This window comes from Symsagittifera roscoffensis, chromosome 3 (assembly GCF_963678635.1).
Source record: "Symsagittifera roscoffensis chromosome 3, txSymRosc1.1, whole genome shotgun sequence".
Taxonomy (NCBI): Eukaryota; Metazoa; Xenacoelomorpha; order Acoela; family Convolutidae; genus Symsagittifera; species Symsagittifera roscoffensis.
In genome coordinates this window covers 76,334,998-76,479,176 of record NC_087064.1, presented here as the reverse complement: position 1 = coordinate 76,479,176, position 144,179 = coordinate 76,334,998, and the positions used below count along the sequence as shown (strand labels likewise).

The following is a 144,179-nucleotide window of genomic DNA, read 5'->3' as shown; positions in this document are numbered from 1 at the left end:
GTGAGCTGCTCTCCGGCAAGTTCCGTTTCATTTCCATAAAGGCCAAAGGGGGTTCCAGCGTGGAAGTTTTACTCGTCTGCCGGCTCAATCGTCGCTTCCAACGTGTCCCTGCCGTTTTCAAAGTCGCTGAGGAAATTGAAGTCCAGGCTGGTCATCGCTCCTGTCGAAGCCTTATTGTCCTTTTTCTCGGCTTGATCGGGATCCTGTTGTATAGGTTCTTCCGATCAACGGCTTCCTCCCTGCCAATCATATCGTCTTGGATTCTTTCCTGAACTTGAGGGCACTTGCTCTTCATCCCTTGCTCCATCTGGAAATTTCGGTACAACTAGTCTGCCAGCTGACTGATCTTCCTCCTCTCCGTGAATTACCTTGACTTCTTCACAGACGAAGGGCGCTAGCATGGTTCTAGTCTGTAGTGTTCTTCCCACCGTTAATTCTGGTCTTACACTCGTTAAGATTAGGGAGGCTTCTGGTAAGTCAGCCTTGCCTCTCGTGATCATAGGCACTAGATCCGGTTCTGCCCATTCCTCGTCAAATCTCCCAGGCTTCGGAGTCGCTGTATTGTTCATTCGTCTCCTCGCTGCTTCATCCGTGTAGGCAAACTGCGTATACTGCAGCACTGCGGCGTTTCTGCCCACAAAGCACGGTTCCATCATCTCGGAGAATTTGGCTACCCTCCTTTCATTAGTTTCAAAGGCTCTCAGCCTAGGGGTTTGCACTACAGAGTCTGCTCCGAGCATCATCCTTCTAATCAAAGGGAATTCCGGGATCTCTTCTGGCAATCTCTTGTAGTCACCCCAGTTTTTCGTTGCTTCCCTCAATCACTATCTTTGATCGCATTGTTACCTTTCGGGTTCTTGACAGATATGCTACTTCTCCCCTGTCTTCTTGCGGCGTCATCTTTATAGGAGAGTTTGCCTCACTTTCGTCAGTGGCCGAGTCAACCAGCAACTCGCTCAATCTCCATTCACACTTGTCGAGTTTGTCAAGGACTTCCCGCATTAGTGGTCGGTTGAGATCTATTTTCAAAATAGACTGGGTCCTGTAGCTCTGAACTATTGTCCAGACCCCTTCCATGAAGGCAACTCTGTCCATTCTGCATCCCGTCCTATTTTCATGGTCTCTATGATGCACCTCCCACTCTTCTTTGGGCAACGTTCCCAAGAAAGGTACTCTGGCAGTGCCTTCTTTTCTTCTTCTTCTTGGTGATTCCATCAAGAGTTTCTGTTTGGGGTTTTTGGAATTGCTCGGTGAGCTGCTCTCCGGCAAGTTCCGTTTCATTTCCATAAAGGCCAAAGGGGGTTCCAGCGTGGAAGTTTTACTCGTCTGCCGGCTCAATCGTCGCTTCCAACGTGTCCCTGCCGTTTTCAAAGTCGCTGAGGAAATTGAAGTCCAGGCTGGTCATCGCTCCTGTCGAAGCCTTATTGTCCTTTTTCTCGGCTTGATCGGGATCCTATTGTATAGGTTCTTCCGATCAACGGCTTCCTCCCTGCCAATCATATCGTCTTGGATTCTTTCCTGAACTTGAGGGCACTTGCTCTTCATCCCTTGCTCCATCTGGAAATTTCGGTACAACTAGTCTGCCAGCTGACTGATCTTCCTCCTCTCCGTGATTTAACTTGACTTCTTCACAGCCGAAGGGCGCTAGCATGGTTCTAGTCTGTAGTTTTCTTCCCCCTGTTAATCCCAATTTATGATATGCTGCAGTCAGTCGAGGAATTTTTGTGACTTCGCCGTTCGTCTTATTGTAGGGCCTTAGATTCTAGAGCTTCGGGAATACCTCGATGTGCCCTCTATCCACCTCTCCCATCCTGTCTTGGAAGTGATCATCAAAGTTTATGACGATCATCTCCGGCCCTGACATCTTCGCGAATAACAAGTCCTCACTCATCAATTCTCGTAGTGCGTGTTGCTCATACCATTTAATTAAACTTCCGTCCACTGCTGATATGAGGTTCAGGTGCAACACCGACCTCCTGTAAACCTCCACCTTAACGTCGGGGAACGCAAACGTGACTGCCGGACCGCATAACACTGTCACGAACTCCGTGGCTCCTCTGATCAATGCTAAGTGATCGATCCTCATAGGCAAGCTCAGGTCAGTTAGCAGGGACAAGACCCAAGCTTGAAGTCACACGTCTTCCTCCCTCTGAATAATCTCATCCTCTCCTGTCCCAAAGCGATTCTGCTGCAGCAGATATTGGATAAGGGTATGTCACAGATCTCTTATCTTCGTCCAGGAATCCGTGGGTCGTTTCACGTCGAATTTCCTCACGATCTCCCTCATCTGCTCCGGGTAGCGTGTCAGATTCATCAATCCTCCCAAGTTTCCAGATATTATCGCAATTAACCTTAGAAGTCTTTCTAGTAGCAAATTTTGCACTCCTTCGGTGAGCAGTATCGCTGGTCCTCTCACGAAGTTCTCTGCTCCAAACGTCACGAGCAGGGCTAGTAATTCAACGATCGATACTTCTATCAGATATCGAGAAAGCGATGGGTAAACTTTCGCCAAGAAGGACGCGGTCCATCCGGCGCCTAACCCTTCCAGCATGATGTCAGTCCGGTCAAAGCCTTCTTCTCCCTTTACATTCTGTGTCCAGAAAGCTTCCAGGGTAACTTGGCACACTCTGTTTACGAACTCGGCTGACTTCTCATCAGCATTTTTAGCCAGGTTTACCTCTTTCACCAGGTAGGCATGGATTTTTATGATCATCACTGGGCCTCGCTCGAAAGCGTCCGCGCCCAATGCGGCTATTCGATGGGCCAAGTGCAGCCACTTGTTAGCCTCTGGTTTCGTTCTCAAAACCATCGCTTCCAAGTGAGCTCTCGTCTCCTTGGAATTCTTCCTTCTCTCTACTTCCTCCTTTACTTCCATTCCTCGGAACCATAAGTCGTTTGACATCGCTACGATTACTCGATTGTCATCGTCAATTCCTGTTTTCAGTTTAAGTTGTCGACTGAAGTTGGACAGTTCTAACCCCAGTACCTCGTCTAACACTAACATGTGTAGTGAGTGGGCCTTAAATCGTCGCATCGCATTCGAGATGTCAGACCACACCACGGGTAACTCCGCCCTAAGTGGTCTTAGGTTCTCCATCTCTATTCCGAGATTTTTGGCAGAAATGATCACATCATAATTCCCTTCCGAGAGCAACGCCACCATCGCATATACAACACAGTGCAAACACGGCTCTCGGTGTTATCTTGGAGAAGGCACCTTCTTTCAGGGTGTCCACTACTTCACGCATGGATTCGAGGATACCCTTTATAGCTGGCCATACAGCGTCTTTGGCCGTCGCAGGCTCTCTGAGTCTGCTCAGAAACCCCTACTCTGTAGATGGGCATTCAGGCCCGCAAATACTATCATGATTGGGTTCAATTCCACTTGTCTTTGTACCCCGATGGCCATTGACACCGACTGCAGTAGGTCCAGGTCGACCGCTGCCAACATTATAACTTCGGGCCAAAACAGAGACTTGGAGTTATGTACGAAGTCTGAAATTGCAACTATCATAAACTTTGCTTTTCTCATTTCTGCGCTTTGTCATACGCCTCAAAGATGGTCTCGTCTTTCTTAATCGTCTTCATTCCACCATATCTCTGAACATCGCCTTCTTGAGTCACTTGTTTCGGGTACGCTCTATCTTTTACGTGATCTGGGGGTGCTCGTACCTGCCTGAACATTTTCACGTGTTGTGCTATTGGTGCCCTCGTTATCAAGAATCTACCGGGCCTTTCTTTTCGATTTCCTTCATCATGATTCAGTTTTACAACCTGCAAAGGTCGTGCATTTACTGGACCAGTTGTATTCTTTGAGGGCGGTCCCTCTAAATCAGCAAACCTCAAGGCGGTCGTTGAGCTGAAGTTTATGCCAGCTGCTATCAACCAGTCCACGCCTGCGATCGAGTACAGTCCGTTCACGGATAATCTGCTCCATTTGACATCCTCATAGCATCTGCTGCAAACCTTAGCGTCTGAAGGTTCAATTTCATCAGGTCCTGTTTGTATATATGCCAGGGAGAAGGTATGGGCCTGGAGCACATCAAAGAGCTCCTGTCTGGTCGTCGCTCCTCTCGGCTGGTACTCGTTGTCTCTGATCTTGTCTTTGATCTCGAGGTGCTTGTCGTCTCCGCGGTCGGATTGACATGTCCTAACCTTCGTCTTGGATGAATGGTTCTTTTTATTGGCGCTTCTCCCAATTGATCTTGTACATATGTCCTTTGCCCTGGCTCGCTAGAGCTTTGCGGCCTGTAGGTCACGGCTGAGACCGTTCCCAAATGTGTTTCTAGAATAGGGGGCACAAAGGTTGAAATTGCCGGCTCGTTCGTGGTTTCTTCCTTCTTTAGTACTCCCGTGTCAAAGATCTCGATTTCCATTTCATCCAGGCGCTCTTGGAAGACTCAGTTCAACCAGGCTTGTCCTTCGATACTATCAAAGTGGATCAATTGGTTATTAGTCTGGCCTGATCCATAGCTCTCAGCTCGTGTTCAATGACCATAAGGATCATCCGTCCAGCATTCCGACTCGCCAGATTTCTCAGTATATTGTTCCACCTAATAACTCCTTCATTATGCCTCCTTCCTGTCGATGTCAACGTTTTCGTGCTCATTGGTACGGTGCAGACGGTCAGTAACGCGCACTTGAATTTCTGCAGACTCATTGACACCATCATTGACTCCCATTGTGCCTCTTCCTCATCTGAGCCTCTATATACATTGTTCGTCCCTATTAGGATCAATATGTTAGGGATCCTCCCTGGGTTCATCAGCTGCACCATTCGAAATAGCTGTGCTATCGTTGCACCTCCAAAGACCATCACCGTAGTGATCCAGAAGGTCCTCAGGTTCTGGAGTACTCTCACCAAGCTGTCACCCAGTATCAGATGTGATGTCCGGAGCGGCGCTTGCTTTAGGTTTACTGCTGGGCTCCAAGTCGATCGATTGAAGCAGGCTCGCGAATTCGTCTCCGGAACGCCTGTAAAGTTATACTTCAACTGGTTGTTCTTCTGCACGTCAATCACTCGGGACACTTTCTTCATCGCAATCTCTCGTATCTTCCTGTCTGGGACATTAGAGTTCTTTGCTGGTAACGAATTGTGTCACTAGCTCCTGTTCTCGCCATCGTCTCTTGGGAGAGCTGTACTTTGCCCGTATCATCTATTGTTCCATAGGGTGCAGTCACCCCGGAACCTGGCGCATTCCTATTAGCGACCAATCATCAGCTGTTTTTATCAATTTTCTCACTGTTTGCTTCACGACTGGGTCACCTAGGGTGTAAATTGGGTCCGGAATTGTCACTCGACCAATTTCAGCTGAGAGTCGCGTCTCCGTTGTTTGACTCAACTCGCGAGGCGTCAAAAATTCCATCGGTGACTACCCACGAGGAATACTCCTTGCAGGTATCGCTCTTTCTACGGCTGTTGTCAACGCCAGCCGCTCCGACCGCTCTTTGTACTCTCGCCTCAAGCGCTCGATTTCTTCACCCAGTTTCTTGGTGCAATCTTCAAACAGTCTTTTCCACATGTATCTGTATTCTTCCGTACTGAGCATGGTTTTAGTCATTTCATCCAGCTCCCTTCTGGTTTTCTCCAGTTTTTCTATCGATCCGTTAAGATCTTGCATGGTTTCGTTCGTCTGAACCCCTTCTTCTTCTCTCGCCCTCTTTAGTGCCACAGCTGCTCTCAGTTGTGAACAAGACGGGGCAGCCTCGCTGTACGTCTCCTGATGCATTCTTCTCAGACCAGGCGTAAGCTTGGTTGGCAGAGGCATCTCACCTGGTTGGTAGGTCCCGGAACTTCCCAATCCAGGCTCGTTCGACTAGTCACTTCCTGAGAGAGCCCTGTTTCTCCACCTCATTACCCTCATGTTTGGGCGGTCTAGTACTCCTCTTTCTCCAAATGTGGCTATCAATAAGACTTGCGGTCCCCACGGTTCTCATGCCCTAAGATGTTTATTAAGGCGACCAGCGTCCAGAGCGAAGTCTCAATGCAGAAGTCGACGATAGATCGCATCTATCATCGGTCCTACGTACTCCTCCGCTAGGTCAATTAATTCGTTCAAATCGAAGTTGTCTATCTCGTTAAATTCGATTTGTTTATCAACTTGTTTCAATTGAAAGTCTGATGAACAATTAAATGATCAATCAGGATCTAGAAAAGAGGTCACGAATATCACATTTGTCAGTATTACCCTAATTTTGTAATAAAATTTATTTAAAACAGTCAGATAAAAAGATTTCGATCTTGAAATTTATTAAAATCAGTTTATTGCTAAAGTTTTGGAATTCGACCTAAGCATTGACAGTCCAAACTTTGGATCTATTCCTAAGATGGTCATTTGGTTATTCATGGTCACTAATCCCTTCTTACCCAGTCCTAATAACATAACACCACACATAACATAACAAAACACACATATCACAAACAACACATTTAGTATGACACCTTCCTACATGCAACCTGGACTCCGCCTATACTCAAATAATAATTCTTATGTAAGTAAACTTGTATGTTAGTATCAGAAAAGATTACGTGTATCAGTGCATACAGCTCCCGTGGATGCAGTCGTCCTCTGTTCGGATCGTATACTGGAAGTGAGAGTTCCTTCACTTCCCTATCCACAAGGAAATCTCTCAGTCTCGTCAAGGACAAGACTAGGTTTTCCGCGTCCACATGCTGCTTCTCCATCGCCATCGTCACCAAGAACCATAAGTATTTTCCCGGTATCTGCGATGTTTTTGTATTCTCTCTTAGAATCCGCTGCTGTCCTACAACTCATGTCCGCTGTGATCGCTATCGCACATGTTCTATTTCTAAGTATAAAATCGCTATCTGTCAATATTATGCTACTTGAGTGTTCATTCGGCATGTTGAAATATGACTCAACTACTCTCCATATGTCCGGTTTTCTAGGGTCATTGCCTGTTTCTGCTTCTAGGTCACCTGTCTCTCTTGCTATTCTTAATTTTTTATTGATAATTTTTCAGTGTGGGTAAGTCCTACCCCCACTCCACGGACAAAAATATCCATCGACGTCCCCGTCGATCGCATACCGTATAACAAACCGAAGTTGGACGCAGGAATGAGTAATTGCCCTTCCTGGGCAGCCCAGGAATGATCACCCCTTTCTGTTTTTATGTATTCCATGCTCTCACGATCTACATCTTGAAACATGACACTGGTCTCCTTTGGGTCCGACGTCATTTCGTTCAGCCATTCCAAGACACGCAGATGCGTCAAGTCTTGTTCGTAGGATTGCTGTTGCTCGTCGTCGAATTCTACCTCGGTCGTCATCGATCCACTCCTCGTCGCGGTCGTTGACTACGTCGATGTCTTGCGACACGGTTATTTCTTCTAGACCCACCACTTCTTCCACTATCTTCTTCAGATCTATCCTGTCCGGTACGATATTATCTCCGCATGGATTGTATTTCTTCGTGAGTCTTGTCCTGTTACTCTGTCGAGTCTGTATCGTAAACGGAAGATCTGGTTCCAAATTCTTGGGGACCTCCATTTGTTCGAGTCTTACCAGTCCTCTTCTGCGTAGGGTAAGGTTTCTTCAATTGCTTCAATCACCTCGTTGGGATCCAGGTCCAGTCGTGGAATTGATCATTCCTCTACGACCTCATTCCCATCATTCTTTCCTCTGGTGCCCTTCTCAATGACCTCACTGGCAGCGTCCATCCTCAGATAGTCCCCTTCTTCCATGTCTGCAGGTATACACCAGTCTTCCTTCGACGGGTTGTGTGGCTTAATATTTTCGTAGTGAGTGGAGTCTATAAAAACGTCCCTCCTGGTGCACTTCTGTAATCATGAAGGGTCCCCTCCACTTCTTTAGGAGCTTCTTCGTTCCTTTCGGTGGTATAACGTTTTGAAATACCCATTTGTAGTCTCCTACCGAGTAAGCTTTTGCACCAGCTGCTTTTTTATCGAACCGTTTCCTCTGCCTTGCCTGTGCCTGCGGAGTGTTCTGTCTACACAAATCGTTTAGTTCTTGTTGACGTCTAATCACATCCCTTACGTATACTTGTGGTGATGTTTTCTTCCCTTCATATTTGTAAAATGAAGTCAAGGGTAAAGAATTCTTGTGTCCGGTCAATATCATATGTAGACTAACTCCGGTGGTAGAGTGTTGAGTGCTGTTGTAAGCTCCTATCACCTGTGGAAGGTATTTGTCCCAATCGGTCATGTACCTGGAACAATATACCCTCAGCATCGACACCAACGTCCGATTTTGCCTTTCCACTAAGCCATTCGTCTGGGGATGGTATGTTGTGGAGTGAGCTTGAGCCACCTGTGAGCGTCTCATGAGCTCTTTCGTAAGTTCTCCCACAAAAGCTGCTCCGTTATCCGATTGAAACGTCATCGGACAACCATGTCTCGCTATCCAAGTATTGATTAGATGATCGTAGGTCTCTTGAGCTGAGGCAGTTATGCAGGGCACGGCCTCTGCATACTTCGTGAAGTGGTCTCTCATGGCCAAGACCTGAGTATAGCCACTGTCTGTCATAGATTTTTTTCTGGTGGTCAATCTGCACCACCTCATTGAATTCAGATGACTCGATCGACTGCAAGGGAAATCGCAATTTCTTGGATCCTTGACCTCTTGGCATGACAGACATGCTGTTACCCACTTCTCACATGTCTTCTTCAGTCGAGGCCACTCAAAGCGCTTCAGGATCCTCTGGTATACTTTTTCAGTTCCCTGATGGCTCATCTGATCATGCGACATGAAAAAAAGTTCTGTCTGATAGAGTTGCGGCGACAATATCGCGTTATATTTGTACTGGACTTTATCTTCTTCTCTTCTCTTACAAGCCACGATCCCGTCCTTGTTCAGATGTAACCTTTTTCTTTCTGCATAAAGTACTGTCTCAGAAAACGGTAACTGTCTTCCTCCAGATCACCTTTGTCTGATGTTCCATTTTCGATCCATCTTTTCAAGTTACTAGTCATGCGGTCATTTCTTTGTGCTCTTAGTAAATCTGAGAGTCTGTATCTTGCCTTCAAGTACGTCTTCGTGACCCTCAAATGACTATTCGTTTCATCTGGCTGATGCGTGTCATCTTCCATCTTGACGCACCAAACTTTCGCCAATGGCTCTGTCTCTTGTCTGAAGGGTTGAAGATCAGTCCTGACCACTTTTTTCTGCGGCAACAAACTCATCGATCGTTTCGATACCGCTATTGTTTCTAGATCATCCGCTGCGTTGTCAAAGACTGTTTCGCTACGTAGCAGGTAGCGATCACTGTTAGGGTCTTGATGTAACTCTCTGTCCAGGTCTCTTGCTGGAGTCTCCACTAGCAAAGTGTGTATCTCTAGCTCTGACAAATCTGATCCTGTGCTCGAGTTCCTGTCTGAGTAAGTGTCAATTCCTGAACTGCTCCAGTTGTTATCATTGGAAAAATATGTCGCTGACCATGTTTCTTCTTCGGGATCAGATTTATGCGCTCTGCTCATCCATCTGAACTCCTCGGACAAAATGTTATCCTCCAGGTTTTGTTCCTCACCTTGAAAATATTCTTCTACACTTGACTCCCCAGACAAATTTTCTAGTCCCGGGTCTTGTTGATAATTTCGCCTGTTCTCATCAACAACCTTCTCCCCGGACAAACTTTCTTTCCCCAGGTTCAACCTCTTCGCCCCACTGATCCTGATCCTCAAAGGTGACGGTTTTCCTATGTGTCCCTTCCACCTCTTCTTTCCGTTTGTATGATGTACTTGTCAAGAAGTTTTGAGGTATCGAGGACACTAGTTGCTGAACTATAGTCCTACAATCCCTTTCATTTTCTTTGTGTTGATGGCATAACCTTTACTTTCTCACTGACTGTTAGCAATGCCAGGGCAGCTGCCCACTCGGGGTCATCTCTAGTCACTTCTCTCTCCAACAATTCACCCAGCATCCGCATCACTTGTGGAGTGAACTGCACCGTTTTGTCTTGCAATGAGAGGCTGTTTATTTTCATACGAGAGAGTTCCTGTTGGAACAGGTTCGAACGTAGCAACAGATCCAAAGGTACCGGGTCCTTCTTTGATAAGATTTTTTTTCCGCTGTCTTTTCACCGGTAGCTCGGGGTGTCCCGGAATTGGATGTCCAGATTTATCCAACCATCTCGTAAGGGAAGCGCCTCATAAGTTTCTTTGTTCAGAAACGAGAACCCTTCCTTGACTTCCGCCTGATTGGCTTGCCTCTGTTCAAGTCTTTCATAAAACTCAGTCCTCTTGCTGAGGCTGTCAGCATTCTGGTGTTTATCACGCATCATGTGCTGGATTATCATGTGGTAGCCGTCTTGTCTGACTATCCACCGACCAATATAGCTCTGGTCCGTCTTCAGCCAGGATAACGCTCTAATGTCCACGGGTCACTTAAAGGGAGCGCTCCCTAAGTATGCGCCGTACTTCTCCACGAATGTGACCACTGCAAACATTTCTGCCTTTGGTGCACCATACTTCATTTCAGTGTGTCACTCAACACTTTACTGCCATATGCAATGGGACGGAGAACTGTTCTTCCATTCCATTCCTGCTCCTGATGCAGTATTCCTGAGATGGCTACTACTGATGCATCTGTGTCAAGAACATACATGCCCTTCTCTGTAGACGTGCCTAGCCCTGGCGCTTCGCACATTTCCCGCTTCATGTTCACGAAGGCAGCTTGAGCTTCTTCGTTCCATTCGAACTTCTTTCCTTTGTTGCGCATCAGTTTCTGCATAGGATACACCTTGTCTGCATATCCATTTATGAACTCACGGTAATATTTGGCAAACCCTAGGAAGCTCATGAGTTGTGTGTCCGTCCTGGGAGCCTTCCATGTCAACACATCCTCTACTGCTTCCGGGTGCGACCTTACGCCATGCCTGTCCACCATTCTTCCCAGATACTTGATTGAATCACGAAGGACTTCGCATTTTGATGTTTTGCATTTCAAGCCTGCTCTTTTCATGCAGCCAAAGACTTCATCGAGCCGATCAATGTGGTCTTCCAAGGTGGTTGTTGCAATGACCACGCCATCCACTTAACACATCACAAGGTTCCCGTACTTCTTCGTCACTCTGGTCAAAGCCTGAGCCATCAGTCTTTGAAAAGCGGCCGTGGCGTTGCACAAGCCAAAGGGCATCCTCTTCCTCTGGTACAACCCAATTCACTTGCGAATCCGGTTTTTTCTCTGTACTTCTTCCGCAGAGCAACCTGCCAGAAGGCAGAACCCAAGTCCAGTGTGGTGAAGAACTTGGCGTAACCAAGTTTCGAGAGGCTCTCGTCTATTCGCGGTATCGGGTACGCATCTTTTATTGTCACTGCGTTCAGGTAACGAAATTCGCAACAGAAACTTAGCTTCCCCCCTTCTTCTTGGCCATGACTACCCCGCAAGCCCAAGGCGATTTCGAGGGTTCTTTCATGTCGTATTCGAGCAACATTTCTTTTTCCGCTCGGCACGCTTCCGATTTATGAGGCGTCATTCGTCTTGCGCATTCCCTATGAGGAATGACATTTTCCTCTAATTCTATTTCGTGTTCGACAAAGTTGGAGCAATCAATGTCCGCCTTATGTTTTGAAAATACGTCCGCAATCCGATTTAAAACCGCCCTTAATGATTCAAACCGTCCCTCACCTATTTTCCAACTCATGTGTTCTATCTCCGGCAAAACTGATTTGTCGGATTCTAGTTCATATGACGAGGGGCGTTCCGGAAAGTTCGAGCAGCTCGACAAGCCTTCATCCGTTTCGGGTTTCATTGAAAACAATTTATTAAAAGATTTAAATTCATCAATTCTCTTTAAAATTCTACCCTTATCAGCATGATTCGGGCAGTCTTTCACATCATATCTCTTCAAGTTTTGTGTCTCCTCATAGTCGGTTTTCATCGGCAAAGCGTAATCAAATTTCTTTCCACGCTGGATCGTAACCGTGGTGTCCAGTGTGTTCAACAACACACTGGCTTACAGCCCGTTTTGTGTTACTGAAAAGCTCCGGCCTAAAATTACCGAACTTTGACTATTTGGGTTGGGTACCAAATAAACCTTTTTACTATCACCCAGCAATTTTAAACTTCTCATCCTAAAAATTGCTATTACAGCTTGTCCCGGCTCTAGTTTTATCTTTCTATCCAAAAAAACTGATACCCTGTTTTTGTCTGTTATTATTGAAGTTCCGGACAAAATCGCGGCCCCGGATGAATTGGTCTGAGTCGTCTAAATTCTCAACCAACAGGAATCTCATCCAAAGATCGCTTCCTCCCATGTGAAAGATTGGTATTGGTGTCCTTTCAGCCACGTAGATTGCTCCGCGGTTGGCGGCCGCCAATCTGAGGTTAGTTCGAATAGACCTTCTCTTGTGGAGCCCATTCTTTCCCATGTGTTTATTGGCATCATGCGTACCACTGCTCGTGTATCAAGTAGTCCTGTTACTCCAATTTTCTTCCCATTGCTGTCTAGTAGATGTGCAGTCACATCTGCCTCGTACCCTATATGTACTGCATCTTGCTCCATCATGGCATCATGGCCGATTCCCGATCCTACTGCCCTTAAGTTCTTCCAGACCCAAATAGATTTGGCCCATTTGGTCACTATATGTTGTTACGTACGTCCTAGTGTAGTCAACGTACTTATCCCGTCAACGTTCAACATCACTTGATACGGTCCATTTACTTCCACGTAGCGCCTGTGGAGTTTCTTTGTTCGAGGGCCACCCGTTGTCAACAAAGCTCGCACAGCCCTCGACTCAGTGCGTGGCTCTACCTGTCTCAGATAATCTGCATATGTGTATAATGCATCATAGTGTACTCTGAGGAATCACTTAGGCTCCTGATCTTCTGATGTCTCGCAACTGAAATTATTGACTGTATTTTGCTTCCTCGTGGCACCATTCCGAACGTCTGCCCAGAGATCACATTTAGTTTTATGCTCAAACTGCTTGGTGCTTTCGTTTCTTCAACTTCTGATGCCTCGAAGGCGTTTAGCCTTTTCTGAATTTTCTCATTCTCTGGTTCGAGCTTCACTTTTTGTTCGATCTCCCAGCTGGACTCTGTTTAGAGTATCCCTCGCGGCTGCCCTATAGTCGATATTGAAGTCATCCGCCGCAGTCACCAGTTCCGGTTCACGTATCTCTTCCGTTACTGCCTGCATCTTCTTCGCTGCCAGCTCTTGCGGTTTTTCCTTTATGCGTGCCTCCGCTTCACTCAACAGGCGAGCCTTGCTGGCTTTCACTCCTGACAAAGCTTCTTCATGCCTTGGATGCTTGATGTCTGCCACTGCATCCCAGAATTGCGGACAATCTGATTTAAAATGACCTTCCAAGTTGCAAAAGAAACACCTCGGGCTGAATTTTGCAATTACCCCTCTCATGAAATCCTCATGGTCCAATTCTGACGCATCTTCGTCCTCGAGGCTAAAGCCTATTGCTTTCATGCCTTGTTTGTAAGTTGGGCATGCCGACACATGATGGTCCGTTGAACTGCAATTGGCACAAGAGCGTCTCTTGTCCATATCATCCCTCGGTTTGTACCAATTGTTCCCTTGGTTTGCTGGTCCGTTGTTAAAATTGCCATAATTGTTTTTATAGTATCCAGATCTCGAAGGAGGTTTCAACAAAAGATATTCTTTTGACTTGAGCCTCAACTCCTCTGGTGTTGGCGCATTGGTTGATAGTGGTGTGTAATGCGTTGCCAACATTGTCCGAAGTTCATCATTCTTCACAACATCTATGAATTTTGAGGCTACAGCCAGGTTCATCCTTCGGTTTGACTCATCTGGTTGGCTGCGTCTTCTCAGCATTTCCAAGTCATCGAGAAACTTGTCTATCGTTTCATCTTCTCGTTGCCTCCGTTTCTCGAAGCGCATCATCGCTTGGTGCCCCTGCACCCCTGATCCGAAACGGTTTATTAAGATTTCGAAGATTTTCTCAGCTGTGTCACGCTGATATTGCTTCTTGGCCATGACACAGTTCAGGGCTGTCCCTTCCAAGTTACTGGTGAGCGCACTGCATTCCTGTCTCTCCGACAAGTCCGCTTCCTCGAAATGCAGTTTCATTACCTCTATCCAGGTATCAATACAGCCATCAAATTCGTCTTTATAGTTTCTTGGTTTCTTAAAAATCCTTCTGGATTTTTCACTGCGTTCATTGATTCTAGATAACATCGTTAGGAATGTTTCCAAGGACCTGTTCAGAGGTTCAAAGCTTTGGCCATTGAAGTAGCGTCACTAGAATGCCCCGCTTGAGCATTATTGTTCCCTGATAGGGGCTCTGGATTTTCCCCCCTGTCCGAATCGCTGGGATGGTTTCTTCCTTGATTCACATGACTCCAGTTCCTGGAATCACATCTCCCAGTCGCATGTGTATCTTGCGTCAGTCGTTCGTTTGAGGTCGGTCTGTTGCCAGTTGAACTTCCTCTGATGTTTGGGCCACACGTGGCCTATTGTCCCCTGTGGCGTAGCTGGATGAACTGCCTCTTCCTCTAGTGGAACCATGTGTCCTTCTCCTATTCGGTTGTTCATTGAAGTTCACTCTCGGCTCCCTGCTGGGTTCTCCCGAGATCGGTTCCCCATTCTTCGGTCCACCCCTGCTGCCTAGTAGCCCATCCAACCTATCCATGATAGCCTGAGTTCGCCTCTCCGTCGTCGCGTCTATCTTCGTGTCGAGAGTCCAAAGAGTCTGCTCTTGTTGCATTCTCATTTTCTACATGTCATCTCTCAATCGTAACTCCCTCTGCTCAGCTTCCCTCGTCACATGTATTAGTAGCCCATCCAACCTATCCATGATAGCCTGAGTTCGCCTCTCCGTCATCGCGTCTATCTTCGTGTCAAGAGTCCCAAGAGTCTGCTCTTGTTGCATTCTCATTTTCTACATGCCATCTCTCAATCGTAACTCCCTCTGCTCAGCTTCCCTCGTCATTTGCGACAAGTTCTTAGCCAAGTGTTCATGCATTCTCTCCTTCGAGCGTTTTTCGCTTCTGCCAACTTCTTGTCTGTTACGGTTGATCTCTTCCCGCAGGTTTTCTCTCTCGACGTGGACTGCCCTTTCTAGTTCACCCATTCTTAAGGACATTTGTTCTTTCTGTTCTCCTATGCTGCCCACTATCTTGGTCAAGGCTTCTTCGATGTCCACTAATGGCGTCAAAAGTAACGGTGTCACCCTGTCTGTCCCAGGTAGCTTGGTGCTGGTCGAGACTCGGGTCTTGATTATCTGCCTCCACGTCTTTTCATGATCCACTTCTGGATCCGCATGTGGGTTACATAGCCCTGTGTTTCTATTCTTCCCAGTTGGCATCTCCGAATTCGTCATGTTCACAAAGTCTCCTGACTGGCCTGATCTCTCTATCGGTGTATGCGGCATTCTCCTGAGTCGAACTATTGAGGCTAACTTGAGATCCGAAATCATCCTGCTCGTCATCGTCATCCTCTTCTTCCTCGGTTTCTGCTTCATTGCTTGTACCCGTTCACATGGTTAATGGAAAGAAGTTTCCCAATGTGTTCTTCACTCTTTCTGAAAACGAGGAGGACGTTGCCGGTTTCTCTGTTACGCCATGCATCATTGTGTTGTCTGTGGGTGATCTGGTAGTCACCAGATTTTCAGTAGAGACGTCGGACAAATCCCACATCTCTTCTCGGTCCAGAGTCCCTGTGGAAGTGGCAAAATCTTGGCCTTGTTCTACCGGAGTAGATTCACTCGCCAATCTTCTGTTTCCTCTACCTTCAGGTCCATGTCCGTCCCGGTTCTCATCCATGGCAGGTTCCGGATAAACCTCTACTTCCAGCATTGCCTTTTGTCCTTCTGAGAACTTTCGACTACTAGTTTGAACCATTCTGCCTGAAATTTTCTTCACTTTGTCGGTCCGGGTTCGTGTGATCCTTTCCACAGGATCGTTCATTGCTTTTCTTTTTTTCTCTGGTATGAATTTCCTGGAGCTATCACTTAGTTTAGGTATCCATGACTTGTCTAGACTCATTTTCAATTTTTCACTTCTTACTTCCTATATAATCAATTCGATTGCTAGTGTTCTTATTGTTTGACTACTGATAATAAAAACATAACACAAAAATTTCCAAAAATTCCATTTAAATAGTGACCACGAATCCTTGTATGCTATCTCAGTACAGCGTGTATACAATTTATTCACAATGATTGATCATTAGTTGTAACATATGAATCTAGCCCAGTCTGATGATATCGATATTTTAAAAAATAGTGTGCTCACTACCCAATCAAGAACAGATAATATTGATTTAAAAACAAAAAAGAAGAAAAATAAAAAAATTTCAATGAAAAACCTTTGTGTCTTGATCTTTAGTCAGTCGCAATGTAATATTCGAACTTGTTTCTAAAGAAAGAGCTTTCCCTGCTTGGTGCTGCACCAAACAGACAGAACTTGAAGGCAGTAATTTTCTCAAGTGGGCGTCTATTGCTACCAATCTGCCTTCGGAGTGTACGAGCTAGACCTACTAAAATCCTCAAGGCAATCACTTTTCAAAAAATCAATTTGGATTTCATTCCACACAAATCAGTGACAAATCCTTCTTCAATTTAGACTTAGTGTCGCAAATATCCGGGCTTAGGCCCGTTTTTTTTAGTCTGGTCTTCTAAAAAAGGCAAGTTACCAGTGCAGTCACTGGTTCCTAGCCTGACTCCTAATAACCTATTCACTATTTACTTTTCTTTTGTCTTCTTAATTCTTGACAAAAAAAGTACCCATCCGGATTGGCAAAACTGGACCCTTCCGGATTGGAAAAAATAGGAACCTCCGGATTGGCGAACTTGGGACCTTTCCGGATTGGCAAAAATGGGACCCCTCCGGATTGGCAAAATTGGGACCCTTCCGGATTAGGACCCCTCCGGGTTTGTAAAACTGGCTTTTCCGGGACTTTTAAAATTTTAATCCGATACCCTTCCGGACACGTTCTCCGATGCTATTATGCTGTGGGAACAAACTAGGAAGGGTGTATTTTCCGTCCCTAGACCCTTCCGGATTGAAGCTAAGCTGCTTATTTGACAATTCTCCCTAACTGTGAAGGGTCTGATATATAGCCTAGTTTCGACTCGGCTATGGTTTTCTGGCTTCCTTAGCCTTCTCTTTTTATCTAGAACAGCGTAAAATTGCCTTATTCAACCGTTACTACCCTTTGGTAGGGGTCCTAAAGCTTTCCAAAAATTTTTTACAAAACGTGAAGCAATTTAGTAAGTTTGCTAAAAACATCTATAAAAAAAATTATTTTCGCTTTTTTTTGGATAACTGAAGGACTTTATGAGTAAACTCACCTAATTTTTGATTTAATGGTACCAAGATCAACTGGATCTGTCCAGTAGTTCCAAAGTTATTAACCAAAATGTCTTTTTTCTAAAGTCAAAAATTTTCTCTCTTTTAGGTTCCGCCTAACTTTGTTTCGCAATTCTAAACTTTTCGACCTAAAAATTATGATGAAAAATTGTTTTTTGGTACCCAATTAGTTTTAACCACTTCTGAACTAAACTCAACCAGTTCTACCTATTAAACTGGTACAGTTACGATGTAACTCACTAATTTTTTGCTTTTTCCGATTCAAAAAATATCGATATCTCAAAATCGCGATTTGTAGGGGGATCAAAATATTCACCAAAAACGATATTGGAGTATTAATATAGATTGTATAAATAGTAATATTGGTAACATTATACCCCTCCGGTTTTGTTCAATAGCCGAATTAAGGTGCTTAACTCGGAAATTCGCAACTCCGTGTAGGGCACTACAGTGCAGTCACTGTCGAGACCCCCACAGATTATTATCCTACTTTTTGTACAAAAAGGGACACAAAACTTGTTAACGATACCCAACAGTCGATTGTTGATGTCCTTGAGCCCCTTCTTGTCGCTCCTTGCACTGCTTGCCGGATCAGTCTACATCTCTAATCCCGAGACCCTTCCGAATTGAGCGCAAATTATCATTAACGTGCTTAAATACTCAAATAATCCTACTGTACAAGCACCACAAACGGGCCACAAATTTGATCGTAACGATCCTGATTGACATAAATGCCTGTAACAACAGTATGTCTAACAGCAACAAACGGGAGGGTCGGATCTCATCTCGTCTTAGGGGATGTGATCCGACCCTCCCGTTTGAGATCCGACCCTCCCAGGAGCGCCATGTGATCCGACCCTCCTGTTTGTGATCCCAGGAGCGACATAAAAACATCTATCTAACATTCGCCAGAAGTACATATCGACGGAAAATGAAGCTAGGTTCTAAAACGACTGGCTAGCGTCTGAAAACAGCTCTACATGCTTTTCACCGTCTCTGCCAAAGCCAATTTTTTTGGTTGTCTTCCTAACATCAGGTCGACAAAAACGTTACTGTTTCCGGCTTCGATCAGAACGCTCTAATTAACTTAATTATATGCAAAATAGTAAGCTCATGGCTGGGTCTCAGTATTCCCAGACCACGAGGTCACTCCTAAAAACAGGGCTACTACTTATTTACTATATTACTATTGTTTTTGTTCAGTAGATAAAAATCCTCATCTCCATCGAAGATGGATCAACTCTTTCCCCCAACTCCTAACTTTTCATTATCTGAAAACAAATTTGGTATTAATTGAATTCAACTCAAGACATTCCGGGAAGCTAAAAGCTAATAAAATAACGAGTTACAGTTCTCTCCCAACAGCCTTCCTGGTTCTCGTGAATTGCCTTGTAACGATTGTAGCGGCACAATCGTTACAACTCGGAATGATTTCTGACAACTTCTAGTCACAATCTCAATCTGCTGTCATTTTTCGGTTGTTGTTCTCTTTGAGAATCTTGTTGTTCTGTTTTTGCAGTTTCAGTGTGTGCAAAACAATAAAAGGTTACGTGTCGTTCACGTCCAAATCAAAAATTTTAAAAATTAGCATGTCAGTCAAAACTAACCCTTCCCGATGTGCCCGATCGTCCAAATAACGTCCTTGATTCATTAAAATAATCAGTTTTCTCGGTTAGATGCTCCAAAAAAACTCAAATGCCTCCACCTTCAGCAATACCTTCTTGAGGGAAATAGCGCAGATCTTAGTTGGCAAGTTATAGATAGGTCAAACAACCAAACGAAACTTTTGAGACTAGAGGCATTACATATCAGGAAAGAGAAACCGGGCTTGAACACGCCCGAGGAGTTTAGGATCAGGGAGTTAACACTGAAAATTTAGTGCCACAATTTTTTTGGTTTTATATTTAAAACGTACATGTCTAAATGGAGTTTATGACTTAGAAATTTCCAGACAAATTAATTAAAAATTGTTTAATTATTTTAGAGGTTTAAAGTATTTTAATCTAAAGAGTAATTTTAAGCGTCAACTGTGTTGGCTAAACTTTTTAACATGATGGTTGGGAACTAAAATCAATTTGAATTATTGTAAATAACATTTGTAAATTGATGTTTTATCGTCATCTAGATTATTTTAGTTTAGGTATTCATTAGTTTTTGAGCCATGTGCTAGTATCATCGGACTATATGTCTCGGGTTGGTTTGAGGAAAAATCGTTTCAGTTTAGTTTTGAATAAAAAACAGTTTGAGAAGACATCCAAATCCGACTTCGCTGATATGTTATTGTAAGTCTTGATGACGCGGGCAAACTGTGATCTTACTGATGACTTTTGCAATAACTTGTTGGGTAGACTAATTTAACCTTGTTCTCAGATCGCAAAACAAATCTTGTCGGCAGGGGCAGACAGAACATTTTGAATGGGTCCAGATCATACATCCCTTTCATCAACCTGTTGAGAAAACATAAATCATAATGAATGAAGAAATAAACAACTGGAATAACACGCAGTTTTATAAAAATTTCTTTGTATGTTGTGCCATGCCGGCCGATGATCCATTTTAGCGCCTTTTTCTGGATTTGCTCGATTCTTCTAATGGGATTTATATCCGGAGACCACCCTTGTGACGCGTATGTGACAACGGACAGTACGCAGGCTTGATAGAGACGTAAATTTGTAAGAACAGGACATGTGAATGGATTGTTTCGTTTGATTGTGAAGAATGCCCTGTACGCTTTCACAAAGTTCCAAAGTTATTAACCAAAATGTCTTTTTCCTAAAGTCAAAAATTTTCTCTCTTTTAGGTTCCGCCTAACTTTGTTTCGCAATTCTAAGCTTTTCGACCTAAAAATTAAAGATCCGAGCTCAGAAGGCCTATACTCTTCTAGTTCAACGCAAAAGACCCGATCTAAAACGTTCCAGCTGAAAAATATTTCCAAAAAAAATTCTATATGGATCCTTCCGGATTGATGAATCCACTAAATCAAACGCGTTAAGTTCGATTTCACTGTAACCCGGATTTATTTTGTAGCGTTTCATTTTTTGAAAAATACAGAAAATTTGGTTTTTGGTACCCAATTAGTTCTAACCATTTCTGAACTAAACTCAACCGGTTCTACCTATTAAACTAGTACAGTTACGATGTAACTCAATAATTTGGCGCTTTTTTCCGATTCAAAAAACATCGATATCTCAAAATCGCGATTTGTAGGGGGATCAAAATATTCACCAAAAACGATATTGGTGTATTAATATAGGCTGTATAAATTGTAATATTGGTAACATTATACCCCTCCGGTTTTGTTCAATAGTCGAATTAAGGTGCTTAACTCGGAAATTCGCAACTCCGTGAAGGGTCACTACAGTGCAGTCACTGTCGAACCCGCCACAGATTAATATCCTACTTTTTGTACCAAAAGGAATACAAAACTTGTTAACGATACCCAACAGTCGATTGTTGTTGTCCTTGAGCCCCTTCTTGTCGCTCCTTGCACTGTTTGCCGGATCAGTCTTCTTCTCTAATCCCGAGACCCTTCCGAATTGAGCAAAAATTATCATTAATGTGCTTAAATACTCAAATAATCCTACTGTACAAGCACCACAAACGGGCCACAAATTTGATCGTAACGATCCTGATTGACATAAATGCCTGTAACAACAGTATGTCTAACAACAACAAACGGGAGGGTCGGATCACATCTCGTCTTTGGGGATGTGATCCGACCCTCCCGTTTGTGATCCGACCCTCCCAGGAGCGCCATGTGATCCGACCCTCCTGTTTGTGATCCAGGAGCGACATAAAAACATCTATCTAACATTCGCCAGAAGTACATATCGACGGAAAATGAAGCTAGGTTCTAAAACGACTGGCTAGCGTCTGAAAACAGCTCTACATGCTTTTCACCGTCTCTGCCAAAGCCAATTTTTTTGGTTGTCTTCCTAACATCAGGTCGACAAAAACGTTTGCTGTTCGATCAGAACGCTCTAATTAACTTAATTATATGCAAAATAGTGAGCTCATGGCTGGGTCTCAGTATTCCCAGACCACGAGGTCACTGAAAACGAAAGATTATCTGAAAACGAAAATGGTATTAATTGAATTCAACTCAAGACATTCCGGGAAGCTAAAAGCTGTTAAAATAACGAGTTACAATTCTCTCCCAGCACCCTTCCTGGTTCTCGTGAATTGCCTTGTAACAATTGTAGCGGCACAATCGTTTTAACTCGGAATGATTTCTGACAAATTCTAGTCACAATCTCAATCTGCTGTCATTTTTTGGTTGTTGTTCTCTCTGAGAATCTTGTTGTTCTGTTTTTGCAGTTTCAGTGTGTGCAAAACAATAAAAGGTTACGTGTCGTTCACGTCCAAATCAAAAAATTTAAAAATTAGCATGTCAGTCAAAACTAACCCTTCCCGATGTGCCTGATCGTTCAAATAACGTCATTAGTTCATAAAAATCATCAATTTTCTCGGTTAGATGCTCCACCAATAAAACTCAAATGCCTCCACCTTCAGCAATACATTGTTGAGGGAAATAGCGCAGATCTTAGTTGGCAAGTTATAGATAGGTCAAACAACCAAACGAAACTTTTGAGACTAGAGGCATTACATATCAGGAAAGAGAAACCGGGCTTGAACACGCCCGAGGAGTTTAGGATCAGGGAGTTAACACTGAAAATTTAGTGCCACAATTTTTTTGGTTTTTTATTTAAAACGTACATGTCTAAATGGAATTTATGACTTAGAAATTTCTAGACAAATTAATTAAAAATTGTTTAATTATTTTAGAGGTTTAAAGTATTTTAATCTAAATAGTAATTTTAAGCGTCAACTGTGTTGGCTAAACTTTTTAACATGATGATTGGGAACTAAAATCAATTTGAATTTTTGTAAATAACATTTGTAAATTGATGTTTTATCGTCATCTAGATTATTTTAGTTTAGGTATTCATTAGTTATTGAGCCATGTGCTAGTATCATCGGACTATATGTCTCGGGTTGGTTTGAGGAAAAATCGTTTCAGTTTAGTTTTGAATAAAAAACAGTTTGAGAAGACATCCAAATCCGACTTCGCTGATATGTTATTGTAAGTCTTGACGACGCGGGCAAACTGTGATCTTACTGATGACTTTTGCAAAAACTTGTTGGGTAGACTAATTTGACCTTGTTCTCAGATCGCAAAACAAATCTTGTCGGCAGGGGCAGACAGAACTTTTTGAATGGGTCCAGATCATACATCCCTTTCATCAACCTGTTGAGAAAACATAAACCATAATGAGTGAAGAGATAAACAACTGGAATAACACGCAGTCTTATAAGAAATTTCTTTGTATGTTGTGCCATGCCGGCCGATGATCCAATTTAGCGCCTTTTTCTGGATTTGCTCCATTCTTCTAATGGGATTTATATCCGTAGACCACCCTTGTGACGCGTATGTGACAACGGACAGTACGCAGGCTTGATAGAGACGTAACTTTGTAAGAACAGGACATATGAATGGATTGTTTCGTTTGATTGTGAAGAATGCCCTGTACGCTTTCTCAAGTTTTTCTATCAACAGGTATGTCCCAGTTTAAGGATTTTTCTATGATCACGCCTAAAACTTTTTTATAATTTGTTTCTGTGACATGTTCGAATTCAGTGTTAGTTGCAGTGGCAATTTTGTGTTGCTAGAGAACCTTTTCACCTGACTTTTTGTGGTATTCTAATTCATGAGGTTTTGACCCGTCCAATTTCTGAAATTGGTTCAATCAGCTTGAAGCTCGCTATTCAATTTCAACGAGGAACACAAAAGTTTACTATCGTCTGCAAAAAAAAAAGCAATCACTGAAAACTATATCATCAGGTAAATCGTTTATGTAAATGGCAAACAAAAAAGGTCCCAGAACACTGCCCTGTGGTACGCCGCTGGTGACTAACATGGTACTCGAGACTTTATCATTGAATTTAAGGCACTGGGTGCTATCATCTAAGTAGATATGAGTAACTCGATGAAAAATGGACAAAAACCGAATGCAGATAGTTTTTTCATAAGGAAATGATGAGGCACTCTATCGAATGCGTTTGAAAATCAAAGTAAACACATGCAGCACCCTGATTCATGTCCTTCATACCGCAAAGCCGGCCAGCGAAAGCAATTAATTGGATAATCCTAGATCTTCTGCAGTGAAAACCGTGTTGACAGTCTACAAGCTTCTGTCTGATTTTGAAATAAATGTGGTTAAACAGAATTCTCTCCAGAGCCAATGATAAACGTGGTAAAATACTGATAGGTCTGTTATAACTGACTGACCCAACAGATCCTGACTTTTGAGTGGGGATGACCAAAGCACACTTCCATACTTTAGGCCATTCGCATGACGTCAATACGGTCATAAAAAGCATGTAAACGAAAGGAGCTAAAAACTTGGAGCCATAATTAACAACTTTGCCTGTGATATCATCAGAGGATTGTGAATTGGTATCTTTGATAGAGCTAATTCGACGTTCTCAACAGTAAAGCTCACGTCTACAAGTATAATATCTGGTTCTTGAACACAAATACGGGCGTCGAAATTTCTTTTTGCTGGTAAACAGAGCAAAAATAATGGTCGAAGAATTCAGCTTTCGATGTATTAGAAGCAGCCGTTTTAGCACTCCATGATAATTTGGACGGAAAAAATTTGAAGCCACTTATAGAATTCAGGAGCTTGTACACCTCAGTTGTCGTACATTTCATTGCGGATATAGATAGTAATTTGTCCAGCTCAATTGATTTTTGAGCGTCATCTTGCTCCTGTAAAATGCTTTTTTTAAAGGTTGAATTGGAATCCGATATTTTTTGACGCTTGAAGGTATTTACCTTGCTCAGACAATGTATTGTATGTGATGAGTAGTGAAACTAGTAGTGATCTTGTAAGAAATTTTCTTGTCGAGACAGAAGTAATGGCTATACCAAACCCACATACCAGTATTCATAGAATTTTAAGGCATCTGATGTATTGGCCAGTGCGGGAAATTGCTGTATCGAAGGTAATAAATAGTAGAGTAATGGAATAATCGCTAAAAAAAATTTTGGTTTGTGCCACATGATCATCATCATTGTAGACCATTGGGAAATCGAGTGTAATATGTACCGGAAAATGGTCAGAGAGTAACGCTGTAAAGGTAGTCGTTAGTGACAAAGCATAAATCGAAAGTTTTACCGTGTTTATGTGTAGAGGAGTTAACAAGTTGAAAAAAAAACAATTCTAAGTTGCCACTGACAAGAGACTGGTGTCATCTGCGTTCCGAGAGACTCTGAAGCGGCCTATTGAAGTCACCAATAATACAAATATCGTAATTTTCCACTGTGGTGTGAATTGCAATAAATGATTTTAGAAGTGATAGATACATCTGGACACGATTAACTAGATATCGACTACCACTAGGGGGAAAACATATCACCACTTCAAGAAGAATGAAAGAATCAAGCTGGACAAGACACCCCGCAGCAAAATCAAAGTTCAAAATCGTGACATCAGTAAAAGTAGCTACTTTAAACATGGTATAACTGGTAGCAATAACTTGGCCCCCATGTTGACCCTGTGAGTGGTCTGACCGACAGATCACCACAAAAGAGCCGCCTGGAAAAGAAGTGGAATCGTCAATCGTCTCGTCTAGCCAAGTTTTAGTAACACATATTAAATCAGGAGTAATCAGAGAGAGATAGTCCAGAACATTAAGTCGTCGCGTTAAGGAGATCGTACTTTGTGCATTAACAGTGAAGATTCTAAACTGATTTGGTCACAACAAAAGTACTTCGTTACCACTAATGAACAGCTTGCTGTTCTTGATTAACAGGTCTTTTCTATTAGCTGCCATGTCTATCAATTCTCGCCTCTTGATCAAAATATTGTTTTCAATTGCTTGTTCAGTTGGTGTGGTGTCAGATAAACAAGGGCATGGTGTAGTCTTTGCGCTTTGGAGCTTCAGTGAAGACCTTGCGGACAGTCCAAATGCTAGAAAAATGTACAAGAACTGTTCTTGGTCGCGTGTTTGTAGCTTTGTACTTTCCGAGACGACTGATGTTGTCTATTTGATCTGATGTTTCTCCCATTATTCCATCACTTTTTTTGACTGTAGACAGGTCATGTTCAAGTCGGGTATGTTAATGTGTTTATTTGTAGAGGAATTCCCAAGTTGAAATAAACAATTCTCAGTGGTCATTGACAGGAGACTGATGTCATCTGCGTTCGGAGAGACTCTGGAACTCCAGGAAAGACTAAACCGGAGTTGAAAGTTACTTCAGAAGATTGAACTGATATGAGGCTATGGGTCTATCAAATAATTATACAAAGCTGCTCTTTTATTCCCATGGCTATATGAATGGATAGTTTCTTCGACAGTAGTTTTATCAAGGATAGTGCCGAGTTCACAGGCAGCGTTCGCAACCTTGTGAGGGGAATTCTCTGCTGAAGAAAACTACTTAAGCTCGGTTCCTCGGTACACGTACTCAAGTTCTTACAGAACTTAATTAAAAAACTCTGAGCTAGATCCGGCAACACCCTGAACTTCCAAAATTTATTGGTTAAAGATTATATTCATCATTAAATAGACTTGTTAAATATTAAATGGACCTGTTTTATACAATTGAATGACTCTTGGCTCATCGTGGTACTCTTCTTACTAGTACTACTCACACTCCTTGAGGCAGCTGCCACAACAACATAAAAGAGAAAGATGAGTCTAATCAATGTGACAAATGGGAGTACTGGATTCACCAGAAATGCTTTGACATTCCTGCAAAACTAATGGAAAATCAATGAACAGTGAAAGGCATCCGCTGGTTTTGTGACAGTTGTCTCAACCCTGTGAAATGTATCTTGTCGGAGCAAAACAGAAACACAGATCAGATCGACATCGTCAGGGCATCTTGTGACATTCGCCTGGAAGTACATACCGACGGGAAATAAAGCTAGGTTCTAAAAAGACGGGCTAGCGTCGAACAACTTCACATGCTTTTAACCGTCTCTACCAAAGCCAGTTCAAGGTGTGGTCCATTAAGTCCATTATCATCGGGTCCACAAGGTCATTACTATTAGAAGCCATTGACCAAACCAACCAAAATGGCTCAGTTATCTGCAAAAACAGTCAGCCCATGGCTAGGTCTCAGTATCCCCAGACCACGAGATCACTCATAAAACCAGGGCTACTCCTTAATTATCATAATCCTATTGTTTTTGTTCAGTAGATAAAAATTATCATATCCATCGGAGATGGATCAAACCTTGCCCTCAACTCCTGACTTCTCATTATCTGAAAACGAAAATTATGTTACTTTATTCAATTCAGGGCATTTGGGGGAAGCTAAAAGCTGTTTAAAACCAATTTCCAGTCTCTTCCCAAGAACCTTCCGGATTCTGGAGTCCGACCGAAGAGCTGAATTCTTGACAACCAGGAAGGGTAGCAAAATCCTCCCAACAGCCTTCCTGATTCTTTGAATTACTCGAACTGCTCCGTAACGATTGTAGCTGCACAATCGTTACAATTCGGAATGCTCTTCCGCTAATATCATCGACTATAATTTCTGCCGTCTCTCTCGTTAGTCGCACGTCTGTGTTATATGCGCGAAAAACGTTGTTCTGATTTTCGCGGTTTTCCTGTATTCACAAAAATTAAAACTGTCACGTGTCTTTACGAACAAACGAACATTTAAATTTTGCCATGTCGGTCAAGACCAAACTCTCCCAATTCGTTCAATGGAACAATTTATACCGTTAATTCTTCGAAATAGCCTCATTGAACTTCGATTAACTCATCAGAATGGTACAGTGTCATTGCACAGAATTTACAAAATGCATGAAAAATTTTATCCGCATCACATCGACTCACTACGTGCTATAAATGGCGTCGTTGCTATATATGGCAAAATTACATTGCTATAGTCTTTTACATTTTTCATTTTTCTGCACCCTGAGGATATGACCTAAGATGAAATATCTTTTTGTCTTTTAGTGTCATTGCTTCAATTTCAATTTTTTTATCGTGGGCTTAAAAAATGTTGAGACGCAGGACAATCCTGTCGACCAACAAACTGAAATAATCCTACTACGCTTCCTCTCTTCCAAAATTTAGTTGCTATTGGACCTGAATATGAAAATTAAGAAACTCAGTGTTTAGAAAAAACAATGAAAAAATCTCCGTCCCCAAGAAATTACTCAAGTCTTTCATGTCACCACGAAATGAACAGTCATCTTAGTTGATTAAAAACAATCAAGCAGTCTGGAAAACTTTAAATATACTCCCCACTCAAGCCTTTCGAAAAAAAAAATAAAGGTCTCTTAAAATACTAATTAAAATCACAATATAATACTATAAATGCAACAAATGTTAAACTCAAAATAACTAAAAGTTTTTTCTTCATCAACTTTCATTTTTCAAGCTTAGTTGGCTTGGTTCGTCATTTGAGTTTTTCACACAATTCTGAGTCTTGTTTTTTTTTCTTCTTTATTCCTTTGTCCTTTTCTCTATTTTATTTTTCGCCTTTTAGAAATTCTAAGACTTTTGAAGTTCTTCTGGTCTTTCTATTGCATCTTATCATTCGGCTATTGTCACTGCTTAATCTCCTCCACCTGTGACATCGACCCTGCACTCTCGGGTTATGTGTCTTGCAACACATCGGTGGCAATTCTGACGCTGTTGTCGTCACACCTCTGCACTTCTGCTTTGTTAGCAACAAGTTAGAGAGCCTACATTAGTTTCCCTATTTCTGCAGAAGCTGTTTTGGAGGCACAACGTCACATTATTATCCAGGTCTCCCTTCAACAATTTTTCACTTTCTCTCCCGTCACAATCAATTGTTTTCAATGTTCTTTTCAATGCTGTAGTTACTTTTGTCCGATTTGTCACGAAAGTTCGCTTGAAAGCTTCTGATCCTATGTCCATCTGATACGAACTGTACACTCTGCTGTGTTTTGACATATGCTTTTTGGCATGCTCGTAAGCCAGGCAGTCATGTTGGCACTGAACCATGGCATCAATGGCGTTTTGGCCCACTTTTTTTTTTACTTCCAATGCAATGTTCAAAGTTTTGCACATGTCTCAAAAAAATCTAAATTGTTTAGACAATAATATTTTTCTAATTGATCCTTGATGCTTCCTTGATTATTCTTTTTAATACGGGCTTTCAGCCATCTAATCGCCATCATAACTCCAATTATCACGATTGTTATGGGCTGTGATGAGTCTGGTAAGCACATGGAGATCAGCTCTCCAGAGTCTCAGATCAACACCAGGGATCCATTTCGCCCGGGATACCACCATGTTTGAAGCAAACAATGGCATGGGAACTCATCAAGTGTCATTATGATGCTTCTCAAAGCTTCCAACAGTGGTTCAACTTCTATCATCACTCGGTGGATTTTGTCACTATCGTCCACTGCATTGTAATCTGTTGCTGTTGATCTTTTCCGCTCGTGTCTTTCAAAATCGCTAAAGTTCCCAACAGCATATCCCCTGAACTTTTTTCCAAGTATCGTTATAGTAACTCGCAAGATTTTTCCGACATTCTCGTAAGTTTTATACATTTCGGCACTGAGAAAGTTTGATCCACTATCGTTTTTGTGCTCTTTAAATCCACTGTCATAAAGTGTACTGTATATCGGCTTTTGCATATTGGAGCCATCGTCGAACCTACTAGGTATCGAGCTTCAGACGGTCTGCGATAAGTTTCCCTTCGTCTGACGTTCATCTCCACTACTATCGCTTCTCTCCGTTTTCCGATATGCTTTCGTTCAAATTGTAATACTCTCGAAAACACTTCTACACCAATGGCCGTGACCATCTCATGTTTTTTTGTTCTAGATTCAAAGATGACTCTAAAGAACCAAACGCGCTGCAAAATCCTAGCGGAGTCATAAAATTCACTTCATGTGCTCCATGACAATCTGCGATTAGTTCTGTTTACGCTCTCGTTTTCATCATTATATTTCCAAACAGTATCATCAATTGCTAATGTTGTCTACAGCTGTTTTCACGCAGTCAAGACTTCCACGCATATAACCTTATAGTCCACAGGCTTGTGCGAGGCAGCTACCAGTCTCGACCCCGTCATCTGGTCCCCAGTCAGTCAATTCTACACTGTTCCCTCGGTTGCTCCTAGAGGCTGTAGTCATCAGGTTGTAGATGATGGTGAGGTCCCACAAATTGCAATTTGCAATTATTTCTCTCTGAAAATTTGGGGTTGCTCGCAATATCGAATCAGCATTTGAACTCGGGCCCTCTGATGGCTTCAATAACTCCCACACTCCCATCAGGCGTGTCCTCAGTAACTCATCTGAGAATACCAATCCAAACTCTACTCTGTAGTCAGATTTCTGTACCAATACTATCTTCCAATACAAAACCTAGCTTGACTTGCGGACTAGCTTTTTATTGTCGATATTCTTGACAAACAAAATCACGGCAAAACGGTTTGCTCAGGATCGAAGTAACAATCACCTATCTCCTCATTGATGAAAAGATTATATACCTTTCTAACAATTCCCGACACATAGTGGCATGAATTTTTTTTGATCGGTCCAAAGTATTCAGTAATCCCATCGATTCTGCAGTAACCCCATCGATTCTTTCGTGAGCTAAGCTCCTGATTTGAGAATCTTCGGATTGCGTCGATCTTCTTCAAGGGTTCCAGTTCCACAGGTTTTTTCATGTTCACTCGCCTTGGCTGGCTTTAGTGATTGTCCAACAGCGCTTGTAAGAGCAAGGTCTTTGCTAGGCCACTGCCTTCTCTCAGTATCTTGGCACAGGTATTAAGCGCTGGTACCGACATTTTTTCTAACATGAACCGGACGAAACATAGAGTATCTCTCCGTTTCGCACACGCTACTGCCGTTCGTTCACAGATCATAAGGTCTCTTAAACTCGTCATAAAGAGAACCTCCTCCTCTTTCGACCATTTCCTCTCTTCCGAATCGTACTCTCTCATCGTCAGTCCCATCATACACTAAGCAAAACCGACTTGCAGCTCGGTGCTGACGAACAGTATCGCTATTAGAGCATGTGTTTTTGGAGTAGTTAGCATCTGCTGTTCAAAATGACATAGAACTACTGCTCTCCACGGCAAGCTCACCAATTCATCCATCGTTTCTGTGTGCATCTCGGAGGAGGCTAACGTTACGTATGCCTTCTGCTTCATCTTTGTGCCCTGTATTGTTTCTTCCAAGTAACATTCCATGGCTGTTTTTTTTCTAGGGCAATTAGGTGTCCTCTAGCTGAGTTCATGTATTCCGTCGTTTCCATGTATTACCGGTGGGCTCGTCAATCGAGACTGCCTGCGATACTATCAATCCACTGGGATCAGGTTGTACTCCACTGGGATCAGCTGTCCTGTGACGCTTCCCTTTCCGGCGTTCCTGCATGATGGCTTGAAGTCCTTTAGGGTAATCTCGCCACATTGGCTGGGTATTTCCCATTCTAGCATGGCTCCAGTCAGAGTGCGGTCACTCTTCTTGGTTTTATAACCGGCTGATCTTAATCCTGTCATCGCCTTGCCCCATGTCAACGGCATCTCAACTCGCTTTTGCTTAGATGAGTTGCCAGTTTTCCTTGGAGGTTCAGAATCCACCTTTGTCTTTCCAATTTTTCTTAACTTACTTTGCTAATTTTTAGTCAGTTAACAAACACCTTCGTATAAAAAGTACATGTCTGAGTCGTGAAGCTCCAGAGAACTATAACTAAAAACGGCCCTGTAAACCATTATTTCGAGGTTTTTAGAACTAACTTTTTTCTAAGAACCATCAGAGAGGGATTAGTACTGAGCGACGGTCAAATTAACCAACGGGGTAGGAGAACCCCAAGTTTAAAATCATGATAAAACTTTCTGATCTCCCACCCTTGTACTAACATAAGTAACAATTTTCCAATGTCTTAAGATAAATTATAGCTTTCAAAATTTTGGGTGGTAAAAAGTTTATTTTCATAATTGATTCGGCGTTGATTTTCAAAAAAAAATTGGCGACCAATTTTGCAAAACAAAAAAGTTATGTTTCTGTATCTTTTTATTGTTTTGGGTTTAAGAAAAAAATTTTGGGTCGTGAACTCAACCGCGCCGTTTCAAACAGTTCAATTGATGAAGCAAATAATTAATTTACAGAGCAACAGTATCAATTTACTGCCTTGTATACAGTTTTAGTTCATATTCCTTTTTCTTACAATTTTAATTGTTCAGTATATATTTCACCACACTCATTTTCTTGCTTAGAGTAAAATCAACTCATCTCGTTTTGGTTTGTTTTTATATTGCAGCTGCCTGGTTAGTCGTTTTAAACCCTCTTTAATTGATATTAAATTCACTATCTCATCTAATACTTCTGCCATCGATATTTGTCATCGATACTTTTCCCATCAATACTTTATTTTACCATCGAAACAATTGCGAAGTCTTTCAATGTGCATTTTGTCAGTCTTTTACTGCTAAACTTTTAGTTTTGATTCTAATTTTTGTGCCAGCAAAAAGTTTTGTTGCAGAGGCCTAACCAATGGCGCTTCTGAACTCCTCCTTGAAAGGATCGGCTCTAACATCGTCTCGACAATTCCTGTTTCCATCTGATCAATTACTGGGAAGTATGCTTTCAAACAAGTTTTCTTCTGCTAAAGCCAAACCGAGAACATCTTCGTCTATTTCGAGCTCTTCCACTTTAATGTAATTTCAACTTTTTCAAAAAGTGGAAAACTTATTGAGAAAAGTTCAAATTCCTTGCTATCAATTTACCGTACTACAGTATGAAACAATTTACTATGATTGATTCACATTTTTCTCTAGTAGAATTGTACCAGCTACACATTATACCGGTCTTAAGTTACAGTAATGAGTCTTTAGAAGAAGTGGTCAGTTCTATGGGTTCTTTGTCATTAAGATACACTGTCAATGTAAGTTTAATCAGTCCAGAGTTTAATAACTAAAGAAACGAGCTCCTAAAGATATACTTTTTTCGGCCACCGCATCAGATAAAGGATTCTCATAATCTGCCCTCCCAGCATCAACAACAACAGATTGGACACTTTTGTTTATTATATTGTAGTCCAGGATCCGAATGAAAGTTTAAAAGAAGTGAAATGAGTTTGGCGTTAGTTATCAACATTCGTTATAATCAACATTCGTTAACAACAAAATTTTCTCTTCAGACTTCTCCACATACTCCCCAATAATCTTTCTGGTAACATTGGTTTTTTTGAACATAAGTGGAAGTTGGAGAGTAATCAAGAATGTAATAGACAGCGTCAGGGCATCAATTGAGGAAATGCAAAAGGACATTCAGGATATAAAAGCTAAGTATGCTTTCAGTTCCGAAGTGTAATAAAAATCAAAACAATCAGAACCTTAAACAGTAAAATGAAATACGCATTGGTGGTTTTACTGAATTCAAAAGAAGAGAGAGATGTAACATCCCAGTAACGCAGGAAAAAATTTTAAAATTTGAATCAGAACAGATCTAAGAAGTTTATAATCATTTGGGTGAAGATCCCTCAATAAACTCAAACATTTGCCGACTGGGCAACTTTGATAGCAAAAATCTCCGCCCCAGAATTATAAATGTAGCCATGAACAAAGCATGGTCAGCTCGTACAGTCTTAGCAAAAGCACCCCAGCCTAAAAACTACAGATGTGATACATCCATTTTCTTTTCGAAACTCCTTTCGAAAGCGGCGCAAGATATCAAATTGAACAATGTTTCTTAAACGCCAAGAATTAATCAGTTCGGGAACTGACCAAAAACAAATCCGCTTGAAAGGTCTGAAATTTTTCGTAACCAAAAAAAATGTAGTTTCGAATGACTAGATGAAGATATGATGAAACCGATGCTTTAAAATGTTTTCTGTTTCAACGCTAACAGCGAATACTAAATAAAACGTAGAATCAAGTTTTCGAACTTTGTAGCTTTTAATATTTTTGAAGTGATTTCGGTTTTTTAATCATAATAACCAACTGACCGAAAAAACGGCGAGTTATTTGTATCAAACTACCAGTTTTTTTGAACGTATCATGCCAGCGGGCCCGGAAAAACAACACAAGGCGGGTTAATGATCGGTGTCGTACACCTGCTCGACACTCAAGAAATTACGTTTCCCACAATAACGGACGGAATAGTTATCGGTTGAACAGTACATGTATCTGAAAAAAAAACAAATATAATAGTTTGCTGTTACCTCCCACCCGAAAACAGCAAACAAAACAAAATGTAAAAAAACCTTAACTATTAAATTTATTAAATTTATTGAAATACATGCGCGTAAAGTTGACTCACTAATCAATTATAGATATTTCAATTTTCCATCAATTAACTGGGAGACTTTGAGCTCGAATAATGATTTAAGAACAATTTCTGTTGACCTTAGCTGCTCAATAAGATTGTTACAAAATATAAATTTCAAAGACTACAGCTGAAAAGGAGAAAGAAAAAAATCTACCCTATTCACATTACGTCGAACCATACATCCATACTCATTAGACTAGGCTTGAGAAAATCGAATATTGAAACTCCGAAAAGTCAAAAATTTAGGTTACCTTAGGGCGGACTTTCAGATGCTCAGCTGATCTATCAAACAAAAAAGTTCATAGGTTTTTGCTGGTCCAATTTTAACAAGTTGACAAATGGTCTTTCTGCAGGAAAACTTTTTGCAACCGTCGATTGAACCCTTCATCTCAGTATTTTCCGAAGTCTTTGCTTTTATATCATTCACATGAAAAACACACAGCAAAAATTCTCCAATGAGGACTGGATGACGTCAAAAACCAGGCTTCGACCTAGCTAGTCGACTTTTGGACTGTTCAATGACTGTTTGTTTCACTGTGCGACGAATGAGTTAGAAATTTAAGTTCATCAGCCGAACAATTTTTATTAGTTAATAAATATCGATTTTATAAAACGCGGCACATGGCTGGGTCATGAAGCTCTGGAGGACTATACGTAGAAACGGTTCTCTAAGCCATAACTTCACTATTTTTAGGTCCAACTTTTTCTCCATTTTCTCCAAGATCCATCAGAGTCGAATTAGTGAAGGGTCTAGAATTTTTCGGTCTCCCACCCTTGTATCAAGATAGGTAACAAATTTTCCATGTATTAAAATAAGTTATTGCTTTCAAAATTTTAGGCGGTAAAAAGTCAATCTTCAAAGTTGATTCGGCATTGATTTTCAAAATAATAGCAACCAATTTTGCCGAAACAGCAAAACTATATTTTTGTTTCTATTTATTGTTTTAATTTAAAAACAAGATTTTGGGCCGTTAACCCAGCCGCGGCGTTTCAAAAAACTCAATTGATGAAGCAAAAATTTTAATTACAGAGAAACAGTATCAATTTACTGCATTGTATTCGTTGTACTCCATATTCTCCTATCCGACAATTTTAACTTTTTAGTATAAATTTCATCACATTCATCTTCACGCTTAGAGATAAAACAGCTCAGTCTTGTTTAGTTCTTAAGTTGCAGCTGCATGTTAGTCGTTTTGAATCCTCCTTAGTTTGATTATAAATTCACTACCCTACCTCATCTGAAACTTCTGCCATCAATCATTGTCATCAATACTTCTACCATCGATACTATGTTTCACCATCGTTACAAGTGCGGAGTCTTCTAATGTGCATTTTTTCATTCTTTTACTGCTAAATTTATAGTTTTGATTCTTATTTTTGTGACAGCAAAAAGTATTTTTGCAGGGGCGTAACCAATGGCGCTTCTGAACTCCTCCCCGTACAAATCGGCTCTAACATGGTCTCGACCTTTCCTATTTCCTTCTGATCAATTACTGGGAAGGATACTTTCGTACGAATTTTCCTCTGCTAAAGCCAAATCGAGATAATCTTTGTCCTTTTCGAGCTCTTCAACTTTGTTTTACTTTCAACTTCTTCAACAAAAGGAAAACTTATCAAAAAACTTACAATTTAAATCCATCATTCTCAGTTTACCGTAATGCAGTATAAAAAATTTTACTATGATTGGTTCACGATGTTCTATAGTAGATTTACCAAGCTACACATCATACAGGTCATTAGCTACAGTAATGAGTCTTTTGAAGATGCGGTCGGTTTCATGGGTTCTTCGTCACTAAGATACAATGTCAATGTATGTTTTAATCTGTCCATTATTTCATTATTTGATAGCTAAAGAAACGAACTGCAAAAGATAGCAACCCCACTAGATAGAGGATTCTCTTAATTTGCTCGCCTAGCATCAACAAGAGTTTGATTATTTTTGCTTAACACATTTTAGTCCAGGACCCGATTGGCGCTAGTTAAATGGAAGCTCGTTATCAACATTCGTTGCAGTTGTTTCAACAAATTTTCTCTTCAGATTTCTTCATATACTCCCCAATAATTTTTCTGGTAACATTAGTTCGTTTGAACAGAAATGGGAATTTGAAGAGTTTTGCTTTTAGTTCATCTGGAATGCTGAGATTGCATTGCACGTACCAGAACATTTTTAAGTGAATTTACTAAGAGTAGGTTGTTCCGAAAATGATTTCACCACATTTTTTCTATGGATTATCCTTTTTCAAAGGCATCCTTTTCGCAGCTCGTTCAATTCTCTTTTCTTGGTTCCTCGCATGATACCTTCAGCGGATATCTTCATTAGGTCCAGCTTCTTGGCAAAGGCAGAAATGGAAATAACAACCATTGCTCCAAATTCTGTCGTGTAGTAGTTTTCAGTTTTGCATTCCGGTCCGGTTCAATGAAAGTTGGACATGACCATGTTTTCAGAAGTGCAAACTAAATTTTAACTTGCCTTCAGTTTTTGCGTTTCTTCTTTGTTGTTCCATCTTCTATACAACCCTGTGGCCGTTATCAAAATTACGTGTCACAGACTAGTCAGCTATTCGAGTCGAGGTGCTCGACTTATGTTTCGATTTGAAAGTCATCGAGCAAGTGAAGTTTTGCGACTTAATTTCCGCGGTCTAAAGCAGTTTTAGGTCAAGCGCACAGTCGAAGCACGGCGGATTTCGGCCGAGAAAGTCAAAACATGCTCAATTTTGGTTTAAAAAATTCAAACATAAGTCGAGCACCTCGAGCCGGGTAGTTCCGCGTAACAAGACTCCCTTTTTCAACTCCAGTAGTTTCATTATCTCTTGCAGTTGTTAGTGGATTTCAACAGCAGCATCCGAAAGATGCTACTTCAAGTTCTGCGAAAATAAGTTACAGCAGGCTATCAATTCCCTTGTGAACCTATTTCTACTCGAGAAACTGCCATCTGCAGGAAGGGAAAATGTCAAGGTTAAAACTTGCACTAGTTTAACCAAGTTGTTCAATATAGTTTATGACCTCTATGAGGCACAAGTCTTCAAAATAAAATGACAATACTTCGACATATTTTACTTAATTAACTTTAAATTTACTTTAAATCAATTTGAAAATTGAACGAGATAATTGTAGCAAGCGTTTCAATTTAGCTTAAATAATTAGCTACATGATCAAATTTTCAATGAACATCTTCGGTTGCTTTTGACTTTTGTTGCTTTTTTGTTTTAGACATTTTATAATTGTTGATCAGTTTTAAAAATAAAATGCTGTTCAAATGGTGTTCATTTGGATGAAGTAAGTTGAGGTTAGAATCAGAATCTCAACCAAATCATAATTCATAGTTGAATAGCTTTTTTGGAATTGGACTGACGTCTTTGAAGTAGTAAGTAATTTTGTGAACACAAATGTTTATTTATGGAGAACTTTGTTGTGCCGCTGATTCGCCGACTAGACGCAATTCTGTAGTTATCGATGAAAGTAAAAATAATAATAAGCTTGAGGTACCTCTTTAAGCCAGTTCATCTTTTTAATTAAGAACTATCGAAGACATCTTCGAGTCCGCAGTTTAGACTTCAGCAGTTTTTATTGCTGGTAAGATGCTGATAGTTCAACAAAATGCCACAATAGTAGACTTATTGCACTTTAAAAAAAACTTGATTGATTCCAGAATCCTGCTCATATTAATTTTTTTAAAGTGATTGCCTCTTTTGATTCAAAGAAAAAAATAATGTAAAAGTCTTAAATGAATAGTAAACTTAAAAACTGTATATAAATTTTTTTTTAATTTCTGAAAAAAAAATTTAAAAACTTTGAGAAAATCTCGGTTTTAAAACTCAATTGTAACACAATTAAAAATTAGGCTAATTATCATCATAAACCAAAGTCAAGTGATACTATAAAAAGAAAGTGCACAATAAATATACAAGCAATCAATGAAAATGCGCGTAACTAATGTTCATCAGAAAAAAAATCAGAGAAAAAAATTTCAAAATTTTCTGATGATTAAATAGCCTTGACGCAATTTTTGGCAAACAGATATGATAATTTAAGTCAACAAACTAAAGTAAGCAAACTAAATTGCAAGTTGTCCTGAACTAAGCCCCTCGTTACAAAACTTAGGTTTTTGGAGGCACAAAGTCAAGAGCAGCTGAATGTCTTTTTAATTTGATTGAACTCGACTTGAAATGTTTAACAATGCTCAAAAGTCAATATGTGAGTAATGTTAAGCGTTTCTTTGAACACCTCTTTTGTTCAGCTTTGTTCACAGTTTTTTTTTCTGTGTGATTATTTTTGAGCATATTTTTAGCTGTGGGGGATGCATCAATTAAAAAAAAAAATTCCATATTTTTACTGTGTTTCCTGGCAATTTTACTTGCTCAAGCCTTTCAATTAACAACGCTGAACAATTTATATTTTTTATAAGAAAACTGCGTTTAGGTTGTTTTCTAGCTGCGAGGGTATGCATCAATTCACATTTTAAAAAAAAAACCTTTTTTTTCCATACTTTTACCAAAAATTGTCTTTTTTCTAGGTATTTTTAGGTGCTCAGATTTTTTAACTACCAACGCTAACTAATTTCTTTTTAGTGCTAATTTTTCAGTAGTTTCTGGCAAGTTCTTATACTAAAAGCTATTTTAACAGTTTTTCTTTTTTGTTACGACACGTGATAAAAGTTTGAAATCAAATCGAAACTTCGTAAGAAAGTTTTCCAGGAGGCTTTCAAAAAAAAAACAGAATAAAACAAAACTGTAACATTTATGTTACAGTTCTAGAACAGTTCTGGCAAATTTTTTCCTGTTCAATTTTTGGTCATGTAAAAACAAAGTAAAATTCAGATTTTACGCTGATACAGGACTAAATTTTGTTTTACATCTGTTGTTCTACTTGAACAGTACTGATAACCTCTGTGATTTTAACCCGGAAGTGTATTAACAAAGACACGAATATTCACATGTTAAAAGGTTAGCGTTACATCGTAAACAGATACATTTTGAGCTATCTTAAACACTTTCGCTCCCCCGACCCCCCCCCCCCCGCACATACAAATTTTTAGAAGTATAATATTTGCTCGCATTATCCTTCATGCGGAAATTGACATGCGGAATTATTAGTCTATGACAAACATGTTTTGTCTCTATAATTAAACTGGTAAAATCATTCGTTAAACCATAAATTTGACTCTCATGTGAGAAGGGGGAGGTAGAAAGGTAGAAGGAAAAAGAGCCCTTTTTTAAATCAATATAAATGGTAGAGAGAGTTTTCAATGACAAAATCCAACCCTTTTCCCGACAAGTTTTTAAACACGTGCTTTTTTCCTTCCTGAAAATTGACATGCGGACTAATTAGTCTAAGACAAACTTGTTTTGTCTCTATAATTAAACTGGTAAAATCATTCGTTACACCATAAATTTGACTCTCATGTGAGAAGGGGGAGAAGGAAGGAAAAAGAGCCCTCAATTTGCTTAAATTTCCTCAATGAAAAATTTTTTTTTTGGAGTGCAATTGTTTTATTAACAAGAACCTTGTTTGTTTTAAAACTTTACAGTATTTCAAAAGCGTACTCTTTTTTATAGGGATTTGGGAAGCTCTACTTAGATAGTAAAGCGTTTATTAAAAAATAGACGTGCTCATAATTTATACCAGGGCAATGGGTTGCTGTGCAAGAAGTAGAATAATCAATCAAGTTAATTAAAACTGAACAATTTACCCTAATCACTATTTATTTATTTTCTTTTTGCTTTAATATTTCTTGAGTACTACAAATAAATTGAATGGAAGCTCTAAATGCAATTATTTTAGTCTAAATATTATTTAAAGATTATTCGCAAAAAACTAGACGGAGTTAATTTAAGGCAGTTGATTCACTTCAATGAAGTTATGTCCGAGATGCGAATGCAAGTTATTTTTCTGTAATTGAGGCAACTTATTATTTTCTGGAGTCCCAATCAAGGCTGAAACTATTTTAATATAATACCACATACGACACCCTTTGAACGTTTTTTTTTTTGTGAAAATCTGCTTTTCTGTGACATAAAACCACTTTTAGCCATAGTTTATTCTGACTCTTTGAGAGCTCCCGGGTCTATAAATAAAATTAATCCTTCATCTTCAGTACTCTTCATTGAACACCAAGAATATCACATATTTGCATAATTCACAAAAGTGCAACAATTCTTGTTGAATTCATATTCAAAAAAATGTTTGACAAGTCTGGTCCTCATAGTTCACTGAGATGGGACCTAGAGTAGTTTCAGATGAAGTACACCATATGTTTCTTAACTTTTTTGGGCGGACTGTCTCATGGAACTCTTTTTTCTAATACTGATCTTAATCTCACTTTTAATTTCCAGGCCCCAGTAGATATGTAAGAAACAACAACAAAATTAGGTTTGTTTATTAACTTCATGCAATCATATCAAAAAAGCGTACCAGCAGTTAAACTGATCAAATTTTAATTGTTATGGTGTCTGACTAATTAATAACATTCAATTTAACACTGTACATTTTGATACTTAGTCAAATCATTACGAAAAGGTTTAAACGCCCGACAATTCAACTCCAATTTTCTAACTTAATGCCAAAACTAACGCTTTATCTTAACTCTTATCATATCAAAACTTTTCTTACAATTAACGCACGCATCACATTTAAAAACTAGGTTTGTCTCAACTATAATTGCTGAAATGAGTCCTCCTAAATTACTAAAAACTTTTATCGACAAGCTCGTAACTGATTTTCATTTAAATGCTTCACTGAACCAACATGGTTACTAAGAAAACCTGATTGTGCTACTTTATAACAATTTCACTTAAGATTTCTGGCGGATATAAAATTCTGACAGCAATTTTATGCTAAACTCAAGTCTTAAACAAAATTAAATTGTTATTGAGTGTTCCTTCAAACTCAGAGTTTCGGCTAAAAACAAAACAATTCTTGTAGCGTCAGGCTATGACTTTTGTTTGAAGCAAAAAAATAATTTTCACCAAAAACTAATTTTGCTCGAATTCCGTCTCAATTAAAGACAAATTGATTAGAATAGCTGCACGCACACACAAGCAGCAGCTAGATGAAAGTATGGCATCAACTCCTTTGCGCAAAATTTCGATATTCTTGAAATTTTCGGAAATCTTATCCGGTATGACAGCGGATCAAATGATCATGAACGAATTTTCTTGTGTTTTGGAATCAAACATTTTTTAAAATTAGCCGATGTAACTTTCAACTTTGCAAACAATTAGTCTAATCTTCACGATGTGTCGAATTGTTTTCATTTTTTTGCTGTGGCCGATATAACCATTATTACGTGGCTTAAAATTTTTTTTGGCAAAATATCGAATTGGTATTAACACTCATCAATTTTTTTAGGCGAGTTAATTTGTTTATTACAAGAAAATCATCAGGTTTAAAAGCACAGTAAACTTGACACCCATTCCGAGGTGTTAAAAGAACAGCTTTGTTAAATCTTTTTGTTTTCGAATCATTGGTTTTCCCATTTCACCGGAAAAGCACCAAATACTTTTGTAGGGGTTCAGTTAATGCTTTTAAATTGAGTGAAATCAGTTAAATGCTTGAGTACCCTCTGCAACAGGAAGAGAGTCGGTGATTGTGTGATAACTTCTAGTTTTGTTAATTAGGCATCAAAGAAATTGAAACCCGCTGATGACGCAAATTTTAAAAGCAGTTTCCTTCCCCTAATTGATAATCATAACTTGAATATTTTGGTGTGAAATCGACTATAAAATCTACCTCTGAAAACAATTTGTAACGAGTGAAAACACCAATTTTGTCGAAAAGCTTGAAGAATATCAATTTTTGATCAACAATAATGAATCAATTTTTGGTGGCAGTTTTGTTCGTTGTTTTGGTCCCAATTTTTTTCGAGTGCGTAGCGAAAGCCTACTCGCCTCTTCGAAATGCGGAATTTGACCAAAGTAACGATGAGATAGGAGCAAGCCAGCGTGGTAGTCCAGACGGAAATTGGGTACATCAGAAGTTCAGAAACTATGGATTTGATAAAGGTTAGTTCTCTTCATTATTAATATTGTTTATGAGCTTACTGGTATTACTCCCCAAAAATTGACCTCGATGGAACGCATACTAATTTGTAATTTTTTCGACCACATAACGAAGTAACTGGAGGAACTATCGCATAGAAGCTTTTTGTTCCGACCATTGAAAATGGGAAGAAATTTTGCATTCGCGTGTGTTTTATTTTTTTCTTTTTTTTCTTTCTGTTTTCCACGGAAAATCAGGTGCCACAAATAATCATTGGACTAGGTTGATTGATACATCATATTAAATCCCTTTCAGTCATGATTCGAACCACATAAACAAATTTCAATTTTTTTTCTAGTCGAGAAAAACCGGTTTGAAGTTTTCGATTTTTCACCTAATTTCGAGGGACGAAGGTTTGCCTATATTACAATGATTGTCGAACATGCCTAAATTAAAGTTTCATGTCAAATCCTTTTATCACACCACGCAGAAAAAGGTATACTAATTTGAAAAAAAAAATTTCTAAAGACTATGGTCAAAACATTCTGTGCTAATTGCACAGAAACCGACTATCCTTGTCGCATAAGATTTTAGTTATTTCAAGGAAAACTCGTGAGATGGTCAAATTTGTCATCATTTAAAGCGCCATGTTTGTCCCGTTTCTGGTAACCAAAACAAACTGTCGCTATTCCTAGAAAAACTGGCGAGTGTTTTTTGGTTTCCGACCAATTAGTTAAAAGTCACTTTATCCACGAGGGGAAAAACAATATGCAAGCGGTTCAGCTGCTTACAGAGAACCGCTGATGAGCCCTGATTGAAAATTGCATACAGTTTTATAGGTTAGTTTTCTCGATTTAGGGTAGCACTTTCAAGGGACGAGCACGCAGGCAATTTTTGAAACAAAAACAGGTAAAAAATGGAACGAAATTGGAGTGGAAATCATTCTGCTTAAAGCAGTTTAAAGGACTTAGTTGGCTGAAATTTATGCGCATTTGGTTCTGCGAACTACTCTTACGACCATACTCTTACGGGGGGGGGGGGGAGGGTTTGTAATTTGGTCTACCTTTTTTGGTTGAACAAACTGATTTTGCCAGCTGCCCTAAATTACAATAAAACACTATATATTGGCGCCTAAAGTGCTCCTAGTAAATTTCAAATAGTACCAAAGAGTCATTGATTTTGATAAGTCACTGATTTTTAACACCAATATACAAAAATTATATCTGAAATTTTTATCAGGGCCTTTTAAGATTTTGTGAGATTCACATTTGTTGTAAAACACTATAAGAAGAAGATTTTGTAGGGATCTCTAGAAAATTTAGGATACATTCAAAGTTGTTTTCTTAGACCAAAACAAAAGATGTAGCGCTCAAAACAATCAGTAACTTTTTTTTTAACGCTTGGAACGATAATTAATTGGCCTGGGCTCCCCTATTTTTGAATTCCAATCGATCGACTTAGTTTTCTCGAACCCCACCCATGTGCAAATACATTTTTGTTCCGATTGCGTCACTAAAACTAACTGGAAGAAACTCTATGGCCTAGGATGTGTTTTTTTTCGGCGGATTTTGAGAAATTTAATATGATTTGTCTCAAATCATAGATCTTTCAGCCGCGATTTGGATCCCAAAATGAATCTGGATTTCAAAAGAATATTTTATCTTTAACATTATTTTAGTTGTAATTGAATTTTATTTTTCATCGCGTTTTTTGAAAAAGTAAGTAATTTAAAAAATGAAAACGTTCAAATGATTTTCTACACAAATTCTAGCGGTGGGAACTTTCTGTTCTACTTTGGCTTCTCTTTTTCTACTTTGGATTTGTTTTTTTTTTCAGATAAAAGAAACACAGAAAAAAATTTTATAATGCTTTGAATACAATTTAAAAATTTTGCTCCAGTATTCGAAGAAAGTGCAAAAGTTTTATTCTTGGGGTGGTTTTTTATTCAGTCAATTTCAGTTTTTGAACTGAGCATTGCAGACAAAAATACCACCTGACAATTATTACCGCCATAAACTGAAATCTATAAAGATATTTCACCTGTGATCTATTTTTATCAAAACTACACTGGTTTGAGTTTGCGAATATTAAAGCGGAAGAGGTAAATTGGATCATTCCAAAATGAACAGAGGCAAGCATTTTGATATTATTATTGCTTAACCACACGCAAAATATGCCATCTGGTACTTAACATAGCTAGCTAGTAAGGGGATTGAAATCATGTGTAAGATTTTTTAAACAAAAAGCTTGTGATCCACGTTAGAAGACAGACGAAACATTCAGAGCTCTGTCCAGACACCCGGGCACTCGATTTTAGAGTTCTTTTAAAGACTGTTTTACAGCTCTTTTAAAGACTGCAGATGCATTAGGTATTTTGTTACTTACATCCCTACAATACTTTTTATGTTTATTGATTTAGCACCTTTCGAAAAAGTTTAAGGTCAGTCGGCCCAGAAAGGGTGTTGTAAAATAACATCTAAGCAGTCAAATCTGGGCTCCGAAATCAATCCTATAAGAAAATGAGGCCAAATACGAGATTTCTTTTTCAAATATTGCGTCACTTGATGCAAAAAATCTATCACTTGACACCATCAATTGATAAAATTTTGAACGTTTGGACAAAAATTTGAACAAAAAATCAACGTCCGAATTTTACTAATACCTAAAACAGTTAAAATAAGGGGTAGATTACAAATGAAAACATAATCAGCCGTTAGAAGCTAAGAACACTATGAATCAAGTTTCGCGTAGTCAGCATCCAAATTTAATTGCCGCAGCAAAAATTTAATTGCCACTGTTTTTTCAGCAATTTGTACCGTGCCGGTAATTGACAGCAAAGCATTGTCGTCAAAAGTCTTTTGCTATTTTAACTTAAAACAGACCGCACTGAAGTTAAGGAAAACAAGACTACTCGTATATCAGGGCAAAGCCATGAATGTTCCGACTGTCCTTTAATTCATATCGAATAGTTTTTGGGAAAAAAATATTGAAAACCTATATATTTTGGATGATATCAAAGCGTGAAATGTTGAGTCGTAAGAAATTAATAAGTTAGCCTCAAGTCAACTTAGAATGATTTTTTTGTGCAAGATAATTCGCCACGCATAAATAATTCGGGTTACCCTCTCAGCAATTTGAATAAATTCTTCCAAGCGCGCATAATCTAGTCCAAAACATGGCCAGTTTGGCAACTTTCAAACCTCCAGAACTCTACAAAAAAAATCGGAGTAAAAAATCTTTTTTAAATTGAACTCAAATAGTCAATGTCTTCAATCGGGTATAGAAAATCCACACGGAGCATAAATATTCCGTTTTCTTCGAAAGTCGGAACAAAAACTAAAATCAGTATAATTTTAAAGTAACTGTTTGATTTAAAATGCAGACTTTTAAAATGCAGATTAAAATAGGAAATTTCAGCATCAATTTAATATTACTAACAACTCGTTTGAATTAAAACTATCTAAAATTGCATTTCAATTGGGTTATTGAAACCTAAAAACGAATGTAACAATTACGAAGTTATAATACCACCAAACGCTCATTAGAACTACTCTTAATTTTTATAAAGGAGATAAAAGAGCTCTTTTCCGCGTAATCTGGTGATCCTATTAAAAGTTTAAAAATTGTTTCTATTTTAACCTTGATTATTGATGTCGGGTTTTTTTGAGTCTAACACTATCTTGAATAATCAACTAGTAACCCTACATTCAAAATAGAAAAAATTCTGTACCGATTTCTTTCGCTACCGAACCTACGCGTCGTTTCATGGAAAATAGGACATTTAGCTCGAGATAGTCATCCCAAATTGAACAAATTGACTATTTCCCACCCTCATAACTTGTCCAAAAATGTCACAGAAGAAAAGTTTGATCTCAGGGTTTCATTTCACAGATGAAATAATTTGCAAGTTTGAGCTAAAGCTTTCGTTTTTTTATTTCTCAAGGTTTCAGTATAATAAAAGAAGGTTAAAATGCTAGTTTACAACTGGAAAACTGTCTAGAGAAAAAAATACCCCGAGCAAAGTTATTTTGCGACTTTCTGCAAAGTTTCGCTTCGAAAGAGCTGCTATATCAGTTAAATAAAAGTTTCTCGTGTTTGCTCAGTTCACATTCATTTCGAGATGTTCAAAGAAATTTGTAGATTTAGTCGGATTTGTGTTTATCCAATTTATAACCATAATTTTTTGGCTTATTTCTGAGCTAATTTATTTTAATAATTTAATTTCAACGCGGGGACAATACATGCAAACCCATACTCAACCGGGACAATTCAGGGCAGGATTTTACCACCAGTTAATTAAGACGTCCAAATTGATGAGATCACGTGACACAAATTAGCAACAACTTAGGCGCCTCTGAGTTCAACTTACCATTTCATGCGAACTTCCAGAATTAGGCGCGCAATTAACTCTTCGATAACTTCCGACAAAAATAGTTTCTAAATTCAAAGTTATGCGTTTCTTTCTAGTTTAGAGGTATACATGTTTTTGTCGCTTAACGGGAGGTTTAATCAGCGTTTTTCATACGGCCCGAACCATAAAAGGTCATATCTGCAAGCAATTTGCAAAAATTCTTTGACGGTCAATTTTAGTTTTATGCTCCACTGATGGTGCGTAATAGGTTAAAAATAAAACTGCGCAAATGCATAGGAGTTTAAAAAGCAATCACACAAATCACTATCCCGGGTGCAGTTAACTGCGAAGAAATCACTCTTCGCCTTAATTACACTTTAACTTCATCGCAGAATTTCAGATTTGTATTTTTTAGAGAGGTTTTTGGCCGGACTGCGTGACGACTTGTTTCCCTTAAGTGCCCCTCAGCCGATGAAGAGAGACGGCGTCATCCGGGGCTTCTTAGTGCAGAGGTCAAACCCCACAATCGAGACAAAGGAGCAAAAATAAACCAACGGTCGACACAGCTAACTTTCAACAATTGATCAGATGACTGCTTTGATCACAAATATGGAACATTATTTATGTTGCGAAGAAATTTTAACTTCAGAGTTTTTTCATTTTTATGTTCATAAGTCATATGGCTACAAAGTGCACTAGATGTGTATGTGATCGTATTTCGGGTTTGTGATGTAATAAACTTCATGATTTATTGCTTAAAACAAAACCGCATTCTTAGATGCGCATACTTTGATTTGCAGGAAACAAATCAAACGCAATTTTTTGAGAAAAAAAGTTAGAGAAAGACATTTTGCTGTAAATCATTTTGACCCAAAAAATCCAAAAAATCCAAAAGCAAGATTTCAATTATCAGGAGCTTTGGTGAATTTATATAACACAAATCTAAGCGCGAAATCGGCTGACCTAACTTTACGAACAAACATGATAACTAATTAAAAGCTTTCCTTATATTTATTTTCCACTTGAAAAATACTAAATATTCAAAGGTGAAATCGTTTTCAATGGAATAAAATTGAATAAATTTCTCAAAAAAACTTTTTTTCTAAATATCATCCCTCCAAATGTCCGTACGCAACAATTATGACAACTAGCCTGCCTCAAACCAGTTTGGAACGATTTTCAAATCCTCATAACTTCCCTAAAAATGATCACAGGTAAAATATTTGTTTTTAAATTTAAACTCAGACTATCAATACCTTTCAGATGGATTTAAAAAATTTTGCCCAAAAATGGCCAGTTAAAAAGTTTAAATTGATCTGGAGACTTAACCACACCGAGCACAAATATTCCGTCACTTTTTTTGAAATTCGGATCAATTAGCTACTGTAACATTTGCTGATAATTCATTGTGGTTCATCTAATCTCACAAAGATAAATCGTGAAAACTGGAAACCCTGTCTGGTGTAATTATTGACAAAGAAGAATGAATTTTTCAAACATTCCACTCGTATACCGTGTGAAGTACATTCAGCTTTATATTGCAACTAAAAATGTAAATCTTGCCTCATTTCAATTTTAAATGATTCTTGAGCCAGGTTAGTTCACCGCCTTCGATACGCGCATAGTTAACCGAAACAGTCCCAGATAGGCCAAATAACAATTTTTTAAAATTTCCATGGCTTTACAAGATATATTCTCGGTTGAAATTAGTTTGAACTTCGAGCGCAGGAAGTAATGAAGAAAAAGTAACTAAAAATTGTTCAGTTAAACGATTATAAACAGTTATCTACATAGTTATATAAATATGAAAACCAAACAATGCGCTAAGATTCCGTATTTTTTTTCAAAAGTCGTAATATCAAGTCTACACGCCTCAGGAAAAAAGTTCAGAGACGACTTCAAATGGCAATCGGAACATTTGAAAACGTCTGAAATAATTTATGGATTAAAAAAGAAATAGTAGATATGAAGCAAAATTAAAACTTTGAGGGAACTTATTCTCGAAATTTATTTGAAAATCTTCTTTCAGGACACAATTATAAGTACACAAAAGAAACTGTCCGTCTATACCGCAGCCGTTGAGGTAATAAGCATGCTTAATTTTGGCTTTTTGAAAAAATTTTGCCAACAATGGTTAGTTAAAAAACCGTTTTTGATCTGGCGACAAAGAAAACCACCACGAGCACAAATATTTTGTCACTTTTCTCTCAGTCGGAATTTGAATATCGAAATCGACAACCGCGCGACTAGTTTAAAGCTCCACTAGCATATAAGTTTGAAAGTATGAAAACGTCTCGCCTAGCATAACTTTGATAGTTATTTTTCTCAGAAATACAAAACGACAAAAAAAAAAGATCTTTTCAAACTGAAATGTGCATTTCTGAGGAATAGACAAATGAGAAATTGATATCAACAAGCAAATGAATAAATTCCTGGTCCCATAAATTGTGATCAGTCATACCCCGACCCCTTGGTGGCGGATTTAGAGAGGGGGGTTAAAAAGCGTACACTCACCCACCCCTTCCACCCCTTTGAGTTAAGATGGATTGTCTAACTCATTGAGTAATTTCGGATAGGGTACACCGTCTGCTCGTCACGCTATCTTATTTTCGGCCGGATAGATTCGTGCAACTTCTTAGTCTAATACCGATCCTAATCTTACTCTTATATCTACTAGTCTCAGGGTGTTTAACTAGTCTCTGCTAGGCTCAATAGATCTAGAGTATACTGGCTTATTGCGGCTGCTGAAATTCTCTTGGAGAGGCAACTAATTTCTAAGTTAAATTCAAATCTTTCTGGTGCTGAAATTACAAGTAATTTCAGCACTTACAAATAAGTGGGTTGTTAATTAGATGGAATATGATTGGTTAATATTCAATACTTTACAGTGGTAAAATATCTAATTTATCCAATTAAAAAATGTAGTTTAGATCAGGTTCCACCCATCTTTTTTCTCTGCAATTTGAAGGATGGATGAAGAATTTGGCGAACATCATTTTCTTATCCGGTTCCTCTTGGGTAAAGAAGTTCCAGGACGCTGGAATTATGGATAGGAAATTGTTATGTCGTCATTCGACAACGACTGTTATCCCCAATGAAATCGATCCGATTTCAAGATGGTTTGCTATGACGGGCTTTCCTGTATTGTGTAGAGAACTTGTTTTGTGTGCTACCTCGTCTGGGAATGGCGTGAAGATCGTGTGTGGAAGGGATGCCTTGTAGCTCGGATCTGTACGTATACTTGAACATCGAGTTGGTCATTGGTCTAGTTCAATGAAGTCCTTTTCTGCGAAGTCAAGTCGTACTCTAAATCCTTTGAGTCGTGATTGTGGACGGCATGTCGGTTGTGCTTAGCCATTCTTTCGTTCGAGTGTGATGGGATCATCTAGTCTTTGGATGTTCGTCTTTGTTGTTGTGTATTGATCTATACACTGCAAAGTATAATTTACATTTTATAAAATTATGTTAGTTCGGTTTTTTAATCATGAATTTAGTTAGTTGTTTTCACAAAAGCGTTTTGTTTTTGTTCGGTTATTTTGAAGAGTTACTCACCCTTGAGTACCTTTTATTAAAAATAGGAGTGTGGTCACAAAGCGTGGATGTAGCGCGGTGGGTTAGGCAGGCTATAGAGCATGCTCAGGACGTCCTCTCTGGTGGGTTAGGCCAGAGGTGGGAGTATGATTGCATGCTGTTTCTTTGAGAGGTCCTGTTTTGTGATAACGTTTTATGCTGGTTTTATGTTGGTCTTTCTTATGTTAATTTGGTTGTCCTTTTTTCAAAATCAAATTGTTTTTGGTATGGGTTTGTCTTGCGACTTTTTTGTGTTTTATTATTTTTTTCTTAGACTTTATAATAGTCTTCAAAAGAATAAATTATCCAGTTTTAAACTGGGTTAATCCGGTTTGGGTACCGTTGGTTTTCTTTTCTTAGTCATGCTTTTATTTTATGATTTGTGGTGTTTAGTAAGCTGCGTTGGTTAGTTTGGTTTAGTATATATTTCCTTTCCAACCGGGTTAAAGGAAAGTTTGAAACTTGTTATCGTGTGCTAGAGTTGTTGAGTGTGAAATCTTGAAACTTAAAATCATTATTTAAACAATTCTTCGTGGGCGAGCTGTGCGAGTTTGGATAGAGTTCTTGTGAGAGTGAATGAAAATATTTGAAAAGGTTAGTACTGCTTTCTCATTTTCTCAATTTATTGCATAGAATTTGAATTTTACTGCATTTTGGGGAAATTTTAAATTAAAAATTTTTATCGTATTTAATTTTACTGCTTTGTGGGGAAATAATTTATAAAGGAAATTACTACATTTGGTATGATTTTTATTACATTATTTAGTGCAAGAAATTAACAAATTTTTTAGAGAATTTAACAAGTTTGTATTTTTCTTTTTCTTTTCTGTTTTGTAGGTGATCGTGGTGTGAAGACTAGAAATATAAATCAAACATTGATAAAAATGGTTAGTACTAATTTAAATTTATTAGTGAAGAGTATTTTAAGTTATATTTACCTGTTAATCTTCTGGGAAAAAGCCGTGGGGAAAGATGTCGTGTATCATATCTGATGTTGTTAGTAATTTGGCTAGTATGCGTATGATGTTTTTATTTTGAAGCAGTGGCCAAAGCAATTGAAGTGCTTTAATGGTGTTTAGTTCTTCGGTGCCTACTGCAAACTCATAAGGTGTATTTTGAATGAGGTTATATATTTTATGATTGTATTTAGTATTGTGAATGAATTCTAATATTGGTATTTCAATAGGCTGGATAAATTCATGCGGGATAAGGAAGGGTCTGGATTCTTCGGCATTAAGGGTCTTCGTGATGGGACAAAATATATACATCTGGGTAACTGGGCCATAGTTGCGGAGGACGCCGTGGAGGTTAGTATCTTTGATGCAATATGTAAATTTAAGGAAAAATGGTGATGTGTACTTTGAATTAAGAACCTGAAAACGATGGTGAGGTTGTCTTGATGGGGTATGCAGATCAAAATGATTTTGTATAAAACGATAGTATGTATATGTGTGGGTTTGCTTAGTGCGTAACATAATATCGTGGGAACAGTGCAAATCGCGTTCATGTGGTGAAAGAAAGTGAAAGGTTAGTGAAAATAACTGAAATTTATTGTGGAAACTTTTGTAAGCTTGAATATCAGCTAGTGATTCTGAAATGATGTGATCATACTTTCTATCAAAAATATTAAGTGTGAATACGTATGATGTTTTGATGAAAAATTTTTCTGTCAGTTGCGGGTTAGCGAAGCGGTCTTCATCTAAAAATTGGTCTTGATTGGGTCGGATGAGGTTATGGTCGTAATATTCTATTGTAAATTAGTTAGCTCGGGGTGCAGTGAGTGTTTTTAGTAATTTTTTATATCCTACGTAAGTAAATTGTCGAGGTGTTAGTGTTGTAGTGAGTCTATATAACATGTCTTTGTTTCTTTCTATGCTGTCATGAGTATTAGTTAGTGGTAGGCAAAGGGGGTTAGTAAAATGATAATAAGCTGTCCAATGAAGTGTTGGCATTAAAACATGTTCATCTACAAAACTACGTGTATCATTAGTTTCATTAGGTGTATTTAATGTATATTGTGGAAATGAGGGTAATGTGATTGCAAGAAAATTTTTCGTGTTTGTGTGTTGCGGGTGATTAATATATTCGCAGGCTGTTGCGGGTTTGGTCGGGAATGGGTGATTCGGGAATTTTCGTTTAAAAGTGCAATAAGCTCGGTGAGTGCTACTAGGTGTTTCGGTGGATGTGGATGATTGTGTGAATGATGCAGTGTAAGCTGAGGAGGGTGAAGGAGTAGGTGGGTTTGAGGATGTTAACGTGGATGATAGTTGATGTATTGCAAGGGTGTTAGGGTGTATGAATTGTTGTTATAAAGTTATAAAATTATCAAGCTCCTGGGAAATTTGGGGGGTATCTGGGTAATTATTATATGATCTGTCGGAATGGAGTGGAGAATAGGTTGGGGTTACTTGGGAAGCGTAGGAAGGAATGGAAACGGATGGGAGTGAATGATTTGATGGAATTGGTTGAAAAAGGGGTTTTGAAAAAACTGAGGAGTTAGTTTGGGTAAAATTTGATGGAGATCGTTCGGAGTCTGCAAATTCATCAGGGGTTTCTACATTGGGTTTATTAAATTGTGAGATAGAGTATAAAACTGAAATATCTGAGTTAGTATCAGAATTCGTGCTTGATGATGTATTAATAATTGGAAAATCGGGTGGTGGGAAAACAAAAAGTGAAATGATTGGGATTGGAGTTTGGAGGTTGGCTGGGTGGGAATTTGAGCGATGGAGGGATCCAAGTTGTCGGCTCATCGTGGGCCAAAAAAATGATTATTTTGAGATTGAAAAGTGGTGGTGTGAGGTTGTTCTATAATTTGTTCATATGTATTTTCATTTTGTGAATGATGTGTCATTATGTGTTGGAGGGGACTTTGTGTTGTATTTTGTCAAGAATTTGGATTATGTGCGATTGCTAAGTTTCGAAAATTACGGGGAGCTAATGATAATGGATGGTTTTGTGGTAAGGTTGGTATCTGTGGTGCTGTAGGTGTTATGTCTACATTATTATGTTCTTCATTGTATGTGTTTTGTCTTGCGGATATTTTGGTATTATATTCTTTTATTTTGTGCATCTAAAAGTATTTTGTTTATTGATGAAAAAAATTCCAAAAAATCCTGCAAACAGTATGCGTGCTACACTTGCTTGTCTGTTTACTTGTGTGTGTATAGCGCATGTGTTATAGATTCCTTTTAAGAGTGAGAAAAGAAATCCTATAAAATTAAACATTGCGTATAAGATAGTTAATTTTTCTAAGATTTAATAGGGCCATCCTAGAAAAGCTAGAATTTCGTTTTTTATTGTGACAAAACTGAAAATATTTATAGATGAAATGTCTGGTGGTCTGTATTTTTCACCGTTTAAATATATGTAGTCTTTGATATCCTTAAAATATCCGCTATAATCTTGTGTAAAAATATCTGCGAATCCTGCGGTTTCGGCAAGTTTTTTTAAATTCTGGTCAATTGATTGTCTTTGTATTGTGTCCATTTGTGTTAATAGTTCCTGAAATTGTTGTGTTCTAATGTGATGTTGGATATCCGATTTAGAATATATTCCAATTGATTGTAAATCAATAATTGGATTACGAGCAATGGCTCTGATGCTTTCGGGTGAAAACTTTTTGAGTGATTGCATTAATGTATGGTTTGGTGTAAGGAGATAGTATTTATCTTCATCGGGATTTAATTGTACTACCTTGTGGCTATTTTCTGATGCACATGGGACTGCGGTATCCCAAAAATATGTTCGTCTTGAGAGTGTGTCGACAAAATGTACTTTGTTTTTATGGAATAAAGGGATTCTTTTATAACAACGTTTGTCTTCAAAAACATATAGGGGTGATACTTTTTTGGTGCAAGTATAAAACCATAAAATGTTTCCTTCGTAATCTAGAAAATTTGATCTGTTTCCTGATAATAAGTATCCTGCGTAAGGTATTTTTAGTACTGCTAGTGCGAGTGATTGTAAGATTTGTGATCTTTCCAATTCGCATAGTTGATGAAGTGTATCTAATTCGGAGAGTGACATTTCTTGAAAAATTCGACTAATTGTGTAGTCTAACTTCATATCTAAGTGGATATTATAATGAATATTACCAAAATAGGTGCTATTCATTAGTGATAGTTCTTGTAAACGTGTGCTTTTACTGTCATGTGGTTTTAGTTTTCCACCAGGTTGACCTGTGCTTTTTTGAAAGTTAACTGGGATGTATGATGTTCCTTCATTTATAGGATGACTTGTGGCATAAGGGTCAAATTTATTTTTCCAGTAGTCATATCGAAACCTTTTTCGTATTCGACAAGTATTTCAGAGTATTGTGTTTTATAAAGTGGATTTCTGTATTTACATCCAAATTCTGTTTCTTGATAGATTTGGAAACGTGTTAATTTATTTTCTGTATCATGAATGTTTTTGAAATCAGCGCTTTGTTTACGAGATGGGTTCACGTGTTCGTATGGGATTGATTCAATAAAATATTTTTCATGAAATTTTATCATTCGGGCGTGTATTTTTGCTACTTGAAATGTTGTACATGTATCTTCGGGAAACCAAACAATTGTTGCTTGTGTCCGTGTTGTAGGGTCACAATAACCTTGATCATTTTTGCAAGGTAATCTAATTCCTTGATAGATCATTGTGTTATCTGATAAGTCTCGTGTGAGTTGTACTTTTTCAAGTTGTAATTTCCAATCGAAAAACATTATTTCTTGATATCCTTTATTTTTGTGTCTGCTTTGCAGTTTGAGGGGTCATTTATTCCAATGTGTGGTATCCAGTGTTTATCGTGTATGTCATAAGATAATCTTCCGTGTGCGCCGTTGTATGGGTATTTTTCGTCTAGTTTTATATTTCCTTGATATCTTTCAAGTTCTGCTTGATGTACAGAATCGGCAAAGACTTGAAAATTTATTAATTTTCTGTTTGTGTTTTTATTTCTTGTTAGGTTTAGTCTGAGTAATTCATTTTTACAATCATAGGGATTTAGATGTAAAAGTCGCTCTATATTACTTTGATAGAATGATTCGTGATCAAGTCGGTTCTTATTTCCATTGGAAACTTGTGAACAGTATACTTTCTTTTCGGAAAATGTTGCTGTAAATTTATATCCTGTGACTGTTGTTGCTCGGGCTTTTGAATACAATGTTGCTATTTCATTTGTAGTTTCTATAGCTTGTGGTTCTGTTTCGCATTGTGATACTTGATTTATTGCATATTTGTGTAGTGTTTTTTGTTCGTTTTCTTCACAATCGTAGTGTGTTACTAATAAATCCTGGGGTACTGTGCGAGGAGAAAGATTTGTGTTCTGGTCGGAAAATATTAGAAAAAAGATGTGTTGGAATGTTAATATTTTTAGAATATACATGTGTATGATAATCCTGAGTATGGGTTATAAAATGTTATGTAACCAATTGTGTTTTTGGTATATCTATCGTATTTATATATTACTTCAGTTGTTATAAGTGGTGGTGGTAGCGATTGAGCCGTTATATTTGGTGGATTTAAAGGGTAGGGATGTTGAACAATATTATTCAGTTTGATCGTGATTTCGAATTTCAATTGGAGACTATTTTGTTGAAGTATTTGAATTTTGTGTTCACGAATACCTTCGTGGATATCTTGTCTATATTGTAGTCTGTTGAGTGCCCAACTGTGGAGTCGGTTACTTTCTTGATGTTGTCCAAATAATGGTGGGGGTGCTACGAATGTGTTCCAATCTAATCGTAAAGGGATATTTGTTGATGATTGTTCTCGATATCCAGCGTCGAGGTTATTTCGAAAATTTAAAGGGAAAAGTGTCGGTGAAATTTGACTTATTGATGGTTTTGACGGTAGTGATAATATTTCTGGTAGTGATGATAGTGTTGTATCCGTAAAAATATCTATTGGGTCGTGTATATGATTGAGTTGTCCATATGATTGACTATATGATCGTGTATATGATTGACTTGTGTATATGATTGAGTTGTCCAATATGGTAGTCGTGCGGTGGGATTGGGGGGTTAAAGGGATTTTCACGTATTTGCTCAGATGTTGGTGTTGAACTTAAGTAATCTGAGGGTATACTTGAGGTGCTACGTTGTGAAAGGAGTGGGGGAGTTTCTGGTAATGTACTATTTGGGTTTTCTGAAGTAGTCGGTGTTGGTGATTGGGGTATATCAAAATGAACTCTAGGGGTTTGAAAACTTCTGTTTCGTCGTGGATGTATAATTTGTCTATTTATTTCGATTGTATTTTGGTTTTGACTAATGTTTCTTATTCTACTTAATTCTTGTGGTAATGTGGGGTACAAAGTATGTGTTGGTTCACTTAGAGGTGCCTGTCGCTGAACTGGTTCTAATGGTTCGGATAAGCGAGCGTGTCGTTCATCGAAAATGTAAGGATTATCTTGAAAAGAAATTCGTGTGGATGTTTGGGGGTTTAGGGTAGTTGTGGGTATTGCTGGATTTTCTTGGGATGATGTCGGTGAAGACTGATTTTGTGATTGTTGGTTAGCAATTTTTGAAAGTGTTCGATTGATTTTTTCTAGTGGGAAGATTTCTGTTTATTGTAGTATTCTTCAAAGAAAAGAATTAAAAGGATTGTTGCTAAGGTGAATGTGACTATTGCCTTTTTTACACATTTGCACATTGTCAGTATTAGGGATGATAAATATATGATGAAAATTACAAAAAGTAAAAAAATATCTGTTCTACTAAAAATTGTTCGTATCATTTAACTAGATTGTGAATTATCGTACCTGTGAATATCATCAATTATTTGGGAAAGTTGGAAATATATTTCAAATAGGGAGTAGAAAATTTAAAAAAATGTTGCAAAAAATTATTAAGATGATTATAAAAGCTTCAAAAGTATCAAATAGAAATATGAACAAAAGTTTGAATAGTATGAAAAAGTCTATTAAAAGATTTAAGATTGTATTTTTTAAGATTTGGACTAATTGAGAGAAAAGCATTTAAGAAATGATTTCTTCGTCGAATATTTTTTGTTGTTTGAGGCGAAATTCAAGTGTGGTCGAGTTATTTATGGATTTTTTGACAAGTGGGTTGAGTTTTGTGAAAAATTGTTGGGGGCTAATTTTATGGTGTTTGTGAGGTCTTCTTTGCTTTATTTTTATTTTCGGGTGATCTGGGGTATTTTTGAAATATTTTTACTTTAGGCCAAACGATTATGGTCCTTTTTTACTTTAGCCTAATTTGTTATTTTTGGTTGGAGGGTTTTTGAGCTCTGAGTTGGGAAAACATTGTTGATCTTCGCGTTATTAGATAGGGGAGGGTTGTAATATTATGGTAGTATTTATTTTAGTTGTCAAGTTTTAGTGAGTTGCTTATTTTTGACCTGGGGGTGGTAAAGTTATAGTTATAGATATGCCTGGAGTTTAATATCTTTCGGCTAGTAGGTTGGTGTTAGAGATATTGAAGGTGGCAGATTTAAGTGAATCCTATTGGCTGAATTTGAACTAGAATTGTTGCTTGTTCGTCAGCATGTTATTTTGAAAAATGAAAGTTCAAAATGATTCAGAGGTGCAAAAATTATTTATTTTAAAATTAAAGTTGTTTTTGAAATTCAACTTTCTATAATATTTTAGGTTGTGGGATGAATGTTTTGTAGTTTTTACGTGGTTGATTTCTAAGTCGTGATGATTCTCTATGTTCTGATTTTTCTATTTGTTCTTGTGGTTAAATTTTTTCTATCATTTTCCTATTTTTTCTTTCTTTTTGAGGTATTTTTGGGTCTGTCGTTTTTGTATTATTTTGAGTTGTGGTTTGTTTTTGATTTTGATTTTCACGATGAACGTTGTGTTGTTCATCCATTTCTTTTTCTGTATGTGAATGATTTTGAAGAACTTTTAAACTGTGAAAGAATATAATTGAGTTAATTCGCGTAGTGCGTATTCTTTTGGGTATTAGGGCAATAGATTGTTACGATGTTGAACAATTTCCTTTTTACTTGAATCTGTGAGTTTATATGTTACGTCAGTGGGTTTGGCAATTATTTGGTATGGTCCTTTTCGAAGGAGTTGTAGTTTTTTAGAGATCCGTTTTTGTGTATTAAAGTTAGGTATTAAGACAAATGTTCCAATTTTTAAATCTGTAGCTGGTGTAAAGCGTGAATTAATTTGATCGTTAATATTTTGCCTTTGTAACAATTTCTTTGTTACTTTTTGGTAAATTTCATTGTGTTTTTTATCTCTATTTAAAATCCATTCGGTGTGTGTGCCGGAGGCTAATTTAAGAATTTGTGGGTGATGAAAATGATCTTCATCATGTGTGTGTAAAGGTAGTTTTTAACAAATTGAGTCTTTATTTGGTTGGCAATAACCTTGTGCATTTTTATGGAAATTTGCTGTAAACATAATTGGTTTACGTGGCTTTTGATTAAAAACCATTTCGTAAGGTGACATTCCTAAAGTTGTTGTGATTTGTGAATTGTATGCTAAGGGGAATAATTTTACATCTGCTGACCATTCTGTGTATTTTGTATCATTGCCATTTATGATACATCTGAGATATTCTTGTAGTGAACGGTTCATACCTTCGACTAAACCGTTTGTCCAAGGTGCATGAGATGTACGTGGTTTATGTTTGATATTATATAAGTGGCATAGTGTGATGATTTCATTATTTATGAATTCTGGACCGTTGTCTGTAACTAAGATTTCGGGTAGTCCGAATTTAGCTATCCAATGTTCATAAAGCGTCGTGTAAGCATAATAAGCATTACAATGTGGTACTGGGTTGAGTGCAAAATAATGTGTAAATGCGTCAACAATGACCATAATGTAGGAGTTTCCTTCAGAGGATGGTGAAATTGGTCCTTTTGTATCGAATGAAATGCGATGGTTAAAATATAAGCTTTGTCTTTTAAAATCTTGTTTTTGTGCTATTTTTTTTTTGATTTGGATAAGGTTTGTTCAATTGACATATTATACAATCATTGCTTAATACTTTTATCCAAATTGGTGCATTTGGGAAATAAAAGTTTTGTGTGAAGTTTGGGTATGTTTTTTCTGATCTGGAGTGTCCTTTAGTATTTTGTGTATATGAGATGTTAAAAGCTATTAGTATCATACTTAAAGGAAGACAGGGAACTTTAGAATCATTTAATATATATTCTGAAAGATCTGTATTTTCAATAATTGCTGTGTTATTAAATTTTCCGAAATATCGGAGGAGTGTTTTATTTCCTAAAATTGTGGTATCTGCTTTTACGGGCTTAGTTTTGTATTTGCGCCATGATTTTAATTGTCTAATAACTGGGTCGAGGTTTTGATAATGTTTTAAAAGTTCAAGTGTAATTCTATCTGTTGTGGGGAGAAAAATATTGTCAATTTCTAGTTTTGATAAAGGAATTGTGTCAAGTGGGTCATGGAGGTCAAAAACTTGGTTGATTGTGTATTTTAAATCCTTTGTTTGTGGTCCTGATAAATTTATTTTATCGGTCAAATTTTCTTTTTCAATTAATGGAAAGAGGTCTTTTTTATGCGAGTGCTGTTTTATTCTCTTTTGTTGAGTATTATTTTTTATCCATTGTGAGTATGGAATTGGTTTAAAAGTTGATGTTCCAAGTAAATCAACTTCGTAGTGATTATTTTGGCAATCTACGTAGAGTGGAAAATGTTGTAGATTATTTATTTGTGATTGATCAATGTCAGTTTTTACTGCATATTTGCATTCTAATCGGGGTGATGTTACATTTTTTGCGAGATAAAATTTAATATTTTGTGGATTTTCAACTGTAATTTTTCGTGTTAGTAATTCAGGTGGCGTATTTCGACTTAATGTATCTGGTAATGCAAGGTTTTTTCCTGCTGTCCAAACTATATGTAAGTTTGGAAATTTCATTAGAATCAGTTGAAATCTATAAACTCTATGATTTGGGTTTGATTTTTGTGTAAAGAGAAATATAATTGGTTTCTGATCTGTGAATAGAACTGTTGGGTGTTTTGATCCAAGTATCAGGAATTCATATTCTGTAAGTGTATAAATTATAGCTGTTTTTTCTCTCATTAGAGTTGAGAGTCGTAGCTCTGCTTGTGTGAATAATCGTGAACTTGCTGATATAAGGTTCATTTTATTTGTTCCACTATTTGATTGTAGCAATGCGTGATTTTAATGGAGTGATAGTGTTTCGTTCAATATTATGTCCTAAAACTTTAACGCGTGTTAAAAAGAAGTGTGATTTATCGGGGGCTGCTTTCAGATTTTCGTTCTGAAGTATTTTATGGTATTGTTTTAAAACTGTAAATATCTCGTCTTTGGTTTGTGATTGCATAAAAACATCGTCTAAATAGGTGATTGCATTTTTCTTGAGTATTAGTGGTCTTAAAATTTTACTCATAAAAGCTGAAAAAGCTGCTGGTCCTATGGATATTCCATAGAATAAGCGATTAAATTCATATTGTTGATTTCCAATAACAAATTATGTTAAACGTCGTGATTGTTCATCTAGTGGCAATTGGTTATATGCACTATTCATATCTGCGGTTGTGAAGTTTTTACCATTTATCTTCGTTAAGATAATTTGTATTGGTTCAATGGGCCAAATGCATTTTGATTCGTCATTTAGTGAATTGAGGTATCTAGCGTCTAAAACTATTTTTAGTGATTCACTTTTGCTAGAATTATAACAGGTTAATGTTACTTTTGGTTGTTCTTCTTTATTTACTGGTGAGATAATTTCGTATTGTTCTAAAATGTCAAGTAATCTGTTTACTTTGTCATTTAAGTGAATTGGTACTTTACTTGCTCTTTGTTTTTTGAAAACTGCGTCAGGTTTTAATGGGAGATGTAGTGATGAACTGATGTTTCCAACGTCAAATTTTGATGTTGCGTAGACTGTTGAATATTTTAACAGTTGTTTTGCTAATATTCATCTTGTGTGATTTGTGAGTGTTGAAAATTAAACATTGTTAAAAATTTTTGTTGTTCTTTTGTGTAATTTGTTATATTGAATGTTGGTTTAAAATATGGTGTTTTTGTGATGTAATCTGTGTTTCTTTTTTCATTACTTATTATATTATTTATGGATAATTCTTCGTCAAGAATTGTTGATTGACAAATATCTAATAATTGGAGTATACTATTTACGCGGTAGGCTACTTCATTTATAGGTGAAATTGTAGCATTTGTTTCACAGTATCCTAAAAGTCCTAAGGGTAATGTTACTTGATATGGTGTATTATTATATATGTGTAATGAAATGATGTCGGAATTCGTATTTTTTGAGTATTTTATAGATGAGATTGTAATTTTGAAAAATTTGTGAATAGGTTTAAATTCGAAGTCTGACATGAAAAGTTGTTAATTATTTTGACTTTTGTTCTACTGATGAACTTGTTTTATTGAAAAATTATATATAATTCCTGATAATGGTTTTAGGTGTTTCCATTGTTGATTGTAAAATTTTGAATAAATGTTGGGGTAAAATTTTGAGAAAAATGATGGTTGTTTGTTTAATCTTTTTTGAAGAATGTTAGGGCTGTATTTTTTGTTTTTGTGTACTTATCTTTGATTTGTATTTTACTATTTAGGATGTTGATTGTTGGTATATATTTAGATATAAATGGTATGCCAATAATATTGTGCTTAATATCAGTAATATGAAATATTTGTTTAAACGGTTTGTTTAAAATTTTGTTTTGTTCCATTGTTCTAGTGGGGAGAAGAAATAATTGGATTTTTCCATATATTACTAATGTTGATCCTTGTGCTGTTGCTAATTTGCTAGAGGTTTCAAGAGGTGTTAAATTTGTTATCATATTGTTATCATATTTACAGAGATGGTATTATCTGTATCACTTTCTGTATCTGACGATTCACAATTTATATGATTTAGTTGTAGTTCGTTACTTCCTGTGTCATCAATACCTGGAGGGTCTTAAGTTGTTTCTTCATTTGTTTGCACTTGATTTATGTGTCTTCGATGTTTTGGTGTGTTACTTCTGTATCGATGTTTAGAATGGGGATAACGGTTATTATTCCTATGTGATGATTGGGAATAATTTCTGTACCGATTATTGTAACTTGAGTTTCGATTTTGTGAATTATTTCGTGATCTGTTTTGATAATTATCATTTGATCTGTGATAATTCGATCTGTTGTATGAGTTATTTCTTGATCGATTGTTCGGGTAATTCTGATTTCGATTGTTTGAATAACTTCTATTTCTATTGTGTGAATAGTTTCTATTTCTGTTGTATGATGAGTTTCGTGATTGATTATTGGAATAGTGTCTATTCCTTGGGTTTGATTGGGAACTGGATCTAGAAACAAATTGTGCTGTATTGAAATTTGATCGTGAATAGTTATTTTGGTTATTTTGGCTATTCGATTGATTATATCTATTTTGTGAGAAATTTCGTGTATTTCTTCGTTCGGGTGATCTACCTCTATAACTTGAGTTATATGGTGATTGATTTCTTGTCTAATTTGAGTTGCTTGGAAGTGGTTTTCCTGAACTGTTATTACTATATATATTTTTGTTTGGTAGATTTTGGTCTTTTTTCATGTATTGATAGAATGATTTATTTGGTTCTTTGTGATTTTGAGGTTTATTCTGATTGTCTTGTTGTTTTTGTCTACATTCGGAACTACTGTGTCCGTATCGTCGGCAATAATTACACCGTTTTTTGAAAGATGGTTTGCCTTTAAAATTTGGAGGTTTTTCATAGACATTTAGTATTTCAGTGATTTTTTCAATCAGGTCTGTGTCTGATTCTTGTACATTATTTATATGTGTAGTATTTGTTTCATTCGATTAACATATTGTAGTTTTAGATTTTCGGTTTCTTCGAGTTTCATTGTAATTTCTGCTTGTTCTAGTTTATCTACTAATTTCCTAAAATCTAAATCTGGTTCTCGAATTGAGGAAGGATGAGATGCTCTCTTTTTTATAGCTATCTTTCTTAATTGAGGTGTTAAATTCATCATTAAAATTTCTGTCATTTTTGTGTTTTTATAATCATGTGTATTAAGTGAATATGCTTTTCGAACTAGTGTTTCGATTCGTACTGCTAATTTTTTAATTGTTTCATTTGGTAATCTACGTATTTCGTTGCATAAAACTTTTTGGTGTTGTTTGTTTCTTTCAGAATCAAACATTTTTGAAAAATCTTGTGTGAATCTTTTCCAGTCTGATTTTATTTTTATGGGTAATACTGAAAACCTTTTTTGAGCTGCGCCATCTAATGTTGTTTGTATTAACGCTGTGCGTCTATGTATCCAATTTTGATGTAGTGGCGTATTAATTGGTTCAGGTCCTATATTTAGAATTAAATTTGCTGTTACTGCATTTAGGTAATCTTCTACAGAATATTCAGGGTCTGTTCCTGTGAATACCATCAGTGGTTTATTGGATGTTAATGATGATCCACCCATGAGGTATGGATTCATTGTCATCTGTAGTGATTCTGCGGCATTTGGCATTTGTGAAAAATTTGAAAGTTGATTTTTTGTTATTTCGTGTTGCTGAAGGTAATATGGAAGCGGAATTTCATTTTGCATTTGAGTTGGTTGATAAGAATGCATTAACATTGGGTTTTGTGGTTGTATTGGTTGAAAAGATTGTGCGTTAAATGGGTTTTGTATATGCATTTGTTGTGGGTTTTGTATATCTGTTGGGTTTTGTGGGTAAATTTTCATATTTTTGGATGGTTGAGATTGTCGCAGTCTTTGTGTGCGATATTCTTTAGTACATGGTGCAAAAATATCTGGTTGGTAGTGATCATCATCATCGGATGATAAATAGTTTGTGTTATAAGGTGTATGTTGTTTATTTTTATTCTGTTGAAAAAATGGGTAGTTTTCACTATGATCCTGTGTAGGTTGTGGATTATCTGGAAAGTTTACTGAATAGGTTGATGTTTTTGGGAGATTGCAATAATGTGAACATACGTTATTTAAATTTTGTGTATTTTTTAGGGGAGGTTGATTTGTTTTTGGTTGGTGAGTATAATTATAATTGTGTTCTGCAAAAGTGTTTCTTATGAACGGTTTTCGTGTTTTTGACGGTATTGTCATTGGTCTATACGTTTGATAGTCCATATGGTAATATTTTGGAGCAACCGAAGGTTTTACGGTTGATTGTAATGTTACTTAGGTTAGTAATGTGTTTGTATTTCTTGGTGTTGTCAGATTGGGATGTATTGGTGAAATACTTTGTTGTGTAGTTGTTGCTGTTGTTTGGACGATTTCTTCATTTTTGAAGTGTGATGGTGTTTGCATATCTTGTTGTGTAAGATTTCTTGTTCCATTGAGATTTTCATTATGTATAACTGTTGAATTTAAGCTGTTGTTTCGTGTATCAGGTAAAAATGTATTATAATTTAGTGGTGTTGCGTCAATCATTAATGGTATTACTCTTACATAATCTCTGTGGAAATATATTGTACTTATTGCTTGACTCGAAATGTCTTGTGGAATATTTAGAAATGCTGGATGAGACCAGTCAGTGTCCCAAACGTAATCTGATTGTTCTGAAAGGACAGTGTCGTCATTGGTATTTTGGGGTCTGAAATTTTTTCTTGCTTGTGAAATTAAATCTAAATTGTGGGTGAAATAATCTATTATAAACCATGCTAAAATCTTTTGTAAATCATGTTTACTGTTTTGTGAAACATCTTCTTTAGTGAAGTTTTCGCGGATTATATGTAAAAATGTTGAAAACACTGTGATTTCATTTCGTACTTTTGTATGTTTGGATGTTTCAGTTGGTGATATACTTTTAACTTCTGTTTTTTCTAATATAGATATAATATTATATATTATTGCAAAAACTTCGTTAGTCACTGTGGAGTTTGCTCTTTGTGAGTTATGATATTGTATGCTTTTGATATATTCTATAAATACTTTTGAAAATTCTAATTCAATATCGTCTGTTTGAATTACATATTTACGATGGGCTGTATTTGGTGTGCTGAACTCTATGGTGTAGATTCCGTATTGCTGTGTTAGATTACATATGTCTTTCAAATAATGTTCAATAATTTGTCTTTTGATTTTTGCATGGACTGATTCCTGGTTCAACCAAATTTACGAGTAAGTTCTTACAAAATCGTGTTTGTCCTCTATCATCAAGTGAATCGATAAGAAAGGGAAAAACTGCTTCTTCATCTGGACTTTCGTCACTTTGAGTGTGGCTCATTTTTTCAATTGGAGACTATTTTGTTGAAGTATTTGAATATTGTGTTCACGAATATCATCGTGGATATCTTGTCTATATTGTAGTCTGTTGAGTGCCCAACTGTGGAGTCGGTTACTTTCTTGATGTTGTCCAAATAATGGTGGGGGTGCTACGAATGTGTTCCAATCTAATCGTAAAGGGTTATTTGTTGATGATTGTTCTCGATATCCAGCGTCGAGGTTATTTGGAAAATTTAAAGGGAAAAGTGTCGGTGAAATTTGACTTAATGATGGTTTTGACGGTAGTGATAATGTTTCTGGTAGTGATGATAGTGTTGTATCCGTAAAAATATCTATTGGGTCGTTTACTAAGTTTGGTTCACCTTGTGTATATGATTGAGTTGTCCAATATGGTAGTCGTGCGGTGGGATTGGGGGGGTTAAAGGGATTTTCACGTATTTGCTCAGATGTTGGTGTTGAACCTAAGTAATCTGAGGGTATACTTGAGGTGCTACGTTGTGAAAGGAGTGGGGGAGTTTCTGGTAATGTACTATTTGGGTTTTCTGAAGTAGTCGGTGTTGGTGATTGGGGTATATCAAAATGAACTCTAGGGGTTTGAAAAGTTCTGTTTCGTCGTGGATGTATAATTTGTCTATTTATTTCGACTGTATTTTGGTTTTGACTAATGTTTCTTATTCTACTTAATTCTTGTGGTAATGTGGGTTACAAATTATGTGTTGGTTCACTTAGAGGTGCCTGTCGCTGAACTGGTTCTAATGGTTCGGATAAGCGAGCGTGTCGTTCTTCGAAAATGTAAGGATTATCTTGAAAAGAAATTCGTGTGGATGTTTGGGGGTTGAAAACACTGTGATTTCATTTCGTACTTTTGTATGTTTGGATGTTTCAGTTGGTGATATACTTTTAACTTCTGTTTTTTCTAATATAGATATAATATTATATATTATTGCAAAAACTTCGTTAGTCAATGTGGAGTTTGCTCTTTGTGAGTTATGATATTGTATGCTTTTGATATATTCTATAAATACTCTTGAAAATTCTAATTCAATATCGTCTGTTTGAATTACATATTGATGGTTTTGACGGTAGTGATAATGTTTCTGGTAGTGATGATAGTGTTGTATCCGTAAAAATATCTATTGGGTCGTTTACTAAGTTTGGTTCACCTTGTGTATATGATTGAGTTGTCCAATATGGTAGTCGTGCGGTGGGATTGGGGGGGTTAAAGGGATTTTCACGTATTTGCTCAGATGTTGGTGTTGAGCCTAAGTAATCTGAGGGTATACTTGAGGTGCTACGTTGTGAAAGGAGTGGGGGAGTTTCTGGTAATGTACTATTTGGGTTTTCTGAAGTAGTCGGTGTTGGTGATTGGGGTATATCAAAATGAACTCTAGGGGTTTGAAAACTTCTGTTTCGTCGTGGATGTATAATTTGTCTATTTATTTCGACTGTATTTTGGTTTTGACTAATGTTTCTTATTCTACTTAATTCTTGTGGTAATGTGGGTTACAAATTATGTGTTGGTTCACTTAGAGGTGCCTGTCGCTGAACTGGTTCTAATGGTTCGGATAAGCGAGCGTGTCGTTCTTCGAAAATGTAAGGATTATCTTGAAAAGAAATTCGTGTGGATGTTTGGGGGTTTTGGAGTAGTTGTGGGTATTGCTGGATTTTCTTGGGATGATGTCGGTGAAGACTGATTTTGTGATTGTTGGTTAGCAATTTTTGAAAGTGTTCGATTGATTTTTTTTAATGGGAAGATTTATGTTTATTGTAGTATTCTTCAATGAAAAGAATGAAAAAGATTGTTGCTAAGGTGATTGTGACTATTGCCTTTTTTACACATTTGCACATTGTCAGTATTAGGGATGATAAAAATATGATGAAAATTACAAAAAGTAAAAAAATATCTGTTCTACTAAAAATTGTTTGTATCATTTAAATAGATTGTGAATTATCGTACCTGTGAATATCATCAATTATTTGGGAAAGTTGGAGATATATTTCAAATAGGGAGTAGAAAATTTTAAGAAATGTTGCAAAAAATTATTAAGATGATTATAAAAGCTTCAAAAGTATCAAATAGAATTATGAACAAAAGTTTGAATAGTATGAAAAAATCTATTAAAAGATTTAAGATTGTATTTTTTAAGATTTGGACTGTTTGAGAGAAAAGCATTTAAGAAATGATTTCTTCGTCGAATATTTTTTGTTGTTTGAGGCGAAATTCAAGTGTGGTCGAGTTATTTATGGATTTTTTGACAAGTGGGTTGAGTTTTGTGAAAAATTGTTGGGAGCTAATTTTATGGTGTTTGGGAGGTCTTGTCTTCTTTGCTTTATTTTTATTTTCGGGTGATCTGGGGTATTTTTGAAATATTTTTACTTTAGGCCAAACGATTATGGTCCTTTTTTACTTTAGCCTAATTTGTTATTTTTGGTTGGAGGGTTTTTGAGCTCTGAGTTGGGAAAACATTGTTGATCTTCGCGTTATTAGATAGGGGAGGGTTGTAATATTATGGTAGTATTTATTTTAGTTGTCAAGTTTTAGTGAGTTGCTTATTTTTGACCTGGAGGTGGTAAAGTTATAGTTATAGATATGCCTGGAGTTTAATATCTTTCGGCTAGTAGGTTGGTGTTAGAGATATTGAAGGTGGCAGATTTAAGTGAATCCTATTGGCTGAATTTGAACTAGAATTGTTGCTTGTTCGTCAGCATATTATTTTGAAAAATGAAAGTTCAAAATGATTCAGAGGTGCAAAAATTATTTATTTTAAAATTAAAGTTGTTTTTGAAATTCAACTTTCTATAATATTTTAGGTTGTGGGATGAATGTTTTGTAGTTTTTACGTGGTTGATTTCTAAGTCGTGATGATTCTCTATGTTCTGATTTTTCTATTTGTTCTTGTGGTAAAATTTTTTCTATCATTTTTCTATTTTTTCTATCATTTTCCTATTTTGATTGGAAAATTTTGAATAAATGTTGGGGTAAAATTCTGAGAAAAAGGATGGTTGTTTGTTTCATCTTTGGAAGAATGTTAGGGCTGTATTTTTTGTTTTTGTGTACTTATCTTTGATTTGTATTTTACTATTTAGGATGTTGATTATTGGTATATATTTAGATATAAATGGTATGCCAATAATATTGTGCTTAATATCAGTAATATGAAATATTTGTTTAAACGGTTTGTTTAAAATTTTATTTTGTTCCATTGTTCTAGTGCGGAGAAGAAATAATTGGATTTTTCCATAGTTTACTAATGTTGATCCTTGTGCTGTTGCTAATTTGCTAGAGGTTTCAAGAGGTGTTAAATTTGTTATCATATTGTTATCATATTTACAGAGATGGTATTATCTGTATCACTTTCTGTATCTGACGATTCACAATTTACATGATTTAGTTGTAGTTCGTTACTTCCTGTGTCATCAATACCTGGAGGGTTTGAAGTTGTTTCTTCATTTGTTTGCACTTGATTTATGTGTCTTCGATGTTTTGGTGTGTTACTTCTGTATCGATGTTTAGAATGGGGATAACGGTTATTATTCCTATGTGGTGATTGGGAATAATTTCTGTACCGATTATTGTAACTTGAGTTTCGTTTTTGTTAATTATTTCGTGATCTGTTTTGATAATTATCATTTGATCTGTGATGATTCGATCTGTTGTATGAGTTATTTTTTGATCGATTGTTCGGGTAATTCTGATTTCGATTGTTTGAATAACTTCTATTTCTATTGTGTGAATAGTTTCTATTTCTGTTGTATGATGAGTTTCGTGATTGATTATTGGAATAGTGTCTATTCCTTGGGTTTGATTGGGAACTGGATCTAGAAACAAATTGTGTTGTATTGGAATTTGATCGTGAATAGTTATTTTGGTTATTTTGGCTATTCGATTGATTATATCTATTTTGTGAGAAAATTCGTGTATTTCTTCGTTCGGGTGATCTACCTCTATAACTTGAGTTATATGGTGATTGATGTCTTGTGTAATTTGAGTTGCTTGGAAGTGGTTTTCCTGAACTGTTATTACTATATATTTTTGTTTGGTAGATTTTGGTCTTTTTTCATGTATTGATAGAATGATTTATTTGGTTCTTTGTGCTTTTGAGGTTTATTCTGGTTGTCTTGTTGTTTTTGTCTACATTCGGAAATACTGTGTCCGTATCGTCGGCAATAATTACACCGTTTTTTGAAAGATGGTTTGCCATTAAAATTTGGATGTTTTTCATAGATATTTAGTATTTCAGTGATTTTTTCAATCAGGTCTGTGTCTGATTCTTGTACATTATTTATATGTGTAGTATTTGTTTCATTCGATTAACATATTGTAGTTTTAGATTTTCGGTTTCTTCGAGTTTCATTGTTTTTTCTGCTTGTTCTAGTTTATCTACTAATTTCCTAAAATCTAAATCTGGTTCTCGAATTGAGGAAGGATGAGATGCTCTCTTTTTTATAGCTATCTTTCTTAATTGAGGTGTTAAGGTCATCATTAAAATTTCTGTCATTTTTGTGTTTTTATAATCATGTGTATTAAGTGAATATGCTTTTCGAACTAGTGTTTCGATTCGTACTGCTAATTGTTTAATTGTTTTATTTGGTAATCTACGTATTTCGTTGCATAAAACTTTTTGGTGTTGTTTGTTTCTTTCAGAATCAAACATTTTTGAAAAATCTTGTGTGAATCTTTTCCAGTCTGATTTTATTTTTATGGGTAATACTGAAAACCTTTTTTGAGCTGCGCCATCTAATGTTGTTTGTATTAACGCTGTGCGTCTATGTATCCAATTTTGATGTAGTGGCGTATTAATTGGTTCAGGTCCTATATTTAGAATTAAATTTGCTGTTACTGCATTTAGGTAATCTTCTACAGAATATTCAGGGTCTGTTCCTGTGAATACCATCAGTGGTTTATTGGATGTTAATGATGATCCACCCATGAGGTATGGATTCATTGTCATCTGTAGTGATTCTGCGGCATTTGGCATTTGTGAAAAATTTGAAAGTTGATTTTTTGTTATTTCGTGTTGCTGAAGGTAATATGGAAGCGGAATTTCATTTTGCATTTGAGTTGGTTGATAAGAATGCATTAACATTGGGTTTTGTGGTTGTATTGGTTGAAAAGATTGTGCGTTAAATGGGTTTTGTATATGCATTTGTTGTGGGTTTTGTATATCTGTTGGGTTTTGTGGGTAAATTTTCATATTTTTGGATGGTTGAGATTGTCGCAGTCTTTGTGTGCGATATTCTTTAGTACATGGTGCAAAAATATCTGGTTGGTAGTGATCATCATCATCGGATGATAAATAGTTTGTGTTATAAGGTGTATGTTGTTTATTTTTATTCTGTTGAAAAAATGGGTAGTTTTCACTATGATCCTGTGTAGGTTGTGGATTATCTGGAAAGTTTACTGAATAGGTTGATGTTTTTGGGAGATTGCAATAATGTGAACATACGTTATTTAAATTTTGTGTATTTTTTAGGGGAGGTTGATTTCTTTTTGGTTGGTGAGTATAATTATAATTGTGTTCTGCAAAAGTGTTTCTTATGAACGGTTTTCGTGTTTTTGACGGTATTGTCATTGGTCTATACGTTTGATAGTCCATATGGTAATATTTTGGAGCAACCGAAGGTTTTACGGTTGATTGTAATGTTACTTGTGTCAGTAATGTGTTTGTATTTCTTGGTATTGTCAGATTGGGATGTATTGGTTAAATACTTTGTTGTGTAGTTGTTGCTGTTGTTTGGACGATTTCTTCATTTTTGAAGTGTGATGGTGTTTGAATATCTTGTTGTGTAAGATTTCTTGTTCCATTGAGATTTTCATTATGTATAACTGTTGAATTTAAGCTGTTGTTTCGTGTATCAGGTAAAAATGTATTATAATTTAGTGGTGTTGCGTCAATCATTAATGGTATTACTCTTACATAATCTCTGTGGAAATATATTGTACTTATTGCTTGACTCGAGATGTCTTGTGGAATATTTAGAAATGCTGGATGAGACCAGTCAGTGTCCCAAACGTAATCTGATTGTTCTGAAAGGACAGTGTCGTCATTGGTATTTTGGGGTCTGAAATTTTTTCTTGCTTGTGAAATTAAATCTAAATTGTGGGTGAAATAATCTATTATAAACCATGCTAAAATCTTTTGTAAATCATGTTTACTGTTTTGTGAAACATCTTCTTTAGTGAAGTTTTCGCGGATTATATGTAAAAATGTTGAAAACACTGTGATTTCATTTCGTACTTTTGTATGTTTGGATGTTTCAGTTGGTGATATACTTTGAACTTCTGTTTTTTCTAATATAGATATAAAACTATATATTATTGCAAAAACTTCGTTAGTGAATGTGGAGTTTGCTCTTTGTGAGTTATGGTACTGTATGCTTTTGATATATTCTATAAATACTTTTGAAAATTCTAATTCAATATCGTCTGTTTGAATTACATATTTACGATGGGCTGTATTTGGTGTGCTGAACTCTATGGTGTAGATTCCGTATTGCTGTGTTAGATTACATATGTCTTTCAAATAATGTTCAATAATTTGTCTTTTGATTTTTGCATGGACTGATTCCTGGTTCAACCAAATTTACGAGTAAGTTCTTACAAAATCGTGTGTGTCCTCTATCATCAAGTGAATCGATAAGAAAGGGAAAAACTGCTTCTTCATCTGGACTTTCGTCACTTTGAGTGTGGCTCATTTTTTCGTTTGATGACTGTTAATATATAACTATCAATGTGTCTAATTGGTTGATTCCAATCATACAGGTGTACTGGTTTGTGTTTATATTGCTTTTTTATTCTTCTTTTTCTTTTTTTTGATGAATTTGAAGTTGTTTCTGAGTCGGTAAAATATAATTGATCATGGATAGGACAATTTTTATCTATTGATTCTTTTAATTTGTATAGTTCGTCTAAACTGTTGGCTTCTGATTCAGAAAATGCGTTTCTATTTTTGAAAATCTCTTTTGTGTGATTTGTCTTTGTTTGTTTATAATTTTCCATTTTATTGTTTGTCGTTTTGTTCGAATGTATCCAACTGTTTGTGTATGTTGAGTGATTACAAGATCGTATTTTTGGTTATCTATTTCACAATTGTGTAAAACGATTGTTTTTTTATTTCCTAACTTTTTGAATGACATAATGTTAAGGATGAGGGATGCAAGAAGCTATTAGTGATTTTTATTTTCCTAGACTGTTAATTCTTACAATTTTTTGGTTAGCTTAACCTGGGTCGTTTGTTCAGGGTTGGAGAGAAAAATATATCGATTCCGAAGAATGATTTTTTACTTTCTCGTGGCTAGTCTAAGTTAAGGTGTTAACTTACTTAATCTTACTTGGGGGTAGTGATTGTGTTCAAGGGTTGGAGAATAGTAAAACGATCCACAAGGTTCAGGTATAATTAGAACGCAAGCAGTTCGTTAGATACTATTTTAAACTTACTAAGTCTAAGATCTATCCTGGGTCTGTTAAGAGGAGGGTTCAAGTGAAGGATGAATAACCGAAGTTCTTCACTGTTTAACTTAATTTGAATGGTTAGTTTTTTCTTCTATTAAAAATTCTATTAGTCCTGTGTCTTTTGGAAGGGTTGGATAGTGAATCGACGTTTGAGGTCGTTAGACACTTGCTAAGTGGGTGGGGGAGAACAAAATTGTTCGTTTTGAACCAAGGATAGGCCTTGATGATCAGATTTTAAATTTAGTGAGATAGAAAATTTATAAAGATCCAGGGATAAGCCTTGATGATCTGGTTTAAAAATAAGTGAATTTAAGTTTAAAATGGTTTAAATTTATTTAATAAAAAGAGTTAGTTTTTTAATGATGTTAGTGAGCTTATGATTGCTGTTATGTTTAGGTGATGAAGCTGAAACAACAGGATGATTTATATTTACTAACAATTTATTGTCATGCTACTAATTTTTTTTTGTTTTCAATAAATATTTTTCAAATATGTTCTGAATAATACTGCAGAAATTAGGAAAACGATCTGAGATCTTTTTATCAATCGTTATTGTACATTAATAATTTTGTTTAGCGCCTGAAATGATCATGAAAAAATGATCATGATGATCTGAAAATCTAAATTCATTGCTAATAAGATTCTAAATATAAAAGTTTGTGTTGGCTTTTGCCTTACAACCATGAAACTAATTGGTAAGTTTCTATGTTGTCGTATATCGTCTCTTGTCCTAGGTCTTTTTCCAATACCAGGTAGTTCTAGTATTGTGCGGAATATCGGCTCAGATCTATTGAGTCGTAGAGACATTTCAATTAAGTTATTATCGTATAACATTTTGAAAATGTTTTGTCTAATTTCTAATCTATTTTTGGTTAGTTCTAAGCTATAAGGTCTTATTCGAGACTTATGGTCGCACCAGATGAGTTAAGATGGATTGTCTAACTCATAGAGTAATTTCGGATAGGGTACACCGTCTGCTCGTCACGCTATCTTATTTTCGGCCGGATAGATTCCTGCAACTTCTTAGTCTAATACCGATCCTAATCTTACTCTTCTATCTACTATTCTCAGGGTGTTTAACTAGTCTCTGCTAGGCTCAATAGATCTAGAGTATACTGGTTTATTGCGGCAGCTGAAGTTCTCTTGGAGAGGCAACTAATTTCTAAGTTAAATTCAAATCTCTCTGGTGCTGAAATTACAAGTAATTTCAGCACTTACAAATAAGTGGGTTGTTAGTTAGATGGAATATGATTGGTTAATATTAAATACTTTACAGTGGTAAAATATCTAATTTATCCAATTATAAAATGTAGTTTAGATCAGGTTCCACCTTGCAAGAATTCGACCCCATGTCGTACCAAAGAGCCCTACTTTTCTTTTTAAATTTAAACACCTTTTTGGCCCATTTTTGGCCTCGAGAAAATCCTAGTTACACCCCTGTCCCGACTTGTAATGACTTGAACCGAACACTGATTGAAATTTGCGTAAAAACCGTAATTTAAACAAAGTTTTTGGGATCTCTTTAAGTATTGCCCTTTTGCAAAATGGGGATTTGTTTCGCATATGCTTAACCATTAATTTATTTCATTCAGGAGTGACAATTCGCTCAACTCCCCCCCCCCCTGCAATTAGTACTCACGCCAATCCCCCTTCCCTTGGTTGCAGACGAAGAGGTGTAAGATTAACCGATTTTTATCTATGAAACTCCAGTGCGGGAACAATTTGGACCTTGTTTAACGCGATAAATAACAAGATCCAATAATTGAATTTAAATATTGAATTTTGACCATGTTTCGATTTTTATGCTAGTCGATACGATTTTCATCTAGTCGATACACCGTCATTGAAATCTTGAAAAAATTACGGCACCTGCTTTACAAGATAATAGTAAAACGAAAGGTTTGCTTGTATTGATTATTGTCAAAATTTTCTTGTATTCAGTGAAGTCGTGGATGCTCCATCCCTTGTCCTTTAAAAAATATTTCAATAACAGATATCTAAATGTTTGGAAACCTCGTCACTCGTAATCTCAATTGCAATTTGATGAAATTCCATGGTCTAACGCAATTGTTTATTTTCTCATTTTACAAGAAAACATATTGGATTTGACCAAGAGACAGACGTAAGCTTTAAACAAAAACTCGAACTTTTGCGTTACTTTATTATAAATACTTGACAGAAATTACATTTTTGAGCCTTCTATGATCTGAACGAGAAAAAAATAACCTATACTTTTTTCACCTTCAGATTGCAAATAGTCAAAAAATTGATTTGAAAAAATGAAATTAATTAGAAGAAAACACGTCTATCATTTACATTCCGTAACAACAAGTCTACTAGCAAGAATTTGAACCTCCCGGCTAAATGCAACATTGAGAAAAACTGAAAATTGTTTGTCTTTTAACGAGAGATTTTGATCAATTGGCGTCTTAATTTGGATTAATTTTTCACCTGCACTACACAATACAAGAAACGCCATTGCAAAACACAGCAAATTCGCGCTTATTTTTTGTTGTTCCGACCATTTGAAAAATTGGGTGGAATTTTGAATTCGGGTCTGTTTTACTTTTTTCTTTCTGTCTTTTTTTCCTTTTCTTTTGTTTTTCAACCAAAATCAGGTACCAGAAATATTCATCGGAACGCGTCGAGTGATATAACATATTGAAGTTTTTTAGTTGTGATTTGAACCACAATGAAAATTTTGAAGAAATGTTTCCAAGAGCTGAGAAAAACTAGTTTGAACTTTTTGATTTTTGGTCTAGTTTCGAGCTAAAAAAGCCGAGTGAACAGGCAGCTCATTTATGTATAAATTCAGCCAAAAAAGTTAAATTTAGTCGTTTTAAGTTAGTTTTTGGAGTTTTAAGCGATATTTTGGAAATCAAAAACTTCTGCAAAAAAGTAATTTAGAAAACTTCTGCAAAAAAGTAATTTGGAAAAAGTTGAAAATTTTTTAATATTTTTCTTTCCGTTTTTCTAGTCTTTTTTACTACAAAAATTGTTTTCAAATTAGCCTATTTTACTATGATTGTCCAAGGCTTAAATCCTATTTTTTTGGCCAGATATTTTTGGTCAGAAAAACTAGATTTTTTGTATTTTTAGGACTATGGTCGGAATAGTCAGTGCTATTTGCGATCCTGAAAGTAACGATTTCCACTTTGGACGTGAATGAAGCAATTTTCAGCAAAAAATTAAAATAGTTAACAGAAATGATATTTATTTTGAATTTCTTCTGTTTTTGCTAGAAATTTTAACCCCAAACACAATGTGAACTACTAGACCAGATCTCAGAGAGCATATAATTTGTGTCTGATTACGGAAAATTTGTATATTTTAGCATGCATTATTTCAGCTTGGAGAAACAAGATTTGAAAAAACTGTTGATTAAAAAAACGAGATAAAAACTTAAATTTATTTTTCTTGAAAGTTTTGAACTGGAATAACTTCTCATACAAACTCAGTTTCCAAAACAAATTTTTATTTTGTCATCTAGTACAACTGTATTTCGATCGAAACAATTACCTCAATTTAATTGCAAACATCAATGAACTGGTTTTATTTGGCTTGTATGAATTACTGCTCATTCAAAAACAAAAATTTTCATTACGATGCCAAGCTCGGGTACTTTGAGAGTGGTTTTGATAGAGGTCTTGAAATTCCCATAAATTGCGCTGAACTCGGCAATTTTTCGAAAAAATTTTGATGTCGGAAATCTGATGATGCAATCGAAAGACAAATATTTAAGCACTAGGTGCTGCAACTGAAATTTAGCTTGCGAGAAAAAGTTTGGAATCCAATGACATTGCCAGTTTTGGAGAAAAATGCTAAGGCAGTTTTTGTTTTGGATTTAGCAGACTAATGCGTTTTTGCAGTTGGAGTAAAATGAAGTAAACTTCGCTGGATTGCACAATTTGTCAGGGGATTCCGCAATCAATTTTTGTCTTATATTTTGTGATTGTGCAAAAATCTTGATTGGCTTGTTTAATTCTCGATTGCGTAGGATAACAAAATTGCTGCAGTTTTTTGCATCCTTCTTTTTGTACCAAAAACTTTAGTCGGGTTTGGGCATCTTTAGGTCTACCCCACAAGCAGTAATTTGAGAAAAATAGAACTGTTTAACCGCAATTTAGTGTTGTATATAAAATTAGCGTTACCGAGTTTTCTGTAAAGGAACTACTATTTCCTAAATGTCGATGAAATGATTATTTTGAGTGTTCTTCTCCATCGAGTTAATCTTTTGCAGTTAGTATGGGAAAAGCACACCAACAGAAAGACAAGAAAAGCCTAGAAAAAATGATTCAGAAGAAGAGTGTTCTACAGCATAGTTGATAAAATTCTTACAAGTGAGTGTTGAAAAAAAAGAGACTGAAAATAGATTGCACAAAGTTTTGAAAATGGTATCCAAACTTCATAAAAATCGACCTCTTCAAAGTTAAATTGTACACTAGTTTTCAAAGTTAGTTTTATATATTCAAATAACTGTAAATCATTCTGCCATAAAATTTTATCTTAATCTAATGTTACTTTATAATTAAAAACGCAGGTAGAAATAATTTTTACTGCTTTTTTTATATTTAGATACTAAATTTTCTGATTTTTTTTTATTTTCCAACATAGAGATTGAAAAACTTATAGGTATAGTAAAAAAAAGGGGAAAAATTTATTCCTAACTTTCACTTTAGCCGCAGTGAAAACTTAAATAACTACACACTCGTTCTACTCCTACTAAAAAATCACACTTAGTCTAGAATTTAGCTTCAAACAAACATTAGTCTTTGGGTTTAAGTGTCTCAAAATTAAATGCCCCCTAATTTGATTTAGAACTAAAAATTAAAGGTTGTGGTTTAGAAAATTTCTGATCGGCATTAAAACTTATATGTGACATGTTGCTCTCGTGTCTTCTAAAAACTGAAATTTAAGACGTTTATGCTTATTTTTGCCACGAAAGGGGTTTTGATCTATATTGATATAAGTTTGTGTGTTTGAGTCGTCCGGAGGCTGTTCTAAATTTAATTATTTTCTTCAATTTCGACATCAGAATAGTATCCTTGAGTACAGAGTAAAGATATCCGTCATTTTTCCATCCGTTATGGCTCATTTGAGGTAATTGCAGCGTTAACTTTATAATTTTTCACCAAGTTTGTTTATTTAAGTTTGATATTTTTCCGTCTGGTTCTGACTTTTTATCTAAGCTACTGGATGTTGCTCCAATAAATTTGCCGGTTACTGTGAAGCTTAGGCCATTTGTATCAATATGGTTTTTTAATTACTGCCAAGTTGTGGCTAGATTTTTGATCAAAAATTGATGCGCTCTTTGTTTAAAGACCGTGGGGTCTGAAAGCTCAAACAAAAAACAATCAGTTTTTTGTAGTTATTTGATCGTCATTCAAAAACAAGTTTGGCCATTGGCCATTACAATCTTTTGTGGGGCCTAATTTGTGTATTTACCTTTTAATAAGTTTGCAGGGTAATTTTAGTTATGTTTTTTTTCTAATTTAATTCTATTCGCCTTCTATGTATATTTTCATTTTCAAAGAACTTTTATGCAAACACATTTCTTAGATCATTCCAAGCAAATTCTGCTTCTAGCCCCTTAGATCATTCCAAGCAAGTTATTTTTTTTTCTAGGTCCATTCCCTCATACCATTTAATGAATGAACTTCTCAACTGTGAACTAATTAACGCAATATGTCCAACATCATTTGCGATTCAATCATACCATGGACTTGCTTCAGTGCATAATAATATGGAATTTTTGTTTCGACAATTTTGAGAAAACATTTAGCCGTTTCGGTTGAATTTAACCTCGTTACATTTCCAAAATTAGATCTGGTTGTTCTCAATTGGCTTATTTGATTAAGTTAAATTGAAATGTGGGTTGTAGAAATTTCAACATTTGCTTCACAAAAAATTTTCACAATTTAATTTCCAAAACAAAAAAAAGCTTTTTATTCTGTAATTAGGGGATGAGCTTAAAGAATTTATATGAAGTTTTTAGTGATGAAAATTTCTCAAAAAATCAAAACAATCGCCAAAAATTTAAGATTTACGAGCCACAGTTAGTAAAGGAAACGCACAAACTATTAAGGAAGACTTCAGATTTTTGACTTCTGGGTTGAGATTTTCTTTTTGATACACTTTTTCCCCAAAATTTTGAATGTGAACCAAAAATTTCGACACTGAAAACCAAATCCGGAGACGTAAATTTCAGGCTTAAGGACAACTGCAGCTCACTAAAACCAATTAAAACCAGGTTTTGAGTTGTTTGGAGTTCAATTCTTTTGCTATCAATAAAACTTTTGATGCTTTAGAAAAACGGCAATCATATAATCAAAAATTTAACCAGAAAATGAATCATTTTACCAGAGCGTTACATAGCTCAAAAAGAGCTTCATGCTTGAAGTTTTGAAACCTAACTGTCATGTGACCCCTAGTAAAGTTGTTGATTTATTAGAATTTTAGTTTATGGTTGTTGTTGGTTTAGTCTAAATTGTTGGAAGTTATTATATGAGATATCTTTCCTTGAAATTTTTTTTAAAACTCAAACTTGAACTTGTCTTGAAAATTAGGCTGTGGTGTCCTTTTCTAAAAAAAAAATTGACATCGATTCACCATTTTTAGTTTCTGTGTTCATGAAATTTTCGTTAAATATAGAAATTGAACCTTAATTTTGGCTCAGGTCTGTAAAACGCACTTTATTTGTGCTTTTGACTTGATTTATTTTGAAACTAAAATCTAGGGAGAATTGATATTTCCGATGTGTTTTCTTACAACTTTTTTGTACCAGCTCCTTCCTTAATCTTAGAGTATAATTCCCTCTTTAGTGACGCCTGTGAATATAATTAAATTGAGATTATATTCATGAGAAACTGAGGATAAACTTCGAAATGAGGAAGAGTTTTAATTATTGCGAGCACAATTATCGATCTGATTATATACTTCGTGAGTTGAATCAGTTTATCAATGAACTGATGTGATTGTACACTTAATTTGTGTATAAGATCACTTACACTTTTATTTTAAAATGTTTCAATATTTAACAAGACTGCTAGTATCAGGGCGAAGCCCTGAATGTTCCGACTGCCTTTTAAGGTTTATGGAGCAGTAATAACATAAATATCAATAACAAATTAAATGCAATAAAAAAATGAAAATTTTTCTTTTAATTTGAAATTTTTTATATGAAAATCATCTCCCCAAACGCCATAAAAACCACAAGAGAATAGGTTTCGCTCCTTGTAACAAATCAATTATGGCAAATAAACTTCTTTCAACCAATTTAAAACGATTTTAAGACGGATTAACTCTCCGCTTACGCGTTAATAGCGCGAAACATATCGCGCCTTAATTGTCCCAAATTGGCCGAAATGGCAATCTTTAAACCCTCATAACTTTACGAAAAATGATCACAGGTAAAATATCTTTTCAAACTTTAGCTCAAGGCAACAATAGCTTTCGAATGATATAAAAAATTCCGTCAAAAAATGGCTAGTTAAAAATTCGAAATTTGTCTGAAGAAAAAAAAAACCACCCCGAGCACAAATATTCCCTTACTTTCGTATCGAAAGTCGGAACAATAAGTCTTCTGAGAACTTGGGTATAAATTAATATGAATGAAAAAGAGAGCAGTTTATTTAACCTATGATTTCAGAGCTTAGTTAGTCAATACATCCAAAAAGTTTGATCCAAAAAATAGTTTGATCCAAAAGTTAGTTTGATCCAAACATAAATCCTACTACTCGATTTAGCAGAGATCGATTATTTTATTGGAACTATTTTAATATTAATAGGTTGCGCTAGGTTCAACAACTAGTGTCAGGTAGTAACTGTCCACGATGGTTTGCGAGGCAAGAATTCGTTATCTAAATTTTTGTGCAAGTTTCTGACAATAAAGCTGGCAATTACTTCCAGGCCCTAAAGTTAGATCCACAAAAGTCTCTGGTTTTTTTTAGAATGAAAAACTAGCTGATACCTCTTCTTAAGCTCTTAATGGTTTTTCGCTTGCTCGTTGTTTGGTGTTTGTCAGGTTCAAAGAGATCATAAGTTTTGAAAATTGGTTCTCTGCTACTGTTTGACCATTTTTACTAAGAAACAAAGACCCGTTCAGATAGCGTCACTCAAATTTTTAAAGAATTTTAAAGTAGCGCTATATGCCTTATGTCATAGATCTTATCGATCTGACTTAGTGTTAAATGAATTAGATATAAAAGCACGCAAATTAAAAGGGATGGATATATAGATAAACTGAGGGTATAAAAAATGAACAACTGTTTTCAATATGCAACTTATTGAGGGAGTCGGGTTTAGGTTGAATAAATTATGTCTTATATCAATATTGGAAATGTTTAATTCTACAAAAGATTTTGCTTAAAAGCAAAATTTTTCTGAAGAAACGAAGAATTGTAGTCTTAAATTGACTACTCCAAAAACAATCTAATTTTACATTTATCAAGCCTTTGATTTGCACATGTTATTTTTTTCACTGTTTTTTGATAAGCTTCAAAACGGTTGGTTGCTTGTCGCTTTATTGTCCGGTATTCAAGGCGAAGCAAAAAAAGTCCACCAATCTGGTAAAAAAGTGTTTTTCAGACTCAGAACAAAGCAGGGAAAAATACGAGTCCATATGTGAAAATGATTTTAATCTGACTGGTATTTTAAAAATTAGAAAAGTAATTTTAGCCACAAGAAAGTTACTCTAGGATACGAAATACTACAGTGGAATTAATAACTTTGGACACAACAAATAAAAAAGATCGTTTTCTTTGTCTGAAAGGTCTGAGATTCAAATTAGCTGAATTTCTTAGCCCGAGTTGGCTCGGCACCAATTTCCAATAGTCGATTATAAAAATCAATTCTCTCAAAAAAGAATATAAAATCGTGTTTTTGTTGTCGTTCGAAAGTTATGGGAAACCTCTGTGTACTTAAGTAATTATCGGGAGCTCCAGGCAACGCAAAACGAGTACTTTAAAGACACCACTACCCCAAATTTGGGGTGTTTGGTCTGAATTGACCCCATTGCAATTTTCAAGCCAGAAAACTTTTGCCAAAAATTTTTGAAAATAAATCAAATCGACAACACCAATTTGAAAGATCTGTCTTCTCAACCCAAAACTGTCGTTTGCTTGGATAAAGTTACTAAAATTCTCGTCCGATAACAAAGCTCAAGAACAGTTCTGGCTCAATTTTTTCACTAATTTCATTGCAGAATTTATACAAATTGAAGTGAAAAACGCATTTTCATTCAGTTTCTTAGCAGAATTGATCGCAATGAAAAACGCCCTTTTATTCCGACCATTTGACAAATGGGGAGGGACTTTGTATTCGGGTGTGTTTTATTTTGTCTTTTTTGTTTTCCACGCAAAAGCATCTTCCACAAATAAATTTTAGAATGGGTTGAGTTGAATGTCATCTAAAAACCCTTTCAGTCGAACGAAACTAAAATAATTGAAAAAAATTTTCAGTTTCGAAAAAAAACGGTTTGAAATTTTTTTGCTTTTGGTCTAATTTCGAGCTAAATTGTCAACGTAGGGTTTGCAGGCTTCCCGGGTTGACGAAAAAAGCTTATCATAAAATTTTCATTTATGGAAAAATGCTAACCATACACCTTTCATGCATTTCATAAGTACAGAAAATTGCATGTTTATTGATTTTTTATATATGGAAATTGTTCGACTAGTATTTTTCCAACATTTATTTTTTTACAATTAAATTTTCTAAAAGTTTTTGGTTGTGTTCGAAACCGAACACAAGTGACAAAACTTTAGTTACTCAAAGTAGAAAAACCAAAAGTTAGCCTGTCTCGCATTAAAAAAGCAATGGAAACGGCCTGAAACCTCTTAAGTCTGTCTTACACAAATAATATAACAAAAATATCAAACTTTTACACTTTGGAAAAAAATTTGCAACGATGATTACTTTTAAAATTTGAATTTTTAATTTATCAGACATCGATCAAGGCATGCATAAACATACCATACAAAACAAAATAGGAGTTTTTGAAAAAATTTTATAAGCAAAAAGGAAAAAAGTTTAAAGTTAGTGTATCCAGGACTACGTTAAGCACACAAAAAAATTAAATTTTGCCAGCAAAATTTGTTTTTTTTTTCGAAAAATGTTTGTTTGAATACACAATTCGATTTGCGGTTGAAAAAATTTGGGGCAATTTCAAAAATTTCAAATCGGTCATCAAAAAATACTAGTCATACACTTTACATATATGAAAACTGTATGAGTAGCATTTTTTTTGACAATTTTTTCTTTTTTATTTATTACGATGCACCAAATTTTATGCCAAAACAAGAGAAAACTTTTTCAAAAATTCGATGGCACATGCAAAATGTGGGAAATTTGTATGACCACTATTTTTTCATAGAAAGTCAACCCGTGTTACAATAGTTTATTTAAGCTTCATTTAAGCTGTAAGCTAATTTTTACTCAAGTAAGGTTATTTTTTGAATTGTATAGCGCCATTTTAGGAATTAAAATCTTAAAAAACCTAAAAATTTCTGCAAAATTTTTTTTAAAGATTCTTTTTCGTTCTCCTGCTATTTTCCTACAGAAACTGTTTTCCAATTGGCCTATTTGACTATGACTGTCGAATATACCTAATTTGTATTTTTAGTTCAAATTTTTTCATCAGAAAACCCCCTGCGAATTACGTACTACGGATTAACGGTATACCTCTTTCGAAATTGGATTAATAATGTCGAAACAAATGTTGTCTAACATTGAATTCAGGCGATGAAGTTTAATTTGGTAAATGCCAGGAAGATGTCGGCTGAATTCGGTGATCATGATTGATGCGATGAATCATCTAAAGAAACATAAGCCTACAATGCAATTAGATTAATGCAAATTTACCTTTTGCAGTCAAAACTAAAGTTAAATTGACATTTTGTGTCATAATTCAATCACAAATATGTCAGATTCAAATAATAAGCCAACCACGAGTTGAAAACTAAAGAATTAAATTAACCCAAGGCTCAAAAAGGACAGCAAATCCTTCAAACAGAACCAAACTTTGGTTCAGCTATGGAGACTAGAAGTTCCAGACGAAACCTTCTGGACGTTGTTTTTAACACTGGTGATGAGAACCACAATGATGGCGGCTGGTCTAAGTTTGCAATCGGAGACGTCAATTACGCATTGTTTTATTATGCAATCAATACTATTCTCGCCGTTGTTGGAGCTTTTTTGAACCTGTTGGCGTTATGCGTTTTACTACAACCTTGTTTGCGGTCAAAGGGCAAATTCATACTTATAATCTCAATGTGTGTAGTAGATTTGTTCACATGTGTGAGTGTAATAGTGTATCTAAATTTCAACTTCGAGGAAAACGGAGTTCCAGGGAACAATTTCGTGGGAAACTTCCTCTGTCGCTTTATGTTGAATCGTTATTTCACTTACTGGCTGTCTGCCATTTCTGCGTGGCATCTGGTCATGGTCTGCATTGAGAGATATATTTCAGTCAGATTACCAGGTTAGTTGTCCGTGAACTTTGAAACTTCACCCAAACAATTGAGCGCTGGTCAGCTGCCGAAGTCTTCGTCCCCTAAATGGTAACATCGATGGTCCGTTTGTTACGCGCTTTTTCGAAAATTTTGAAAATTTAGCCGACTTTTTTTTAAAGTCGACCAGTTTGATTTTCCGAGCTCTCCCAAAATAGAATAAGGACCCAAATTTGTGAAAAATTTTCAGCGCCACAGGCAAATTTATCAAGAAAAAACCGGCTAAAAAGGCGTTTTTAGGCACTTTAAAAAAATTGACTCACAGAAGTTAGAATTTGTCTAACTAGAAGTGAAAAGGTAAAAGAAGTTAGACAATGAAAGTATCAGCTACATAAATAGCTATGAAATTTTACTTGTAAAACTAGATCCCTTTAAAACTGCCAAAAGTTTCAACTTTTAGAAGTCTGACGTAATTTAAATTCCGACAAATTCCAGAAAAAGCCCACAGGTGTCGAAAAACTTGGCATTTTTTGGCTGTTGTTCCTGCTCCCATAGAAAGGGATAAAATATGTTACTTCGAAAATTTAGTTGACTTTTAATGTGATTCAAAGTTGTTAACTTAATTTCTTATACCATCTTGAAGGTATTGCTGCCGTAATATCAATTAATTTAAATTTGCCAATTCAGCTAATTCGCGAGTAATTAAAATGTGTGACATTTCAATTTTACTAAAAATGCGTAGCAAACGTGGTGAAACAAGCCCGCTCAGAAATCATTGTACAATTGAATTATTAACCCTATGTAAGCAGACCTTGTTCTAGCAGATACCAATAAATTGCTCGAAGTTTTCATTGAACGTGGGTGGAAAGCTTCCAAAGGAATTTTTTCAAACTTTTTAGTTATATATTTTTTGTTCAATTTTTTCATTTTTTAAAAAAATTTTCAAAGTTTATTTACAAAAACCATAAGATCAGTCCCAACATTAAAAATTCTGTCCTCAAGCGACCTTTGTAGTTTTTATTATTGAATGTCATTTAAATCACATTTTTTTTTTCAAATTGTGTGGTTTTTTATCGCGGTGGGAAGAGAGAATCTGAACAAAAACCTAGAAATTTTATATATTCAAAACTTAAAGTAAGCTAGACATGTTCGACATCAGTTTTCAGTCAAAACCGAACAAAAATTAATATAAAAAATTAAAAATATTTGTTTTTTTCATGAATTTTTTCCAGATTTTTGATAACAAACTTTATTACCGAGAAGGCGCAAAAGCACTTTGCATTTTTTTTAGTTGAGGGACAAATAGCTTAGATTAACGCTTATCCGCCTATCATATACATGCTCTCTCGCTTTATTCGCTCGTAATCAAAATGAAAATAAAAAATTTCAAACAAATTTTTCTTGACAGAGAAAGACGACTGATACAACTTTATAATGATATTTAGTTCGAACTCTTCCGAGATGATTATTATATGTAATGCCTGTTTTACGTGAAACAAAAATGAAAGAAAGAATAAGAAAAAAGTGAACCACACTCAAAGAAAAAGTTCTTCTCCAATTTTAATGATCGTAACAATAATCGCTGCAAAAAAAATCATTTTCTCAGCAGAAAACTAAATCGTTTTTTTTTCACAAGAAAATTTTTGATTATCAGTTAATTTCTTTACGAGGTTATCGATTGTTTTCGCGTGATCTCGAAATATTTTGAAAAATAATTGTTTTTTCAAATGTTCTGGAACATTTTTTGAAATTTTCAACGTTTTGTTTTAATTTTCAATTTTTTAAAAAAATCTGATTTAGAGGTATCAAATTGTTTTAGAACTTGCTTTTTTTGTTCAAACTGAGAGTAAAAAAGCTTGATACCAATACTTTCAAGAAAAGTTTTTCTGTATACAACTGGGCAACAACATGATAGAAATCTAGACGCCAGGAATCGCGGAGCCTTCGTAAAATTTAGAGGCCACACTGTGTTTTTGCAAACGGATTCCGCAACAAAAACCTCTTTTTGATCTTCCTTGTTTTTTTTTCGTTTTCTTTACTCGTTCCAACAAAAATTTAACAAGTTTAAAGACTTGTCTCTGGATTTCAGAATCCTACACACACTAAATTATACACCTATCCTGTGCACAATTTGGCCTCATTATGAAAACCAAGCGCCGAAAAAGCCAGCTATAATTACCATGGTGTATAAAAATAAAGCAAAAACAAAACAAAAACGTTTCATTTTTTTCAACAAAAAAGGAATGTTTTCTTTTCACTATGTTATTTTAGAAGCTGTTATACTCTGTTTAAATGGTTTTTAAATGACTATCAAACTTCAAACGAATCATTAACTGATCAGTTTACAGAAAATCTGAACACAAAAACCTTCAGAGCAGTTTTCTGGACACCAAAGTTCTACAAAGGATTTTATTTGTTGTTCTTATCAAATATTTTTGTTATCAAATTAAATCAGTTGTTCTTATCACGACTGAAAAAATTTCATAGTGAAATATCACTTGACCAAATCTGTTGTTGATTTTTGGTACCTGTATTTGTGTGTGAAAAAAAAACGCGCCGTATCATGAGTTTTTTGGACTGCAGTAACCTAGAATTAGATTGGAAGCAGCAGTATTTGCACTTTTGAGCTATTTGATTCGGGTTTTTGTTTCTGAGCACAGCTTCTAGTTCGACTGGGAAGGCTGGTAGCCAGTTGCAAACTTCGAGCTACTCGAGCACAGATACAAAGTTCTATGTAAAAAAGTGCTAATTTTTGGGTCTCATTTATATGGAGTGCAGCCAGTATTTAGACAGCCGCGTATTCATACTCGTCAGTATTTAGACAAATACTGTATGAACCAATCAGAATCGAGAAAAGACATATATAATCCAAAATAAATGATTATTATTTATTAATTTCTTCTTTGTCTCGATTCTGATTGGTTGAAACAGTATTTGTCTAAATACTGACCAGTCTGAATACGCGGTTGTCTAAATACTGATATATAACCCATTTATATGTACCATACAAACAAAATATTTTTAAATAGTGCTTTCCAGCTGCCCAATAATTTATCTCGGATATTTTTGTATCAGAAAAAATCGAAACCACTTTCTTCGTAAGTCGGAACAATAAATAAATGCTATAAGATTTACAATTTGGATTATGTTGTATGATTTCAAGTCCAATTTAGCCATTATCATGTATTAAGTGTTATAATTTGAGTTTTGCAAGGAACTAACGAGACGAATACTTGGCCTTAATTTGCCGTAATAAAGTTTGTTTTTGAAGCCATTAATAACCTTTAATTGAATGATTTTAAATTGAGTCAATGTTACGAATCAATCAAACAGTGCAAATTCACGAGGAAAACAAGCATTTGAAGAAACATCAGTTTATAAAGAGTTAAATATATAAACCTGCACAACCTTTTAGAATCATAACTTAGATTCATAATATTTGTGAGAGTGAATTGCAATCTATAAGAAAGTAATTTCATTGTTTTATCGCAGTTGATCGAGATCTTTTCATACACCTCGCTTTTTGTCAATTGAAATATCAGAGATGGAAAGTTTGAAAATATTTTGATTTTTTTCAACGTGCATCAGCTACCAAATAATGGAGTTTAGATCTAGGCGAAAACTTATCGGCATTGTTTTTAACACTGGCGATGAGAACCAAAATGATGACGGCTGGTCCAAATTTGCAGTCGGGGATGTCAATTACGCAACTTTTTATTATGCAATCAATACGATTCTCAGCGTTGTTGGGGCTATTTTGAACCTGTTGGCGTTATGCGTTTTACTGCAGCCAAGTTTAAGGCAAAAAGAAAAGTTTGTGCTCATAATTTCCATGTGTGTAGTTGACTTTCTCGTCTGTGCGAGCGTGATATTGTATCTGAATTTTAATTTCGAAGAAAACGGAGTTCCAGGAAGTGAGTTCGTAGGAAATTTACTCTGTCGGTTTATATTGAATCGGTATTTCACATTCTGTTTATCGGCTATATCTGCGTGGCACGTGGTGATGATTTGCATCGAGAGATACGTGTCTGTACGCTCTCCAGGTATTATTTTAGGCTGAAGTTGCTTTTAGTGATCAAAATGAAATTAAAAAAAATGAATATGAAAAATTTCTTCAGTTTAGTGAACCTTCTGCGTGCAATTGATCAGATTGGGGGATGGGAATCCGCCCTCACCCCTCGAATAAATCATAGACTCGCCGGGAACGCTTCCCATTGTTTTGTATTTTTGATGCTTCTGAGTTCAGTTTGAATTTTAGCAAGTAGGGAACTGATTTAAGCAACCGTTCCAGGCAAAATTCGTGACCAATTTCTATACAGACAAAAATGAATGACCTTAACGCTCTCTAAATTTTAGGACATTTTATCATTCGCAAAGCTAAAACTAACCCAATGTTCCATGAAGCTAGCTTTATTTGATACTGAAGTTGTTTTTTTTAATCCACTGAGAAATCTTAAAAAAATCTATCCAATTTTAAACCTAAAAATCAATCAGATCTACTCGTGTATTACACACTTTTATTATCGGAGAGCCTAGTGCTCCTACCATTTAGCAAACTTTAAAATAATATAAAAGTTTCAATCCGCGAAAAATCAAATTTTAGCGTGAACAATTTCAAAGAAATATCGAGAAAAAACCGCACGACGTAAATTTAGTGTTTTCACTTAGCTTATCGACACTTAAAAACACAAGCTATGTATCAGTTAAGATTTAAGCAAACAAAATAATTGTTTTTGGTTGAACTGAAATGCTCATTACCTCTCGGAGAAATTGTAGCACGTAGCTTCAAAATGGCTAATCTCGTTAACTAAAAAAGGTTGTTTCCTTGAAAATTACACTAAAGTGAGTCTTCTTGTAGATACACATCCAAAAAATCTTAAGAAAAATCATTTGTCTTTTATAGTTTTCACTACCGTTGAGTGTAAAGAGAACTTCTCAACCTTATCGCAAAAAAACCGCCTGGTACGTCTGATATTCCAGCCTGGGCGCTTAAAAACGGTTGCAATGAAAATTACACGCATTTTTTTCAATGATTACCTGATAAATAAAATTTTTCTAAAGAAGGTAAAAAAAAATAATTGTAACTCTATTATATAAAAGTGACGATCTGGAAATACCAGAAAACTACATACTTATCTCAATCACTTGAGCGCTATGAAAAAGTTTGAAAAACTACTGTGTAAACAAATACTTAAATATCTGTTATGTCAAAGCCTTCTAAGCAACACTCGGTATCGCTTTAGATCATCCTATTCAAATTCGAAATCAATTGACAACATTTTCGTTGATAACTCATAATCAGATATCTCTTAGGCTTTCAATTCTTTTGATCATCATCAGTTAAAACAAAATACGAAAAAATGAATTTTTCTGAAATGGCAACAGATTTGATAAGTTAATTCATTTGCTACCGAGTCAAAAAACAATAGTAAATCATAATAAGTCAAGTAATCACTCAATCGGGCTGCATCTCACTCCATCAAGGACACTGTTGTATGGCTTCTTGTTTTCAATTTGTACACCAATGATCTTAACAAGCTACTGACAAACTCGTGCAAAGTAGCGCAGTATGCAGATGACACGCTTCTCATCTATGAAAATACGGACACCAAAACTGCACTAAAAGAATTTGAAAACGGCAAAACTTTATCGATATATTTTCAAAAACACTTAGAACAAGGTCTTGCATAAACAGAGCTGATCATATTCAGTAGCAACGTTCCAGAGATGGAAAACAATTCACTTGCCCTAGACAGAAACAAAATTGAAGAAGAGACTAATCTTACATATCTTTGAATAATTCTAGATCAATTCCTGACATTCTAAGATAAGGCTACTATGATATTAAGAAAAGTGGCCTGTGGAATCAAAACATTGCCGTCAATCAAGAAACTGCTTCCAATTAAAGCAAGATTACTTTTTATAAACATATTGGTCATCAGTCACCTATACTCCTGGTTAACTTTGTTAATAGAATTTGAAAAATTTATCAATTTAATTGTTGGGCAATTAAGACTTGATGTGATTGGGCCAAACTCGATGCATCTTCCGATTTAAACGTGAAACAAAGTTTAACACAGAGGCAAAGCTTCGCTTTGCAAACACTATCTAGAAAACGACAAAAAGCAAAAGCAGCTGTACAAAATGCAGTAAGAAAAAGACGAATTTCGCCTCAAACTCGACTACGTCTCGAATTCGATCTGCGACCTAGAAATTACGAGTCTCACGCACTAACAACTCAGCAACGAACGCTTAATACATCGCAAACACTAGCCACGAATGAAACAGAGAACAGATGCTTTGAAATCGCCAATGCTACAGATCGTGATTATTGCAAAATCGCGATCAGTGGCATTGACTACAAATTTGTGAACATTTTTATTGAAAATTTTTATTTAGAAAAAAAGCTCCTAATAATAACAACACGTACTGCTACCAGCCTATGAGAAAAAAGGTATGAAATAACAATAAAAAAAAACTTAAATATCAATATAAAAAAAACAAACTTTGTCGAAAGTTTTAATGAATAAAACATTTTTGATTTTGAACCTAATTTTGGACTTAATTTTGGAAATCGAACAATTCATTTTAATATTATCGATCAGTGAAATTTCGATGAGATTGACGATTTGTCATCTAATGCTAGAGAAATTTCGTTCAGTGAAATTTCGATGAGATTGACGATTTGTCATCTAATGCTATTTGTTGTGACTTATTACTTTTTAATGTCTTTTTAATGAATCTCGCTGCGGGTCAAAACTGGTTCCATAATTAAATCGTGCTTCAAAAAGAAATTGCAAAAAGCTTCCGCGGTGTCGAGAAAAACTGTTGATTAGCATTGAATGACAAGCATTGTTACCTAGACAAAAAGCGGATAAAAAAGAGGATGCTTAGGCAATATGCCTTAAAAGGAAAGTTTAACCTGCTGCAAGTTTAACAACTTCAAAAAAGTTTCAAAAAATATATTTAAATCCTTTTTGTAGGATCGATTTTTTTGCAATGTTAACTGTCAGAGCATTTGCAAGCGGCTGACAACTTTTTGTTTGCTTAGATTGGTACGACCTGCACTTCACCAAACTGTATCCGTTCAGTTTGATCGCACTAAGTGTCCTCTTGGGCACTGTGTGCATGACTCCCTCCAACGTGACTGCCTTCCGATACGACCCAGTCAATGACTCATGCGTCTACGAGTGGCCATCCAAGTCATTCAAAGTAGCCGCTGGAACATTCCAGTTCACGTTTATGGTCATAGTGCCGCTTGGAATCATGGTGATGTTGTATTATAAACTGTACAGAAGATACAAGAAGTTTGAGTCTCTACTTGCAAATGCTCCTGTCGCATTTGACATCCAAACAAAACAGAAGAATAAGTAAGAGTCCCTCACAGTTTTTTCATATAGTATTTATCATGGTAGCTTTAACAGTAAAATTTTTCGAATCTGGCCTTTTTTGTTTGGGAGAGAACTTGTTTGGGGTCAGAAATCAATCAATGCCATTTATGCGAGACGAGGAAAATGAATTTCTGTATGGTCAACCTAAGAGTAAGCAAGAAGGAAAGATTAATTGATCTTTCCTTATGAAGATAGATGATCAGTTTGATCGCACTAAGTGTATCCGTTCAGTTTCTTTGGAGACTATAGGCTTCTTTGGAGACTATAGAAAAAAACGGTGGAGACTATAGGCTTCTATAGGCTTCTATGATTGAATAAATAAAATGGAAATTCAAAGTCAGTTTTATCTGTTGACCCGTTTCAGATCCCAGAAAGTGTTCTATACAGTACTGGGCCTGGTGCTGTTCTACATCATTAGTTGGGTGCCGAGTGAACTCATGTGGCTAGTGTACACTTGGCAGCTGGGGGGCATTTCAGACGAGGTGTTTGTGGGACTGCCATACATACTCACACAGATGCTCACAATACTCAACAGGTACCGCTTTAAACTGAACTGCAATAAATTCTGTGTTTAACCTAAATCGTAATTATACATTTTTAACAGAAAACCGAAACTAATTTTTCCAAATTCAAGCAAAAAAAAACATCTTAGAAATCAAGAAACAGCAAAAATAAATCCTGAAGAAACGAAACGGTGGAGACTAGGCTTCTCGAGGTGACGGATTTTCAAAATAAATCAAAAATTTTGGCGGCCAAGCGATTTTTTCTATCACCAAGCGACCCTCAAAATTAGTACATTTAGGACGGAACGCTTCGATAAAGAAATTTTACGGTTGTTTCACTGAAATCGGATGTCGTAATAGTATAAAAGTGGTCGGACAGGGTGTCGAATCCGTGAAAGAAGAGCGTTCTCTCCGCTGTGCCCCTTAAATCCGTTACTGACCCCGGGCCTCCGAAATCCAGGCTGTGCTTGTGTAACGAGTCGCACTGAAGCGAAAAAAAAAATAGACATATCCAGCGGTACACAAGCAAAAAAAATGACAGTTTTTATTCCGACTGTCGTGAGGCGACCTTCGGTACCTCTTATCAACTTGTCCTTTTGCAGTCTTGCTGCAGATTTATGTTAATCTCATTAACCAAGGTCATAGTTCTGGCCTATACTAAATACCACGCTGTGCGTGATCACTCTCTATGTTTTCTACATCGCTTGTTAGATGTCCATTTATCTATCTTATCCTCACTGTTATTCAGGATAAAGTTCTGACCTCAAGAATAAATTGAAACTAAGCATCTACTTTAATTCTTGTAACTAACTATTTCATTTAACAAAGCAATTTACTTCTTGCTGAACAACAAAGTTTTCACTCGATATTCTCGGCAAATGTCATGGAGCAGCCAGCAGTTCCTGTGAACGAAGACAGGACTGACCTGTTAGGAATTCCCCTCTTCTGGGCGAAAGCTTCTGTTAACCCGCCATTCCTCTGGGAATCGTGGATAGGCCAATTCTTCTTGGCAGCGGGTCTAAAAGATAACATCAACCCTCACGATCTTCTAGTCGAACCCGTAGAGGTCATCGATGAACCCCCTCCGAAACCAGAGACAGTTGTCACTGGCGAAGACGCTGGAGCGGCTGATGCTTGAATACAGAGAGATCAAGCGGCAATTCGAAGAATAAATGAGCTAAATGTTGAGAGGAGGAGAAAAGGTCCCATAATCAGTCAGAACTGGTACTACCACGAAGCTTAGGCTCGCCTGAAGTCTCGGTTGTTCTTCGCTTTGGGGAACGAAGGAAAGAGACGCTTTGCAGACTCTTTTGCTCACACGGACATCAGCGTCATCCCTTTTCGAGAATTTCACAATGGCTGTGAAACGTTATTCAAGGTGGAACGGCACTATACGGTTGAACGTATCAAGCTTCACAATACAGTATTTATGCTTGATAACGATACTTTCTCGTCATTTTACGCTCGTCTTAGTGCTCAAGTGGCCCTGTGTAATTGGCCCAACGCACAAGAAAGGGCGACACTAAAAGACCTCTTTATTGGACGAATTCAAGATGTAGATGTTCAACAACAACCTAATAAGGCTAAGGCTGATCTAGATGACACCTTTAAACTCGCACTCCAGTGTGAAAAGGGTGCAAGCACATCTGCTCAATTCCAAAAAATACTTCCTCGCAATCAGCATTCTAACGCTATTAAGGTTAAACAGGAATCCACTATCTCGATTCAGTCGTCCAGAGGGAAACGGAACTATCCTCAAAATCAAAACAATCGACAAAACTCACGAAGTAACCAAGGGAATAAGTCAGGTTAATTCTGCGGTAATCCTTTTAGTCCGCATCACCGAAAATTTTGTCAAGCTCGAGAAGTTACGTGTAACCTCTGTAGGAAACGTTGTCATTTCGCAAAGTGCTGTAATTCGTCAAAACGAAGAGTAAATATGGTTCTTGAGAACGAGGAAGCTTCAGGTCCCTCTATAGATTGTAATTTCATAGATGCTAAGCACGACAGTGAACCAAAATATGGGGTCTTACAATTGGAAACCGCAGTCAGGATCAACAGTATTGAAACCCTCAAGTCGAGCAGAGGAAAATCCAGGAGCCTCAGCGTTCAATTGCGTTCAGGTTACAGTTTCTTCTATTCAACTGTTGACACAGGAAGCCCAGTTTCGTTCCTGAACAAACGTACTTGTGACTTACTTTTATAACGAAGCCCGTCAATCGAATTCCAGGACATCACACGATACCCTATCGATACTTTGTATGTTGACTACAATAAGCAACCTATTCGTCTTCTCGGGTCGACTCATATCCCGATTTCTTCTAGCGGCTGGAAGGTGGATAACGCTCAGTTCCTCATTTCGTAAAACAGAACCCGTAATATTTTAGGCCTGGATCTGCAGGAGCAACTTGGTGTAGTTACAACACAGTTGAAGGCTGAATCGGTTCACTTACTGGAGGATATTTCCCAGGATCTGATATCAATTTATTGGAGTTCTTTTTTTGCGAATAAATACGCAAATATTTTCAGTCGTCTAGGCCGATCTAAGCATCATAAAGTTTATACTAACTTTAAACTCCCTCTGGTGCCCCGTCAAATTAAAGGACGAAAAGTTCCAATCCATATTCAGGATAGAGTTGCGAATGAAAAAAACTTCTAATGGAGCAAGGTCATATTGAAAAACTGGACAAGTGTACGACTGATTTTTTCATAGCGCCTTTTGTGTTAACTGCAAATAAGGATGGCTCAATCAAACTCTCCCTTAATATTAAGCCGATGAACGCTCAGATCTGGAAAAACAAGTACAAGATGCCGAACATTCATGAACTCATCGATTCCGCAGCGCAGATTATAACTAGAAATGTACCTGGAAAGGTTTGGTTCACGTCCTTGGATCTGAAGTATGCGTTTAGTCAGTTGCCATTGTCATCGCTAACTAGTAGTCATTGCAATTTTAATGTTTTGTGTGGAGATGCTACGGAGACGTGCCGATTCAAAACCGGGTTTTGTGGTTTAACCGACATGCCTACCGAATTCCAGAAAGCAATGGACTGTAATTTACAAGGGCTAGAAGGTGTCATTTGCTACATAGATAATATTTTGATAGTTACAAAAGGAGATGTCCATGAACATAACGAACTGGTTGAGAAGGTGATGCAAAGACTTGATGTGGAACGCTGGGCACTAAAACTGAGTGAGTGCGAATTCTCTGTTAACCAACTAACTTGGTTAGGGTATGACATTAATGAGGACGGCTACTCGCCTAAATTTTCAAAGATCCAGGCAATTCAATCACTCAAACCTCCGAGAACTCTGAAACAACTACGTTCGTTTATGGGGACGTTAAATCATTTACAAAGGTTTATACCCGATTTACATACCCACACTGTTCATTTTCGGTTATCTTTAAAGGCCTGTAACAAACAGTCATTTCTGTGGGGAGAGGAGCAAGATAATGCCTTCAAAAGCATAATCAATATGATCGCCAAATTCCCTAGCCTCTATCAAAACGACTCGTCAGAAAACTCAAGGGTAAAATGTGACGCTAGCCCTAATGGCTTAGGAGCTTGCCTTGAACAAGAAATCGAACCGGGAGTTTGGGCCCCAAGTGTGCGGAGGCAAAATATAGTACCAACGAATTAGAATTGTTGGCAATTGTTTGGCCCTGCGAACATTTTCGCACCTATCTGTTGGGTACTCGTTTTCAAGTGTTGACTGATCATTAAGCTATCATTTCGGAATGAAAATTATAATAATAAGTCGTATCAATCTCGTCTTACCAGATGGGCAGATCGCTTATTACCTTTCGATTTCGAGGTCATTCATGTTCCCAGGGTCACGTTGGGGATAGTCGATTAACTTTTCGTTATCCTACGTTTTCAGCTCCTGAGCCCTCTAAATACGACGAACTCTTCGTTGTTAAATCCATTGAGGCTTTCCATCAGGCCCTCACTTTTATTAACTCTTATAATTCAACTAAATTGAGGAACAGGTGTTGTTCGCCATCGCAAGAGGGTGTTAAAATCTCGTCGCAGCATCATATTGCCAATTCATCTCAACACTCTCCGGTAGGGGGCGACGAAAAGTTTGCTCAAAGTTCCAACCAATTAAATCACGTTATGCAAATAGGCTGTTTGAATTCTTTAACGAAAGAGGGCGTCGGTTTATGCTCAAAGATATTAACCAATCAAAAACCCGTATGAAAATTGATAATCGTTGACCAGTCTGCCTTACTGAAATTCATTGTCTCCGACCTGAATCTTTACGAAACAGTCATCAATCTCAAATTTTAACAATTGCACATCAAAATCCTAAAGTTATGAATCTACCGCCTGGCACTAATCAAACTAATTTTGACTTAAATTCTACTTTAACTCAACTCGACTCCCAGACTTTATTAAACTCGACAGCTGAACAAGCTGATCTGCTCACGTTCGTGGAAACATTTCCATTCAACTCACCAAAGTTCCGTCGACCAAGTCCGCGTCCGCCAATGAGATTTCGACAGCTGAGCCGAATCTCCAGACTAGATCAGATACGTCAGAACAACCGGACTCGAGAACGAGCTGCCAAAACCCGTTTTGTCGCTACAAGAACCACGTCACGAAAGGATGGCCATACACAGTTGCTAGAGGCTATGAGACGGTGTCGTCTGTCAAAACCCGGAAATGCCAACACTGCCGCAAGAATTGGAGTTCTTGCTGTTAATGGTGGCAAACCTCTTCTTTCGACCTCGAAGAAAGAAATTGTGGGGCTGCCTGGCCTTTTTGATGCGGATCTCTTGGCAGAACTGACGGAGGAGGACAGTTTTCTGGGCCCTATGAAACGAGCTATCATCAACAAAGACATCACATCGTTTAATAAGCTTGGATCTTATATGGCCCAATTATGGACCAAAGCAGCTGTGGTCAATAACTGTGTAGTTATTGATAATAAACTGGCCATACCCGAGCCTCTACGACAAGCTGTACTTACTCGCCTTAACCGCTCCCATCCGGGACAAGAGGCCATGATGACGGCCTCCGAGTATCTCTGGTGGCCATTCCTGAACGGCCAAGTTGTCGAGATTTGTGAGAAGTGCCGTGAATGCACCATGTTTGGTATGAATCTTAAGACCGCGAAAACCTTTAATACTGCAAAATCTTTACCTAGTCAATCTGGGCCAAATCAGGATCTTCAACTAGATTTTGCGGGTCCTATACTTGATGATAAGGGTTCTAAGATCTTCCTTTTGGTAGCAGTCGATCGTTTCGCTAAGTTTCATTCAGTTCTTAATTCTAAAACTACTGGGGCTAAGAAGGTCACTAAATATCTCGCATTTTACATTCGTATTCATGGTATACCTCATTCTATCAGAACGGATCACGGTTCAGGTTTTAAAAATAACTTGGTACAAAAATTTTGCTCTAGCAGAGGTATTAAACACATTCTCTCACCAGTAGGAGACCATAGAGGCAGTGGTTCAGTTGAGCGTTCGATTCAGACCATAAAGCGAAAACTGGGTGCTGCAAAACTCTATCCTAATTTCAAAAACTTTAAGGAAACGATCCAACAAATAGTCGAAGATATTCGCAAGAGTAATAACTCGGTGCTTAAGAAATCGCCTTTTGAATTAAATTTTGGTCGACCTAATACCTAATACTGAGTGGGTTTAATGAGTGGTCCCAAACGTTTTATACTGCTGTTCAACCTGATACTTCAGCCTAAGGACTGGAGCAGAACCTTCTAACGCCGGACCAGATTGCCAGCCAGGATTATAGCACGGATCGTGCGAAAGCTGTTCCTCGAGGCAGTGCAGGTCCTACGGTTGCTCCCCGCTTCAAACCATTGTTTTCGCTGGATGGAAATGTGGCGGACAGTGAACCCTACAAGGCGCTGGCTGAACTTGCTCGGGCGGCCAATAAGTGGTCGCAGTTTAAGCGAAAACTCCCACCGGACGGTGGAAAACGGGTCCTCAAAGAACTGGCAAGCCGTCATTCGGACCTTGCCCATTCTCTGAAGACGGCCTTAATCATAACACTTTTCGTTTTCCGAATGTTGGGCCGAATTTTACGCCTCCGGGGGCACAAGTTAATCCCCGAAGATTACCCGCTCTGCAACCTCGCCGACCGACAAAAACAAGTAAACTAGAAAATCTTCTATTGTCTGATCCTAACCGAGTTAAAGTTTTTAGGAAAATTATAGATCGCCAATGTGGGAAACCTCTCTTTAAGTCTGCTAAACTCAAGATTGTCCGTGTTACCGATCATACTTATGTTACTGACACTGGAAAAGTTTATCGAAAAAATCATATTTGCCTCAAACCTAATTCTCAGTATAACATTTCAGTTGGTCAAAACACTCTAGGTGATCGTCTTCAAGCTTCGAATCTTACCTCTCATGGTGTAGTTAAGAGGTCACCTACGCGTTCTCAACCTGTGATGCTGGAACAACGACCAGGGAACCCTAGTTTATCTGCCCCGATGGTGGACCTTACGGCGGACTCATCGAGTGAGAGTTCGACTGGGTCAAATGGCGGCCTACAGGTGGTTCAGGGATCTACTCCCGCGGAAAAAAGACAAAAGCTTCAGCACGACTGACCGCCGGTTACGTTTGCCAAGCTGCCTAAACCCACATCTCAGCAGCAAAATTCGAACAGTGCCACCCTCTCGCCACCTACCGTCTCTACCGCTAAACTTCCTAGCTCATCAGCTTCGTCTCAGCAGCAGAACACGTATTGTGCCACCTCTTCGCCTGCTACCGACTCTTCCGACAAGTTTACTTGCCGCAGTCCAACAAATATGGAGACTACTCTTTCTTCGCTGGAAATTTTGTCTCCGAAGGGCATTGTTCATCCCTCTCAATCCGCGTCCTCAGAGCCGCACTCCTCATCTTATCCGTCGCTATCTCTCCCCGCTCAACCATTGGTTGACGACTCAGAGACAGTCAGGAATTCACTCCGCAGTAAGAAACCGACAAAGTTCTTTGGCGATTCCTTACGCCACTCCGTCAAATTGATCTTGAAAGGGCGCCCGGGTCTTCGTCCTCGCCACGGAAACCCCTCATCCGAGACAGGTTTCAAACTGGCTCTACGGCGATGTCCTCTACCTATCTCGCTCAAGTCAATGAAACTCCCGAAAAGGATTGACTAGTCTACAAATATCAAACTCCGTTAAACTCGCTAAAACTCTTTCTCATATACATCTTGTTACTTTTGTTTTACTGTAAAGCATTTAAGTGGTATAGGGGAGCTATCAATCTTATGCTCGCCTGGGTGCAGTTCTATTACATTTCGATAAATTTTGGGCTATTTACCAAAAACTTTTTCTCCCGCGGGGAATGTCGTAAGGCGACCTTCGGTAGCTCGTTATCAACTTGTCTTTTTGCAGTCTTGCTGCAGATTTATGTTAATCTCATTAACCAAAGTCAAAGTTCTGGCCTATACTAAATACCACGCTGTGCGTGATCACTCTCTATGTGTTCTACATCGCTTGTTAGATGTCCATTTATCTATCTTATCCTCACTGTTATTCAGGATAAAATTCTGACCTCAAGAATAAATTGAAACTAAGCATCTACTTTAATTCTTGTAACTAACTATTTCATTTAACAAAGCAATTTACTTCTTGCTGAACCACAAAGTTTTCACTCGATATTCTCGGCAAATGTCGCCGACTTCAGAAGGTTTTCTTCTCAATGCAAACTTCGTCTTTTTAACTACCCATTTTTGATGGTATTTTTTTTAGTATCTGAAGGTATTGAGACCTAGATACAGCAAACTAGCTTTAAAGCCATTTGCGACCCGGCATCTAAGCTAATTACACATCCTAACATTCTACAGGAGAAAGAAAGTAGCGTAACTCAAAATTTATGTAATATTGTTTGAATTTCCCTGAAAGCCTTCAAGCGTGAAATCTTGTCAATATGTGTTGTGAATATACTTTTTAAACTCCGGTATAGTTTCCTATTAAAAACTTTTGACCCTTGAGACAGAAGGCAAAAATTTAACTACTGTTGCATTGTATTAAGAATTCATTGGCCTGTGATCCAAGTAATTGGAACATGTCGTGGTGCGCCGTAACTGATTTTGTCTGTGCGGTGGCTGATCAAAATTTTAATTAATTTTCGGCTGTCTCCTTTTCGGGATTCGTCGAAAGTTTGGTTTTAATCATACTAGCTTAAAAAGAACACCTGAGTAGCTAATTTAGATTTCCTTAATACTCCGCCGTTTCCTTTTCAGAATCCATATAGCCAAAAGATGGAAGAGGCTTTCGACGTAGTCCCTAAGCAAACAGTAATCAGGGAGTCTATAACCAATGAATTGGTCAATCCGGAAACGAAGAAGCTGTTTGAACAGCTCGTCGAAATTATTGAGTATCAGCAAAAAAAATTAAACGTTTTAAGCAAAAACAACACATAAAGTAACTCAATAGACGAACGATCTATCAGATATTTCAGGCCGGTCCAAAAGTTCGAGAAGGATTCCAGGAAATTAAGCCTATCTTTAATAAATCAAGATTATGGAGATAACCCAATTACGGACGTGCTTAACTTTTACGAGAGTATTTGAAGGTGAATTTAAGTATGAGCAGTGTTGCTGAGTGCAATCCCTTAAGCAACAAACCAAAGTCGTCTTCTGGTAGTCAAACTTATCTATCATGCAGACGGAGACATAATATGGCAGAGAAAAAACTGGCTGAAAAAAAATCGCAATTCTAAGAATTTGCCAGTCACGAATGAACAATGCCTCGCCCCTAGAGACAGCAAAGCCAAAAGGGAAGCAAGAAATATGAGTCTTTTAGCGTATACTTACAGAAAAATGTCTTTGTACGAAACCCGAACGATTCAACTTCGGAACCAGTACAAGTAAAGTCTACCGACAAACTCGCATTTACACGACCCCAAAAAAGGGATAGTGAGCAGTTGGATCTGCAGATGAAGGTAGGAATGAGCATTAGTTATTGAAAAAACCACGGGTTCATACATGAAACCCTCAAATTGCCACTATTAAAAAAACGGAGACTCTACAAAGCCAACAACGATTCAAGTGAAAGTTCATTTTATCAACCATTGAAGAGTCTCGGCAAAAGCCCTGACAGAAGTTATTTTGAGTGAGCTGCTGCCAGAAATAGTCAATGCAAATCAACTAGCTATGCAAACAGCTTAAAAGGACTGTCAACCTTAGGAAGCTCCCTTTTCGGTCGAATCAGGAAACAACTAAAAACAAACAAACAAATATTTAGGTACTAATTTTAAAATCAAGATCTCTAAAAAAAATACACTGAAGATATAGAAGCCTATACACTGTCTTGAATCTCCATAGAACTTACTATGCCTTAGTAAGCGCGTTCAGACAATTCGGCCACAGACAATTCCACCTGGGCCAAGCAGTATGGCGCAATGTACAAAAACTTGGTTTTTCGCGCAAGTACATGGAAGATGATGAGTTTCGACTGAATGTCAAAAAAATGATTTGCTTGGCATTCGTTCCCATTGACGACGTTATTTTCGCGTTTGAGGCGCTCCGAAAAGAGGATCCTTCAGAGGAATTCCAGAGTCTATCAGACTACTTCGAAGACACCTATATTGGTGCTTGTCGAGGAAATAGACGCGTCAAACCAAAGTTTGACATTGCCGATTGGAACGTTTTCAATAAGTTCGTATCGACAAAGCATCCAGCCCTCCCCAAGTTGATCACACGATTCAAAGATGAGCAAAAAAACGCCGAAATTAATTTAGAGAGACTAATGTCCGGTGATATTATCAGAAAACAGAAGCCCAAGTATTCAATAGCAAATGATAAACTCGTTCAAAACGCAAAAAACTACAATCGAGACCATATACAGAAGTATTTAAAACTGTGTACCTTCAATGTACATATTTCGTAAAACTTTATGCATAGCAAGTTTGTTTTGATCTTCGAAATTTGTTATTTGATGTTTTACATTTCTTTGGTAAACTGTTGAAAGCCTTCTGACTCTAATCAAATTAGAAAAGTTTTATTGTTTCCTTTTATCTTGTCTCTTTAATCTAAATCGGCCGAATTGTCTTTGGCTGAATTGTCTGAGCTTTTTTGGCTGAATTGTCTGTATTTTAAATCGGCTGAATTGTCTGTGGCTGAATTGTCTCTGCGCCCTTAGTAAGACCTGGCTCAATGAATATGATGATCATAAGGCATTAGTTATAAGTGAGTTTACTCAATAAAGATCTAAGTCACGCCTAGATCTAAGTCACGCAAAGGGGAGGGGTAATTATTTAAGCTATAATTGGATGCAATATAATCGAGTAGCTACCCAATTTCAGTTAAAATTACCTATAAAAACTATGCTTTTATGTTGACGCTTATTTTTAATCCACCTAGAAAAAAAACAAGTTAAAGTTCATTGAAGATTTGGATTCACTACTTGAATCAAAACCCCTAAAACCACGACTTGTTTTTGCGGAGATTTCAAAACATTTCAAAATATCAAAACATTGAAAAGAATATTAGCAGTCAAAGCTATTAAAAAACACTAAAATCTTATGAATTCGATTTACTAGTGAAAACGGCGACTGGTATAGCCAATGAGTCAAAAACCTGTATTTTGCAGTTACAGACATCGACAATATTTCATTGTTCTAAAAAATCGTGAATTTGCTGATCATTTTCCCAGTTGAAACGAGTTTTTACTTCAAACCAAGTGCAGAAAAAAATATGCAAACTTATTGTGATACCTCTTTGGCAAAATCCTCTACCCTGGTGGAGAAATTCTTTTTTTTTCTCCTTAATCAGAGATTGCAAAACTTAATCACAACGAATAATGCTGAACCCAGCTTCAGCGAACTTTAAGGCATTTAAATTAAAAACTTCCAATCGATTTGCGTCCTTCAGAAAAGGTAAAAGTAGCAAACGCAACCTTCCTTCATGGTTTACAACCGCACGAGGAACTAAAAAACGAAAAAAAAATAGACCAAGTTTGGGTGTGGGAGAAAACAACAAAATAAATAAATTAACTAGGTTTAAGATGGCCCGAGTCACTGTCGAGCATAAGATAAAACTATACGCAATATATTTTATAATAATAAGTTCACTAAATGTATCGGAGATTCCAGGCAGACCTTAAAGTTACTAAATGAGTTAAGAGAAAAAGATACAATGAGGCGTTAATTCCCATAGTTGATTAGTGTAAAAATGTTGGAGATGTGTCTTCAAAAACAATCGTGAAAGAGAAATTCAATCACTTTTTCGTTAATATGGGCCAACAGATACAAGAAAAAATTGAACATAGAGAAGAACTAATCATTCCAAAGGAAATCAATATCGCATTTTTTCTGAAGTTCACAACAACGATTGAGCTTAATGATATAATTAGCCAATTGCCAAACGTTCAGTTGACGTTAACATAAATATTCCACTGCTAAATTTATCGGCTCCGTTCATACCTCCCATATTAACTGATTTGACAAATTTATCCTTTGAAGAGGGGGTTTTTTCTGTAAAACTTACACCAGCAAAAATGTTCCCGTTGCAAAAAAATGGTACAAAAATGTGTGAAAATAACTATCGACCCATTTTCCTTTTGAACGCTCTCAGTGAAATTAATGAAAATCTTATGCATTCACGGCTTCATGGATACTTTGCATCGTTTTATCTTTTTATATGTATATGGATGCTGCAGCTACTCGGGTCTAGGACAACAAGCCGACGGGACTTCAAGCCGAAGGGACTTCAGGCCGAAATTTAAACTTTACAAGCACCTCAAATTACAATTTTTTCATCTGTAAAACGTTGCTTTTCAAAACTTCAGGCAAGTTTAGTCCATAATTAGCGTTATTCATGACAATGAATCACTTAGGATTGGCATTCGATAATAATTTCAGACGGTTTTTGAAATGCATAAATTATAAACAAGAAAATTGCCTTCAAACCGTGTTTTATATTTCAACTTTCCTAAACATCATTTGAGGGCGTAAATTTTATTTTAAAAAAAACGAATAATTACTGAAAAAAGATCATATAAGTAGGAAATTCTTTAAAAAGGTTTTCAAATTAATCCTACTTCATCACTTAATGAGAAAATTTTCGGCTTGAAGTCCCTAATTTTACGATTCAGCTTGAAGTCTCGTCGGCTTGATGTCCGGCACCCCAGCTACTCGAGTCTTAAACCAATTTTCATCGTGCAAAAGAAAATTATAAAGTTCATATATATTCGGAAACCTTAAGACAGCTCAGAGGATATATTTCTTAAAAACCAAATACTCTCCATTTACGATCTTCAAATTTATGAGTTACTCAAGTTTGTGCTTATATCTATCAATAATTGTTCCGACTTTCGATACGAAAGTAACGGAATATTTGTGCTCGGGGTGGGTTATTTTTTTCTTCAGACAAATTTCGACTTTTTAACTAGCCATTTTTGGCGGAAATTTTTTATATCATTCGAAAGCTATTGTTGTCCTGAGCCTAAATTTGAAAAGATATTTTACCTGTGATCATTTTTTGTCAAGTTGTGGGGGTTTAAAGATTGCCATTTTGGCCAATTTGGGACAATTAACGCGCGATATATTTCGCGCTATTAACGCGTAAGCGGAGATTTAATCCGTCTTAGAAATCGTTCCAAACTGGTTGAAAGAAGCTCATTTGCCATAATTGATTTGTTACAAGGAGCGAAATCTATGCTTTTGTACTTTATATGGCGTGTGGGGGGATGATTTTCATTTAAAAAATTCAAATTTTAGAAATTTTTTTTTCATTTTGTTTTATTTCATTGAATTTTTTAATGTTATTACTGCTCCATAAACCTTAAAAGGCAGTCGGAACATTCAGGGCTCTTCCCTGATACGAGCAGTCTTGTTTTCATTTAGATTCATATTTGAGTGAAATTTTTTGTTTTGAACTTAAATACTTAAAACCCGCAGATCTAACAAAGGCTATCTGTATCAAGCACCTTCGCGTAAAAGATAGAAAAATTTTCAATACGTTTATACATAACTAGAAATTTCCCATAGACGCAAACCGGAAAGAACATTTTTTGACCAGGGGGAATTATTAGAAACGCATCTTGAATGAAGTTTGCTTTGGCCCATTGACGAGTCAAATTAAAACATCCTTTCAAATGTTTGATTACAGAGAAAGACAACCGTAGCTTGTGGCTTGCAAGTCGCGCAGAATGTTCGCTGTTCCCATGAAAGTGGTTGAAAAAGCATTTCGAAGCGCGACTGACAAAGATTGAGTTTTGGGTTTTCTTCTTGCAATCACTCCCTCATAGGGCCCGTTTAAAAGTAAATTAAAATTGAAGTACCGCGTACCGCACACATCAAATGATTTCAAGTCGCGTAAAATTCAGTTTCCGTATAAAAAAATTTGAGCTAAGTCTTCTTGACAAACGAAAAGTTTAGCCCGAATGACGGCCGAAACGGATTTAATATAATATCGCACTCCTTCCCATGTCACAGGTGTTTCCCTTTCTGATTATGAGATTTTTCGTTAAATTAGTTCTGAAAAACTTAGTTTACGTCACAAATATCCAACTAAATCACAATTTTTGTTTTAAATTCATTTTTTTTACATGATCTATTATATTACTTGTTCATAATTTTAAGAATAACGTACTTGGCAACAGTGAGTTAGGACCGAGTTGGCTAACTCATAGAGTAATTTCGGATAGGGTACACCGTCTGCTCGTCACGCTATCTTATTTTCGGCCGGATAGATTCGTGCAACTTCTTAGTCTAATACCGATCCTAATCTTACTCTTATACTATCTAGTCTCAGGTTGTTTAACTAGTCTCTGCTAGGCTCAATAGATCTAGGGTATACTGGTTTATTGCGGCTGCTGAAGTGCTCGGGAGAGTCCAACTAATTTCTAAGTTAAATTCAAATCTCTCTGGTGCTGAAATTACAAGTAACTTCAGCACTTACAAATAAGTGGGTTGTTAGTTAGATGGATCATGATTGGTTAATATTAAATACTTTACATTGGTAAAATATCTAATTTATCCAATCATAAAATGTAGTTTAGATCAGGTTCCACCCATCCGGGTTTTACAGAGTTTTTTAGAATAGTTCTTCTGCAATTCGAAGGATGGATGATGGAAGTTGGTGTTTGGCGAACATCTTATTTCTTCTGTTTCCTTTTTGTTAAAGAAGTTCCAGGAAGCTGGAGTTAGAGACATAAGACGTTGTGTCTTCTAGTGGCAACGACTAAGTCTTCGCAACAAACTCAAATCTGATTTCAGAATGGTTGGCTATGTCAGGTTTTTCTGTTCTGCGTGGAGAACTTCTTTTGTGTCTGATCTAGTTTGGGAATGGCGTGGAGATTGTGCGTGGAGGGGATGCCTGGTTACTCGGATCTGTACGTATACTTGAACATCGAGGTGGTCATTGGTCTAGTTCAATGAAGTCCTTTTCTGCGAAGTCAAGTCGTACTCTAAATCCTTTGAGTTGTGATTGTGAGTGGCATATCGATTGTGGTTGGTCATTCTCTCTCGAGTGTAGTGGGGTCGTTTTGTCTTTAGATGTTCGTCCTTGGTGTTGTATTCTGATCTATGTATTGCATAATGTAATTTACATTTTATAAAACATTTATTAGTTTAATATTTTTTAATTATGATTTTAGTTAGTTGTTTTCACAAAAGCTTTTTGTTTTAGTTCGGTTATTTTGAAGAGTTACTCACACTTGAGTAGCTCTTATTAAAAATAGAGGTGTGGTCACAAAGCGTGGATGTAGCACGGTGGGTTAGGCCGGCTATAGAGCATGCTCAGGACGTCCTTCCTGGTGGGTTAGGCCAGGAGTGAGAGTATGATTTCATGCGGTTTTTGTGAGGGGTCCTGTTATGTGACAACGTTTTATGTTGGGTTTGTTGTGGTTTTTCTTATGTCTTGTTGGTTATGTCCTTTTTCCAAAAATCAAATTGTTTGTGGTATGGGTTTGTATTTCGACTTTTTTGTGTTTTATTATTTCTTTCTTAGACTTTATAATAGTCTTCAAAAGAATAAATTATCCAGTTTTAAACTGGGTTAATCCGGTTTGGGTACCGTTGGTTTCCTTTTCTTAGTCATGCTGTTATTCTATGATTTGTGGTATTTAGTAAGCTGCGTTGGTTAGTTTTGTTTAGTATATGATTCTTTTCCAACCGGGTTAAAGGAAAGTTTGAAACATGTTATTATATGTTAGAGTTGTTGAGTGTGAAAACTTGAAACTGAAATTCATTATTTTAAACAATTCTTCGTGGGCGAGCTGTGCGAGTGTGGATAGAACTTCTGTGCGAATGAATGAGAATATCAAAAGGTTAGTACTGCAATTGCATTTTATTAATTTACTGCATAGAATTTGGAAATTTACTGCTAGTTATGGGGGAATTTTAAGTTACAAATTTTCATTATAATTAGATTTACTGCTTGTGGGGAAAATTTTAGAAATGAATTTACTGCATTGGTATTAAATATATAAATTTATAAGTGTAAGAGATTAATAGAATTTTTGAAATCTGTTTGATGAAATTTGCGATTTTTATTTGTCTTTTGTGGTTTTTGTAGGTGATTGTCGGATGAAGGCTAAAAATCTAAAAAAAACATGAATAAAGTATGGTGAGTTTTTTAATATTTTAATTAGTTAGTAATATTCATTTAATTCATACTTACCTGTTAGTCGTCGGGGAAAAAACCGTGGGGGAAGATGTCGTGAATTAGTTCTGAAGTTGTTAGTAGTTTAGCTAAGATGCGGATGATATTTTTAGTCTGAAGCAGTGGCCAAAGCAATTGAAGTGCCTTGATAGTGGTTAGTTCTTCAGTGCCAACTGCAAACTCATAAGGTGTGTTTTGGATTAGATTATATAATTTGTGATTGAATTTAGTGTTGTGGATGAATTCTAAAATTGGGATTTCTATAGGTTGTACAAACTCGTGCGGGATAAGGAAGGGTCGGGATTCTTCGGCGTTGAAGGTCTTGGTGATTGGACAGAAGATGTACATTTGGGTTATGGGGTCATAATTACGAAGAATACCATGGAGGTTAGTGTCTTTAATACAATATGTGAAATTTAGGAAAAATGGTGAAGTGTATTTGGAATTAATGAATTGAAAACGATGGTGTGGTTCTCTAGAGGGTGTGTGTAGGTCAAAGTGATTTTGGATGAAGCGATAATAACTATATGTGTGGGTTTGTTTAGTGCGCAACATAATATCGTGTGAGCAGTGTAAATCTCTTTCGTGTGGTGCAAGGAAATGAAAGGTTAGTGAAAATATTTGGAAGCGTTCTTTAAAACTTTCGTATGCTTGTGTGTCTGTTAGTGCTTCTGAAATAATGTGATCAAACTTTCGGTCGAAGATGTTTAGTGTAAATATATATGGTGTCTTGATGAAAAATTTCTCTGTAATTTGTGGATTAGCGAAGCGATCGTCGTCTAAGAATTGATCTTGGTTAGCTCTGATGATGTTGTGATCATAGTATTCGAGTGTATATTCGTTAGCTCTAGGTGCAGTGTGTGTTTTTAGTGATTTTTTATATCCAACGTAAGTAAATTGTCTAGCGGTTAGTGGTGTAGTGAGTCGATATAGCATGTCCGTATTTCGCTCTATATCGATGTGAGTGTTAGGTAAAGGTAAGCAAAGAGGGTTGGTAAAATGATAATATGAGGTCCAAGAGAGAGTGGGCATTAAAACGTATTCATCTACAAAGTTGCGTGTTTCGTTAGTGTCGTGGGGGGTGTTTAAGGTGTATTGTGGGAATGAGGGTAAGGTGATGGCTAAAAATTCTTTTGTGTTAGTATGCTTGGGGTGGTTGATGTATTCACGGGCTGTTCCTGGTTTTGCTGGGAAAGGATGGTTGGGGAACTTTCTTTTAAAAGTGCGGTAAGCTCTATTAGTGTTGAGTGAAGATTCAGTTGATGTGGATGATGGTGCTAATGATTCAGTATAATTTGAAGAGGGTGTAGGGGTAGGGGGGTTGGATGAATTTATTGTGGAGGAGATTTGGTTTATGGTTGGGGTATTAAGGTGGTAGGGTTGTTGTTGGAGGGTAATAAAATTATCTAGCTCTGGGGAGATTCGGGGGGTGTCTGGAGAATGAGATGATTGGTCAGAATGGTATGAGGAGTAGGTTGGGGTAACTTGGGAAGCATAAGAGGGTGTGGGAGTGATTGGGTCAGGGTTATTGGATAATATGGGTTGAAAAGGGGGTTGAGAAAAATTAGAAGAGTTATGAAAATTATTGGATGGGGATGGTTCTGAGTCGGCAAATTCATCGGGGGTTTCAATATTCGGGTTATTGAGTTGTGAGATGGAATATAAAACTGAGATGTGTGAATTAGTGTCGGAATTCATGCCTGATGTTACATTACTAGGTGGAAAATCGGGTGGCGGAAAAGCAAAAAGTGGTATTATTGGGATTGGAGAGGTAAGATTGGTTGGGTGGGAATTTGATCGGTGTAGTGATCCAAGTTGGCGGCTCATCGTGGGCTAAAAAAATGATTATTTTGAGACTGAAAAGCGGTGGTATGGGGTTGTTCAATAATTTGTTCATAAGTATTATCATCTTGTGACTGGTGTGTCATTATATGTTGAATGGGACTTTGTGATGTGGTGAGTCGAAAATTTGGATTATGTGTGATGGCTAAATTTCGAAAATTTCGTGGGACTAGGGATAGTGGATGGTTATTTGGTAGGGGTGGTAATTGTGGTGCCGTTGGCGTTATGTCTACATTGTTATGTTCTTCGTCGTATGTATTTTGTCGTGTTGCTATTTTTGTGTTATATTCTTTTATTTGTGCGTCTAAAAGAATTTTGTTTATAGATGTAGAAAAGATTCCAAAAAATCCTGCAAAGAGTATGCGTGCTACGCTTGCTTGTCTGTTTACTTGTGTGTGTATAGCACATGTGTTGTAGATTCCTTTTAAAAGTGAGAAAAGAAATCCAATAAAGTTAAACATTGCGTATAAAATAGTCAATTTTTCTAAGATGTAGTAGGGCCATCCTAGAAAATCGAGGATCTCATTTTTGAGTGTAACAAAGCTAAAAATGTTAATTGGTGATATATCTTGGGGACGGTATTTTTCACCGTTTAGATATATATAATCTTTAATGTCTTTAAAATATCCGCTATAGTCTTGCGTGTAGATATCGGCAAATCCTGCGGTTTCTGCAAGTTTGCGTAAATTTTGGTCTATTGATTGTCTTTGTAAAGTGTCCATTTGTGTTAATAATTCTTGGAATTGTTGTGTTCTAATGTGATGTTGAATATCTGATTTTGAATAGATTCCTATTGATTGTAAGTCTATATTTGGGTTTCGAGCAATAGCGCGAATGCTTTCTGGTGAAAATTTTTTGAGTGATTGCATTAATGTGGGATATGGAGTGAGAAGATAATATTTATTTTCATCAGGGTTTAGTTGTACTACATTGTGGCTGTTTTCTGATCCACATGGGACTGCGGTATCCCAGAAATAGGTTCTTCGTGAAAGTGTATCCACGAAATGTACTTTATTCTTATAAAAGATAGGGATTCTTTTATAACATCTTTTATCTTCAAAAACGTATAGTGGTGATACTTTTTTAGTACAAGTATAAAACCATAAGATGTTTCCTTCATAGTCTAAAAAATTTGATCTATTTCCAGATAATAAGTATCCTGCATAGGGTATTTTTAATACTGCTAGTGCAAGTGATTGTAATATTTGTGTTCGTTCTAATTCGCATAGTTGGTGTAGTGTTTCTAATTCGGAGAGTGACATTTCTTGAAAAATTCGGCTAATTGTATAATCTAGTTTCATATCTAAATGAATATCATAGTGGATATTACCGAAATATGTAGTATTCATTAGTGATAATTCTTGTAAGCGTGTGCTTCTGGTGTCATGGGGTTTTAGATGTCCACCAGGTTGTCCGTTGCTTTTTTCAAAATTAACTGGTATATAGGATGTTCCTTCGTTTAGAGGATGACCTGTGGCATATGGGTCGATTTTTACTTTTCCAGTGGTCATGTCGAATCCTTTTTCGTATTCAACTAATATTTCAGAGTATTGTGTTCTGTGAAGTGGATTCCTGTATTTACATGCAAGTTCTGTTTCTTGATATATTTGAAAACGTGTCAATTTACTTTCTATATTGTCTATGTTTCTAAAATTAGAACTTAGTTTTCGTGATGGATGGACTTGTTCATATGGAATTGATTGTATAAAATATTTTTCGTGAAATTTTATCATACGAGCGTGTATTTTTGCTACTTGAAATGTTGTACATGTATCTTCGGGGAACCAAACAATTGTTGCTTGTGTTCTCGTTGTAGGGTCGCAATAACCTTGATCATTTTTACAAGGTAATCGGATTCCTTGATAGATCATTGTATTATCTGATAAATCTCGTGTTAGTTGTATTTTTTCGAGTTGTATTTTCCAATCGAAAAACATTATTTCTTGGTATCCTTTATTTTTTGTGTCTGCTTTGCAGTTTGATGGGTTATTTATACCAATGTGTGGTATCCAATGTTTATCGTGTAGGTCATAGGTTAATCGTCCGTGTGCGCCGTTATACGGGTATTTGTCGTCTAGTTTTATATGTCCTTGGTGTCTTTCAAGTTGTGATTGATGTACAGAGTCTGAAAAAACTTGAAAGTTAACTAACTTTCTTTCGGAGTTTTTATTTTGTGTGATGTTTAGTCTAAGTAATTCATTTTTACAATCGTCGGGATTGAGATGTAAAAGACGTTCTATATTACTCTGATAGAATGATTCATGGTCAAGTCGGTTTTTGTTTCCGTTCGAGACTTGTGAACAATGTACTTTCTTTTCGGAAAATGTTGCTGTGAATTTATAACCTGTAACTGTTGTTGCTCGGGCTTTTGAATAGAGTGTTGCTATTACATCTGTGATTTCTATAGCTTGTGGTTCTGTTTCTTGTTCATTTTCTTCACAATCGTAATGTGTTACTAATAAATCTTGTGGTCCTGTACGAGGGGAAGGGTTTATGTTTTGATTTGAGATTACTAGAAAAAGGAGTTGGAGAAAAATTAATAATTTTAGAATATACATGTGTATGATAATCCTGAGTATGGATTATAAAATGTAATGTAGCCAATTGTGTTTTTGGTATATCTGTCGTATTTGTATATTACTTCAGTAGTTATAAACGGTGGTGGTAGTGATTGAGCTGTTATGTTAGGTGGATTTAATGGGTAGGGATGTTGGGTAATATTATTTAACTTAACTGTGATTTCAAACTTTAATTGTAAACTGTTTTGTTGGAGTATTTGAATATTGTGATCACGGATATCGTTGTGAATATCTTGGCGATATTGTAATCTATTAAGTGCCCAGTTATGAAGGCGGTTACTTTCTTGATGTTGTCCAAATAGTGGTGGAGGTGCTGTAAATGTATTCCAATCTAGTCTTAAAGGAATATTTATTGATGATTGTTCTCGATATCTGGCGTCGAGATTATTTGGAAAATTTAAGTTAAAAGGTGGTGGTGAAATCTGGTTTATTGATGGTGTTGATGGTAGTGATAATGTTTCTGGTAGTGATGAGGATGTTGTTTATCCGTAGAAATATCTATGGGGTCATTGACTAAATTTGGTTCACCTTGTGTAAATGAATGTGTAGTCCAATATGGAAATCGTGATGTTTGGTTTGTGGGGTTGAAAGGATTTTCACGTATTTGCTCAGATGTTGGTGTTGAACCTAAGTAATCTGATGGTAGGCTTGAGGTGCTACGTTGTGAAAGAAGCGTAGGGGTTTCTGGTAATATACCAATGGGGTTTTCTGGAGTGTTTTGTGATGGGGATTGAGGTATATCAAAATGAACTCGGGGAGTTTGAAGATTTCTGTTTCGTCGAGGATGTATAATTTGTCTATTTATTTCGACTGTATTTTGGTTTTGACTAGAATTTCTTATTCTACTTAGCTCTTGTGGTAGTGTTGGGTATAGGTTATATGTTGGTTCGCTTAAAGGTGCTTGTCGTTGAACTGGTTCTAGTGGTTCTGATAAACGAGCATGTCGTTCTTCAAAAGTGTATGGATTGTCTTGAAAAGAAATTCGTGTAGATGTTTGAGGATTTTGAGTAGTTGAAGGTGGTGTTTGGTTATCTTGGGATGATGTCGGTGAAGACTGATTCTGTGACTGTTGGGTAGCAATTTTTGATAGTTTTTTGAATTATTACTTTAGTGAGAAATTTTGTGTTTATTATAATATTCTTCCAAAAAAAGAATTAGAAGGATTGTTGCTAGGGCAAATGTGAGGATTGCTTTCTTTATACATTTACATTTTGTCAAAATGAGGGATGATAAGAATGCTATGAAAATTACAAACAATAAAAAAATATCAGTTCTACTGAAAATTGTTCGTATCATTTAGACAAGTTATATGACTCGTACCTGTGGATGTAATCAAGGGTTTTGGAAAGTTGGAGGAATAGTTCGAGTATATTGTAGAAAATTAAAAAAATGTTACAAAAAATGATTAGGATTATTAGAAAAGATTCAAGTATATCAAAAAGAAATATTATAAAGGTTTCAAGTATTGTAAAAAAATGTTTAAAATTTATGAGTATTTGAGTAACTGATTGAGAGAAGAGCATTTAAGAAATGATCTCTTGGTCGAATATTTTTTTTCTGTTCGAGGCGATTTTCAAGTGTGGTCGGATTATTTATTAGTTTTTTGACAAGTGGGTTGAGTTTTGTAAAAAATTGTTGGGGGCAATTTTCATGGTGACTGGGAGGTCGTCTTTTTCTTTATTTTTGTTTGTCAAATGATCCGGGGTATGGTGAGATTTTTATACTTTAGGCTAATTAAAATGTTCATTTTGTTACTTTAGGCTAAGTTAACAAATTTGCTTTGGGGGTATTCGTGGTCTGAGTTGGGGAAATATTGTTGATCTTTGGGTTATTAGATAAGGGAGGGGTACGGTATTATGGTGATATTTATTTTAGTTGTCAAGTTGGAGTGGTTTGCTTATTTTTGACCTGGAGGTCGTAAGTTATAGTTATAGATGTGCCTGGAGTTCTATATGATTCGTCTAATTGGTCTTAGTTTGAGTTAGAGAAAGTGACGGATTGGATGAATCCTATTGGTCTATTTTGAACTAGAATTATTACGTACTTGTCAGCATGTTATTTTGAAAAATGTAAATGAAAAATGTTTCAAAGGTTTCAAGATAGTGAAGTATAATGTTAAAATTACTTTTTAAATTCCACTTTCTTTAAAATTTTAGATTGGGGGATGAATATTTTATAGTTTTTACGTGGTTGATTTCGGAGTCTTGTTGTTTTTCTATTTTCTGATTTGTCGATTTGTTCTTGGGGTATTATTTGTTCGGTCATTTTTCTATTTTTTCTTTTTTCTGGAGATTCTTTATGGTTTTGTGTATTGTTTTTGGTGGCGATTGGTTTTGTGTTTTGATTTTCGGTGGGGTTATCATTTTGTTCTGTGTTATTCAGATGTGGTTCATTTTGAATGATTTTTAATCCTGTGAAAGAATATAATTGAGTTAATTCGCGGAGTGCGTATTCTTTTGGGTAATAAGGTAATAGGTTGTTTCGATGTTGAACGATTTCTTTTTTGTTTGAGTCGGTAATTTTATATGTGACATCAGTGGGTTTTGCAATTATTTGGTATGGTCCTTTTCGAAGGGGTTGTAATTTTTTAGAAATTCCTTTTTGAGTATTAAAATTAGGTATTAAAACAAATGTTCCAATTTTTAATTCGGAGGCTGGTGTAAAACGTGAATTGATTTGTTCATTAATGTTTTGTCTTTGTAATAACTTTTTTGTTATTTTTTGATAAATTTCATTGTGTTTTTTATCTCTATTTAGAATCCATTCGGTGTGTGTACCGGAGGCTAGTTTAAGAATTTGTGGGTGATGAAAATGATCTTCATCGTGTGTATGTAAAGGTAGGTTATAACAAATTGAGTCTTTATTTGGTTGACAATAACCTTGTGCGTTTTTATGAGAATTTGCTGTAAACATTATTGGTTTGCGTGGCTTTTGGTTAAAAACCATTTCGTATGGTGACATTCCTAAAGTTGTCGTAATTTGTGAATTATATGCTAAGGGAAATAATTTTACATCTGCTGACCATTCGGTATATTTTGTATCATTTCCGTTGATGATACATCTAAGATATTCTTGTAATGAACGGTTCATACCTTCGACTAAGCCGTTTGTCCAAGGTGCATGAGATGTACGTGGTTTGTGTTTAATGTTATATAAATGACATAGTGTGATAATTTCATTATTTATGAATTCTGTACCGTTGTCTGTAACTAAAATTTCTGGTAGTCCGAATTTTGCTATCCAGTGTTCATAGAGTGTTGTGTAAGCGTAATAAGCGTTACAATGTGGTACTGGGTTAAGTGCTACATAATGTGTAAATGCGTCAACAATTACCATAATGTAGGAGTTTCCTTCTGATGAGGGTGAAATTGGTCCTTTAGTATCAAATGAGATACGATGATTAAAGTACAAACTTTGTCCTTTAAAATCTTGTTTTTGTGCTATTTGTTTTTGATTTGGGTAAGGTTTATTTAGTTGACATACTATACAATCATTGCATAGTACTTTTATCCAAATTGGTGCATTTGGGAAATAAAAGTTTTGTATAAAATTTGAATATGTTTTCTCTGATCCAGAGTGTCCTTTAATATTTTGTGTATGTGAAATATTAAAAGCTATAAGAATCATACTTAAAGGGAGACATGGAACTGTAGATTCATTCAGGTTATACTCTAAAAGGTCTGTATTTTCGTTAATTGTTGTGTTGTTAAATTTGCGAAAGTATCGGAGGAGTGTTTTGTTTCCTAGAATGGTTGAATCTGCTTTGATAGGTTTAGTTTTATATTTGTGCCATGATTTCAGTTGTCGAATTACTGGGTCAAGGTTTTGATATTGTTTCAGTGTTGAAATTGTAATTGTTTCTGTTGGGGGGAGAAAAATGTTTTCAATTTCTAATTTAGATAAGGGTATTGTGTCAAGTGGGTCATGGAGGTCAAAAACTTGATTTATTGTGTATTTTGAATCGTTTGTTTGTGGTCCTGATAAGTTTATTTTATCAGTCAAATTTTCTTTTTCAATTAGTGGAAAATGGTCTTTTTTAGGCAGGTGTTGTTTTGTTCGTTTTTGTTGGGTGTTATTTTTTATCCATTGAGAATATGGGATTGGTTTGAAAGTTGATGTTCCAAGTAGATCAACTTCATAATGATTATTTTGACAATCTAAATAAAGTGGGAAATGTTGTAAACTATTTATTTGTGATTGTTCAATATCAGTTTTTACTGCATATTTGCATTCCAATCGGGGTGATGTTTCGTTTTCTGCAAGGTAGAATTTTATGTTTTTGGGTATTTCAACTGTTGTTTTTCGTGTAAGTAATTCAGGTGGTGTATTTCGACTTAAGGTGTCTGGTAATGCAAGATTTTTTCCTGCAGTCCAAACTATATGTAAGTTTGGAAATTTCATTAGAATTAGTTGAAATCTGTAAACTCGGTGGTTTGGGTTAGATTTTTGTGTAAAGAGAAAGATGATTGGTTTATGATCTGTGAATAGAACTGTTGGATGTTTTGATCCAAGTATCAGAAATTCATATTCTGTCAGTGTATATATTATGGCTGCACATTCTCTCATTAGAGTTGAGAGTCGTAGCTCTGCTTGAGTGAATAATCGAGAATTTGCTGATATGAGGTTCATTTTATTTGTACCATTATGTGATTGTAATAGTGCTGCACCGATGCCAAAGTTCGAAGCATCGCACATTGCATAAAATGGTTGATTTGAATCTGGAATTGTGTTTGAAATTTGTTCAGTTAAAAGTTTCTTTACTTCTTCAAATCGTGTTTGATGTTCTGTGTTCCATTCAAAATTATTTTGTTGTCTAAGGATGTTATAAAATGGTCGTAGATATAATTGCATTTTATAAACATATTTACTTAAAAAGTTTAACATTCCAAGAAATTCTTGGATTTTCTTTTTATTTGTTGGTGGTTGAAGTTTTTGAATAGCGTCAATGCGTGATTTCAATGGAGTGATTGTTTTTCTTTCTATATTATGTCCTAAGAATTTAACTCTTGTCAAAAAGAAGTGTGATTTATCGGGGGCGGCCTTCAGATTTTCGTTCTGAAGTATTTGGTGATATTTTTCTAAAACATTGAACATCTCGTCTTTTGTTTGTGATTGCATAAAAACATCGTCTAAATAGGTGATTGCGTTTTTCTTGAGTATTAGTGGTCTAAAAATTTTGCTCATAAAAGCTGAAAATGCTGCTGGTCCTATGGATATTCCATAGAATAAGCGGTTGAATTCATATTGTTGGTTTCCGATAACAAATTGTGTTAAACGTCGTGATTGTTCATCTAGTGGCATTTGATTGTATGCACTATTCATATCGGCGGTTGTAAAGTATTTGCCGTTTATTTTTGTTAAAATAACTTGTATTGGTTCAATGGGCCAATTACATTTTGATTCATCTATGAGTGAATTGAGGTATCTAGCGTCGAGAACGATTTTTAATGATTCTCCTTTAGCTAGAATGATAACGGGGTTGATAAATGTGTTGCCTTTTGGTTGTTCTTCTTTATTAACTGGTGATATAATGTTGTATTGTTCTAAAATATCGAGTAATCTGTTCACTTTATCATGTAAGTGAATTGGTACTTTACTTGCTCTCTGTTTTTTGAAAACTGCGTCTGGTTTTAACGGGAGATGTAGTGATGAACTGATTTTTCCAACATCGAATTTTGATGTTGCATAGACTGATGAATATTCAATTAGCTGTTTGGCTAACTTTTCGAATTCGTCTTGTGTTATTTGTGAATGTTGGAAATTAAACATTGTTAAAAATTTCTGTTGGTCCTCTGTGTAGTTACTTATGTTGAATGTAGGTTTGAAATATGGAGTTTTTGTGAAATAATCCGTATTTCTGTTTTCGTTACTTATTATATTATTTATAGATAATTCTTCATTAAGAATTGTAGATTGGCAAATATCTAGTAATTGGAGTATATTATTTACGCGATAGGCTTTTTCGTGTATTGGTGATATTGTAGCATTGGTTTCACAATATCCTAAAAGTCCTAAAGGTAATGTTACTTGGTAAGGTGTGTTGTTATAGACATGTAAGGAAATGATATCGGAATTCGAATTTTTCAAATATTTTATGGATGAGATTGTGATTTTGAAAAATTTGTGAATAGGTTTGAATTCAAATTCTGACATATAAAATTTTTGTTTGTTTTGTTCTTTATCATATTGGTGAACTTGTTTGATTGAAAAATTATAGATATTTCCTGATAGTGGTTTTAGGTGTTTTCTTTGTTGGTTAAATATCGGGTAGAATTTTGAAAAGAATGGTGGTTGTTTATTTAATCTTTGAAAAAATGTTAAGGATGTATCTTTTGTTTTTGTGTATTTATCTTTGATTAATATTTTACTATTTAGTATGTTAATTGTTGGTATATATTTCGAAATAAATGGTATTCCAATGATATTATATTTAATGTCAGTGATATGGAATATTTGTTTAAATGGCTTATTTAAAATTTTGCTTTGTTCCATTGTTCTGGTGGGGAGGAGAAATAATTGGATTTTTCCGTAGTTTATCAATGTTGATCCTTGTGCTGTTGCTAACTTACTGGAGGTTTCAAGAGGTGTTAGCTTTGGGTGTAAAGTTTTTATTTCATTCCATGTGGGGATGTTTATTATGTTTGATTCTGCTCCTGAATCAATTAAAAAATCTATTTCAAGGTCTGGTGGTTGAAATTCTTTATTTCTTGGGCTTTCTAAGAGAAATGGTATTGTCCAAATTTTTTCTTTGGGTTGTTCTTTTTGTATATTTTGATAAATATGGTTTGTATTCAAGCATTTTGTTTTGGTATTTTCATTGGTTTGATTTGTAGTGTTAATCTCATTTGTTTCTTGTGTCGTTGGTGTGGAATTTATGGGTGTAGTGTAATAATTTTGAAGAAATTCTGATTGATTTTCATATATGTGTGATGGAAAGGGTTGTTCATATATGACAGATTCATAGTCATTTTCGACTTTTATCATATTGATAGAAAGAGTGTTTTCAGTATCACTTTCTGAATCTGATGATGTACAGTTTATTTGATTGAGTTGTAACGTATCAGTTACTGTGTCATCAATACCTGGAGGGTCTGATGTTGTTTCTGGGTTAGATTGTACTTGATTGATTTGTCTTTGATGTTTAGGTGTACTACTTCTGTGGCGATTATTAGAATTATTATAGTTATTATTATTCCGGTGTGGTGATTGGGAATAATTTCTATAACGATTATTATAACTTGAGTGTCGATTTTGTGAATTATTTCGCGATCTGTTTTGGTAATTATTGTTTGGTCTGTTATAGTTCGATCTATTATATGAGTTATTCCTTGATTGATTGTTCGGGTAATTCTGGTTTCGGTTGTTTGAATAACTTCTATTTCGATTATAGGAGTAGTTTCTATTCCTATTGTATGATGAATTTCGTGATTGGTTGTTTGGATAGTAGTTATTTCTTGATTGGGAATTAGATCTAGAAACAAATCGTTGTGTATTTGAATTTGATCTGGAGTAGTTATTTCGACTATTTGGTCTATTGTAGTGATTTTGTGATGAATTATTCGTGTTTCTTCGTTCTGGTGATCTTCCTCTATAACTTGAGTTATATGGTGATTGATTTCTTGTATAGTTTGTATTGTTCGGGAGTGGTTTTCCTGAACTGTTGTTGCTGTGGACTGTTTTGTTCGGTAGATTTTGATCTTTTTTCATGTATTGATAGAATGATTTATTTGGTTCTTTATATTTTTGAGGTTTATTTTGATTGTCTTGCTGTTTTTGTTTACATTCGGAAATACTATGTCCGTATCGTCGGCAATAATTACACCATTTTTTGAAAGATGGTTTGCCTTTAAAGTTTGGGTTCTTTTCATAAATATTGAGTATTTCAGTGATTTTTTCAACGAGGTCTGTCTCTGATTCCTGTATATTATTAATATTAGTGGGAGTCGTTTCAATTCTGTTAACGTATTGTAATTTCAGATTTTCCGTTTCTTCTAGTTTCATCGTGATTTCTGCTTGTTCTAATTTGTCTACTAGTTTTCGAAAATCTAAATCGGGTTCTCGAATTGAAGAAGGATGGGATGCTCTCTTTTTTATTGCTATTTTCCTTAATTGTGGTGTTAAGGTCATCATTAAGATTTCTGTCATCTTTGTGTTTTTATAGTCATGTGTATTTAATGAATATGCTTTTCGAACTAGTGTTTCGATTCGTACTGCTATTTGCTTGATGGTTTCGTTTGGTAATCTGCGAATTTCATTACATAAAACTCTTTGTTGTTGTTTGTTTCTTTCGGAGTCAAACATTTTTGAAAATTCCTGTGTAAACCTTTTCCAGTTTGATTTTATTTCTAGAGGTAGTACTGAAAACCATTTTTGGGCTGCGCCATCTAAGGTTGTTTGTATTAACGCTGTGCGTCGATGTATCCAATTTTGATGTAGTGGCGTATTAATTGGTTCAGGTCCAATATTTAAAATCAGGTTTGCTGTTACTGCATTTAAATAATCTTCTACAGAATATTCAGGGTCTGTTCCTGTGAAAACTATTAAAGGTTTGTTTGATGTTATTGATGATCCACCCATAAGGTATGGATTCATTGTCATTTGTAATGATTCTGCTGCATTTGGCATTTGAGAAAAATTTGAAAGTTGGTTTCTTGTTATTTCATGTTGTTGGAGATAATATGGGAGTGGTATTTCATTTTGCATTTGTGATGGTTGATACGAGTGTGCAGTCATTGGATTTTGTTGTTGAATTGGTTGAAAAGATTGTGTATTAATTAGATTTTGTTGTTGAATTGGTTGTTGATGTTGTGCATCTATTGGTTGTGGAGAAAAATTTCTATGATTTGTACGTGTTCTCTGTATTCCTTGTCTACGATATTCTTGAGTATTTGGTGCAAATATATCTGGTTGTAAGAAATCATCATCTGAGGATAAATAATCCATTTGATAAGATGTCTGTTTTTTATTTTTATTTTGTTGAAAAAATGGGTAATTTTCACTGTGATCCTGTGGAGGATTTGTTTGGAAATTTATTGAATTAGGTTGGGTCATTGGGTTATCCCAATTTCGAGATCTTGTATATTGGTTAAAATTTCTTTGTGGTTGGTTATATGTTTTTGATGGATGTGTATAATTATAATTATGGTCTGCAAAGTTGTTTCTAGTGAATGTTTTGCGTGTTTTTGATGGTATTGTCATGGGTCTGTATGTTTGGTAATCCATATGTGAATATTTAGGGGCAACCGAAGGTTTAACGGTTGATTGTAAGGTTACCTGTGTTTGTGAAGGATTTGTATTTCTTGGTGTTGTTAAATTTGGGCGTATTGGTGAAATACTTTGTTGTGTAGTTGTTGTGTGTACAATTTCTTCATTTATGAAGTGTGATGGTGTCTGGATATCTTGTTGAGTAAGATTCCTAGTTCCATTGAGGTTTTCATTGTGTATAACTGTAGAGTTTAAACTATTATTTTGTGTATCGGGTAAAAATGTATTATAGTTTAATGGTGTTGCGTCAATGGTTAATGGTATTACTTTTACATAATCTCTTATGTAAGATATCGTACTTATTGCTTGACTTGAGATTGATTGTGGGAAGCTTATAAATGCGGGATGAGACCATTCGGGGTCCCAAACATAATCTGATTGTTCTGTGATAGCGGTATCATCGTTCGAGTTTTGGGGTCTAAAATTTTTTCTTGCTTGTGCAATTAAATCAATATTGTGTGTGAAATAATCTATTATGAACCATGCCAAAATTTTTTGTAGATCGTGTTTTGTATGTTGTGAAACGTCGTCTTTCGTGAAATTTTCTTTAATGATGTTTAAATAACTAGAGAGTAGTGTGATTTCATGTCGTACTCTTAAATGTTTAGATGTTTCTGTCGGTGAGACATTTGTTATTGGGATTTCGTTTTCTAATATCGAAATATAACTATATATTATTGCGAAAACTTCATTGGTGAATATGGAGTTTGCTCTTTGTGAGTTATGATATTGGATGCTTTTTATATATTCTGAAAAAACTTTTGAAAATTCTAAATCAAGATCGTCTGTTTGAATTGTATATTTTCTATTATTATGGTTTGGTGAGGTGAATTCTATGGAGTAGATTCCATACTGTTGTGTTATGTTGCATATATCTTTTAGATAGTGATCTATGATTTGTCTTTTGATTTTTACATCTGGGAACTCTGTTTTACATGGACTGATTCCGGGTTCAAATAAATTTAATAGTAAATTTGTGCAAAATATATGCTGTCCTCTATCAGTGGTTGCATCTACTATAAAAGGAAAGATTTCATCATCATCTGGACTTTCTTCACCTGGGGTGTGCGTTGAGCTCATTTTTTCGTTCGATGACTGTTAATATGTAATTATTAATGTGTCGAATTGGTTGATTCCAACTGTATAAATGTACTGGTTTGTGTTTATACTGCTTTTTTATTCTTCTTTTTCCTCTTTTTGATGAATTTGAAGTTGTTTCTGAGTCAGAAAAATATAATTGATCGTGAAGTGGGCAATTTTTATCTATTGATTCTTTTAGTTTGTAAAGTTCGTCTAAACTGTTGGTTTCTGATTCTGAAAATGCGTCTCGATTTCTTGAAAATCTTTTTCGTGTTATTTGTCTTTGTTTCGTTATTATTTTTCTTTTTAGTGTTTGTCGTTTTGTTCGAATGTATCCAACTGTTTGTGTATGAGGTGTGATTACAAGGTCGTATTTTTTGTTATCTATTTCACAATTGTGTAAAACGATTGTTTGTTTATTTCCTAGGTTTTTAAATGACATAAGGTTTAGGATGACGGATGCAAAAGGTTGTTAAATGATTTCTATTTTCCTAAACTGTTAGTTCTTACGATTTTTTGGTTAGCTTAACCTGGGTCTATTTGTTCAGGGTTGGAGAGAAAAGTATATCGATTCCGAAGAATGATTTTTTACTTTCTCGTGGCTAGTATAAGTTAAGGTGTTAACTTACTTAATCTTACTTAGGGGTAGTGATTGTGTTCAAGGGTTGGAGAATAGTAAATCGATCCACAAGGTTCAGGTATAATTAGAACGCGAGTAGTTCGTTAGATACTATTTTAAACTTACTAAGTCTAAGATTTATCCTGGGTCTGGTAAGAGGGGGGGTCAAGTGAAGGATGAATAACCGAAGTTCTTCACTATTTATCCTAATTTGAATGATTAGTTTTGTTTAAAAATTTCTATTAGTCTTAGGTCTTTAGAAAGGGTTGGGTAGTGAATCGACGTTTGAGGTCGTTAGACACTAATTAAGTGGGTGGGGGAGAACAAAGTTGTTCTGTTTGATCCAAGGATAAGCCTTGATGATCAAATTTAAAATTTAATTAAGTAGAAAATGATTTAAGATCCAAGGATAAGCCTTGATGATCTGGTTTTAAAATTAAGTGAATTTAAGTTTTAATAAAATTTTAAATGTGTGTAAAGGAAAGATTTAGTGTTTTGATGATATTAGTGGGTTTATGATTGCTGTTATGTTTTAGGTGATGGAGCTGGAACAACAGGATGATTTATGATTACTAACCATTTATTGTCATGCTACTAATTTTTATTTTTATTTTTCAATAAATATTTTTCAAACATGTTTTGTATATATTACTGCAGTTTTAGGAAAACGATCTTAGATCTTTTTATCAATCGTTATTGTATATTAATAATTTTGTTTAGCGCCTGAAATGATTTTGAAGATTAACTTCAAGGTTTTATGTTTGCAAATGAAAATCTAAATTCATTGCCAGTAATATTCTAAATATAAAAGTTTGTTCTGGTTTTTGCCTAACTATCATATAGTTATATGGCAAGTTTCTACTTTGTCGTATGTCGTCTCTGGTTCGAGGTCTTCTTCCAATTCCGGGTAGTTCTGTTATGGTTCGGAATATTGGCTCTGATCTATTGAGTCGTAGAGACATTTCGATTAAATTATTGTCGTATAACATTTTGTAAATGTTTTTGTCTAATTTCTAATCTATTTTGGTTAATTCTAAGCTATTAAGGTCTTGTTCGAGACTTATGGTCGCACCAGATGAGTTAGGACCGAGTTGGCTAACTCATAGAGTAATTTCGGATAGGGTACACCGTCTGCTCGTCACGCTATCTTATTTTCGGCCGGATAGATTCGTGCAACTTCTTAGTCTAATACCGATCCTAATCTTACTCTTATACTATCTAGTCTCAGGTTGTTTAACTAGTCTCTGCTAGGCTCAATAGATCTAGGGTATACTGGTTTATTGCGGCTGCTGAAGTGCTCGGGAGAGTCCAACTAATTTCTAAGTTAAATTCAAATCTCTCTGGTGCTGAAATTACAAGTAACTTCAGCACTTACAAATAAGTGGGTTGTTAGTTAGATGGATCATGATTGGTTAATATTAAATACTTTACATTGGTAAAATATCTAATTTATCCAATCATAAAATGTAGTTTAGATCAGGTTCCAACAGTGATCTCGTAAATAAAATATTTCAATAATATTTTCTCAAAAAAAAGAAGCACTCCTGGTAAAAAACTAATTTAAGCTCATTTCAGCTTCAGCTTCTTAATCTATCCTGAAAAAATGGGCGTCTAATTCTTCATACTTTCAGAGAAATTGTATTTTTAAAAACTTAGTGGTGTTTTTGAAACATTTGGAAAACAAACTGCAAAGAACAGTTATTTTTTTACTTCTTTTGATTTAACTTTATACTGCTACTGCATAAGTCATATTGTGCAAAAGTCGTAATCTGAAAAGAGCGAGGTTTTAACTTCAGATATCTCTTTAACTCATTCTTTTGAATGATTGAGCATTCGAAATTTATCACGGAAAATTGTTAATCTTTGTTTTAATTATTTTCACTTAAACCTACGCTCACGGCGAGATGATTTGATAAGGAATCATAGTGCAGCCTTACTCTTATCTTGACATATTGATAAATTTAGGGTTTCCCTTAACGTAGGAATTTCATTATTTTAGCTATAAAAAGTAATTATTAGGAATATATTTAAAATCAAGCAACATTTATATCTTTACTTTTAAGGGTAAGTTCTCAGTGGCTATCTATTTTGCCCTTCGTCTATACTCTCCTACGCTATTGTATGGTGTCTTTCTAAATAATTGTTTGACGATAGTGTATAAAATTGATTTAGGAGAAAAAATTCTTTCTTCCTTTCTATCTTCAACAATCGGGCTAGGTTTTTCAGAAGACCAGCTTTTAGCAGACTCCAAACAATTAAACAGCCAGAACGATAACTTCCAACGCAGCATTGGCAAGTAAAATAGGCTTGCTCCGTTGCGCTTACATCAGACACGAGAGGAACACTGCGCGTGAATCAGTGTTTGCCGTTAAACTAGTTTGTTTTGCTTAGAACTTTGTTGAAAAACCGTGAAACAATTGTCTTAATTAGGGAAGCTCAACCACAGATTTTATTTCAGTCAATCAAATATACGTCAATTTTTGCTGCCTCCACAAAGCTGTCACCAAAAGTCTGCTAAATGATTTAAGTTTCACTTTTTATGTGAAAAAACCTGTCTACTAAAAATTTGGTCCCCACAACTATTCAAATTACTTTCTATACCGCTGTTCTTCTGGGAGGAGTCACAAATTGGAAAACAAAATATTGAAGACAACCATTGGGACCGAATAACGTTTTTAAGTGGAAATAAAACAAAAAGGGGAAATAGGAAAATATACTGTCAGGGTTGTAAAATTACAAACTAACATTTACAACTAAAATGCTAATTGTCTACAGCACAAGAAAAATTCATGGAGGTGCAACTAAACCGACAAAACCCTAGCAAACAAATGGAAGTCCTTCCGTGATCTGTATTAGATCTTAGGATGCAAAGGTATCTCTAGACCAAGTGGGAAAGAACCTGAAAGTCGTGAAGGTTCAATAACAAGGCAAGCGCAATTACTTACAATTTGTAAAAAAAAAAGTTGTTTACGGTGGAAAATTTTTAGTACTCAATGACAAACTTGCTCTCGCAACTGAAAAAAAATTATTTTCGTAATTTAATTGATTTCGCTGTAAATATTTCTCGCTCTCTCCGAATGAATGATTGAATTTGCTAATTATCGTCTAGTTTTTTAAATAATATGAAATTGGCTGTGTTCTTAGGTCTGAAACATATCTTTTTCCAATTTTGTTTTTGAGTATGAAAGGAGAGCTTAAAAATTGTCTTCTCACAATTCACACCCTTTTATAAAAATTAAACGGCCAATAAATTGAGTATTCACCCAAATTAAATTTCTAAACAGCTGAACGTTTTTCATTAATTTCTGAACTTTTCAGCGTGGTCAACCCGATTCTTTACGCCAGCTCATTCGGGCACTTTCGGTACAGATTCAACGCCTCAATTCAACTCCTCAAAGAGATCTCTCTGTGTCTCCTCTGCTGTAACATGGAGAAACTGCGGCAGATACACAAACTGCACACTTCACAATACTTGCACCCAGACCATCATACATATCGTGTGTCCACTACGGACACCACGCGGACAACGTGTTCTAATTATGGAACTACTAATATGATCAGTCAGGACAGCGACCAGTTGACCTTGAACTCACACGGTATCCAGGGCAACTGGTCTGTGGCTAATAAAGGGCTGTTATCCGTAGACTCCACTGAAAGCTACGGGGCTACTAGTCCAATCAGCGAGTACTGTAGTTTCTCCGATTGAAACAACTCATTGCAAAATCAAATAACTTACCTATCCCATTGTATGCGACTAGTTTGATGAGACTTATGAATTTCATGAAGATAACTTGTCATACAGGTTAAAATTTTTCTTGCCTTGATATAGTGCTGCGTCTAACTTTTGACCTGATTTGAACATATACCGATGTTAAACTTTTAATAGTATTTTCTAACTTAGCTTTCTAAAAACATATACAACAGATGTACATATGAAACTTGTCTTAACGAACAAAATAACCTTCAAGTTCTTTTAGGATTGACAATTTCATGACATAGAGGCGAAGCTGCGCTTCGCAAAAACTAGCAAGAACACGACAAAAAAGCCGCTTTACTAAGTGAAATAGAATTAAGCCTCAAGTTAGTAAAACTTTAATACATATTGGCTTCGAATCTGCGACCTCGAAAATTGGAGTATAACACCCTGTCCTCTCGGCCACGAACGCTTTACAATAAGCAACCCATAGTCACATATAAAGCAGCTATATATGCTAAAAAATTGCCAATGCGTTGCAGACAAAGTGACACCAAATACAAATAGACAAAACTTGGCAAGTAATAAATTGGAACATAACAAACTGAAGGCATCCCCACTAACTTTTCATGTAATAAATTGGAAAACATAAAGCCACATTATGTATAAATTATGCATTTCAAAAACTTTCGAGATGAATTGGGCTAGAAAAATTCTGAAATCGACTTTTTATGACTCGTGTTTTTTTGAAACAAATAGCTTTTTTCGGTTCAATTGATGAATTACAAATGCATCAAATGTGCTAACTTATTTATATTCGATTGTCAAAGCACATGCTATCAAAAAGCCGTAAAAGTGCCACTAAAAATGGAACCAGTATTTGCACCTTAGGTACTACTAGTGTAATAAAACTAACCAAGTTAGGAAAAAGAGTTAAGAAAACTGCATCGAATGATAATTTTTTGACATTGCTAGAAATTCGGAAAAATAACATCCATTTGGAACAAGAAATTATGTCTTTTCATGCAACTTGAAATTTTGTTAATCTAGAACAAAATGTGCTTTCTTTTACGCAAATTAATTTGAAATGAAAAAAAATCTTATTCAAAACGCGAACAATCAAAGTTGAGCTAGAAAAAGGTTAGTGAATAAAATTTTTCACTGAAAAAAATAAACTCGATTTATAAGTCTCTTTACTCTAATCATTGACACTTAAAAAATGCACTTAAAGTGGCGCGTGACGTGATTTCCACAGGCAAAAACGGTTTGAAAAAAAAAAGGATTTCAAAACTATCAAAAACTTAACCAATGTGAAAATATGAGCGTGAACGAAATTATATACTCAATTGACAGCATTACAATTTTTTTTTTACAATTTCTTCTATCTTTTGGTAAAAAGCTATTAAGTTGGATAAAAATGCAAGGAGGCTAAAATGTTGTAGCGTGGTATAGTATTAAATTGAGATTTCAGGCTTTCATCAATCTTCGCGTAAATATGATCAGAAACACGGAAAAACTAAGACCAATTATTCTCGCCACACTTGAAGGCCCTTAATAGGGAAACATATTTAACGCCATACGAGTTTTATTTGAGGTAGTCAAAAGCAGCCAGAAAACCCCAGCAATACACCGAACAAAGATAACCAATTGAAAAATAATGGATTTATAACTTTGAACTAACGAATTTCATTTCAAATTATTTTAAATTTCCATTTTGGATAAAGTTTTAGATATTCATTAAATTTCTCTGTTCGATACATTGAGTGCAACTTTCACATCGATCGGCTATTTTTGCAATTGTTATGATTTGGTTATTGTTATAATGACTAAAGCAAAACTTAAGAGTATTTTTGGCAGATGCATAAAGGAAAAAGGCAAAATGGATTACTATGGGCCCAATTTTGTGAAGAAACCCCACATTAGCCTGAAACTTTTTATTTCAATTCGATTTTCTTGAACTAGTAGGAAATTTTAATCTTGATTAATTCTCAGCGCTGTTTGACACCAAAAACTTATTCGCTACGTCTTGTAATTGACTGATGAAGTTTTTAAATGTCTTTCTTCATTGATGGTACTTGCTAACGAATATCGAAAAATCTGCTGAGTACATCCGTCTAGTTAACTCTTATAAATAAGCGAGTCTTTCCAGATTTTCAAGTAGAGAGGAGAGGAGAGGTAAACGATTCTGATGTAGTATCAACTCACGGTAAACAATATTCCCACAGCTCCAGCGGATTGCTTTCTTGGTAGTCGGTGTTTTTGCGCAACCCTTACAGACGAGCGAGCGAGCCCAGTCCACTTTCAACATGCAAACCGCAAATTTTTACTAAGTGAAATAAGAGAAATAGAATTAAGCCTCGAGTTGGTAAGACTTTAATACATATTGGCTTCGAATCTGCGACCTCGAAAATTGGAGTATAACACCCTGTCCTCTCGGCCACGAACGCTTTACAAAAAGCAACCCATAGTCAAAAAGCAACCCATCTTGATTAATTCTCAGCGCTGTTTGACACCAAAAACTTATTCGCTACGTCTTGTAATTGATTGATGAAGTTTTTAAATGTCTTTCTTCATTGATGGTACTTGCTAACGAATATCGAAAAATCTGCTGAGTACATCCGTCTAGTTAACTCTTATAAATAAGCAAGTCTTTCCAGATTTTCAAGTACAGAGGAGAGAAGAGGTAAACGATTCTGATGTAGTTTCAACTCACGGTAAACAATATTCCCACAGCTAAAGCGGATTGCTTTTTTTGGCAGTCAGTGTTTTTGCGCCACCCTTACAGACGAGCGAGCGAGCTCAATCTACTTTCAACAAGCAACCGCAAGTTTTTAGCACGATGAAATTGGCGGGTATAAAGACGATCTCGCATAGTCAAATTTAGATTTGCTTTGGTTTTTTCCATCATGTTTCCCAAGTTAGGGAAAGATAAAATTGGAATTTCAATATCTAATCGGTTTCCTGGGGGAACTCCCTGTTGTTTCCCGAAAAACGAGGAATTAAAGGTAGACCGACTTAAATTTAAAAAACAATTTCACTTAATAATTTCTCAGCTCACTTTTAGTGTCGAGAAGAATACATCAAAAACTTTCAATTTTCCCAACAAAAAGGACGTTAGTCGAGTGCATATGTCACTGAGTGACCAGGTTCGAACCTCCATCCGAGAGAAGGCTTTGTTTGTATAAAATTTACATATGTTCCGTTTGACTCGAGATGAAAAATTCATATCTCCTTAGGCTAAAAAAAATGGAGACATGCGGTTTTCACTGATATCACGTAATTGATCAGTTGATTCGAATTTAAATTAAACTGAGACTGCTCAGTGTGAAGTTATGAAATATAGTTTTTCTCACTTGTCTAATTTATCATTTCAATTACTATATATCAAACCATAGCCGACAGACAGTTGCAAAATTTCAATGAACGCAAGCAAACCGAAAAACTACCGAATTGTTTTATTAAAACTGAAATTTCGATTTTCGCAGAAAAATAATTACCTTGGAGCTCTATGAATTTAGCAAGAACATTCACGACTGACATTTTTTTTTGACAACATCCACCTAATATGAGAAAACTGGATCAATAGTGATATTTCAAATTAGAGTATTCACTACGTTGATGACTCTTGAAGAGCTTCGCTTTCTTCTCTTCCCTTCACTGCCATTGTCTTTCTTTCCTTTTTACTGGAAGAGCAGTGGTAAAACAACTGACCAAAAATAATACTAAAAAAGCAGTTCGAGTCCTAGAAAAACAGCAGATTGATTTGAAAATACTTCATAAATTTTAAATTCAAATTTTCTGGAATGTCTTTGAAAAACTGGAAATGTCACAAAAACCTCAGGATTTCCGCGTTCCAGGGGTTCCTCAGCGGAACAGCCCAAGAGAAAACTTTTCAATGTCTATTCTGTCATCTATTGGTCAAATCATTAAGTAACATAATGTTTCCTTTTTTATTTCCCTTGTAGCTTAATTGGCACAGTTGATAATATGTGACTGCTGAACAGTATGTAACGGTTCCAATTTAGGCGAAACTTTGGCAAAATGGTCTGAAACGGATCTAGAAAGATGCAATCGTGAGTTAATAAATAAATGCAAACAGCATCAATGATAGTCGGTTACGGTGCAAGTAGATCAGAATATTGCGACCGTAGTCTTTGAAAAATTACAAAAAAAGTTTTTTCAATTAAGCGTTGTTTATTTTGCGTGATTTGATAAAAGAACGTATCCAAAAAAAGCTGAGCTTAGACATATTCTACACTATAGTAAAATAGCAAAATGGACAGCAATTTTTGTCGAAAAACTACTTAACAAAAAAAAACATTTGTAGTTTTTTTTGAGTTTTTGAATCCAAAAAGGCGCTAAAAAACGAACTTTACTCGAGTGATACTAAGTTCTCTGCTTAAATTAAGCTATTGTAAGCCTGCTCGCTTGCTCTATTTGCTCGAATTAAGACAAAAAACTAAAAGCTTTAAACCTGTGTTTCTGAACACTGGGACGCTTAGTTGAAAATTTTTAATGTCGTTCGAATCACGATTGAAAGGGCTTCAATATGATATATCACTCGACCCATTCCGATGATTATTTGTGGTTCCTGATTTCAAGTGAAAAAAAACTAAAATACAACCAAAACATAGTTTCTCCCCAATTTTCAAATGGTCAGAACAAAAAGCCAAGAACCCTGCTGCACCCTTGTGCCCAGACTCGTTGAAACTTAAAAATAAACAATAATCTGAATTTGGCGATTCCCAGCATTCAGAGGCAATTAAGCAAAATGTCCTAATAAAAACTCGGCAGAAGTGACTTTATTGGATTGAGAGCTCCTACGATTTATGCGTTTTAAACCAAATAGATTTCCCATAACCTTGGGACAGAATGTTCCGACCATAGTCTTAAAATACAACAATTTTTCTCAAATTAGGGTAGTTTTTTCCATCGTCGTTTGATAAAAGGAGCTGAATGAAAAGCCAGATATTAGGCATATATTTCATTCACAGTTAATTAAGCAAACTGAAAAACAATTTTAGTAGAAAAATGCTAGAAAAAGCCATTAAAATATGTTCTTATATGTTCTTTCAAAAGCAGTTTTTTACCAAGATTTACTAAGTGATTGATCTTGCTATTTAAGAAAATTGGTTTCCAAACATTAAAACAGCCACTAATAAAAAAAACGTTCTTCATAATAAAAAAAGCTCTTTTGGTTTCTGATCATAATACATGCCAACTTTTTGCGACACAGATTTCTTTTTGAAATTTTAAATTGCTGTCCAAATCATGACTGAAGCAGCTGCGATATGATATATAACTAAACCTCTTACGTCGTTCATTTGAGTTACCTGAATTTGCGTTGACGAAACTTTAAATCTCAGTTCCTCCATGAGAAAACAGATTTACTGACCGCAAGCGTAAAGAAAGCTTATAAAAGAACAATTAATTTTTCTACACCAATAAATATACATTTTTAAATTTAAATTTCCACGTATCTGGGCGAGTTTATGTCAACTTCTCCGAGTCTCTAAACCTCGAAATATCATATGCATTTCCGTCGCTGACAGATGCGGCAATTTCTTCGAAGAAAGATTTCGTATTGTGAACATTTGTCGATCCTAGAATAATTCTGACATCAGGATTCGCCAAGTTCAGAGTGTGAACTGTGTTTGCTTCTTCGTATGTGACTCCTCCCGCTACAAACACGATTACATCTCGAACTCTGTCTACCCGGACAGGATTGTTTCCATTGTAAGGGTAGGCTGACTCTTTCAGCCTTCCTCGTAGAAGGTTTTCCAGAATTTCTTTCAACATCGGCTGATGTTGCGTGTAGATGTTTTCTACTCCTTTTAAACCTTTTAGTAGTCTTCTGGTTGCAGCGACTGGGCTTTCGGATAGAGATTGATGATGGACTCCATTAACACTGGCATTGCTGTACGTTAAAACACTTGCCGCTACCCGTCTGAACTCTTCGGGTACGTTGCGTCGGTTTAAGAGTTCTATCAAACCTGGAATGTCGTTACTAGAATGCCGTTCATACTTCAAAGTGTACAGCATGACTAAACGTGTTGCATCAAGATCAGTTACTGCATCATTGGTGATCAACTTTTTTACGTGCTGTAGGGCTTCCGAATGATTGGAATGACATGCGAGCTCTTGTTCAGTTTCGGACACTTCCAACAAGTTATTAACTTGAACTAAGCGAGAAAGCTCTCCGACAAGAGTTATATGCTTGGCAACAGTGCCTGACATCTTTTTGAATGCTGGGTAATTTTCTATGAAGGTTTTCATGTCAGATATAGATTCAATTTTTTGATGACTTTGCGCAGTTTTCTGGTAGTTTTCCATAAGTTCTTTTATCTGACTTCCAATTTCTCCAAAATTCATAAACATGCATTTGCTGTAGAACTCATCTTGCTCTGCTGATAGTACTACCTCCTTCAGTTCCTCTGAAGTGTTGGGAACAGATGACAAATTCACACGATTATTGTGAATTCCTATCAATTCATGGACCATAGCTTGGTAAGTCCATTGGTTAAGGAGCGGTGTCAGAGGATCAAAGCGCCTGTCTAGAATTAATAACAGAGGAGCAACATCTGTGTGTCGAAAGTCAAACAGCGCAGCCTCTTTAGAGATGAGATTACCAACGCATTTCGCCAATTCATCTGCCATCTCTGAACTGGCTTGGTATCTAATGACCGGACATCTTTTCAGAGCTAATAACAGAGACGTCAAACCAGATGTGCATCGCTGCAAAACATCGTGCTTCCATCTGTTCTTTTTCGAGCACCCAATTATGTTGAAAGAGAATACGTGTCGAGCCATGCAAAGAAAATCTGCGAACACTTCCTGAACTTCCCTAACAACTTCATGCTCATCTGCTTCTGCCAACTGTTTAAGACTATCTTTGTCGATTACATTTGTAAAGTAAATGAAGTACAGGTTATAATTGGGATTCCTTAACTCATTGCACAAGTTTTCGATGTTCTCCCGAGTCGGTCGAATGAAACAAATGCATTTCAAATGTCTCATTGGCTCTCTGTTGAAGTTATTCAACAACTCGAAAAGATAAACTTCTCGCTGAAGGAGCTCAGATTGGGCATATACCATACTGACGACTGAAATGGTTTCTTTGTCCATCAGCAAAATTTTCATTACACCTACTCCCGAGTCGTCTATCATCTTCCCAACGTAGTTTCTAACGGCTGAAACTAGATTCATTGTCGGTTTTATTGCTCACTAGTGCATTAAATTCTAGAAGAAAAAAACAAATTCATATTACTTTGACACTGAGACGATCCAGAGCTTCGCATCACTTGAGATACAATGCAAGCGTAGCATTGTAAGCCAGTGAAGAGATGATACGGGAAATACAAAGACGAAGTATCTTTTTTCTAAGATTGAACTTCACAAAAAACAGTCGAGAATCACATCTACCAGCATTAAATTAGTTCTCGAAAACAGCATATTGATTTTATGAAAAACTTTTTAGTAATAGGATATTACAAAAGGCTTCGAAAATTTCTGTTGAATCCAATTTATACAATGTGACATTCGACCAGAATGACCAAAAATGCTTAGCAGCAACGAAATTTTATTCCAACAGTTCGACGAGAAAATGAACTTGAAGATGGTAAATTCACCAGATAGAGTTAAATGATTTAAAAAAATAAAATTAAGGAAATATAAAAATGGGGACCACACCTATTAGAGGAAGTGAGCTAAAACAAAAAACTTTTAGAAACTTAAAAAATCAAAATTAAGAAACACTAGCGCCAATTGAAGTGGACTACGTGTAACAGTCGCCTACTTCGGTCACATATGAGGTTAAAGAAAAATAGGCCCTATAACCATTGGCTCAAGAGTCAGGGACACTATCTCTTGTGTTTTTCTACCTCGAGCGGTCGGAGCTAATTCGGTTCACTTGCGACATGAGACTAAAAACCCGTTACAGCTTAAAGGCCACTACCAAAATACCACCCCCCTCACTCTAGAAAATAAGAACGTCCCGATACTCAGGTCTCAAAATACCCAAAAAACGCGAACGCCGTTAAAAACAGGGTCGGAACAATCCGTACAGTTACTTTTTATTAGACAGTGAAACTTTGATCCATTTCAGATGGATCAACCTAAAACTCTCCTTACCTCGACATAACAATCATAAAACACACTCAAGAAAACTAAATTGAGTACTCACATATCGGCACACTCGAGAATTGGGATAACTAAGATAGTAAGCAACTTGAGAATAATTGGGGAATTAAGTTTGATTCAATAAGTTCTGATCCAACAAGTTTTGTCTCGAGAAGGGTGTTTTGGTTCTGGACCATTGGGACACTTGGGTTGTCCACCTTTCCACCGAAGGTTCACTCTGGTCCAACTGAATTTCGATGTTCTTTGTTTTCTGTATCAAGATAGGACAGCTCTACTCTCGTATTATTTCGATGTCGGAAATTGCGAATAGCAATTTCACGCTGCTTAAGTTGACCACTTTCCCGCAATTGTAAATCTGTTGCTCTGGTCTAATTTTTCTGATATTTTCAGTTGTCGCGAGAAACTTGAGCATGACATGTCCAATTCGAATTTTTTTTGAAAAATTACATTCCACCCCAAAATTACGTAGTTCGTATTCCTCAAGGTCAAACTTCCAAATATGACCGACTGGCACATACTCCCCGGACTCAAGATCGATGTGCTCATCGCGTGTTGCCGCCTGCCAGTGAGTCCCCCGAATACTGAGTGTTGCTCAAGATACAGTGCCAGTGGTCATTCACAGAAGTTTGCAGCAGACTTAAGTTTATCTACAACCCAAAATTCACATCCATGTAAAATTGTCACACTATCGCTAAACGGCAATCAAAATCTGCATACACCTGCACTTTTAACATCTGCTTTGCAAGCTAAGGATTTGAAATTTCTTTTGACCTATCCAACCAGGAAATTGTCATGGAACATTTTGATTTATGTAATAATTATAGCATATTGATAACAATACTTTGTTTCGTTAAAATTTCTTTTTCGTGACCTCGGATGTCATCCGAACTCACACTCGAGCCCCCTCTTTTCCCTCTCAAGACTCAAGAGACCCATATTGAGCTCCCTGCTCACTTTGTATTCCTAGCCTTCGAAGTGCTAGGGCCCGATGAATTTGACACCGTGATCTGCCTTAGCCGCGCTTCCTCATCATCAGAGCTGATCACGATCTCTTCCCATGCTTTCAATTGCTCGAAGGATCGCATCCACTCCTTCTGCTCCTGCAACCTCATTGCCTGATTTGGTAAAACCTTTCACTTTCAATTCCCTGTTCAAGCAAAAAGAATTGTGGAGGCTCAAGCTCACGGTCTTCGCCAAGTCATCCTCCGGTATCGATTCTCTTGCTTTGGCCCTGTCTCTAGACACCCTATCGACTCTTTTCAAACCCGTCGTGATCACATTTCAATGGGTCAGCAGAGGTCTCTTGAAGGCTTCCGGTCCTAATTCTGCCAGGAACTGCCGATCTTCCTTTTGATATTTCTTCAAGGGATCTTTCGTCACCATGTACAGCCAAGACGTCAACGTCAATCGAAGCCACGGGAAGAACCTCACGCGGCTCTATACGTGCCTGATCTCCATGGGTATGGCGAATACCTTGCACGCCGTCTCGAACAACTCAAGTCTTCTGCTATAATCGATAGCGTTTATCGATTCCGCCGTTGATATCTTCGACTCCCTATATTTCGTTACATTTTCCTCGATCCATCGTAACGCCAACATCGTACTTACTAACAAGACGGTCACCTTCTGCTGGTGATCGGGTAATCCGATTGACCGAATTTCTTCCACATCCCACACTAAACAGAGGTTTGAATGCTCCGGGTACCACACTGTCTGTGCCAAGCAATGGCATGGGCATTCCCCATGTGTAATCTTTATGCTTCGGAGATTGCGTTCTCCCGAGGCTTCCAGCAGAGGCTCTAGTTCCATCATTTTCTCGTGCGCCATATCATTTTCCTCCTGCGCTGGGACACTATTCATCTGCTTCCCGATGGCATTCTGTCTCTCAAAATCACTCGTGTTTTCGCCTTCTAAGCTCAAGAGTTCTTTTCCCCAGATCTCACTCAAGTCATCTCTTTGTGCCCTTGGCACCGTTTCCAGGATCTTCCTCAACAGCCTATGTGAATGATGCGACATTCGAGCCAGTCGTACGCACTTGGGTACCGAAAAGGCCTTATCCACTAGTATTCTTTGGCTGGATACCTCCACCATTGCCATGTGTAATGGATAATGGCTCCCACATACGTTGGCCATTACTGATCACACCAAGGACTTTGCATTTACATGCAGACCATAAGCTTCGCTCACGGGAAATCCCATCTCCGCCTCTAGACGAATCTTCCACCCTCTGATATGTTTCTGGGTGGTTTGCAACGCCCCAGCCACGACTCCACGCTTAACGCAGTCACCAAATGGTGTTCAGACTCCAGCATATCCAGTGATTGCAGACTACATATTCTAGAGAAGAACCCCAGCGCCGTTACTATATTCACTGTAGTGTTCGTATAACACTCAGCCATTATCTGTACCTCGCTCTTCTCTCTTTCTGTTATGTCAACAAACCAAGCGACTAGGTCTTCTCTCTGGAAAGATTGTATTCTGAAACATGATCGTCCATCACAGGTGTGCCCTCCGCCTCCGCACGTCAAGTCAAGACAGCTGCCAGGTTCCAACTTCTTTACTGATCCCAGCTTACTCGTTGCTTCGCCCCACTCTTTACTCTCTGGTAGGATCAATTTGTGTATCACGTCCAAAGTTCCCAGGTCCTCGTCTTTTGCTGGTGTTAGCCTCACTCGTTCCGTGACTTCTTCAATCAAGTTCGCATGGAGTTGTGGACACCAGGAGTGTCTCAGCAATTTCCAACCTGTTCCCAAATTCGTAGTCATCATGCCATTTCCATTCCCCATTCTCAATTCCTCTCTCTTGCTCGAGCGCGGTACGCTTATCACCTTGGGTGTCGCCTCAAGTAGCTCGGTTTCTCCCTCTCCGTTGAATCAATTACGATTCTCTTCTCTGTCCAAAACTTCAAAAGCTCCGTCACCTCGTGGTTCCTGTGAGCGCTCCCGGCCTCTGAATTCAAGAAAGGGTTGTACGCTATTCCCATCACTCCAGACACGTATTGATATTCTCCCTTTTTATTGGGTCTAGACTAATCCTCAGCCAAGAGCAAGTTACGCTGCACATCATGCCCCTCTTCAAATTTCTTGTTGTGGAATCTTCGTATTTCAACAAGTTTCCCATGATTCTCTTGAGATTGCCTCGAGTCATCTTCCTTCTCGATTCCTGTACTCTGGTACACGTTCAGTATGACGGTGGAGACTCTTCTCTCCATGGTTTTGCTCCCCATGGCTTTCTGATGACAAGTTTGGACGGTACTATTAGTCATTACGGACATTATCCACCTCAAGAAACAAGTGGCATCTTTTCTTCTCGCCAGATTGAAACCGGAATTATCTCTCGCGACATGCTGTACCAGCATCTGGTAGATTTCTAGGCTTTCATTGCCCAATTTCAATTTATCATGTGAAGTCAATACCTCCAATTCTATTCCCACTAGGCTCCACGCGAAGATCAGCTGCCCCGCTGTTCTAACGAAGGGATTTGCCATCAGAGGCAATGCGGACGAAGGTGTTCTCATCGCCTCCTCAAAGTGTTCCCGCAACAAGCTCTGCCAAGCCCACTTTAGCTGACTTCCCAGTTCTAACTTGCTGACCTCGGTTTTTTGTTGAGTAGCCCAATTGCGACGCTTGCGGAACAACCCATGATCGAGTTTCTTCAGACAGTCCTCCAATTCCTTCATCGTCTCTAGGGCCACCCACCAAGCTCGACCCGTATTCCTTGTCGCATTCTTCTCAAGAGGGTCGCGGGTCACTTGTTTGCCAATAGCCTGATATTCGCTCGAGATCCATTTTTTGCCAACATCCACTTCCCATGTTTGTCCATGCGTCGAACCCTTTTTCGAGCCTGCCTTCTGAGGTTTGAAATCTTCTTCCGTTGCCGGACTTGTCGAGACCTCTATCTCGTTCACCACTTCGGCTAGCTTCCTTGGTTCGGAGCTACTCTTGTAGGCTGCAGTCTTCCACCGCGCCAGGATCATGGGGGCAGTCTCCCTGAAGTTCTTCTCAGAGACAGCATCCGCCGACAGGCTGCTCAACTCCTCTACCTCCCGTTTCCTCTTTCGAGACTTCATACCTTTGCTTGGGGACGTCGTCATTATCATCACTGATTCGATCTCGTTATCCCGGTCCGACCCTCCCAACTCTTGCCTCCCCCTGCTCGAGCCTTAAGAATATTAGTACTTTTAATCATATTACTAGTCTTAAACTTATCCTCCCCTTTAACTTTAACCATTTTATCATCAGTTTTTTTGCTTCAGAGTAGAGCCGTCTTTACATTCATCAACCTTGGTCTTCTGTCGCGTCTCCCTCAACTTGACCATCTTGCTCAGCAACTCCTTTCTTGCTTTTTCATCCAGCCCGGTGCCCATCAACACCGGTTCCCCGAACTTGACCACCGTGTTCCACAGTTCTTCCTTGAAGTTATCTAGCGTGGTCTCAATCTTCGTCTCTTGATTAAATTCACTCAAGAGATCCCGCCAAGCCTTCTCATCCAGAGCCCCTAGCTCTTGTTCCCCTCAAACGTGTTCTTCTTGCTCTCTTCTGTACTCAAGAGTATCATCCCCATGTGGGAAGTTTTGCTTGTCAACAGTAATTCCAGGTTTTTCCGAGGGGATGAGGTCAGAGGTGGCGTGGCAGTGTCCGCCCAATCATCTCTGCTCAGGTCCTGCAGTAGTTCCTGGGCGGTGAAATCCTCCTCAGCTGGTTTCGGCTCAGGCGTATTCTCCACTTCCATTTCCTCTCCTGTTTCACTGAGAGTTTCATCCATGTAGTCTTCTTCTGACTCGGCTCGCCTTCTATCAAGTATCTTTCTAAATCGGTCTTCTACGGGGCCGCTTCTCCTGTCGCCAGGGGTGCCTACTGATAGGGGTGAGGGTGCCGCTGGGTCTTGCTTCTTGTATTCTGTCAGGGCAACATATAACAAGCCTGCGGCATCCAGCTCTTTCTCTTCTTGTTTCATTTCCACTTGCTCTAATCCGTAAGGCGCCCGGTACTTTCTTGTGGGCAACTTCCTCTCGTCTTTCAGCGCGATGTGACCTTCTTCTACGATCATCCTGCCATCATCCCATACCGGTAACATGTTCTCCAGATTCGCCTGATCGAGCGTTCTCAAAATGTCACGAACCTCGAAATTTGGAGGCATCGAGTTTATCTTGATATCACAAGTATGGAAGTAGACCATTGCTTTATACCCAAGGAACAAGGAGTCCCAGCCATCGGTGAACTCCTTTTGCTGCCTTTCTACCGTAGCTCTTGCGAACAGGGATGGGACCACCAGGGAGCTATTCATCCCCAAGGTCATTCTCCTGACTGTTGGGAAAACAGGAATGGTTGCGGGCAGGCTTTCCTTCTCTAGTGTCGCCTCTAGCTCCCTTTTTACCAGCTCGAAGCTCTGCAGATCTCTTGTCCGTCCGGCGTAAGGGGATTCAGATTCCAGAACTTGGGATAAGTCTCAATGGGGTCTTCACGCTTTCCCCCATCCTGCATCGCAGTTGCCCCCGTAAGTTAATCACTACCAACTCGGGATCTTTCACCTTCCCAGAGAGCACTGTATTACTCATTCGTGCCCTCAGCACCTCTTGTCGACACCAGTTCAACGCCGTCCCATCCAACACGCTTATTAATCTCACGTGTACCACTGAATTGCGGTATGCCGCCACTAAAGGGTCCGGAAAGGCGTACGTAACCGCTGGTCCGTAAATAAAAGTTACGACCTCCTCTAGTCCCCTGATCATTCCCACTGGGTCAGATCTCATCGCCAGACATAGATCGGTCAGTAGAGGGATACCACCATTCGCCTCCCTGCATTCATCTCGTCTTTAGATTCTTCTCCTCCCCGGTCATGTCTCGGTTTTGCATCAGAAGATACTCCACCAGCAGCGCACTTGTACGAGTAGATGTCTATACTTGAGTGGGTCTTTCGCATCGACAAGGGCTCCCCATATTTCATCAACCGATGAAATGGCACCAGTTCGCCATGAGCCAGGAGCACCAGTGCCAGATACCCATCAATCCGAAGTGTCTCTACAACCCGACTCAACATGTACGCTGGACCCATGTTAAACAGGTACCTTGGGTAAACTAAGTATAGGGCCAGCAAGAGGCTTTTTGGCATACGCCATAGCTCTTGCACAAAGGCCCCGAAAATGGTCTCTTTTGCACAAAACACTGCAGCCATGTACTTCTTTTCCCAACAAGGACTCAAGAAATTCAGGATCTCGTGATATTTCCTCGTCCTCAACTCATCTTTTGCATGCTCCCTCCAGAATCCTCCAATGGTGACCTCGTTCGCTGCCGTGACGATTCTACCCACCGTCATCTCCCTACTCTCGGCTACCTCCAATTGTTCCTCAAGAAATTCCCAGATCTGCTTCACGAGAGGTGGGGCACTCTCCCTCGTCTTGTCCGTAGCATTCTCTAGCCTTGGTGTTAGAAACGGCCACCTGCCTCTATCTTGTGTTAGTCGATATATCATCGCTTCCAGTTGTTTTTCGGCCGCAGCCACATTCTTTCTTTCGTTACTTGGTTCCCTCGATTTGCTGGTGGAGCTCGTGATGGTCAAGTACATACCTCGGAACCATAGGCTGGCTGTCAGGTGACTTATTATTGGATGGTCATCCCCTATTACCGGACTGAACTTCAGTTGCCGGGCGAGATTCGAGACCTCAAGTAAGAAGACCTCATCCAATACAATGAGGATGTCTGCCACTTCATAGAATCCCCTCAATGCGTGGGACACGTCCGCCCACGCCGCTGCCAGTTCTGACTTCCGAAGTCTCAAGTTCGTGGGTTCCAGCTCCCGATTGGGAGCTGCCATCAGAATCCGCCATGCGTTCCCTTCGGCTATTAGGACCAAAATGGCATACACAAACTGCAGAGCAGGAGGCATGCTCGCGTAACCAGGGGACGTCGTAAATACCACTCTCGTCTTAGGTCCAAATCGAGAACTGACATTTTCCTGCACCTCGTTCATCGCGGCAAACAACGTCTGGATAGCCTCCCAGATTTTCTTTGGCATAGGCTCATCGCCTTTCAACTGCTCTAGAAGTCCAGCCGCATGCAGGTGATCGTTCATTCCTGCGAACAGCAGTAGCTCTGGTTCACAAGGCATCTCTGACTTCATCGCTACCACCAGGGTCAACATCTGGTTCAACTCTGCACCTGGCAGCGAGTATACCGGAGTTTCCGGCCAGAACAACTTGGGAGACGTTCCCTCGAAATCCGATCCCATCACGATCCTTTACTTTCTCCAGATATCATGTTCGGCTTTTCTACGCTGGTCTCTCTACTCTCTTGTTATCTACCACCACCACTGAGGACACCACTGAACTTTGGGGCGTCGATGACTCCGCTTCCTCGGCTTCCCTCGGCGTAGAACCCGGTAATCTACTCCGGCTGCTCCTCGAGCTGTCTCTGGAGTCGACTCTCGCTCCCAGGCGACTGGACAGGGGTCTTGTGGCAAGGAAAGGGGGGTTTGGGGGTGGACCGAATGTGAATTGGGCCGTTTCAAGCAGGTCTGCCTTCAGCGCACTTATGTTCCTCTGGAAAACGTTGTTCAACCACTCCACATCCCTACGTCTGTCGAAATGGATTCCGTCTGAAGACGCATCCTCCGGGAAGGATCGCTCCATCTGGTCGGCTACGTCCAGCAATCTGACGGGAAGGACACTCTTTTGATGTATCTGCCTGATTATTTCGTTCAGGTTCCGCACTTTCTCTTTCATTTCCATCGCATGTTGGTCGGCCTTCATGTTATAAGGGGTGGTGCAAATTGTGAGTATGGCGGGATCCATCTGAATCCGCAACTCCTCCAGGATGCAGCTCATTTTATCATGTAGCCTCATCACTTTTCTTGACTCACCTCTGGACACGTCATTGATCCCCATCATTAGAGCCACTGTATACATTCTTGCCATCCCTAGCATCTTGACTGATGCCAACATCTGCGGCGTTGGGGCTCCAGAGAAACTCAAGACTCCAGTCTGCCAGTGCGACTGGATCCGGGTCAGCACCCGTACCATGCTGTCCCCTACAATCAGGTGAACTGCACCCTCGATATTCGTGGCTGTGTATAGTATTCAGCCCAAGTTGCGCCATGGAAACAATCATTTCTCGCCAGCTGCGCCGCGTTCCAATCCATGCGGTTGTGTTTGTAATATCTGCCATCCGTGTCCTTCCCATCCGGTTGCTCCCTCCAAGTCAGGGGTAGCTCCACTCTAGTTGGACTTTCACGATTTCTCTCACTTAATTCCTTGAGACGCGACGGGCTCCCGCTCACCTGACTGCTGCTCGGGTTTGAGCTCGGGGTATATCCCGGCAGTGCCACGTCCATCAGTGGGCGTATCGGTTGTGTCTCCCTACCACGCAGGGAGGACGCTGATTCGGTTGGTATCCACACTTCCAGTCCCTCGTTTATGTGCTCTTGAGTCGCGCGGTCTAAGTTGAATCGTCCCTTTGACCTGGGAGCCTCATCCACCTTCATACGTGGCTCCGGCCTTGAGCCTGCAGCAGCTCGCTCCGTAGTCCTGGTCCCCTTTTCCTTTTGCCTGTCGAACTCTCGTTGTCGCCGCTGGATCTTTTCAAGTTCCGACTTCAACTGCTCGCAGTTCGCCTCGTTATCTCGCACCCTTTGTTCTTGCTGGTACTCTGCTTTCAACATATCAAGGTCACGCCGCGCCTGGTCTCTCTCAAGAATCGCTTGGTCTCTCTCCAGATTCGCTTGATCACTCTCGAGCTTCGCGCTTTCCCGGTCAAGATTCGCTTTATTCTTCTCCCTCTGCGCCCTCTCAAGTTCCCTCTTCAGTTTACTGAGGTCAAGATACGTCTCCTCCTGTTGCTGTGCTCGCATCATGGAAGGTGGCTTGCTCGTGGATTGGCCCGCGGATCTTGCCGGTGGTTTGGTCGGTAATTGGAACTCTCCCGCGCCGTACTCAGTGTTGTTGCTCAAGCCAGGATTTTTTGCCAAGTCGAATCCTCTCACCCCTCCATCCACATTCCAGGACAACCACCTGGTCTGTTCTTGATTGGATATCCCTTCTGTGGTGTAGCCGACCATCAAGACAGCTTCTGTCGCGGACTCCCTGCCTTCACCTTGCTCCCCTAACTGCAGGATGGCGTTCAACATCACTGCCATCCTCTCATTCACTTGGGTGTAGTCCAGGTCCCTCAAGCGTCTGTACAATTCATCAAGCGTAGGCCTCTTTAGCGCCGCAGGCATGGATTTCCAAAATCCATCAGCCATTTTTACGATTTCTAGATAATCTCGCGCACTAACCAACTTGATTATTACCGTACCAACCAACTTGAGTATTACCGTACCAACCAACTTGAGTACTTGAGAAATATCTCTTTCGAATGTTGCTGATCGTGAATTTTGTTCAAGACCTTCTTTTCTCTTTCCAATGAGTGTGTCTAGGTCGTCAACTCTATTTAACAAATCAATCTGAAAGTAAAATTATGTTCCTAACCTAAAACCTCCTCATTATTGTAGTTAAAACCTTATCCCTCCATTTGTTTTACTAAAATAGTTCAATTGGAAAATTTTTTAAGAGCATGCAGATTCATTTAATGTTTTAGCACCGTCAACTCTTTCAATTATAATTGTAATGCCAATTACGCTAAAATCCATCTACCTGCTCCGAGATCCCCATGTACCCTTACTCGAGATCCCCATGTACCCCCACTCAAGACCTCCATTGTCCACCCGTAGCTCAGGCGATACTCAAGTAGTATTTCTTGTGTAGATGTACCATTATCTCCGTTTCTGCGAAGACCATGTGTAGGATGGCATATAATTCCCTTGGGCTCAACTTGGCCCTGTTTGGGTCATAAACAGACATCGAGACCTCCACTATCCCTCTTTCAATCATGAAGTCTCTCAGCCTCGTTGATGCTAACATCACGTGCTCAGGATCTATCGTATTCCTTTCATTGACCCTCGTCACCAGAAAGCACAGGATTTGCCCAGGACATGTGCCACTGAAGGGGGAAGCCCAGCCATTCCTCCCAGCCCCGGT

General features: G+C 37.1%; 2 protein-coding genes and 1 long non-coding RNA gene across 4 annotated transcripts; 2 read left to right on the top strand and 1 right to left on the bottom strand.

The window, feature by feature from the left end:
• Positions 1-41,078: 41,078 nt before the first annotated feature.
• Positions 41,079-46,528, top strand: LOC134842534 (uncharacterized). Its single transcript, XR_010162509.1, has 2 exons — positions 41,079-41,535; positions 46,279-46,528. It is a non-coding gene; the product is annotated as an uncharacterized LOC134842534 (long non-coding RNA).
• A 36,343-nt stretch (positions 46,529-82,871) lies between these two features.
• Positions 82,872-126,277, top strand: LOC134842006 (neuropeptide Y receptor type 4-2-like). Of its 2 annotated transcripts, none has more exons than XM_063858143.1 (4): positions 82,872-83,505; positions 90,525-90,843; positions 91,229-91,399; positions 125,653-126,276. In XM_063858143.1, the coding sequence occupies exons 1-4, from the start codon at positions 83,058-83,060 to the stop codon at positions 126,038-126,040; spliced, it is 1,326 nt and encodes a 441-aa protein (XP_063714213.1). In that variant the 5' UTR covers positions 82,872-83,057; the 3' UTR covers positions 126,041-126,276. The 2 variants fall into 2 exon arrangements, with proteins under 2 accessions (XP_063714213.1, XP_063714214.1); XM_063858144.1 differs by lacking the exon at positions 82,872-83,505 and adding an exon at positions 86,928-87,516 and having other exon boundaries at positions 125,653-126,277.
• A 5,164-nt stretch (positions 126,278-131,441) lies between these two features.
• On the bottom strand, positions 131,442-133,264 carry LOC134842005 (vacuolar protein sorting-associated protein 45-like). Its single transcript, XM_063858142.1, has one exon. The coding sequence runs from the start codon at positions 133,232-133,234 to the stop codon at positions 131,519-131,521; it is 1,716 nt and encodes a 571-aa protein (XP_063714212.1). The 5' UTR covers positions 133,235-133,264; the 3' UTR covers positions 131,442-131,518.
• Positions 133,265-144,179: the final 10,915 nt, after the last annotated feature.

What these genes read in the sequence shown, in the direction of transcription:
- LOC134842006 (XM_063858143.1), top strand. Translation starts at nt 83,058, where the DNA reads ATGGAGACTAGAAGTTCCAGACGAAACCTTCTGGACGTTGTTTTTAAC. An exon ending in TATTTCAGTCAGATTACCAG is followed by an intron (nt 83,506 to 90,524) that starts GTTAGTTGTCCG and finishes TTGTTTGCTTAG; the next exon opens with ATTGGTACGACCTGCACTTC. An exon ending in ATGCTCACAATACTCAACAG is followed by an intron (nt 91,400 to 125,652) that starts GTACCGCTTTAA and finishes TGAACTTTTCAG; the next exon opens with CGTGGTCAACCCGATTCTTT.
- LOC134842005 (XM_063858142.1), bottom strand. Translation starts at nt 133,234, where the DNA reads ATGAATCTAGTTTCAGCCGTTAGAAACTACGTTGGGAAGATGATAGAC.